Here is a 117,536-nt window from a genome sequence, read left to right on the forward strand (position 1 = left end):
TTTCTTTCTTTCTTTCTTTCTTTCTTTCTTTCTTTCTTTCTTTCTTTCTTTCTTTCTTTCTTTCTTTCTTTCTTTCTTTCAACCCTTACCTTTCATCTTAGAATCAATACTGTGTCTTTTTTTCTTTTCCTTTTTTTTTTAAACCCTTAACTTCTGTGTATTGGCTCCTTGGAGGAAGAGTGGTAAGGATGGGCAATGGGGGTCAAGTGACTTGCCCAGGGTCACACAGCTGGGAAGTGTCTGAGGCTGGATTTGAACCTAGGACCTCCTGTCTCTGGACCTGACTCTCAATCCACTGAGCTACCCAGCTGCCCCCTCAATACTGTGTATTGATTCCAAGGTAGAAGAGTGGTAAAGGTAGGCAATGGGTATCAAGTGACTTGCCCAGGGTCACACAGCTAGGAAGTGTCCGAGGTCAGATTTGAACCTATGACTTCCCATCTCTAGGCCTGGCTCTCAATCCACTGAGCCACCCAGCTGCCCCCTCATGCTACTTTCTGAACTTCTTTCTGTTCTCCTTTAGATATTTCAACAAATTATTTCAATGCCTTTCTTTTTATTTGCTAACATGCCTCCTTCTTCCTCCATTAGCCTGAGACAAAAGAAAGAAATAACCCCTAGTTACAAATAAGCATAGTTGATAAAAATGAATGCATTCAGTAGCCATGTCCAAAAATATGTTTCTTTCTTAACCTTGAGTCCATCACCCCGTTGTAATGATGTGGGTAGTATTCTTCATCATATCTCTTCTAAAGACATGGTTAGTCAAGTTGTTTTTTAAATTTATAGCAGTTTTCCTTATATCACTTGCTACCCTGATTTTACTCACTTCACTATGCATCACTTCACATAAATAAAGATATTCTGAAATAGTCTTTTGCCATTTCTTATAGTTTAATAACATAGTATTACTCGTTCATATACCATAATTTGTTTAGCCACCCCCAACTAATTATAATAGTTCTCTCTCTCTCTCTCTCTCTCTCTCTCTCTCTCTCTCTCTCTCTCTCTCTTTCTCTCTCTCCTTTTAATTTGTTTTGCTGTCATCTATTCCCTCCTAGTATCATCAACCCTCTAAATTTCCCCTACCTCTAATCCCTGCTTATTTCTCTGCCGAGAATGATTTATATGATTTATTTCTACATAAAATGATATACATTCAAGCTTTCTTTGTCCATATGAAATAATTGAGGCTTATCTGATACCTACTATCCCACATCTTCCTCCAGGTTTTTATTCTTATTCTCACATTAAAAGTCTATTTCCCTTCAGTATTATGGTTAGTTTGGCAGGATAAGTTTTCCTTGGCTATAAGCTATTTCTTTTGATGCCTTATGAAATATTGTATTCCAAGACCTCTTTTTACTTATGGTAGGAGCTGCCAGCTGTCGTATGATCCTGACCGTGTTTCCTTGGTACTTGAACTGCTTCTTTATGTTACTTGCAGTATTATTTCTTTGATGTGGGAGCTCTGAATTTTGGCTATGGCTTTTCTTTTTTGGGTTTCTTCTGACATCATCCCCTGATTCTGATAGAAATGGGCAATTTTCAGTTATTTTTTCTTGAAATTCAATGCCAAGATTTTTTTAAAATTGTGCTTTTCAGGTAGTCTATAATGATTATTCAGTTATTTCTCCTTGATCTGTTTTCTAAATTAGTTGTTCTATCATTCTGATCCAATAGAGCTTCCCAGATAGTTGATGGTGGCCAAGTTTAGCAACCATCTACTGTTGCTCAGATGCCAATATGGGTAAGGAATTAGCAGAACTCAGACCAGGAAGACAGAATTAGATTTTTCCTGGATCAGACTACTTTGGGAACACAAAAAAAGAAAAAATGAGTGACCAGTCATGAGACAAACAAGGATAATCTGTTTGCCTTCCAATAAGGGGATATGGTACATATGTCCCCCCTGGGATCATAGAATAAGCCTAATCAGACAGAAGGTCTACAAATGATTCTATTATATTTTCATAACTACTAAAGAATGGAAAGGGAGACAAAGAGGAATACACTGAGGATGATAAGAAAGGAGAGGAAGGATGGGGAAAATTATCTTTCATAATCAGGATGCTGAAGTAAAAGTCTAGGTAAATAAGAGTCAAGAGTTTGGGAAAATAGCTGACAAGAGCTTCTTTCTCATCTAAACTAGGCAAAGAGGGAGACACAAACACACACACACACACACACACACACACACACACACACACTCGGTTGGTTACAGAAATGCATTTTACTCCACAGGAAACAGGAGGGAAAGAGAAGAAGGGAGACGTAAGAATAAGAAAGGGGGTGTAGATTAGAAAGAGAGTAGTCCTTAGCAAAACACACTCTAAGAATGTAGAAAACCATTTAAAGCAGCTCTTTTTGTGGTGACAAAAAATTGGAGAGGAATGGTCAATTAAGTTAAAGTACATAAATCAAATGGAGAATGTTTTGGTATATACATGTGATGGGATACAATTGTACTTTGAAAAACAATGAAGGGTCTGGTTTTAGAGAAACCTTGGAAGATGTGTGAACAGATTCAGAAAGGAGGGAGCAGAACCAGGAGAATAGTTAATATGATGAAAACAATGTTATAAAGACTAACAACTATGAAAGACATAGGAACTCTCATCAATACAATGATTATCTGTAAGTTCAGTGGACTCATGACTTAGTTAACCTATTCAATTTCTGATAAAGAGGTGAAAGATTTGGAGCGTAGACTAAGACATTTTGTGGTAGACATGACCAATGTAGGAAATTGTTTTGCTTGACTATATGTCTAGTAAAGGAGTTTTGTTTTTCTTTCTTTCTCAAGTAGGAAGGAGAGTAGGAGGTAGTAGAGGGAGAAGGCAGATTTTTGTTGATTAGAAAAAAAAAATAATTAAAGAAAGAGGAATTCCAAAAATAAATGTGAAGTGGGACAACATTTTAGTCATGGGGAACAGTCCACACAAAGGCACAGAGACAGAAAGTGGAATGTGTATATGAAGGATAGCTAGTAGGATAGTTTACATGGACCAAGTCAGTATTCCTTCCTGTGTCTACATTATTCTTGGTTGTGTCATATGTGTAAATGGAATTAGCTCACCCTGATTCATTCTTTAGACTTTAGCCAACAGGAATAATGTCACCCCACCCAACTTAGAATTAAGTGGGGAGGGGGAGGTCTGTGACCCATATGCGTTAGTAAGTGACAAATCAAAAACAAATGACTGCCCCCTGGGCAGTCTGAAACAAGGGTGAGGCTGCCATTTGTCCACATAAAACTGGAGGTGGACTCAGGAAGTGATGAAAGCTGCTATCTTTTAAGTATGATGGTAACTTCCTATGAGGGGTTTTTTGTGCTTTGAACTTGGTGTTGAAGGAGCTCGGGTGAGACCTCAGACTGCTTCCCTTTGAATTGTCATGTGGATAAGTTAGGCTGACTCTCTTTCTCTTCCCTTGGCATTTCTGGAGGTTCTAGCCTCAAGGAGGCCTCTCTTCTTAGAGGAGGCCTTGTGGCTAGAAGCCTTGTTTAATTAACCTCTGTGCCCCCTCTGCTGGGGCCTCTGAAGCCTCCCTGGATCGGGCCTCCGGTCTGGGCCAGAGTTTCTCTCATTTTCCCTACCTTCATCCTTCCTAATTGCAAATAAACCACCATAAAAGTCATCCTGTCTTGGGTCTCTTATTTTGGAATTGAGAGTAATCGATCCCTGGCAGCCAAACTTTAAATATCCAGTCCAACCATAATCTTCCCATTTTCCCTTTTACACATATTTTTAAGTACTTATACAGGTCACTCTAGATTTGCAAATTCAGGTCTTCATTTCAAATATTCTGAGCATACCATGACACAAACTCAACCACCTCATGCTCTCTGCCTTCAACCCTATTGCCTTCCTCCTCTTCCTCCCCACACCAACATTTGGCTGGCCAATAATTATCTTCAAAAAAGTTGGAGGAAACAAGGTAAATCTGTCTTCTTAAATGTTGCTGTTATAGTAGCAGGCATTCTCACAGATGTAACCACAAGACTTTTTAACAATACTTTAAAAGGAAGAGTTTGGAAGAGAAAGAAAATATTTGTTTGCCATATTTGGGAGAAAACCACTAATGGCTTTGTCTGTTCCCAGGTATGGCTAGGATTTTTTCCTCTGGGAAATGGAAAAGACATTTACTTTAGTTTGGCAAACCACAACAGGTTTAGTTTAGTAGCTTGTGAATTTGAAGCAAAAATCTTATTACTCTTGAGTGTCGCTAGCCTTAAGAAATAGAATTACAAAGATATAAAAGATTTTTTTTCTTAAAATTGGCATTATTCACCAATAGCCTTATACCCTAGGGCAGCATTGGTAAAGTACTGGCACACCTGCCAAGCTGGCACTGGGGGAGCTGCTCTGTTCCCTTGAGGATATTTTTTGCATGTCCTGCCTTTCTGTCCAGCTGCCTAAAGCCAGTGCTTCTTCCCTTTTAAAAATTTTTTAATTTTTTAATTTTAAAAAATTTTTAAATTTTTAAACATTTATTAATAATCATTTTAACATGGTTACAAGATTCATGCTCCTACTTTCCCCTTCACCCCCTGCTCCCTCCCACCCATGGCCGACGCACATTTCCACTGGTTTTTTCATGTGTCATTGATCAAAACCTATTTCCAAATTGTTGATAGTTGCATTGGTGTGGTAGTTTCTAGTCTACATCCCCAATCATGTCTGCCTCAACCCATGTGTTCAAGCAGTTGTCGCTTCTTCCCTTTGCTCTCTGGGGTGGGGGGTAATGCAGGGGGCTCACAGGTAACTTGAAGTTGCAGTTTGGGCACACAAACTTGAAAACCTTTACCAATGCTGACCTAGGGGAAGGCATTATGGTAGTCCATCAACAAGCATTTATTAGTCACCTAATATGTGCCAGGTACTAGGCTAAGTGTTGGGGATACAAAGAAAAGCAAAAGACAGCTTTTGCCCTGAAGGAGCTTAAGATCTAAGGAGGAGATGACATACAAACTCCTAAATGGATGGCACCTTCAGTGGTATAGCAGCCTCTCATCAAGCCTAATGGGGAGCCTGGTTAGCACTGCTCTCTCTAAGGCAGGAGGGACAGGGTTATACTTCAACTAACTCAATTGAACAAATTTCCCCTTGGCTGCTCAGTATATTCTTATTTTGGACCAATGTGTTTACCTCTCTATTCATCCATTCCTATGCACTTCCTGAAAGACTTCACCTCTGCAAAGACTTTTGCAGGAAGCTGTGTTGGCCAAGGATGAATGCCAGTTACTTGGTTGGAACACAGATTGCAGTGAGGGCATTTTGAGCTGGCACGAGACCAAAAATTCAGTTGAGATTGGACTATAAAAGCAGAAAAGATCAGTGCATCATTCTCTCAATCTAGGGAGATTGGTGGGAGGAAGGGTCATCTTGGGATTGTCTCATAGCTAGGATTAAGTGCCTAAGCTGTTAATAGGGAATTCTGTGTATACCAGCATCCAACACCATTATTGAACAACATCTATAAAATCAACACCAGCAAAAAACCAACCAGAAGATCAATTATAAAAGATAACTCTTAGTGGACTGAAGAAACCTTCAAGCTTTGGGGTTAGGTCTTTGGCTTATCCAGACAACTGGCCAAGCAGGCTTCAAGATACCAGCTGATTTATAATCAATCACATAGTTAAATAAAGGTTTAGTATCTTCCTTTAATCCCTCTCTTCTTCATAATTTCCCGAATCCTTTCCTCTACCTTATCAATTATCATTAAATAGTTGTTATAAGAAAGCAATCACTGACTGGTTATTCTGAGAGTTCTATCAAGTTGTCAGTTAGAGATCCACCTGACATTGGTGAAGATACTTTCACAATTATTGACTTCTGGGTGAATCCATCTTAAATTGCAGTCAGAGACTGAAATCAAGGACCATCATCTTTGAAGTTATTAATCAATTAGATTACTAATCGAGGAAACAATCACTTCCTCAGTTAGGTGGAAACCAGTGAAATCATTCAACTGCTCATTCATATCAGCAGATTCTATGCAGTTTCAGGCAGCAGCAAAGATCATTAAAGCTGCTGCTAAGTAAACCTATCTTGACATCCTGATAGAAAGTTTCATCAAACCTCTCATCATTTCCCACCTCCATCTGTAAGATTCCTGGGGCTGTACAACAATCATCTATAAGTCCCCCCAGGATCATTAAACCTCTTCTTGACATAGTAAGCCAAGATGATATCAGACTGACTCTTTTGCTTAATGAATAAGCTTTTGGGTCTCATTCTCAGACATATGAACCATACCAACATATGAACAATATTCGGAACCATGAACCATGGTTCCACATGCAGATAAATCCTTGAGTATTTGCCTGTCATCATTAGCCAGACATATGCCTCTCCCTTCCCAGGCTGAGCAGTTCAAGACAATGAGATGCAGACAACCTTAAAAGTCCTTTTACATAAAGAATAAAAGGTGAGCTAGCTAACAAGCTTTTTTCCATTTCAACAACTTGGCTCATCTAATTTCAGGATCTGTACAATAGAAGAATGACTAATTCATACCATAGAGAAAACAGCTATTTCCATTTAAAGGTCTGATAGAATAATTCTAACAATCATTTGTCCACATTTACTTCCTAAAAAAAAAAAAAGCAAACAAACTATAGCAATCTGGGGACAAAATTATAGTTTGAGTCTTTTATTATAAAGGAATTTCCTTAAAAGTAATACTTATTTAGCAGAGTAACTAGATACAGCATTCCTTTTTTTAAAATCAAGTAATTGTTAGAATTACTATTGGAATCCTAAAGTAGATAGGGTGTCATTTAGAAAGTCAACAGTAGTCTGGTCAATGAATTGCTGGTCTACCCCATATGGCATACTCAATACCTTTAACTCCATACCTGGAGAGGTAGCTTTGTGTAGTCAATGGCTTCAGAACCTTACCTCTGACATAGACTGACTTTGAGATCCTGGATTACTTAATCCACTGTTACCTCTCAGCACTTCCTCCCTTTTCCCTCAGCAATTCTTTGAGTCTAATTTGCAGTTTAGTCCCTAAATCTTCAGAAGCTTATTATACTAATGAAATCACAGGTCCAGTCCCAAATAAAACAAAAATTCCAAACCAAATAACCCCAATTCTACTGTATTAGAAAAACCATTGTAATATGATTCTGACCTGAGGCTGGCCAGTGTTGGTTGGCTCTGATGCCAGGTTTTAGTTTTTATTATTTGCTCCTACCGCCCCTTCGCCCAAGGTCACAGTTTCTAGTTCCTACACACTGCTACTAAAACAAACACCCCTATACCTCTCCTTCGCACAAAGAAAACAAAGGCAAATAGGATTCAGCCAAGTAGGTAACTGAAAAAAGTCATCATAGAGGGTTTGTTTAGAAATCACAAAGAGACTGAGAAAGGGGAAGGGAACCCCAGGCCCCAGCTCTAGTCAGCTTTCCCCAGTTACTATAAGTTGGATGGTCTAGACATCAAGAGTTTCGTCTTTGTCTCAGAGAAGAATTTTTCTCTTCTGGTTGTGGAAATAGCTTTAAAAGTTGTTGTTGCTTTTATTGTTGTTTTTTTTTTTTAAAGAGAAACAACAACTAGCCTCATCTGAGAATTATCATCTATAACTGGATCTTAAACTAGAGGATACCAGATTCCTGAAGAGGAAATAATTAGCTCCTCTTCCCATCCTCCTTCCAGGATGTTAGTAAATTATTTAGGTCCCCATTCAGTCTCTGAAAACATCTTCACTAGCCCCTAGGGAGGGCCCATTCAAGTCTGCTTTTCATCCTGTAGTCAGCCAAATCCCCTGGCCAATTTTTATGTGCTATCCTGTTGGCTTTTCTATCCCATACTTCCCAACTCCATCATTCAGAGAGCTTCTTCATTCAACTGAAAACCAATCGAGGCTCACTTTGGTGACTTACGTGGTCAGGTCTCTTCATTTTAGGTCTATTAATATGTTCTAGAACATTCCCCATGAATACTTGTCATATTCGGGTCTCCATAAAGACAAATTTCAAGTTGGGGGTGGGTAGCAATAATATTATCAACCTAAGTCAAAAATCCAGTTTTTTTGGTTAAAAATAACTAACTCTACCACCTCCTCCTCTCAAAGTATTTCACTTAAAGTCATATATTTGACGAATCAATTAAAATTAAGAGATTATTCCTGTATGAACATTCTAGGTTCATTTAACATAAATATTGTTACATGCTCATATTAAAAAAAACCAATTAGCAATATCATATCTGAGACTCAATTCTGTGAGTTTAGTTTTTCTAGATGGGGGATTTGCTATCAAGGGAAAAATTGAGGTCTTTCCACCTGTGCTGCTATGAAAAGATCTCTTAGGGCCAGTATGTAGTCCAGGGTCATGAGCACTTAACTAGGGTCAAGAACATTCAAAGAGTCCCTCAAATGCAGCTACCAAAAGTCAGAGTCAGGCTATTAAGATTAGAGTAGAAGCAAAGAGTGTGAAGGATTTGAGGGAAAACATATTCAGTAAATGGAATTGAGGTCAAGAACAGCTACCAAGCTTATCAGTGTTTAGCAAAGTGAAATAAAATTGCTAAAATAAAGTTTCCGACACTAGAGGTCAGTATATGATGGGATAGGAAAACTTGGAGCCACACACTGTTACAAATCAGTTCAGAACTGGGCAAGAAGAAAGTACCTGAAAGGAGCAAAACTTGAGACCATTAAATGTCTGATTACATCATCTTGTTTATCTTACCCCATGTTACAAACTAACTCTTACTCAATTAATCTGCTTCCCATTAGTATCCTACTTAATTTTACACTGAGGATAGAGCAGAAGAGAGAGAATAGTAATTGAATAGGAACAAAGACTGGGTCCGGAACGGAAGCTCTACTGAGATGTTCTTTCTGCTATCTCTTCACCATGGGCCCATTCCCTGACAATCTCCACCTCACCAGAAACCAGGACTCTACTCCTACCTTGCCTTATTCTGATATCAAGAACTGGATCTCCATACTACTTCTTGCATTCTATTTGCCTTATTCCCTCCCTCCCTTTCTCCCTTTCCTCCTCCATTCTAGTCCTCCTTTATATGGCATCTTCCCTTATTATAATATATGTTCTTTGAGGAAAGGGTCATGGTTGTATGCCTACGTCCTCAGTGCACAGAAGTGCCCAGTGCATAATTGTTTCATAAATGATCTGTCTGTCTGTCTAGTTATCTTCTGTCTGTCCATTTGTCTATCCTCTTTCTATCATCTCTGTATCTATCTTCTATTATCCTATCATCTATCTGTCTGTCCATTTATCTGAAATGGACTTGAAAATTGAATGAGAACAAAGGAAGAAATCAGGGCTATAGTTGGAATTCCAGAATATATGAGGCTCATAGTGAGATTGTATTTAATCACAGGTGATATGGATACATTGGACTCAGCAAAAGAATGCTCAATTTATAGTCAAATGAGTTGGGTCTAAATCCTAGCAATTTTATTTACTCTGTGACCTTGAGCAAATCATTTTGCTTCTCCAGAAATCATTATCTATCAAATGAGGGATTAGGACTAGAAAATCTTTGAAGACTCTTCTATATTTACAATAATTTTACTTTGAGGTTCTATGGCTCAAACAATGATAATTATTTCTAGAAAAAAATGAAATTAATCCTGCAATAAAAACATCATTTTAGCATTTAGTGATTAAGGGCACCAGTGATAAATAAAGCCCATTCCTCAGCTACTTTGAATTATAGGTGTAAATCTGTGTGTACGTGTTTGTACGTGTTTGCTATAAATAAGAACTATCTTGTAAATACCTTCCTGTACATATCTATTCAGATATTTGTAAATGTTCACTTTTAATAGGTCAGAGACAAACAGAGAGGAAACAGGAGAAAAAAAGTTATTTGTGAATAATAAGGAAGCAAGCATTTGCTGAACACCTTTTATAAGTCATTATAGACTCATAACAACCTTGGGAGGCAGATTTTGAGAAACCTAAGGCAAACAGAAGTTAAGTTATTTGTCCAGGGTCACAAAGCTAGTGTATATCTGAGGCCAAATTTGAATTTAGGTTTTCCCCATTCCAAAATCAGGGTTCAGACTACTTTGCCACCTAACTATATATGGAGAATAGGGAGACGGGAGAATGAATAGAAGAAATTTACTAGGAAAAAAAAAAAGGATACAAAGATAAAGAAAGGAGAGGATTAAGTTAGTTGATGAAAGATCTGGAAGCCAGCAGAGTAAAAAACCATAACTAGGTGAGCTTTCTTGGTAAGTGGCGTTGGTTGTTGACCATATTTAAAGAGGACCAAAACGATATCACTGGTGATGTTTTCTAATTCACACACAAATTGGTTTCAAGTGAGGCAGAGTTGCATAAAGTCATCATTCTCACTCTCTTCCAGAGTCATCAAAGTCCAGTGGCAAGACAAAAGTCAGGCTGACTGGTGATGGCTCAGAATGCAGTGGATAAACTTGGCTTCTTTGATGTCTGATAAAGCTCTAAGTCCTCCACAGTAGCTGCTTTAACCACCTTAGTGGCTGTGGGAACAAATTGTTCTCATCTGCTCCTTCTGCCTGGGGAAGTCTTCACATGCTTGGGATAGACACAGCCCCACAGGTTTGAGGCTTGTAGGTTATCCTCAAGTTACCCTCCACTGATTTAGGCCATCTGCCAAGACATTTTTATCAGGATATGACCATTGCAAGACATTTATTTTACCAGGGTATAACTGACCATTGCACGTGCTACAGCTTCTTGGAGCCATAAATGAGAGTTGATTGGCAGGTGGGCACCAAAGGAGGAAAGTAGTCGTGAAAAGGGCTCTGCAAGCCCTCACACCAGAGGTACTAGTAGTCCTAAAAGTTTTAAGATTAGTAGAAAATGTAGAGAGCACAATGTGTTTAAGTAAATCTATAAGTTTTCTTTATTTTGTGAAATGAAAAAATGTGAAGATACAAGGTATTGGAGGGAATAAAAACTATGGTAATGCATATGGAGAAGAGTGCATCATTGGTAATGGTAGATTAAAGAAAAAGTAAAAAATCTCCCACTGAATATTTGCCTTTTGCCTAGTGTAAATATACCTTTGACAACACAAAGTTGGGATGCATTTTTCATTTTGCTTCTGAGATCTATGTTTGCTTAGGCTTTCTTTGATATACTTTTCAGCCGAGAGGCTCCTGAAACAGGGAACTAGGATTAATGAATTTTCAAAAGCCACAACATGGGTAGGAATATGGATTTAATTTTAGGCAGTGCATTATTTTATGGTGTTTTACTTTGTCTTCCCAGAAATTGCCTAGGCATTTAGAGGATTGCTTAAGTTTTGGATACTTGGCCAAGTGTGGATTCCCATGAAAAGAACTATGAGAGGCTTCTAGCTCTGTTTTTGAACAACCATATCATGGATAGGGTAGAAAAAGTCCCTGAATTTCTGTCATTTTCCTTTGCTGCAGCAAATAGTTGTGTAATAGTCATAGGCCAAGGGGATCTCAACATGCATGTAAAAAAATATTATTTGACTTGAATTTGTAAATAATACACTTAAAAAAACCCCTTTACCTCCTGTCTTAGAATCAATACTATGTATTGGTTGCAAGGCAGAAGAGTAGTAAGGGATAGGCTATAGGTATTAAGTGACTTGCCCAGAGTTATAAAGCTAGTAAATATCTTTAGTTAGGTTTGAACCCAGGACCTTCCATCTCTAGGTCTAACTCTCAATCCACTTAGCTTTCCCCAATAATACACTTTCAATAATAGTGAAACAAATCTGAAATGAAATAAATATACCAAGAGTAACATTCTATTTGACCTTTGGGAATTCATAAATATTCTTGAGAAAGCAAGAAACATGCACATTTATATGTTATGCTAATACTGTGTCCTTGAACTGTACAACATATGGCTTATGGTCTAGGTTTTGCTGAATAAAATCCAGGCAGCAGTCCCAACTTTATGCTGCTTATAGCAGATGGGATGATCTCCTCCAACCCTCTTAATGGTTCTGCAAATGTAATTCTTGAGAACTGTGTTTGGTATCATACTATATCTTAGGAAGGAAGACAGGGACTCTATGAGAATTGAGGAAAATGTGTTGGTGGTTGACAGGAGGAGTAATTTAGGAGAAGATCATGAAGGTGAACTTATGCTTCTTTGCTCCTGCTCTGCCTCCGTTCTTTTTCTAAAACTTCTTCCAGACCTTTCTCTCTCTCTCTCTCTCTCTCTCTCTCTCTCTCTCTCTCTCTCTCTGTGTGTGTGTGTGTGTGTGTGTGTGTGTGTGTGTGTAAGCATGGGTACATGTAGGAATGTTTCAAATGCCTTTTTTGTTTTAACATCTCTTTGTTTTTACCCACTGAGGTTTAGAATCAGGTTTACAGATTATGTCATTTTAGGCTGCATCTTGAGCTCCTTTGCTTTTCTGAAAACATTATTGTTCCATTCCCTTCTATGGTTTCTGACGGGTGCAGAATAGTCTTGTGTTATTTGAATTTTCTTTTCTTGATATTTAAAAGCCTTGCTTTTGGACACTTGCAAAATTGGTTTCTCCTTGTGATTGTTAAATTTAACCACTATGTGTCTTGTAGTTGAAAGCATAGGTTCCCCCCCCCCCTTTTCTAAAGGATATCTGTAGAGTCTTTCAATTGACATTTTATTTATTTATTGTATTCTGAAGTTCTGGGAAGTTGTCTTGCATTGTATTTTGCATTGTGATGTTCAGGTTTTTAACCTGTTATGTTCTTCCGGTAAGTCTATCATTCTTGTTTTTTGCACTGTTTTTAAGATCAATGTATTTTGTTTCTATAGAGAACACGTGCTCTTCAACATTATTGTATTTTGCTTCTCTTCTTCTAAGTTGTCATTTATTTCAATATGTTTTCCCAGTCAGTTGTTTTCTCTTTTGCATCCTTGCAAACACTTGCCATTATCAGTCAGTCATTTGATCAATTAAAAAACATTTATTAGGCATTTGCTAAGAGTTTCTTACTAAAACACTGTGTTAAGAGTTGGAAATACAAAGAAAGGCCCTGCTCTCAGCAGTATAATGGAGGAGACAATACAGACCCTGCTCTCAGCAGTATAATGGAGGAGACAATGTGTAAAAGACTATGTATAAAAATCTATATACAGGATAAATTGGAAATAATCATGAGAGGGAAAGGCTTCTTATAAAGATGAGATTTTAACTGGGACTTGATGGAAGCCAGGGAAACTAGGAGGTGGAGGAAGAATATTTCAGCAATGCCTACAAGTCAGGAGATGAGTATCTTGTGAGAACAATGGCAGTGTGTGTGAGTGTGTGTTCAAAAGATGTTATCAAGGTAAAATTGACTGATTGGAATAAGGAGGGGGTGAAAGTATAGCCTTGGTGCATTGGTGGAGTAGGAGGATCTTTTTCCATCTGTCCCTGCCGCAATTGACTTTGGGGGGAAAAGAATTGTCTTCAGCTGATTATCAGTTCCCTTTCTTTCAGGTTGGGTGAAGCCCCTCACAAGCATGCTTATGTGCCCTGTAATTTGTTTTTTAGTTCTCAGACTGAGTACTGATGTACAGAGCCTGCTTTGTCTTCTGAAAGTAGGTGGGTAGATTTGAGGTCTGTTGCTTCTTATATCAGAATGGTGTGGTGATATTAGGGGCATAACTTTGTGGGCAAAATCTGCAACAACAAAGAATTTGAGTGGATCACAGAGCAAGTATAGGTAGGTTGAGTTATGTGCTTTCTTGGAAGGTGGGGGCTAGTAGGGGAAGACCTACCTTGTAATTATTAGGGATTATCCTTCTCTGATGTCAGTTCATAAATCTCTTGCCTTGGTAGACTTCTTGGTTTTGTTGATGTGGAATCTAAGAGAACCCCAAGTTTTAGGGTTAGCTTGTAATCTAGAGGCCCCAAGTTTGTCCCAGTTCCAGTGAGAATCCACCCTGAAGGGAATCTCAGACTAGCAGTTTCAGAGGGAACAACAGACCTTAAGATATTTAATGGACTTAATAGTTAATAGATTCTAATCAAATGCTAAAATATCCTTTTATCCCAGTAGCATCTCCAGTTGTATCAGAGATCCTTTCCCAAGATGACCCATAGCCAGGCAGGGACCATCCTTTTAGTATCCATTGTAAGTAGTCCCTTCCCTTACACCCTAGCCTCCCGCTATGGTTTCAATCCGGAACCAGTCCCTGTAGTTAGGACACTCCCATTCCCTTGTAGCCATGGCAATGTCAATCAATCATTTCCCTTTCCCTCAGTTTCCCAAACGTTTTTTCAAAAATTGAGTAATAAAATCCTGGAGAAATTTTCAATCAAAAAAAAGTTTTTTCATGGTGTCCTTTGGTAAAATTTTTTTGCGTCATAAATTTCTTTGTGCATATTGGTTATACTGAAAAGCAAGGCATACCTGCATTTTAAGAAAGCAATTTTCCTGTAGAGGAGTCAAAAGAGCTAGGTAGAATAACACCCTTTGTCTCTTAGTATTGTGATCTTGGGGCAAGTCTATTCACCTAAATGAACCTCCCATTTTCCCTATTTGCAGAATAAGGAAAATTATGCTTATACAGATTCAGGGTGGTATTGATTAGCTCAAATGAAATGTCAGTAAAGTACTTTATAAATGTAAATGATTATTGTCATTTTAAATGATAAAGGAGTTTATTTTGAGTCCTACAAAGTCTAGGTTATGTCAAAGAAAATATTTGAACCATTTGCAAGATAACAAAAGTTCTCATGAAGGTGAGTTTACAAAAAGTCAAGGTCTGGCATAAACATAGGCAAAAAATATCTAGTAATTCATTGTATAATTTATACAATGGGGGGAAAGGGGAGACACATAGGGAATAATTTGTTTGACAATGCAAATCTGTAACTAGGACTTTATTTTTCTTGCTTCCTCTGGGTGGGGAGGGGTGTGTGGGTGTGGTGAGAGAATGACAGGCAAGTCTTCCTGAAAAATAAAATAAACTTTAATTTTAAAAGAAAGGAAATAATTAATCTTCTTAAATTTAGGAGCTTCAAGTTTATTCCTGCGGATTCTGCAAATCAAACCTTTTCAGGTTTTCCAAGGCTACACCAAGATGAAAGGTACTAGGAATTCATTTAACTGGAAATGTGATAGGAAATTTAAAGTTATAAACGTGTTGAATTCAGACAGCCTTCTACATGGGGTTTTAAGATAAAATATAACTTCATAGAATACCTTCCACTCAGGATTTGTTGTACTCATGGACCATTATTCTATAAAAGTAGAGCCCCATTTTTAAGCTTTTGGAGGATAACTGAAAAAGAAAGAAGATAAATTTCAGTGGACCTGAGGATTTTCAATGTTGGTATAAGGCTTTTTTCCGCCCCCTTCTGGTTTCTATGGTAACAGAGGATCTGTATTCCAATCACATCTTTGGAAGGGATTGTTTTTCCCACCATTAAAAATGAGTCTCCACTAAAGATAGTACTTGCTAAGAATTTTGTAATGTTAAAAGACACTACAGATCTGAAGGAGATTAGGACTAAATTCTAAATGTGAAACCTAAGACAATGGGTTGCTTTTGTTGTCCTGCCATTCTTTAATAAATAAAACACCTCACACCGATTTAGGGCACAACGTTTCAAATATCTGGTGCCCCAAACAAAAGAGCAAAACCTTAAAAACCAAGATTTGAAATAAAAAAAACCAAGGCTTGGTATGGCTCATAAAACTGAAAGGTGTTAAAGAAAATGAGATGTTTTGCAGGGAGATGTTATATACTACATATAATTTACTTTCTCTATAGTCAGATAACAAAGGATTTTTCTGCTGTTTCATTAATGGAACAAAAAGGAAAAATCCATTCCCCAGATATACAGTAGTGGAAATTTAACTGTTAGCAAATTGCATAGTGATGGTCTAATTTAACTATAAACAAGGTAATCACAGTCTATAAATAAATGTTAACATTAAGAAACATTTAAGGTATCACAGTGCAATTGTACAACTGTTGATGTGATCACGTTTGAAGTACATAATATTGTTTTTAGTTTATTTGTAAGGAAAAAATAGTTATCTTTTTTAACAATGAAGGAAGCCTTTCCCTCCTTCAAATTATGAGCCAACCTGTTCAGAAACTATTTTCCACGCCAATGAAAGGACTTACCTTTCCCCAACCTACGTGCAGATACATTTATACCTTTCATGTCTCCCTCCCCCACCTTAATTTTAATTACATTCTGGATGGTGATGGCCACTTCAGAGATACAAATTCCTTTCTAAAGCCCTGCTTCGATTTTGCAATTTAATCAATAATCCGGTTCTTCCTAGAATTTGAGGGTAAAAGAAGAATCTCGGTAGCGCAAGAAGGGGGCGCCAAAATGCTGCAAATAATAGTTTCAAGTCCTGGACACTGAAGCCTTTTACCCCAAAGTAAATTTCATTTTAATCAAATTTAACAGCTGTTAATTTAAGTTTTCCTGACTTTTCGTATTTCTTTCTTTCCAAAACGGAAGCCAGGTGTGCAGTACTTCTCAACATGCTGTATATGGGGAATTAATTGGTGTCAGTTTTGCATACTAGTGACATTTTTTTTTGGCCAACATTTACTTGCCACAATTTGTCAAGAGGTAGGAAACGTGCGGTTCTTAGCTGGACAGCTGCTAGAATAATACCTCGAAATAATCTTCATTTGAGGCGTGGCTGGCCCCCTTGTACCCCCTCCCTCTTTTTAACCCAGGCAGACCCGCTTCCTTGTTGTTCTTCTTTCTCTCCTCTTGCTTTCCTAATTCCCTGTGCCACTTATCTTTTGGGGGTATGGGATAAGTACTCCCTTTCCAAGTCAGGGTCCTGGCACTGGCGCGAGTTTAGCCAACAGGCTCCTCGACTCCTCTCTTTATCCTCTCAAGTTGGGGAAGCCACGCTGCCAAGCCTCTGACCTTTTGGGTGGTTCAGAGCTAAAACCACTTCGTCCACAATAGAGAAGAAAAGGGAGGTTTGTTGTCGTCGTGGTCTCATATCTCGTGGACTTCAGTGGCTGAGAGAACAATAACCTTCCAGTACACCCCAAACACCAGTGTCTTCGCACGCAGACAGAGGATTTCTGGTAATAGTGAGGAGGAAGAAGCCTCCTTTTCCGAAAGCTGGGATCCCGACTGCTAGGTGGCACGGTTTGAAGAGACTAGCTGTTGCAAGCAAGGTCCGCTTATGCACCCTGCGTTCCAGGGCTCTTAGCACCTCTCCTTAAAACGTTGGGTCTTCAACGCCCCCTGAAGTCTGAGTGTGAGCGGGAGCACTCAGTACACACGCTCTTTCCAATAAATAAGGCAATCTGGGCGGGGTTGGGGGGCTCAGGGCGCTTACACACTCACACCCAGCGCTGGCGAGGCTTTTGAACAGCCCATAGACTGTTACCAAGAAGAGAAGGGGGAGGGGAGGCAGGCGGGGAAGAGGGAGGGAGATAGGGAGGGGGTAGGGAAGGAGGGAGGCAGGCAGGCGAGGGGAGGGGGAGGGAGGGAGAGAGAATGAGAAATGCAGAGGCAGCAGCGGCGGCAGCGGCAGTAGCAGCGGCGGCATTGCTCCAATAGGCTCCCCTCGCTCCAGTCTCCACTCTCGAGACCGGGAGAGACATCGCGCCACCCAGCCCCAGCCGAGCCGACCCTAGGCTCCCCGAGGCTCTCGGTGACACCAGGGCGCACCACACACACACCGAGGGGGCGGAAAAGAGAACAAACCCAGGTAAGGAGGGGCATCTCCTTTCTACCATTTACACTTCGCAGACATGGGGAAGCATTGCTTTGGAGCCCCTTTACCTAGTCCTACCTTCCTTCTGCCTTNCTCGGGTGGGGGTGGGGATTAAGGATGGGGTGGGTGGGGGTGGGGAAGGAGGAAGGGAAGAAGGGAGAAGAAAATGGGGGATCTTTTAGTACTAGGAAGAAGGAAATAGGGTGTTACTTTTAGAAATGGGCGATATTTACCTGTAGCATTTTTAGGATCTTTGGATATTATGCAGCCAGGATATCAAGATTGACATTAAAACATGCTTAGCCACTCATAGGTCTAGCCTTAGACAAGGCAATATTATCTTTGCACTAACCTATTGTGGTTGTTGGACAGTTTATCCTTCCTAGTGATCAGTAAAGGCGCTCCGTGTTTTTAATTCAGTGATTGGTCATTGGTGTATCTACTTGCAATTTGACAGCATGCTACCTGCATGGAAAAGGATTTTTAATACATCGCCTTATGCAAATGCTTGAGGGATAGCGGCTGGTTCCTATACCCAGCTAAATTTGCAACCAGACTCCGGGTTCCCGCCCTCGCCCTCCCTCCATCATCCCCACTCCTCCCCAAAAAAACCCAAACCGAATTCGCCCAGTCGGTGGACTAGATCACATTTCTTAATTGCAAGCAAACTGCTTGGCTCCTAAGGCAGTTTTTCCATGAATATTCATCGAATGCTATGCCGGAATCCTAGTGCTACCAGAAGATTTCAGCCTTGAAACTACACGGACTTAGCCTGTCTGTAATTTTTTCTTGCACAGAAGCAAACAGCATCTATACGTTTTTAGAATAATCTGTACAGTTACTGTGACCCCATTCTCCTAAAGCTCCTTCACAGATGTTTAGTTTGTTGAACAAATACTCAAACATCAATATGTCTCTCTTGCTTGCCAAATTGAATCCACCCCTAGATACTGCTGCTCTTACTAATAGACCAGTACTGCGGTGAAAATGAATGAAACCGGACTGTAATTACCTATTCCTTTGTCTTTGCCTCACGCATGCGCTAGAGAGCAGGGTGTGGAGAGGGACATAGGCAGCTTGATCTCTCCATCACTAACCAACCTCATATCAAGAAGCGGTGGAACAAAGGCCTAAATGTTGCATTAGACCCCTGGGTGCAGTGGCAGGTCTTTGGGAGAAAGAGGGGAATGGGAATGTTCTTTTCCTACAGGATATTAACTCTTTCTTTTTTAATGATCAATGTGAGAAAACTAATAGTTTAAATAAAAAATCCTATTAAATCCTTAAAATATTAAAGGTTGGATTAACGGTATCCTGATTTTTCTACACTTACACTAATAAATGACAGTTTCCCTACCTCAATACAATTACAAGTAACCCTACTAGTCATTGGTTGGTATCTCTTCGTTCTTTGTTTCTTACACGTTTTCTATTGGGTCATTTGATTAAAACAGATCTGCTGACCATAAAGTGATCTGGGTGTTGCCTCTGACAGCATTGCTCAGGGTAGTTTAAACTGGAAATCACTAACAAGATGGCCTTCAAAATCTAAGGAAAAGAAAATGGTTACCTTTCCCAGAACATGTAGTAGATGCCTTTCTTATTTTCATTTCCACATTATTGACTGGCAGGCTTCTTAAAGAATGGCAAATTGAAAACAAAAACTGACTGGAAGCCTTTGTTGGAGTGAGGGCAATTGTTCCTATAAGGTTACACAGTGTCAACAAACTGTATGGTCCAAATCACGTTGGTTGTGGGGTGCTCACCCTTCATCAAATTCTTATAATTGATTCTAGCTTTAGGCTTCAGGGTCTTTGTTGTGTCAAGATGAATCTTGGTGTGCTTACAAATGAAAGATTAACATTTTTCTTTTATAATGGTAGTATCTTGCTTATGAAGTTTTGTAAATCATGGCTACAAATTATAGCTGGATGGGTTAAATATAGAATTTACTCAGGGTAGTTGATTATATTGTTTCTCTGACCAAAAATTTCATTACTCACCAGAAGTATGATATGTAAGGCCACATGTCATTTAAGTTCTGAGAAGGAGAAAAAGCAATCCAATTGTTTCATCATACTACCATTAAATATTTGGGAGGGTTGTGGAAGACTGGAAGGGTGGGGTGTGGCAATTTTTTTTCTTTTTACGAAGTGAATCTTGGATTTTTAAATAATCATTTTGTTCATTTTAATTGACCAACTTATTTTCCCTTTCAAGAAAAGTCATTTTTGCATCTTTTAGTTTTTATAACTAATAGGTGAAGAGAATTGAAATGGAGACAATTGTTAGAATATACTAATAGCCAATTAATATTTTGCCAGTGATATAAGACTGAAAAATGTATTCTTGTGCTTTTGCTATAGAGTTTGACATAGGCAACTATTTTCCAAATATGTCTGAATACGAAAAGTTCAACTGAAGAAAATTGGAGTCCTAAGATTTTATTTATTTAGGCAGTTTTGCCTTTCAAATCAAGATAACTTTGTTCTAGTCTTTACACACCTATTGGCTGTGTGGCTGGGCAAATCCCATAACATCTCAGTGCACTGGGCAAGCTCTAAGACTATAAATTTGGAGAAAGTGCTCCACCTATATAAGTGGACAGAGATTCCTCATGAAGCCCCTATACCAAAGGAAATCACAGGTCCCATTCCTGTCCAAGTTTTTGCTATTGCCCTTAAAGTTAAGGCATGGAACTCTGTATCAAAGGCACTTAAATATTAAGAGGTTTGGGGGTGGAGTGGTGGTGATTGTCTTACAGGACAAAAATAATGCCTACAAATGATGTTGTATTGTCTCTCCAGTTTTTGTTTCAGATTAAGAACAATTATAAATCACAATTCACGGTCAAGATAAAGAGTGTCAATACTGGGGTCAAATGTGACTTTGGGGAGGGGGGAATTATCTCTGTAAACACAATAGATGTTTTTGTAATGTGTATTATTTGTGTTTGTATATAACTGCATGATCCAATTTGTATCAACGTGATTTCATGATTTAGTAATTTTGTGAAAATAAAATTTATAACATAAAACTTACCTAACATCCTAGGATGTGGTTTTGCAGTATGTTCATGCTGCTTTTGGAAGCTTAATTGTTTTTCTTAATAGAGGTTAAAAAAGGGGGGCTAACCAGTCTGCTAGTATGCCATACCCCTAAAGAAATGGGACCCATTGAAAATATGAGCCTATTTGCCAATTTAAAAAACACTTGTTTTTCAAAACTTTTTGAAAGGGGGATTTACAAAAACTACTTTTAAAGGAGGTGAATCAGTAAGATAAATAATGCTTGTAAAATAAAGGATTTTAAAAATTGGCCCATCCTATACTGTATTCCTAATGTGACATTCAGATATATGTGTATTACATGTTCTCTATATATATACATACATACATACTATATGTATGTATATGTGTATATACACACACACACACACACACACACACACATATTAGCTAAAAGAAATTGCTTAAGTAGATAACGAACAGTAATGTGTGATCCAGACTAACCCTATATTCTTTTTGGAAGGACAATTTTGAGCCAAGTCCTTTTTGGGACTTTCTGATCTGTGGTACAAACCTTATTAATTTACTTACTTTTAACAATTGCCATTTTCTTGATGGTAGTCCTCCCTGGTGAGTCTGGAGTGCAAACAGGTCAGAAATAATTTTAAGTATGTGGATGAGCTTGTACTGCCTGTGGGTATGCATAAGATTGCTTTGATCTTGGCTGAGAATGGTTGGTAAACCTTTGAATTCAGGAACTATTCTTAAGTCAGTAGTTTATTATTGGGTCTATGAATTTAGGCAAGGTAATACATGTATATTTTCCTTGTTTGGCTTGGTTATCCATGTTAACTTCTGGAAGGTGTAGCTGGGGAATGTTTTTTTTTTTCTCATTCTAATTCTGTTGGAGACCTCTTTGGTAAGTTTCTTCTGACATTTGTTCTGTTAAGGTATCACTTTTTGAAATTCTGTTAGTGTGTTACCAGGATAGTCATTGCATGTTATATGGTAACACATTCATAGTTACTGTATACTCAGAAAGTATTCTATATTATGTTTAATTCTCCATTCTTGGATGAAAAAATATCTTCAAAAAAGCAGATTCTCAGACAAGTTGGGAAAGCTGGAATGGGGCTTCTGTCACTTCGACTAACATGGTTCTATGCACACAAGCAAGGTGCTCAATAAATGTTTGTCATGGATGTGATGATGTTGGAGAATATGGGTAGATGGTATTTCAAAGGGTCATGGTTCACACAGACATGCAACGTTCTCTTACATGAAATAATGGGGACTTATGGCATCTATCACTGGATTTTTCCTTTAGGGTTGGTTACCTTGGGAACACAGATAAACTTTTGAAGGGCTTCTTGTGGTAAGACCATTAGGAGCTCATTGAGATCCAGGTGGTCTTAAATTCATTTGCAGCTATCAATATTGAATATATTGAGATCTCAGTGGATTGTCCAAGGATTGTCCAAATCATCTTGTGAAGTACACTGAGAGCAAAACTTTAGATCTAAAGTCAGAGTCTTTTATAGTTGTTAACTTGAATTATTAGGGAATCCTGTTTATTTATATAGTTTTCAAGTCACTTGAGAAGAGACAGGTCCAAAAAAGAAAACTGTCCTTCCATTTTAAAAATGGGACTCCTAGTTTTTCCTTACTGAAAGTCAGAAAGAACCATTAGAAATTTTATGCAACCTTGTGTGTGTTTTCTTCTTTAATGCCCTAAAGATCTGACAAACTCAAAGGGTCAGACTAGCCTTAAGCAACTACTTTCTTGAACACAAGCTACAGAAATAGAGGAAACTGATTCTGACAAGCAAAAACAATCAGTGGCAATGGGGTTGGAATGAGGAGAGAAATCTAGGAATAAATTCCCGAAAGCATTAGAGATTTAGAAATAGAAACCATCTGCAACACAACAGGGGTTCAGTGCATAAGGAAACACTTTTCAAGATAATGTCAGAAAATAATGTTTAGTGGTGAGTGGAAAGCACTTAGGGAGCATATCTTCCATATCATTTTAGAATTTCTTAGATAAATTTGATTTTTGATCTTTGTTTTGGCTAATTATGGTAAATCAGTGGAGTTCATTGAACTTACTTGATTCCAGTAGTTTTATGAAGATCTACTCTTTAAAAAGTCTTGGTTCTTTAGAAAATAATGCTGCAATTTTATGGATAAAGTGTTATTAGGAGTGGGGAGTGGGTAGAAAGTCTATGAATTATGAATGTAGGCATCCTATAACTTAAATTCTGTATTTTTAATGCCACTTTTTCACTGTTCTTACAAAATTTTGAATATTTATGTTTACCCATAATAGGTAACAACTTTCCCCTTTTGTTTATAAGCCTGCCACTCACCACATCTCTGAGTACAATCCTTGTACTTGTGGGGGAAAAGAAATAGGTATTTCTAGAGTGGCATTATAGTTTAATTGATAAACAACTAAATTTTGATCAGGAAAACCCTTCTAAGCATTTGCCTTGCTGTCAAGGGACTGAAAAAGATAAGTGGTCTCTGTAGTTTCTTTTATCTCTAAAGTAGGAAGAGCCTAAAGTATCTCACTTGGTATATGGTTTTGGAGAACAAGCTGGTTGTCTTGGTTTCCCCAGAATTTAAGACTGTGTGAAGGATTATAATGTGAAATTATCCTAGAAAATTAGAACTGAGCTAGATTATTGAGGGATGTAAAGGTCAGGCTGGGGAATTTTTGTTTTAGGGAGCCATTGAAGGTTTTTGAGGAAGGAACATGGTAAGATCTACTTTTTAAAAAAACCCTTACCTTCTACTTAAACTCAGTACTTTGTATTAGTTTCAAGACAGAATACTAAGGGCTAGGCAGTGGCAATTTTGACTTGCCAAGGGATCAGTGAATAGAGAATTGGGCTTGGAATCAGGAGGTCTTGGGGTTCAAATCTAGTCTCTGACACTACATAGGTATGTGTCCCTGGGCAAGTCACTTTTAACCTCAATTATCTAGCCCTTACCCATATTCTGCCTTTGAGTATCCATTCTGAGCAAAAGGTAAGTTTTTTTTTTAAAGGCTTATTACTTTCCTTGTTAAAAAATCTTTAAGTTTAGGTAATATTGTTTTAAAGGGGTTGGGTGGGTTCAGGTACAGGTAATGATCAAGGCAGGTAACTTATGGCAATGATGCCACTTTGGGGCACCTAAGGCTATGTTTTTAGTATTCCACAACTAATATAGAATTTTGAATTCCCCAAAATTTAATATTTGAGAGGACCCTGTATGACTTGGTCAGTCATATAGCCAATCAGTAGTTGAACCAGAGCTAGAACTCAGGTATAAAGAAAGTATAAAGTCCTGATTCCAAGTCTCTTACTTTCCAACTTTACTACATTATCTCATTAGCAATTTCTTTTTTTGCCCTAGGTAGGTGCTTAAAAATGCTGATTGAGTGACCGGAACTTCTTGGCACCCCTGGGCTTGGACACTCTAGAGTAAAACAGAGTACTTAATTCTTACCTTTAGACCAAAAATTTTGTGACTACTTAGTGCAGAGCTCCACCTCTTAATTGAGTAGGTATTTCATTAGTTACCACAATCACTTCCCTCCCAGCTTTGTTGATAAAGGGGGAAAAGTTGACTCTGACTTTGGTATTTCAGATATTTTGGGTGGGTCTGTCATTTGGAATCAGTATTCACATTTTTGGCATTTGAGATCTGGTGATGCTAAAGTGCTGGCTAACCCAATAATTTGTCAGCCACTTGCTTATCTGATGAGAAGCAAAAAGGTTTTTTGTCACCTTTTTAGGAGTTCTGGGAAAGGTTTAGATGGCAAACATATAGTTGATAAATATTACTAAATCTTTACAAGCCAGATTACTTCTTTCCCTTAAAAGTTTATTAGCCATGAGAACAATTTTGAAGGATACCTTGGAGGAATTGAAAGAGTATTAAGTCTCCATATATAAAATCCTGTTTCAGACAATTTAGTTACTCTGTGACTCATGTCAAGTCACTTAATTTCTCAGCTTCAATTTCCTTATCTAATAGAACCTATCTTGGGGCAGCTAGTGGATAAAGTGCTAGACTCATCTTCCTGGGTTAAAACATTGGTCTCTGATCCTGACCAAGTCACATTACTCTTGTCTCAGTTTGCTCATCTGTAAAATGAGCTGGAGAAGGAAAGGGCAAACTACTCCAGAAAGAAAAACCTCAAATGAAGTAATGAGCCAGACACAAGGATTTAACAACAATACAGAATTATGGAGATCAAATGAGTAAAAATGTAAAAGTGACTTGAAGATCTTAAGGAACCTTAGAAATGCTTTGCTCTAGCTTTGATATATGTACCAATTCATATGATAAGGGTACATGTTGGATAAATTGGTTAGAAACAAGGTAAGTAAATACAATAAAGCAAAAGTAGATCATTATGAAATCTGGTATTCCATTTGTCATACAAAAATAGCAAATTATCAGTTTTGATCTAATGTCCTCTTTTGTTCTTCCATTTTTCTCCCAGCATACAAGGAGTGAATCTGCTTTAAATGCTTGCATTCTTTTTTCTTGTTGAATTCCTTAGGTACTATACGTAGTATTGTGTGCTGGGAATTCTCCAAATAGGCATGTGATGGTAACCCTAAGTAACTCTTAAAAGAATGTTTCATATGTAATGCTGACTGCTTTTGAAGAATGTCCTAAAGAATGGGGCACTTCTTGCTGTTAAGTTATGTCAGATTAGAAAAGGTCCAGGCATTAAATGACAGAGAAAATGTTTACTTTTGACTCATCACCAGATGCAGAAAAGTTATTATAAATATAGCTTAATTGGTTCACAAATGAAAGCAGTGCTATAGAGGGAGAGTACTGGGATCATTTTGGCTAAGTGGAATGGATTTTAGAGAAAAAATTAATCCAACTTTTTTTGCCGATGAAATTATTTCAGTCTAGAGAACCTAGCTAACAAAGCTGCTGCTGCTAGACAGTGGTGGAGACCTAGTTAGTCTACATAGAGCCCTACCTTTTGATACCTTCTTACATAAATGAAAAAGCTAGGAAATCTTAAAGTCTGCCCTTCTCATTCATTATTCCCTATAGACCTTGCAGTTTCTGGTCCAGGCCATCCATATTACTGACTTCAACTTGGAAAAACACAGAACTATCAACTTAGTCATAAAGACCAAGTCTTTAATCAGGAAAGAGATAGATCCATGATAATCAGCTGCTACACTGAGCCAAGCCCCTATTAGTACACTGTGGGGCTCTGGGGACTGTATCTTTGGGATCCATGCTCTGAAGATTCTACAAAGAATAATAATAGAACTTAGGGATCTTATATACCTTTGGGGGAATTAAGGAAGAATGATTGATTGGCTTTATATTGCTACTAGGAAATGAGAAGTCCAAGACCTGATTGATTATCTGGGAGAGGCTGATACTCTACCTTGGATGCCAAAGGGAAAGGTCCAGCTGAGGGCTGGGCTATCTGGGAGAGGACTTTGATACAATGGGAGAAACTACTAGGACAAAAGGATACTTAACCTCTGATTAGGTCTACTAGTTCCACCTGAACTGGGACTATTAAATACTTTAAGGACTATTCAGTCTGAAATGGGTGAGTCAGGGACTTCCCTCAGGGTGAGTTCTCTTGGGACCGGGGCAAATTCAGAGCTCCCCAAAACCTAGTTGATATACCCTTCCCCTACTCAGTAGCTTTCTGTTACAGTTTTCAATGACTGAAAATCTTACTTTTTTTTTTTTTTTAAGTGATGTGTCCGACTATGTGACTATGGACTTTTTGTTCATGGGATTTTTTTGGGCAAAGTTGCTAGAGTGGCTTCCATTTCCATCTGCTGTGTCCCCATCTTTCACTCAAGGATTTGAAGCAAGTAAAGTTTAAGTGACTAGCTTAAACACAGCTTAGTAAATGACTGATATGTACCATCACTTAAAAGAGTTTATATTCTTCTTAGTGGAAATAGGCCTCCTTTCTGGGAATTTTAATTATCACAGAAAGAAAGGAGGGAATGAACATTTGCTAAGTATCTCCAATGTACCAAAGTAAACATTAACAAATATTGTCTCTTGTCTCCTTTCTCTTGGTGCACACCCTGGGAGGTGAGTGCTATTATTATACCCATTTTACTTGTGGAAACTGAGGCCAAGGTAAAATGACTTGCCCAAGGTCACACAGTTCTGCTATAGGAAAATTTTATAGGCATAATATTTATTGATAAGCTAGAATTATGTTAGGCCTCATTTAGGACATACCACTTATATGCTGATTCTTAAAGTATTCAAAGGATTCTGGAAGGCCAAAAATGAGGAAGGAATAATAGGTGTGGCTGATAATGCCAGCATGTGAAAGGTGGTATTGCCTGAATTTAGCTGGGAACTGTAGAGAATGTGAAATTAGAATGCTGCCAGATTGTGAAAGGTCCTTAATTCCAGTCTTATGGAGTTTATTTTAAGAGTAATAGAGAGCCAGCCACTGAAGGTGGCTTTGCCAAAGATTATTTTGGCAGTTTCTAGAATGTTGTATTTGAAAAGGGAGAAATCAGAGGCCTGGAAAGACCAGTTAGGCTGTGGAAACCAGACCTAGAATCTTAAGATTTAGGAGAAGAAGGGATCCTTCAGAGCATCTAATCCCTTCATTAAAAAAAAATTGAGAAAACTAAGGCCTGAACGATGAAGTTAAGCAATTTAAGATGAGTAGTTACTTGTCCGAGGTCACAAAGCTAGGATCAGATGATAATTGGATCATGCATTTAGAACTCATCCAATACTATCTCATTTTATAAATGTTTAAAGTGAGTCACAGGTTAAATGTCTTACCTTAGGTCATACTGCTCTTACTGTGCTCCTTTTACTACTAGTTTGGCACTTATCCCTTAATGCCTGGGAATTCTTCAAATAGGAATGTGATAGTAGCCCTAAGTAACCCTTAAAAGAATGAATGAAAATAATTCTCCCCATATCAATGTCCCTAACTAAATCCTAATTTCTAAGTGTAATCCTTTATATTGCCTAAACTCTTTGAGTTGGGGTGGTGATGATGTATTTTGTGCATGGATTTTAAAGTTGTCTTAAATAATAGAGCATCCCAGGGGGGCCTTCAAAAAAACAAAAAAAATAAAAATAATAGAGCTAAGATGAAGGGTTTGAGGAATGGAGCTAGAAGATGGAGTTGGAGTGAGTAGAGGAAGGATTTTTTTCTAACTTTTGTTTGAAAGTTTTAGACTACTTTTTCCCTGGGCCTGGTGGAAGATTGAAATTCTTAGTCTCATGGCATGGTCCTCAAGTTCAGCCTTCATAATAAAACTGACTCTTGTATATCCAGAAGGAATTTGTAAAGATACTAGGCTAACATTGTTATGGAAATATTTGAGATAGTTGTATTTTTGTGATGAGTGCTGTTATCTATGTTTACATATTATTGCTGACATTCTTAAATTAAATCTCAATCCTTTTGTGCTAGGAATTGTGACCTATTAAAAAAAAAACTTTTCAGTTTAACTTGATCAAGGATTTTAGAGCTGGAGGAAATGGTTAAGAAGTCTGCTGACTCCATTCCCTTATTTCCAGATGATTGTACCTGAAGTCCAGAGAGGGAAAGAGTCATAAGGAAACCAAACTAGAATTTGAATTCAGGTTTTTTGATTTCAACTCTTGAAAACACTGAGCTGCAGATGTAGAATCATAGACTTTTGGAAGAGATCCCTAGAGGCCATCTAGTATAGCCCTCTCATTTTACTTATGAGGAAACAGGCCCACGGACATTAAATGATCTGTCCAATCTACATTGGCCCTACCAGGGTCTGGATTTGAACTTGAGCTACCTGACTCATTATGTCACGTATAATAGTTTTAAATTGACCATAGGGGTACTGAAATGATCTTTTATGAGTGGAATGGAAAATTTAAAATCCTTTGGATTTTAAAATTTGAGATGTCCTAAAATTTACTAATGACAGCTTCATTTGAAGTAAATATTTCCCGATTTCATTTCAGTGTTGGTAACCACCCAAGCTCTATGCAATGGTGCTGAATTGTGGCTTGAAAATGATCTTGGGTTTTCAAAGACCATGCTGCACCCTGTGGTAGATGCTTCCAGACTGGAAACACTTCTAAGTAACTATAAAACCAAGAGGCACTAAGTTGGCTGCTAGAAAATGAACAATTTGGCCTTGGGAGCCCATGAAATCTAACATAAGAAAAAACTTAAAGAAAACTGCTTTTAGATTTAAAAAGTCTACTAAATATCTGACCTTATTTCCATAAAAGTTGTTAGTTTTTCTGTAAAGCCCTGGGAACAGGAGATGAGTAAGATGTTATCCACAAGAGTAAGAAAAACAATAATTGGGAAATACTATGAATGGGAAGTAAATGACATGTAGGAAATCAACTAAAACCTTGTGGTATACATACAACAGTTAATGATTGTTCTTATTTGGACCCTAACAAGGCACTCATTTTGATTTGAAAATCAATATAGTTCATTGAACAAACTGAAAGCCAATCTCTAAAAGATTATGGGAGAAATAAAAATCAGTTTTACATTGAAATAAGAAAATTCAATCCCAGTTCTTTGGACCCAAGTTTCTTGTGTTGCTTCAAGAAAAGGAAAGGAGGAAGGCAGGAGTAAATTTAAGTTCTATTCTTGGGGGGTGGGGGGAGATTGTCTACTTAAGTTCTATTCTGTTAAACAAGCATAATGTTCTACATGGTGGGGAGGGGAAGTGAGTCTAAAGCAAAAAAAAGACCTGTGAAATCCTCTTGAGGACCATGATATTTTAAAGGAAACTTCTAAGCACACTTCACTGGCACATTGCTAACCTTATGTGTAGACAACTCATTGTATTGTAGTTGGAACACTGGCCTTTAAATTGACCTTGTTTGCATAACTTTGGGGTTCATACACATTCATAGACTCTGGCCAAATGTATAAAGAAAAGGTCAAGTATCCTGTTTGCTTTTGCCAACACATCTGATACAAACTGCTTACATTTTAAACTTGCAACTTCTAAAATGTTTCTTTTCACATATTCCAATACATTTTCAGAGAACATTGCTTTAGTGCAAAGGTTTATTTTTTAACCTGGTGTCAGTGAATTTATTTGTTTATTATGCATTTTATAAAATGTTCTAAGAAGGACTTTGCCAGATTGCCAAAAAGCTCCATAACACAAACAGAAAGGTTTAAAATCCTTGCTTTAGAATGTTCTTGCTTACTTAAGAAAATAGGTAGCTTATTGGAGTAAGTGAGGTCAGTAAACTAGAGGTGAGGAAATTTTTATCTTCTTGACTTGGGGAAAGGTTGAGTGACCTCCTGGCTGTTTACTGACTCCTCAAAACCTGCCTTGATAAGACTTTCTTGAATTTTCCTCAATGACTCATTTTCCTGGGGCCAACAACAACAAAAAAATCTTAACAATTAAGAGGTAACAATAGGTCCTGGGGCTCCTCTTGGTTACCAAACCTCAGAGAATAATGCCCTATTGATGGAGGTTTATTATGGCCTTGCGTTTTCCTCTGTAGCCCTGGAGATCTTTTGTTCAAATCTCTTCCTTTGATATGTTAGTGCTCCTACAACTTGGCTTCCAAAACAATTTACTTGAGGAAGAAAGGTTCCATGTTTCTCTTAAAGAAACATAGTAACTTGTAGTACTTTAAATGAGTATAATCTCTTTCTGTTGATAAAAGAATACATACAGTCTTTTACCTATACATTTCTTTTTCTATGTGACTCAAACCTTATGGGGAAACTGTTTATTGTAAACCTAAACCAGATTCTTCACTCCACTGAAAGACAAAGACTTAGCTAAGAATCCAATTGAAACAATTTTTAGAGTGGAGTAGTTGAGAAGACATTTTGGTTGAGGCACTCATTCATTTATTTATTAAATTTCTTCAGCCCTAAAACTTTATTTAATTAATTAATTTAGAGCATTTTCCCCCATAGTTATAGGATTCATCTTCCATCCTTCCCCTCCTCCCATCCCCTCCCACAGCCGATGCACAATTCCACTGGGTTTTACATGTGACATTTATTTAACCTGAGCTAATGGTGTCTCTGCAATCCCGCCCATTCAGAACTAAAAGACAGAAGTCATATGTACAACAGAACAATCCTTTGGACATTTTTGGGAATCCAGGCAAGGGAAGTAACTGAGTTCATGGCTGGACTGCAGTCACCACTTGATAAGTAGAAAAAAGATTCTTAATTATCAAGGATGTTCTGGTGGGGAAAAGAAATCTCATTTTCCTTCACTTGCAGTGCAGAAAAATTGAGGTCTATAATACATTGTGAATAGTAGAACCATAAATTTCAGATTGGAAGAGGTCATCTAGTCATTTGAAGAAGTTAATACAGTTTACACCAGTGGTAATATTTCCAAATCACAATGCTGCCTCCTCTATGGTTATATACAGAGAAGAATGGAATTGCAATAGACAAGTTACAATCTCATTCCTTTTCCTACCCTAACTCCCATTGTTGTGGGGGGTTTGAGGTGAACCCCTGGGTTCAGGATGGGTATCCTTTGTAAGAATGCAAGACTCTAAAACTTAGCTTAAAAATAAAAAGAGAAATCTATTGATTTAGAAGATAATGTTGAATCGGGCCAGGAGGACAGCATAGATGGAAAGCTGCCTCCTAGAGGACATCAGTTCTGGGGTATTTATACTCTTTACAACTAGTGACTTGAGTAGGGCACAAGGGGTGGAGATTGGTCATCTGACTGGGGTTCCAGCAGTGTTTTATGTCCTGAAGACATAGGGTTGACTCTCATAGTTTAGGGGACAAACAGATGTCTTAGATACAACCCTTTGACATTAAAGCATATGCCGGAAGTATATCTCCGTGTTCATCTCCAGAGGATCCTAGGAGGATAACTCTCTCAGGGGACTTTCCCTTTGATGTAGCAGGGTCTTATCAGGAGTTTTTGATGTTTTAGAGTGACTAAGGAAGCAAGGGAATTTTCCTGCTTACAGTTTGGCCTGAAACACTTCTATAATTTGGGGGTACAACATTCCATGCCACCATCAGGACAGAATACAGCTGAATATTGACCCTAGCTGTGCAAATGAAATGCCTAATCACCATCGTAGCTGGCCCAAGTAAGCTCAGGAATAATTTATAGCAAACTATTTCCAGGACTACTGAGAAACAAATTTAAAGCAATTTGGTGTGGTGGTCATGGTTAAGACAGTCATAACTAAAGGAGAAGCATACATTTTTTTCTCTATTATCATGTAGGTTGGCAGCAAATTACAGTTTGATAAAACAGGTTACATGTCTTGACAAGCAGGCCATCTATTTTGCATAGCATAGCTGGTGGAGAAATATCTGGACGTGATGGAGAAATACCTGGCAAATAGCAAAAATATTTTAGGATACTTAATAAACTTGGTGGTGCCACTAGCATATGACTTAACTATAGGGATAGTGTGAAATTTAAATCTAGTTCTGGTTATCATTTAACCATCTTCCTAGCCAATTAACTTCAGATCTTCAGAGTGGTGCAAATGTGAGCAACATTTCTCGTTATATGTTGTTTTTTGTTTTTTTTTTAAAAGGAATTATTGGCTTTGCTCAACCTACAGTGTCAACATTTTAATTGTGCAAACCCTGTTTTGCTGGCAAGCATAAAACGACTGAATTGAGTTGAATGAAAAATAAGTTCTTCATTTTTCTGCATATCTTTACTTCTCTACTCTGATTTGAAATTAACTCGAATAAGATTTGGTGAAATGTAGTGGGAGTAGGTCATGGAGTCAGCAGACTTGGTTTTAAGTCCCTGATCTGAGATTTAAGTACCAGTGCAACCCTTATTTAGCAAGTCTTTTCTATCTTACTTTTTTTTTTAAAACCCTTAAACCTTCTGTCTTGGAGTCAATACTGTGTATTGGCTCTTAGGCAGAAGAGTGGTAAGGGCTAGGCAATGGGGGTTAAGTGACTTGTCCAGGGTCACACAGCTGGGACGTTTCTGAGGCCAGATTTGAACTAGGACCTCCCATCTCTAGACCTGGCTCTCAATCCACTGAGCCACCCAGCTGCCTCCTTCTATCTACTTTTTTATTTTATTTTATTTTATTTTACTTTTTAAACCCTTAACTTCTTTGTATTGGCTCCTAAGAGTGGCAAGAGTGGGTGGGCAATGGGGGTCAAGTGACCTGCCCAGGGTCACACAGCTGGGAAGTGTCTGAGGCTGGCTTTGAACCTAGGACTTCCTGTCTCTAGGCCTGACTCTCAAACCACTGAGCAACCCAGCTGCCCCCATTTTTTTTTTTAAATTTTATTTTTTAAACCCTTAACTTCTGTCTATCTTCTTTTAAAGGTAGTGAGGAAAGTACTCTGTACTTGAAATACTATGTAAGTGGATGCTTGTTGAATTCCTGCACTCATACATCCTACCTTGGGTCTTTAAGAAGAGTAATTCTTCTCAATTTGGTACTGGAGGCTAGTCAATAAAAAGTTTAATTAGTATCCTGTCTAGGGCGGTTGCCCAATGGCTAGCAACCTACAGAACTAAGGGAGACATTCATAGGACAGCCTTAGGGCAGGCAGTTGAAGGAGATTTATCTGGTGAGGCTGCTTTTATTGGGGAGGTTGAGTAACGGGACAAAATGTCAGAACTTCTAAACCTAGAGGTTGTAACCCTTGGAGTTGCCAATGATCAGGTTTGTCTGGTGTGGTTGTTTCCTCTGTAGTTAATCCCATCAGAATTCCTGGTGAGGGTCTCCTAGATAATAGGAATGTCTAAACCTTGGGGGTGTAATTTGTTAACCTTTGATTTTATAGAGTTGCCAAAGATCTGGTTTATTCTTCTAGGGTTGTTTTTCTGTAGTTAATCCCATCAGTGTCCGGATGGGCCTGGGTCTTCAAGATAATGGAAGCCCCCTTCCAGAAAGAATCTCTGGCTTTATCTTGTTGAATAAAACCCTGAGGAAGCTATCTACTCATCTTTTTTTTTTCTATTCCCTTTCTTTTAACCTCCTAAGTCATTATTTCTGGGGAGAAAATATTTTAGTCAAACTCAACACAGGGTTTATTAGTTTCCTTCACAATATTAACACTAATGAGAGTTCTAGGTCATGTGAATAAATGCTTAAGGTCTAAAGAACCCCTTCCCTCTCCCCCTCTCACCCCCCCCCCCCATTTCCCCAGTTAGAGCTGAGGGTGGAGAGTAGGGGGACAAGAGCAGAGAAAAGTGGAGAGAAAAAAGAAAGTGAGGAAGCAGGTGTAAAAGAGTTGAAGGGAAGAGTGAGGAGAGATGGGGAAAGAGATTTGAGGGTTATCCTTGCTTCATTTATTCCAGGTGAAATGTTGATAGATATTTGAAAAATTTTTTTCAAGTGGGATGAGTAGTACCTAAACTTATTATTTTTTTTTTTAAAGAAAAGGATAGTGGTTCTTTGTATTTCTGGGCAGAAAAAGAATTCTTAATAGTATTATACTAGAACTCAAGGGATTCTAGAGAGACATTTCAATAAGGAAAACTGAGATTCTCAGTGACAGTGTAGATATGAGTATTTATGTAACATAGTTTATTTGGAAAGTTACTTTTTAAAAAAGACTTTTACAGCTCTGTGCATCTATTAAGTGATTCAGCAATTCACCCTTAGCTCTTATTTTCAGATGACTTTATGGTTTTACTAATACCTGTTCCAACAAGATATCAATCAATAAATATAATTGCTCAAGTGTCCAGCTCCAAACTAAGGGCTGGGAATTAAAAAAAAAAAAAGGTACAGGTTAGAGATAGTAGAGTTTGGAGCTGTATAGGATGATAAATAAAGGGGAGCTGATGAGATCCAGATAACAGAACCTAGGACAGAATTTTGAAGAATAGGGTCAGAGTGATCTGAATTAGGATCCAGCAAAGAAGACAGAAAAGTGAGTTAAAAAGGTAGAAAGAGAATCAAGAGTGTTAACTAGAAAAAACACAGAACTATTAAATAGTCAGAAAAACCACTCTTTAATTAAGGAAAGGAGTCCTAAGTTATGCCTCCAGGCAGAGCTGTGAGCCACATGCCTACCAGAGTCCATGGACTGAATTCTGGTTTCTCTGGTCACTGACCCCTGGGAAAGCCAATATATAGTGTTGACATGGAATCTAGAGACCCCAAACTTGTGGCCTAGTGAGACCTGATGAATCCCAAGTTTTAGAAATAGCTTGTAGGTTGGAGACCCCCAAAGCTTGTGCTTGTTCCTTGTTCCTGTGAGGATCCACCCAGAAGGGAATCCCTGACTAGCAGTTGCAGACTGAATAATGGACCCTAGGGTAAATGCTAAATATCCTTTTGTCTTAAGTAGGCTCTATCAAAGTAGGCTGAATCAAAGACCCTTTCCCAGGGAGGCACACCTGGGCAGGAACCATCCTTTAGTATCCATTGTAAGTAAGTGGCTCCTTCCCTTACACCCTAGTCTCTGGCTAGGATTCCTTTTCCAGGCTTGACTGATTCCTTTCGCAAGCTGGATTGTATCCTGTCAGTATGATAATGTCAATCATCTTTTCCAGTCCCTGGATCTTCCCAAATGGTATATAAGTTCCCCAATTTCTTTTGTTTCTTGGAGTTGTCATCTAGCGCAGTGGCACTCCCAGGGGGTCAGGGACCAGAGCAAGCAGAGTTCAATCCTCGCACGTGGCACAGGGCTCTTAGTGGAGGCCTAATCAGCCCTGTTCCCCCTTTCCCTTAATTAAAGAGTGGCTTTTATGACTATTTAATAGTTCTGTGTTTTTTTCTAAGTTAACAACAGATTGGATAATTCCAAGGAACAAAAGAATTTGGGGAACCTATATACCACTTGGGGAGATCCGAAGGCTGGGAAAGATGACTGACATTATCATAGCTACTAGGAAATGGGAGCATTCTAACAATACTGACTGGATACAGCCAAGATTGGGAAAGGAATGATAGCCAGAGGTTAGGGTGTAAGGGAAGGTCCTACTTATAATTGATACTAAAAGGATGATCCCTGCCCAGATGTGGGTCTTCTTGGGAAAGGGTCTCTGATACCTTAGGGAAGACTACCTAAGACGAAAAGCATATGCTTAATCCCTCCTAACTGGGATAGTCTTTTACTTTAGGGTCCATTATTCAGCTTCAGCCTGAAACTCCTTGGCTGAGATTTCCTTCTGGATGGATTCTCTGGGGAATGAGGATAAAGTAAGAGCTTTGAGGTCTCCAATTTACAAGCTAGTCCTAAAACTTGGGGTTCATCATCATCTTACTAGGCTACAAGTATGGAGGCTTCTAGATTCCATGTTGATAGGAGAAAGTAGTGTTCTCAAAACTCAGAAAAAGGAATACCAAGGAGAGGGTGATCAAGTGTCAGAGGTCAGTGAGAAGAATGAGAATGAGTCATTGGATTTGACAACCAAGAGATCATTGACAGGTGGAGAGAGCAATTTTGGTGGCAGGTCAGAAGCCAAATTGTAAAACATTAAGAGTGACAGGAGAGAAAGTCCACCCATTGTAGACTACCTTTTTGAGGAGTTTAGCCACAAAAGGCAGAAGAGTGTAAGCTGATAGCAGAGTTGTAAGGATCAGGATTGAGTAAGGTTTGTTTTTTTTCCCCTAGGATGGAGGAGCCAGTTGACTTGGAGAGATTGAAAATAAGTGATACATTAGGTATGATAAGAGAGCAATTTGTTGGAGGAAACTGAATAGAATGGGATCACGAACAGGCTGAGTGACTACCCTGGGTAAGGAGTGTGAGACAGTCAGGTAAAATAGGGGTAAAGCATATGTTGAATGGACTTAAATTTTTTTTCAGTTGAAGAGGAGGCAAAGTTCTCAGCTGAGAGATTTGGGTGAGGAAAGGGAAGCCATGACACTTGAGGAGGAATGGAAAGGTTTAGAAAAAGAGCTTTGTTGGACAGTGGGAATAGTGGGTTGAAAGGGAAGTAAAGTAGGATTGTCTAGGATGGGATGTTCAGAATTCCTCATAATCAAAATATTTAAAATGTTTTAATTAATTTTAAGATAATAACTCATTTACAATGAATTTCCTTAACAAATTAGAAATTCATTACCTTAGCCAATGCACTGTTTTTCAGAGTTAATTTAACAAGCTTTGTAAGTGTCATCAAGATGTTTTCAGTTCAGAGTACAACACCCTCTAGTATATACTCCAATGAGTGAAATATGTAGTGCTTGCAGGTAATGGAGGAAAGAAAGAAAAAAAAATTTTGGTGCTGTTTTCTCAGTTGTTTTGTTATCATTTACTAGCATTGAGACTATAGGTTACATACCTTAGGGCAGTGATGGGCAACCTTTTGAGCTTGGTGTGTCAAAATTTGCCCAAAAACTGAGCATAACTCGGGTGGTGTTTCAGTTCGAGGAAAAAAAAACCATAATTTCATAATATTTATAGTTTAAATAACAAAAATGTATAATTGTAATATATAACTGTATTTAATAAACCAAAATAGATAAATTAATATACGTGGAATTGTCATCTATAGTGCACAAAGTGTTTACACTACACTACAGCAAATGTTTCATCCTTGGCATGTTGCCCCATACTTACATGTGTGTCACAGGTTTGCCATCTCTGCCTTAGGGCCAGCTTACCCTTGAGAAAACAACCCAAGGTAAATGGGCTGCTCACTCTTCAGGCAAAAGAATTCTGATCCAAGTAATTAGAGAACCTGGGTTTACATCCTGATTCTTGTCACTTAATACCTGACTGTAGGCAAGTCACTTGCTTCTTGGGCCTTACTTTTCTTCATCAAAGATAGGAAGGGTTTGGATTAGATGGTATTAGCTCCAAATCTATGATTCTTTGATAATGAAAAGCACCACACCATTCTACCTAACCTACTCCCTCAAAAAACAATAAAATGGGCTTGCTTTTGGAAAGTTTAGTTAGATATGTGGCAATGAGTAATTCTGTGATAATCAATAGGTGGAACTATTAAAAATTCAGGAGTGATTTAGAAACCTATGAACTGCATGCATGCACTTGTATAAACATGAATTAAACTGTATCATGAATTTTAGTCATAGTTTTTTACTTTTCAAATGTTTTCTACTTAAGGCTTGTTGTCTTCTTAAATTTCTCCTTATGTGTCCACTTAAAACCTTAAAAAGATGACTGACAAAACAAAATAAAAAGATTACTGATGTGCTCCATAATTGTCACATTTAATTTTGTGTTGGCAAAATGAGGGTACAAATGTGTCTCAAGTATTTGTCTTATCTATTCTCTAACACTCAGTTTAGCATGGGCCTTCTGCCTCTGTTACAGAAACTTAGATATAATAAATTAATGTTTGGGGAATATTTCATCCATCTCAGCTATGTAGGAATGGTAGGTTCTCTTCAAGGGCACACTCTGGTTTCTGACTTTTTCTTTTTGAAAGTTTTATTGATGTGTTTTGTTTTTACATTACAAACATGTACAGATTATACTGACTTCATGAGAGGTCTCCATAACAAAGTAAAACAGTTTATGTAAAACTCATGTCATTACAGTGACCTCATCTTTCAGTTCAGGAACATTTCACATCTGTAGCATTCATTCCCCCAACTTTTATGTAAAAAAAGGAACAGAAATTAATTTTGTTCTTTTTCCTACTTCTCACCTCATTAGGGGAAAAAAGAAAATTTTGTAATTAAATTGACAATCAAAGATTCTTTGGTTTTGTCAGTCTGAAAAATGAATCCTAACTACTAGAGTAAGTTATATTAGAACAAATCTTTAGTCAGCACAGGGGAGACAAATGATCACAGATACCAGGCAAAGCCAATGACTTAAGATATGGCACTAATTCCCATAGATTTCCCTGACTTTCAGTCCTATATGTACTTCAGGGAGCACAGGAAATGAAGGACCATCCATGGACACTAAGGAAGCTTTCTAGATACAACAGATTTAAAGTTAGAAGAGAGAAAAAAGTATACATAAGATTAGATTTGTATCAGCTAACCCTGGTAAGGAGATCCAGAGTTCTTTTAGAGTTAAGTACCTTCTAATAATTTCAGTTCTGGGTGGAGGTGCAAATTCCAGGAGCTAGGCTAAAACCCTATTTCTAGTCAAAAGTTGTTTGCATTTACTGAGTTGTTCTCATACACATTATTTTGATTCTGCATTCTTCCTAAGAAATGATATTTATTATAATTATAAAATACCTCAGATTTTTTCTTTTTTATTAAACTGATGTCATATTTTAAATTATGTCTGCTTCCTTCATGCTGTATTCATTTAAATCTTTCCGTGTCTTCTAGAAATCATCTACTTCTACATCTACTTAATATGCCACAACTTATTTAGCTATGCCTTAACTGATAGGCACTTTACTAGTTTCAAGTTGTTTTTTTTTTTCCACTATTAGAAAAACACTATAAATAGTTTTGTACCAAAAATTTTCTTTTTTTCTTTTGATCTCTTTTGGGCACAGGTTTCCCAGGAGTATTAGGACAATTTAAAGCTAAAAATGTTTAAAACTATCCTGACACATTGGGACCTATTATATATCCTGAAAAGGAGGCCAAAGAAATTTACTGCAATGATTTTTTCCTTTTAATCTAAACTTATTTTTATGTAAACAAAATTAATCCATTTTGTCTTCCATGATCCTCTCTTTAGTTATAAACTTCTCTTATCCTTGGGGCAGCTAGGTGAAGAAGTGGATAGAGTGCCTGGTCTGGAGTCAGGGAAGACATCTTCTGAGTTCAAATCTGACCTGATATTTACTAGGTGGGTAAGTCACTTAACACCCTGTTTGCTTGGGTTTCCTCATCTGTAAAATAAGATGAAGAAGAAAATTGTAAATCAGTATCTTTGCCTAGACTACCCCAAAATGGGGTTATGAAGTGTTGGATACGAGTGAAACATGGCTTTCTATACATGACCAGGATTTTTTCTGTCTTCTGAGGTGCTTACTGGATAGATGAGTATCTGATGAACTCCACTTAGTATAATCTTTGTTTCCAGGGAGTAACTCTACTAGTAATTGCTCTCCAATACTGAGACATTAATAAGCAATTAGTACTAATGACTCCTTCCTTCCCAAGGCTGTAGCTCCTGAAGAAAAATTAAATCCTGTGTTTTTTGTTGGGAACTAGAATCTATTTTGTTGTGGATCTGTTTCTGCAGTACATTGTTTTGAATGACAAGTCAGGAATAGATAATGGAAAAATTTCTTTCCTCTTACAACTACAGATATAAAAAAAATTATGATCAGTTAAATAAATACTTAAAAAAATAATATGCCCATTCCAGGAATACAGATTTTGTAGAGTTAGGCATAATATATACTATTAGCCATTAAAATGTCCTTCCATGGCAAAATGGGAAGAAAAACGCATTTAGTCTTTGCTCTGTTCAGTGATAATGATAAGGTTTATATGCGCCAGCCACTACTTGAGCTAGAAACAAATGTTCCTGATAAAGCTTTTAGCATGGCTGTCCTAATACACATGTACATGCAAACTAAGCAGCAACATACTTAAGATGGGAATTTTTCTTCTATGTTATGTGACGGAATTTTGGCTGAATTCTTATGGGTCTGAGTGAGCATCTGTAGTGATTTTTTTCCACATTTCCATTTTGACTATGATGACATGGCTTGAACTTTCAGCTACTCTCTCATAACTTAAATGTCTTTGACCTTAGTTTGAACTAAGATTATAGTGGAGAAATATTTTAATGCAAATACTAAAATTTTTATCAGGCCCAAATGTCACCTTCTCCAGGCTGATACTCAATCATTTCTAATGAATTGTGCTTTTAAACATGTATATAGTTCTTTAGAAAAGAATCAGTTTTGAAAAACCAAAACCAAAAGCCCTTCAGGTAAGCTTAATTTGGTAAGTATAAAATAAGAGTTATACTTAATCTGCAATGTAGAATATATAAATATATATATCTTATATATTTAATAAAGAAAACTTCATGGGGGATACTGCCATGAAATTTTCATGCTCTAATGGTGTAGTGTTTTTAAATACATTTGGCATGGGCATTTCTATGCCAGGAAATTAGTTGCAGATGAGAAAATGGAAGCCTAGAGAGATCTGATGATTTGCTCAGTGTCACAGTGACAGAATTAGGATCAGAACCCTAAAAAAAGGATCACAGAGTAAAAGCTGGAAGCATACCTAGAGTCTTCTTACTCTAAGCACAATACTCTTTCTCAAGCTACCTAATGATATCTGTTGAAAAGATTAAAAATGAAACCTTCTCCTTTTGTGAGTACAACTTTTCTTAACCTCTAAACTAATGTAACTAACATTCTTCACATTTCTACCGATAAGATGAATTTATGAGGTTGGATAGTCGGGATTTTTTATTTTTCACTTTTGAAACTTGGATGGAAGGAAGCATGATATAGGTCAAAGGACAGGTTTCTTGGCTTAACAAATAAGAGTTACAGATTTTCTTATAGATGAAAAGAAAAGATGCATTGTTTTTATTGGTCACGGGAGCAATCAACCTTCCTTTGCTTGGGCAGCTAGAATAAGGAATGGGGCACTGTGCTCCTGGGAGTTTCCCTTGAAAGGGCTTTAATTAAAAAGTGGCAATGTTGGAAGCAGTCTGCCAGTCCTCTAGGGAACCTTGGATGGTGGAACCCTGCTGGTGGAACCCTGCTAGCAAGTATTTACTCATGTTAGGTTGATTGCATCTTCATAGAATAGGGTGTTTGTGATAGTCATTGAAACAAAGTGCAATCATCATTCGAGATTTGTTACTTAGGAATGTTAGGGAAGCTTCAACATTGCAAAAACTGGCTGAAGTGCATTTCAAGGGAATTTACTTCCTTTGGATTATCTCTTTGTTTAAAAAGAACAGCCACTCTGTGCAGAATTCAACATAAATGGTTATAGGTAAATAGCAGTAATAATAATGACTTCTTCCAAAATGCTTATAATGTAAAATGAGCAAACTTGACTCAGTTTACTGGCAATCATGTTTTCATAAACATTAGATATGTTCTTGCCCATTTGTAATACTGCATTTGTATATAAAATATTTTACCTTCATGCAATATGCTTTTTTTTTCTTAATTAGAAAGCTTCCTGGAAAAGTGTCATCTCACATGTTGTCAGTCACAATGACATGGATCCACCATAACAACTTTCCTTGATTATTGAAAACAAAGTATAGTGGACCCAGAGGACTGGTCTTGGATTCAGTAGGCTTGGGTTCAAGCCCCTGCACTACTCTTGCTAGTATTATAAATGGGGTGAATCACTGGGTCTCCCAAATCTGCAATTTGTTATCTGTAAGACGGGAATATTAGTATTATCTAGTAAGAAACTACTCATGAGCTTCTACCCAGTTTCTGGGAGGACTGAGCAGTAGTTTAGGGTGCCAGTGTTGTAATTAAAACACTTTTAAAGGAAACTACCAGCAGCTAAATTCTGTTTTTATTTTGGATTCCCATGTAAAGTATGGCCAATTATAGTCATGACCAATAACACAATAAATTTGTTCTTTTCAGCTATATGTAATTCTTAATACTTCCATGGCCAGCTTATAGGATGCCTGGTGATCCTACTTGCCAAAACAAAAAACTATGCCATTATACAGATGAGGTTTTGGTGCTAGGCTTTTCTTGGTGTCTTAGTCATATTAGTTTTTCTTTCTGCTATAAGATAATATGCTTAGAGCTGGAAGGGTACTTGGAGGTCTTTTAATTCCATCATTTTAAAGATGAGGAAACTTGTGGCCATGAAAAGATGGGATGAGGCAGGGTAGTATAATTAGAGATTTAGATATTCCATTAATAAAGGCAATGAGGTAAATTCTGGGTAGGACATAGAAATGATAGAGGAGCAGTTTTAAGTTGAACATAATTGAAACAGCAAGTTGGAAGACCCAAGTTTTAGCCTACAGAACAAGTCATTTTATCTCTTGTAAATTGGAGAGTATTATTTTGTTATAGTGGTGACTCTTGTTCTCTTCTATAGGTTGGTTAAGAAGGAAAAATAAGAGACCTGCTGATTGGTCCAAGTGAACAGGGAGACATTTCATCTAATGGTTCTGTTATTATTCATTGGGGATGGGCAGGGAAAAAAAAAAAGGAATCCTGAGTTTGAGAGCAAGAAGAGATTTTAGGTATTATATTGCCCAATTCCCTCATTTTACAGATGGAGAAATAGGCTTCAGAGGTTTGATGGTGTCTAAGTTCACTCTTAAAGCTGTTTGGCATTCAACTGTAGTTTTAGTTCAAAATAAAGTAGGTGTAGGTCATGAATCTTTTGTAGGCCTTATCTTATCTAATGGAAAGAAACCTTGATGTGCCACCTAAACATGGCTAGATTTCAAATCCTATTGTTTAAGTAAATAAAGCTGCTAACACAATTTTTAAAAAATTTCTTTTAAAAAATTAATGTTTTTAGTGTCTCTTGAAAATTTGCCAGTGGTATCCTCAGATCCATGTCTCAATAAATAGCCAAAATTTCATGGAGGTATTCTAATGAAGATTGTTGTGCCTACCCAATTAGGAATGTAAAGAATTGGCCTTTTTGATTCTTTTGTTAATTTAGATTGATATTAGCGGAACCAAAGCATGGCCAAAGAATGTTATTAATGGCAACTACATGGTTTTTGTGGATACAGTCCTCCCCCAATACACATGACTATACTCTTCTGGTAAATATCTTGTGTTCCTAGTTACACTAAATCAGTTAATCAGATTTGTTTGTATAACCTGGACATTGTTGGCATCCATTGACCTTTCAATGAAGTAGCAGGTACCTGGAGTTCTCATGTCAGTGCACCAGCATTGTTCAGATGTTTACCTGTCTGACAAAGTGGTGGAGAGGCAGGATGGTGTAGCCAATCTAGGAAATAGGAGGCCTGCTTTCTGGTCCTTGGCCTTGTCTCCAAGGCTCTTAGTGGATATTTTAGTTGTTTATTAGGAGTTGATTATAGCTCAATTTACTCAATTCATGTCCTCTGAGAGGGATATAAGCATGTGCAAAATCAAATTCTGAGAATCTGAAACTTTTCGTTCAAACAGCATGGGAAAATAGGAATAGAATGTAGAGTTGACATGCTATGGTTGGCAGGCAGATGTCTTTGAGCTTTCTAGCCAAAGGACCTGCAGAGTCTCTTAATCTCTGCCTGAAGAAATGCCCTAGAAATTATATATAAGCCCAAGGTTTAGGTTGTAGAAGAAGTTGTCTGTAGTCTCTTACTCAAAAGTCCAGCTGGGTTGCACAGTGTATAACCTTCCTGAATTCAGATCTGGCCTCAGATAGTAGCTTTAACAACAACCCTTAATCAAATGGATCTAGGATCTTATCACTGGATTCATCATCTTCAGCCCTTCTGTTCTTGCTTTCTTGTCTACTTCCTACTGCTTTTGCTATTGGGAATCTTTTTTGTTTATGCCTTGTGACCAGCTCCTTTTCTGTTTTTTTCCATAACATCCTTTACTTGTATTTCTTTTTTTTTTCATTAGCACATCTTCTACCCACAATGCTCCTCTCCTTTATTCTTTGAGTGATACTCTTAAATCCTCACTGGGAAGATAGAGTTGACTCGCTTTTTTCTTTTTTTTTTTTTGTTTCCTTTTTCTTTTTAAAGGTGAAGGCTAAGGGGCAACTATGTGGCCCAGCAGACTGAGTCTGGCCTAGAGACTGGGAGGTCTTAGGTTCAAATGTGGCCTCAGGCACTTCCTAGCTTTGTGACTCTGGGCAAGTCACTTAATCCCTATTGCCTAGCCCTTATCACTCCCCTCTGCCTTAGAATCAGATGGAATGTGAGGGAAGATAGGAAAGAAGGAAGGAAGGAAGATAGATAGATTGATTGATTGTTTGATTGATAGATGAAGGCTATATAGCAGCTGAAAGCAAGTCATGTCAGGTTGTAGTAGGCCAGAAAGGTTTTAAGTAGGAATATTTCCTCATTGGAAGTATTAAGAAGCTCATCACAGAAAAGCTGGCCACAGCTGCTAATGAAACAAAGAACATAACCTAATGGTCCCCAGGCTTCTGTGGCACCTTTTCATACAATTAAAATGACAGCTAATTGGGCAGTTTTAAGATAATATATAAATTAATTTATCTATTGGTACTCTAAATGTGAAATCTTTGTCATAGGATCTTAGGGTCATAGATTTCAAGTAGTAAGGGGCTTATTAACTAGCAAGTTCAATTCTCTCCTATTTTAAAGATGAGGAAACTGATCTTTCATATTTTTAGGCATCTAGGCAGCTCTTCTGCTTAGGGACCAATACAAAATATTGATTCTAATATGGAAGGTTAGAGATATTGTGGACAATATCAAAATGGAGTGATGTGTAGGTCAAAGTCAGTGAGTGTTGTAAAAGTAGAATAAAGAAAAATTGGCAAACTGAACAGATATAGGAGAGGTTGAGTAAGAAAGGTAGCAGTAAGTAAGGCACAGTCAAGAATTATTTCCAGGTTACAAATTTGAGTGCCTGACAAGATGGATAAACCTACTGTAGCAGTGAGAAAGCTTGGAGGAAAATCGAGATTAGAGAGATATTGCAGATGAATTTCTTGACTACAGTTTGGGAAAGATAGGATCCGGATTATGATTTAGGCCATTTGAACAGATAAAGTCACCAATGGAGAGGAGGAACTGTAGTGCAAATAGGGTGCATGTCAGCCCTGCAAACAGAACCTAGATCAGAACCTCACCAAGGGGGCTTTAGAAGGTGGTTAAACGAAAAGAGACAAAGGAAAAATAGGTAGTAAGTAAGAAAATTATAAGAGAAGGGTTTAAAGGAAGTCAAGAACAACAACAAAAAAACAAAATGAGGCAAGTTCAGCAAAAGCGCACATCAGCTATGTTCTAGGGTATATGCAGATTTCCTTATCTGCCTCTTGTGAAGAGGAGTTAAGTAAATGAGTTCTCAAAGAGGGCCAAGTTTGTCATTGTAATTTTATATCCTTCAGTTTTATGGATTTAAAAGAAAATTACTTTGTTGCCATTGTGTATATCATTTCCTCATTGTGTCTATTTTTACTTTGTATCAGTGATTTTACATCTGAATCAGATTTGTTTTTATTGTGCAGTAATATTCCAAAATTTGTTAGACCATTCTATAATTCATGGATTCCTATTCTGATTCCAACACTTTACAATCATTTAACTTTTCAGTACTCTATATGACTCTTTAAGACTCTAAAATTGTAGGAAGACTCTTAAATGTGTAGGAATCACATTGGAGGGAGGGAGTTTATTTCTCTAGGAGTCCCCAGGGGCAGTGGGATCATAAGTGTCTCTCTGTCTCTGTCTCTGTCTTTCTGTCTCTTTCTCTCCTTCCCTCTCTCCCTTTCCCTCTACTCTTCTTTTTCCTTCTCTCCCTCTTCCCCTCCTCTCCTCTTTTATTCTGCAACCAGTATTACAAAGGTTAATGCTATTTGTTTTATTATCAATTGATAGTTCATTATTCAGTAAATGTTCATTCAGATTAGAGAAGTTTTCACTCTCCAATATAAATCATAACTTATCACAATTATTGCAATTTTTAAACTATTGATTGTTTTATTTTAGATGAAATTAAAAAAAAAAGTGATACCTTACATTTTATAATTAGTACTGTGTATTGGTTCTAAGGCAGAAGAGCAGTAAGGGCTAAGCAGTGGGGGTTAAGTGATTTGCCCAGGGTCACACAGCTAGGAAGTGTCTGAGGTCAGATTTGAATTCAGGACTTCCTGTCTGTGGGCCTGGCTCTCAATCTTCTGAGCCACTTAACTACCTCCTTAGATGAGTTTTTAATCCTAAATCAACTTCTCTACTAACCAGCTAGTAGATAGATAGAGAATATAGATTAATTTTAGTAGTTTGTTTACATGAAAGCTATAGAAAATAAGTTTATTAATACATTCTTATAAAATAGAAATTATTTTTAAAAATTATTTGTACCCTCCCTTTCCTCTTAGTGTGGACCATTAAGTTATCTTTCTAAAAATTATTCCTTATTATGTCAGGCTCATCAGTTCCATAAACTTAAATCTTAATCAAATAAACTGATTGTATCCCCATTTTCCACATCCCCTCCAACGCATTTGTCATTTTGCCCTTTTATCATTTTAGCCAATCTGATAAGTGTGAGATATTTCAAGAGTTGTTTTGATTTTCATTTCTCAAATCACTACTTATTTAAAGCATTTTTTCATATATTTATATATAGCTTTGATTTTTTTCAAAGTCCTATATATTTTAGATATGAGATCCGAGAAACTGTCTATAAAACCTTTTCCCCACCTTACTACTTTCCTCCTAATCTTGGCTACATTAGTTTTATTTGTACAAAGACTTTTCAATTCATATATTATAGTAATCAAAATGATCTATTTTATATTTTTACAAGGCAGAAGAGCAATAAGGGATAGGCAGTTGGGTTAAGTATCTTGACCAGGGTCACACAGCTAGGAAGTATCTGAGGTGAGATATGAACCCAGGATCTCCTGTCTCTTATCCTGGTTGCCCCAGTTGCTTCTAATTTTGTTTGGATTAAATCTGACAATGACTTTTTTATTCTGAAGGAATTTTGTTCTAGAATGCAGTATATTGCTTAGCAGAAAGGACACTAACCCTGGTTTAAGATTCTGCCTCTGGGAACCCTAGAATAAATGGAACTCTTGCTTTTCAAGGTAGTTATAAGGATTAAATGAGATAACTGTGAAGATAGGATTAACTTTCCCCTTGCCTTTTTTTAAATTAATCAACAAAAACTGAAAACAGCCCTACTTAACAATAAGTAGGGGAGCTCCACAAACCACTTCCTAAAATGTGGGTGTCAACTCCAGAAGCTACTGACCACCCCCTGGGCAGTGCTAAGCAAATTTAAAGACTGGGATTGGCTCCCTTAAAGTGGAGGAAGGGACAGGAAGTGATGTGGAAAAAGGACTAAAAGTCCTAAACTTCCTCTCCAAGGGGATCTTCCAGCCTGAATTTTGGGCTTGGTGGATCTTGGACTAGGACTGCTACTTGGAGCTACAACTCTGGGGACTTTGGCCTAGGACGCTGGCTCTTGGACTGCTTTCTGGTGAGACTGCTGCTGGATCTTTTCCTTTGGAGCTTTGGCTTGGGTGAGTGAGAAGCTGACTCCTTTTCTCCTTTCCTGTCTTCTGGAGAGATTCGTTCTGGAGAGGTCTCCCCTATGTGGAGGAGGATGCATGATTTGAACTCTTGTTTAATTCACCACAGAGTCTTCTGGCTGAGGAGTTAAGGAGCCCTACCCAGGTTAGCCAGGGACTGGAGCAACATTTAGAGTGATAGGCTAGACTTCTTACTCTACCCTCTTTTACGTTTCTCTGCTTTCACTTTTTCCACCTCTTTGTGAATAAAGTTGCTGAAAGTCAATTTGACTTGAGTTATAATATTTTAAAATTAGTGACCATAGTATTATCTTGGAATTCTCATATTTAGTCAAACCTTTAATTTTAATTCCTTACATAACATAGGTTAAGTACCTTGTAAATCTTAAATCTCACTCCAAATGTCAGTTCTTGTTCTTAAGAACAGAAGATGGTTGCTGGTCCCACTGTATCACTGACTAGCAAGTATTGACCTTTTTTGGAGCCCTTTACCTACCTTTGGGCTTTATCTATTAAAAGTAGCATTTGGAATAGGTGATCTTTTCTTCTCTGGTATAATATATTATGATTTCTAGGAAACCTGAAAATATTGATTTTTAGATACTCTATTCTGACTTGGACACTGTCCTATTGGTCATTGGACAAACATTTATTAAGCTTCCTATGTGCCAGGCACTGTATTAATGTCCCATCTACTAATTACCTATTAGATAGTTGTTAAATAACTAATGGCACCCAAGAAAGACCCTGGGTCCCAGGGCTCTTAAGGAAGGGTTGAGTTTTCATCTTATCTCTTATCTTGCCTGGAACCAAACCTCCATGCTACTTTAGAGCCATTTCTAAATCAGATCTTTGGTAACTACCTGTCCTTCCAAACTCCCCAACTTCCCAGCTTCCTATTATATATTGTCTACCTTCTTGAGGTCAGTACTATCTTTGTTTCCATTTGTTTCCCTCCTGCTTAGCTCAGTACCTGCTACATAATAAAATTAAAAACAAACAAAAAACAAAAAAAAACCACCTAAATTTCTGTCTTAGACCTGATACCAGATTCCAAGGCAGAAAAGTGATAGGGGGCTAAGCAGTTGAGGTTAAGTATCCACTTAATTTATGTGTGGTCACATTTGAACCTAGGAACTTCTGTTTCCAGGTCTGCCTCCATCCACTGAGCAACCCAGTGAACCCTTAATAAAAATTATTTCGTTCATTCATAGACTGGCCAATTTTTTAAAAAGAGGAACAGATTGATTTACTGTCTAATCCATTTCTTTCTTTTTTTTTTTTTTTATTTTAAACCCTTGACTTCTGTGTATTGACTTATAGGTGGAAGAGTGGTAAGGGTAGGCAATGGGGGTCAAGTGACTTGCCCAGGGTCACACAGCTGGGAAGTGTCTGAGGCCGGATTTGAACCTAGGACCTCCCGTCTCTAGGCCTGGCTCTCAATCCACTGAGCTACCCAGCTGCCCCCTGTCTAATCCATTTCTACTCCTTGGTCTCACAAACTCTTGTTCTTTGATAGTGGAGAATGGCTATAATGGAAAGCATAGGAAAACAAGACTGAAAAATATTCATTATGGACAGTGAAAATACTTAGAAACAATTTAAGGGGAAGAAGAGAACAAAAGTTAAAACCTGCATCTAAAATGCTTTTGATTTTCCTATGCTTGGCACATGGGGGGGGGGGGGGGGAGTCTGCTAAAATAGTTCCTGCATTTATATCTTTGCCATTCATTATGCACTATCTGCACTTCCGAGGTGACCTAGTCTACCACCTCCTTGTACCTACAGTGACAGCTAGTTTTAGGGTTAGATGGCTATACCTTCATGGATAAATTTCCTTACTGGCACTTAATCTTCAGGCTAGCTACAGAGCAGTACAAAGCAGAGAAACCTAAAGGAGAAGGTATGGACTTTTTCAGATTAGTTTGGATCCTCATGAAACTGTGACAATTATATAGATACAATGAACTGAAGAACTTATGTAGTTCATATTCTTTCTCTTTATAGACCAGGAAAGAAAAGGGAACCATTAGGTATCTATTGTTACCAGGCACTGTGCAAGGACTGGAGTACAAAGAAAGGCAAAAAATATTCCCTACTATCCAGGAGTTCACATTCTTAAGGGGAAGATGATCATGAAAATAATTAGGCATATATGTGATACATCCAGAGAATGGAAGCAGTTCTCAGAAGGAAAGACACTAGCAGTTGGGATGGTGTTGGGGATTATGCTAGGAAAGGCAGATGGTAGAGTATGAGCTGAGTCCTGATAGAAGCCAAGAAAAACTTAAGAGCATTCTAAGCAATGGGGATAGCCAATGGAAAAAAAATAGAGGCCAATGATGAGAGAAGTAAGCCATTCCAGTCAAATGGGCACATTGAGTGGAAGGTGGGGAGCAAAATGTTAAAGGAAAATTAGGCAGGTAGAAAAGGGCCAAATTGTGAAGAAGTTTAAATTCCAAATCTGAAACTGGAATTTTACCAGTGAGCTCTGAAAAGTTTGTTCATTGTGGGGAGGGAGGTATGACATAAAAAGAGTAGAGGTCACGTGTCCCCACCTAGCCATTTATTAGTGAGAGCCTAATAGTGTAAACCCAGTACTTTTGCTTCTCAGTTCGATTCTAAGTTCACTCTACCATTCTGCAAGTAATTTGTAATTCCTTTTGATGTGAATATAATAAAAAGCCCAGACTAGTAATTTCTGAATGCCAAAAGAACTCATAGTGCCATCTCAAGAGCTTGAGTGTCTGTCTAAACAAAATGGTGTCCTTATTTCTTCCTCACATCTATTCTGTTTGTTTCTACCCTGACTTCTTAAGCTCTTTGATTCCTGGCCATTGACTGCTTTCCTGGACTTTTGACCACCTGCTTCACTCAGATCTTCTGTGAATGGTATTCTCTTGGTTTCTGATTCATTTCAACCTGTTTCATCACATGATATTTATGTATATTCTGTTTTTGACTTGCCTACTTCATTTAAAGTCTGCCCCTTAAGTCTTTTTCTCAGAGTCCTTGGTTCTTAAATCTACCATCTGAAGCTAAGCATGCCTCAGGATAACTGCAAGGGCATATATGTGCTCTCTTAAGTTTGGGGATGTGGGGCATGTGAGGAAGTAGACTTTAGCTAGGAGCTTAGGAATGGAGTATATATTCCAGGCACTAAAATCTAATGCAGCTTTCTTCAATTGTCTTCTCTCCTCATCAGCCCATGGCTAGACATGTTCATACTCTTGAAGTCTTAGGTAGGCATCATTGTTCAGACTATAATTGCCTATTTTCATGTTCTTTTGTTTGACTACAGATACTTAAAGGAAGTGGGACACCTTTCTGATTTCTGAGAATGACATTTGTTTGCATAATTTAATAAATTTTGTAGTAGAAAAAACTTTAGTAATCCAAACTCCTGTTTATGCAGATGAGAAAATTAAGGGTCAGAGGAGGCTTATGTATTTTGTCTCCTTTTAAGTCATTTTTCTAATTAGGGGATTGATCACCTTCTAGCAGTGTTTGTTAGTTTATGACAAAAATACCATTTAAAAAAATTCTAAATTTAATGTGAATTTGAGTGTCTACCATAGCCTTCTTTCTGTTAGGCACTGTATATATAAAAATAGTTAGGCCCTCAAGAAGCTTATGTTCCTGTTGGGGAGGAGGAGACATTTAAGAATAGTACAGAATTTGTGGATGTCAGTGGCGGGGTAAAATCTGAAATAACTGAGGAAACAAAGGTTTGAGCTTCTGAGTATATCAATTTATTAAGCAAGTCATGCCAATTGCATAACAAATTGGGACCAGGCCTCCTTGGCTTGGCACTAGTGCCTGAATGATGGAGGAGGCAGACTTTTATGCATTTAAAAGCAAACAATTAACAGGATATAAACTAGGATGTAAAATTAGGTAATGTAGTTTCTAATTGGAGGAAAGATTACAGGCATTCCAAGTTGGGAGAGGGAGAGTGAACAAAAGCAATTTTCAGAAATCAGAAAAAGGTGTCCCACTCCCTCAAGTGTCTGTATTCAATCAAAGGAACAGGAAAACAGTAATTGATTAACTAGTACAATACCCATTTTCAAATGAGATATGGGTTTTGACCTAGAAATATCACTATAATGTTTCTTTCTTAAGGTGATCTGGTGAAAAAGTAAAAGAACTATATATCCTAAAATGATTATAGCAGCTCTCTTTGTTGTAGCAAAGAATTTGGAAATAGAGGGGATGCCCATCAGTTGGAGAATGGTTAAACAAGTTGTGTCAAAAGATTATGATGAAATGCTATTGTGGTATAAGAAATGATGAGCAGGCTAATTTAAAAAAGAAAAAAACATCCATGAAATTATGGAGAAGGAAACTAGTAGAACCAAGAGGATATTATGTAGAACAACAGAAATATTATTTGAGGAATAACTTGTGTTATGTTTACAAAGAACTGGCAAGATAGTTTTATATCTACATATATCTTTTTGTCAAATGATACCTTCTCTAGTGTGGGGAAGAAAGATAATGTGGGAATTTTAATGTAACAAACATAAGTAAATTTTAAAATAAAAAAAGGCACGGACTGCTTGATGTATAGTTGTGGGAAAACTCGTTGCATCAATCTTTGGCTATGGCTCAGTTTCTGGTCAGCATAACCTGCCTACTTCCTTAGTTTAAGGATCTCTATAATAATAGATGGGTAGCCCAGCAAGTCGGCCACACAGGGCTAGGTTCAAACAGTGCAATGAAATTTTTCTCATTCTCATTTTTAAGTTAAGTTTTCTTGAAAGATAGAAATTGGAATAGACCCATAATTGAATAGAAAGGGAACTGAGCTAACTCCAGAATGGAATCACAAGATGAAGTTAGTGGTTGACTCAATTCCATAATTCTCCCTGTTTTCTCAGGTCCATAGATGTGGTCCACTGCATACAAATAACATCAGACTTTTTTCCAATATGTTGATAAGTTGTTGAATTTTCTTTATCTTAAAAAAAAAGAATTTATGGTTATAAGGGATTGCTGTCTGGGATGAATAGGGCAAAGGTAAATACTAGCTAAAAATAAGAGACCAATAAATCCATTAAAAAAATAAAATATCAGCCTAGGGACTAGAATGGGGTGTGGAACCTTATGAAACATCTGCCTGCTCAAATCCTCATTTTATCAGTAAGGAAATACTAGACCTACAGGGGGGTAAGTTAGAAAGTGATACCTTCTTCCTTGGCTTGTATATATATATATATAGAGAGAGAGAGTATTGAAAAATTTGTATGTGAGAGGGCAAGGGAGACAATCCAGGCAGAGGAATTAAGCATGGAAGACAGACCAGTGGTATTACAAATAATGGTAAAAACAAGGTATTTAAGTTTTAGAATTCTAGATTGTAAAGTTGGACAGCCTGAAAGATACATTAATACCCATGGAATACTGTAGAAGGGGCCATCTCTATGGAAAGGATTTCTGAAGCTATCTAGACTTAATTCCCTCATTTTTCGGATGAGTAAATTAGGATGATTATATGCCATGATAATAGCTAATAATAATAAAAACTTGACATTTATATACCACTTACTATGTGCCAGGCACTATGCTAAGTGCTTTATGGTTATTTGAAACTTGGCAATAACTTTGGGAGTAGGTGCTATAGTTATACTCATTTTATAGATGAGGAAACTGAGGCAAAAGGGGGTTTAAGTACCTTGTCTTCAGTCACATTGTTAGTATGTGTCTATCCAAAAATAAAAAAATTTCATTAAGTCACTTGAGGGACCTTTTTGAGCATAGCCAGACTAGTTTTCAGATGAGAGACATCCAGTGGCCAAACCCAAAATTGAAGTCTTTCTGGTTTGTTAGGACCCACTGAGACTTTTGTTCCGCTCCAAGATCATTGAACAAATTGAAGTCACTTCCATGCAATTCTGAGCCATTGAAGTAGGACTTTGATAGTGGCTTACTCTTGAGTCTTCTAGTATTCTAATCATGCTAGTCAAAATGTTGGGATTCTTCTGATCTCTGCTATTAATGCAACAACTTTTGGCACATACTTCGTTTAGCCCATTGCTCCAGTAATAGCCCTTTGATGCTCATTTATTGTTCCCTGTGTTTTTCAGTCCTCCCTTTTGGATAAATTTTACTTACACATGTGCTTTTACAGTGATTATGTAGTAAAGCTTTATCCATTTCCTTTGATAGGGAAGTAATTTTAGTACTTTTAAAGGTGTTTCTATCATGTGCTGTTGCTATGGATAAAGCTAAGGATTAGGACTCTGGGGTTTAGAGAGCTGACTGGGGATGGACTTTAACTGATTTCAACTCCTTCGTTTTATGGATGAGGAAACTGAGGTCCATAGAAATTAAATAGTTTGCTTAAGGCCACATAATAGCAGAGCCTGGGATTCAAATTTAAGACTTCTCATTCCAAATCCAGGGGTCTTTTTATATTACAAGAATATTCATTCCTCCTCCTCCCCAGCTTAATGAGCTTTATTGTTAATATGCTGAAGATACTATTAAAAAAGGCTTTCCTACAGATTATCATTTCAGGGAACATAAAGTTTCTGTTTGTCTTAGTGACTGAAGAATCATAAATGAATGGGAAAAAAGTTTTCACTTTTACTGTGCTTAAGTGTTAGAGATAGAAATAGATTAATAAATACAAATAACATAATGATTGCTATTAGTTTTTTACATTCATTGTTGGAATTTCTCATTGTATAAACTTTGCCGGACCCTACACTATGGAAAGAATTTCATTCTGGAGCTTTAATTCTCTTCCCCAAAGTGCAATGGAAGATACTGTGTGTATAAAGGGTATAATATATTTAGTAATGGCTGGGCCCATATTTGCTACCTAGCCATTAGAAGAAAATGATTTTCTGTTGTGAAGTATGTTAACAGCTCTCTTAATATTTTTAAAGGAAATCCCATTAGAGGGGAAAAGATTTAGACCCCAATATGGAAAAATAAAATTTCCTGAAAATAGTTTGCCTTCCAAATTGTATGGTACTTTACAACTTTTAGAACCCCCTTGAGTTTGTGCCATACTATTTTCTTGTCTGCCTGACTTTATTTCTCCTTATCTATCCCATACAACCATGAAATTTCTCAAGATATCTTCAGTTGTTTTTGTTGGATCAAATACCATGTTTGTTTCTGGTATTTTTTGTTGTCCGTCCATGTTGCTTAGAGAAATTTCCAAGTGATATTATTGTATGCTCTGTCGCCAGGAGAAAATGTAGGTTGTCATTAGGAAGCTACCTCTATTAACAATTACCCTTATGCATTTAGGTTCTAGTTATTAAGGGACAAAACTACAATTTAAGTAAATTACTTAACTAGGTATTAGGTGAATTCACTTGTGAAAAATAATTTCATAATATTTATTTAATATTAAAATCACTCCTTACTGTAGAATCTTAATCACCTTGACCCTCACTTAACCTAATTTAGGATCAGTTGCTAAATTTAGTTTCTTTTCCTGGTTTTGCTTTTTTTGGCTCCAGCATAATCTGTCTTCCTCCCCCTCCTGCAATTTTTCCTTTTCATGTCATACCATAACTGTAACCTGCCTACATCCTTGCTTCTTTTCCCACCCCTTACTTCACTAATTATTTTCTATGCATCCCTGATTATACTTTTTAGCCTCCTAATTAATGTATTCCTAGATACCTTTTTATCTTTAAAGGAAATGCTAATGAGCATTCTAGCTAATGCTATAGTGTCTTTCTCTAAATTTAAATAAATACCTTTTACCCTTTACTCTAATGTGAGCTTTTGCTATTAGAGGTCAAGAGAAGTATATTATTAGATCCTATTTATCCCATTTTTGTTGCTATAAATATTTGTAGTTAATATCATTTGCTGATCTGTATTATTATACAGTATAATATTATATACTGAGAATTCACTGGATAGGTTATAGTTTCCTACTTGTTATAATACTAAAGAGATGATTGGGGAATTGGCATTTTTATTTTTACTTTAGTCTTCATTTGAAAAGGCTAGACAAGTGCTTTAAAACTATACTCTTATTTTAAACTGCTTCAATTAGAGTAGTGAATAGTAATTAATTTTTCTGTGAAATATTTTTAAAACTAAAAATAGCATAGGAGTAATGATAGCATGATAGGTGATGTACACATCTTCATTTGGGATATGGAAATGAAGTTAGTCAGTGAGTCCATGAGTTTACTATGTTTCAGGCACTGTGGCCTAAGCTTAAAAAGGATAAAAAAATTCATTTTTATCCTCAAGGCTTACTTTCTAATAGGGGAGATAACATGTCAACAACTATGTATATAAAAGATTTGGAACAGATTCTTAAAAGAATGGAAGAGTTGCCCATTGTTCCAAAAAAAAACTCCAGAGGAGGCATTCGAACCTTGGACTCTCTTGATTCCTGGTTCTTCATTCTTTTCACTATTTCATGGTTTAATTAAATATGAACATAAATCAATGAAACAAGCTTTTTTTGGGGAATACCAGATGTAATACTTTATAGAGGCACTCTTTGTCATGTTGCCATCCTTTTAGAATATAGCCCTTTTACAGTAGTCATAATGCCAGGGGATTTCAAGCCCAACAATAGATTATGATAATTCAGTAAATAAAACCTCATACTTCAATGTCTACAGACTAGATTTTCTGAAATCTAAAATAAATAGGTACTCATAATTATACCTTATATCATTGCTAGTGACCTCAAAAGTGATTCACATGTTACCTCATTTATATTACCAATAAGACAAGTAGGGAGAAAATTACAAGTTACAAAACTACAATATATTTTTAATTACTTCTGTTTCTTTTATCAGCTAGCCAATTCTTTTCCCTCATGAAGAAAATGGAGTGTTCCAAATCAACAGTCTTGAAAGTGTGGTCCAAGGACTCTGGGTTTCTTGAGACTCTTAGGAGCCTGCAAAGTCATCCATTTTTGGCGGTTACCATTCATTTTTATTATATATAACAATATAATATGTAATATAATAGCAATCTAATATTTGTCATAAAAATATGCTTATCCAAAAGAAACAACTTTCCACATTAGTTATGTCCCAAAATCTATGTCTCATTCTTTTTTTCCCCATCCCTTCCCCTCCCCAAGAAGACAGGTAATAGGATATAGGTTGTAAATATTATCATATAGCATGTATTTCCCTGTTGGGTCATATTGTGAAACAAGACATATTGCTTACATCAGAGAAAAATTCATGAAGGAAATAAAGTGAAGAATGATGTGCTACAATCTGCATTTAAACTCTCATCTATTCCTTCTATGACAGTTGACATCCTTTTTTACGTCATGAATCCTTTGGAATCATCCTGGATCTTTCCCTTGTTGATAACAGTTGTCATTCACGATTGATCATCATATGTTGTTGTTATTGTGTACAATGTTCTAGTTCTGCTCACTTCACTTTGCATCACTTCATACATGTTTTTCCAGGGTTTTTTTTGTGATCGGTTTCGGCACAATAGTATTCTATTATAGTAATATACTTGATCAGCCATTCCCCGTGGATATCCCTTCAGTTTCTATTTCTTCACCACCACAAAAACTGCTTGTATAAATATTTTAGAATATAGGACTTTTTCCTTCTTTCATCACCTTAGGAAAAACCCTAAATTCCATTTAAAAAAATTAAGACTTTGTTTATCAAAATATTCGTTTTCCAACTACATATTTGCATGAGGCTGGGGTTTCTTTAGGTACTTCTATCAAAACAAAATTGCAACCGATTAAATGTAAAGACACATAAGGATCCAGTTTTCTTCTAATAAGCCAGACATTAAATGTGTAAAGTGAGCTCAGGACTAAAAAGCTTGAGAATTGCTGGTCTAGATGTAATTGTTTAAATCCAAGTGTTCTGTGATGGTAAATATACAAGATAGTATAGCATTTCAGAGTTTTATAACATCTTAATTATGATGACAGAGGAAGTATGGCAACTGAGTAGGGCAATAGATTTCCTCCAGCTACTTTAAAAGGTGAAATCTCATATAGCTGACACATAGGGCTTTCATTTTTACATATGCAGCTGTTTTTTTTAATGATATTAAAATGCAAAAACTGAATAAATGTCATCCTTTAGAATGCTAAAGGGAAGAAAATAGAAATAATAAGGGGTGTTGAGCAGAGTCCTTGTTTTATTTCCTTTGTTTTCCTGCTTTAAGGTAATGTGCCCTCAGGGGTAGAAGATCAGCTTGTCTGGAAAGTCCCTAAGAGGTAGTATTGGGAAAGAAGGGGCAGAGTTGCATCATAGATACTGACCAGAGATACTGTCTGGCTCATCATACCAAGGGATTTCTCATAAACTTAAAAGGATGTAGTTCTAGTTTTTCTTGACAGGGATGGTCATGAGATGTTCTGCTGTATGATGCTCCCACCAAATTTGAGTATTCATTTACTGCTCCCTGAATTGCATTTTCTATCTCGTCACCTTTACTTATTCAGTTTCCTCCACTTGAAATTATTTCCCTTCATGTTTCTTGCATGTAAAAATTGTTTTCCCTTTGAAATGTCACTTAATGAAGTCTACACTGATTTTTACAACTACCAACACAACCCCTCTTATCTGATTTTATGCTCCTGCACTCCCATAGAAATTTTTTGAACATTTCATGTGACACATTTTTTCATTATACTACATTAGTGTATTTCTTATCTTCTACTTCTAGATTATAGGCTTCCTGACAGTGTGTTATTCATATTTTTATTCCCCACAGGTTGTTAATAATTTGTTGAGCCGAATTAAATTAAAGTGTATCACATGTTGCCTGCCCTCATGGGTCTTAAAAATAATTTTAAAGAGACAAGATGTTTAGCTATCCACCAAAAAGATAATTGAGATATTCTGGAAAAGACCTTAGAACACATATTTTAGAAGCTGAATGAGTTGCCCAATTCCAGACATTTACTCAGCAGCAGAGACTATGTTCAAACTCAGATTTTAAATCCAATGTTCTTTATACTGTGTCCTTTTTTGCTCCTTCTGGGAACTCATTATATGAGGACTCCTTCCACTTATACAGATGGCAACCAATTTATTCCTTAGCAAATAAGTACTGAGGAGTTGTCTGAAACTAGAGAGGCTAAGATTTCCCCAGGGTCACAAAGCTAGTTAATATTAAAGGTCATATTTGAACCTAGGTTTTCTTGAATCTAAGTCCAATACTCAGACCCAACCTCCTTTTGTAAGGTTGTATATAGATGCTGATAAGAATGTTATAGACTGTAAGTAGTATAGAATCTCTGGAAAGAAGCCTGCCATGGTGAATTTAGGGCCAACCTTTGGGTTAGGAAGATCTGTGTTTAAATCCTGCCTTTCACGTTTCCCCAAATAATTCCCTAAATGTTGTTTCTTTGCATCTGTGGAAGATTAAAACAAAATAATGGAAGTTCCACCCCTGGCTCACCTCTACCCAGTATCTACTACTAAATCAGATTCAGACTCCTTCCCCGCTTCCCGCAAAAAATTCTAAAGGAGAAAACATGGTCCACGAAAGGAGATTTTTTTGCATGTATAATATACTTGTATGAATTCCTCTTTTCCCCTCAAAAAAGGTCTTTGTTTCTTAATCTTTAAACATTCCTGCATGAATTTCTGTTTAGTAGCAATGCTACCAACCAAAAAGTGATCCTGACTAATTCTTGTAGCATCCTTTTGTCATGAATAATCTTCTTGTTTTTGATGGTTGGAACTGAGTCACTGGTTGAGGAAGCTTGTGTCTGGCCATAGAACAAAGCTGGAATTAAATTAAAGGGTTTAGAGCTTCCACTATTATCTTGTGACCATGTGAGAAGAGAAACTAGAGTCTATTTAACAAAAGGGTGATACATGTCTGATTCTGCTATTCTTTTTACTTTTAATATTTCAGAGTATGTGTGTTTATGTTTTCATATTCTTTTATAATATAATTTGAGATATATAGGGGGACATCCTACTATGGTAATTGTGAAAGAAATAGAAATTGTGATTGTTCATTTGGTGTGTGATACTTTTATGCCCTCCTTCGTTCTCCCTCCCTCTTTGGCTAGTCTCTAGTGCTGTTATTACAGTATTTGTAACTGAGTCAGAAACAAAATCTCTCCCTTGAACTGGTTAGATATTTACTAGGTGAATATTAGTATTAATTAAAATGACTAAGTAAATATGAATACTAAGTGAATATTAAGAACTGTGGTTAAAGTATTTGCCATTTAAAATCTTGGCCAGATGATCAAAGCACTAAGCAGTGTAGGAAAGTAGAAAAAAAACTATGAAACCAGAAATTTAGACCTGGGTACTTTGTTTGCTTACCTAAATGTGACCATGAATAAATCATTTAACTTGTCTAGACTTCAGTTTCCTCATTCTAATTTAAATTTTTCGGTCCATTTCATATCTAAAATTGGTAAGAATGCTATAGTTGTCCATCATAGCTACTATTAATAATGTTTGGGTCTGGTTTTTCCTCAACCTTTTAAAAAAAATTCTTTTTAACCCCAAGGCTAGCCCCCTTCTCTTTTCTTTTTACTTGTTTTATTTGGTGACCTCATTAGCTTCCACCGATTTAATTATCATCACTGTACAGATAAATGATGTATATATCCAGCCCTAATCTTTTCTCCTGAATACCAGTCTCTTGTCACTAGCTGCCTATTGGATACTTCTCAGTGGATATCCTGAAGGTCTCAAACTCATCTTCTCTCCAAAACAAGAGTGCATTATTAACTACCTCCTCAAATTATCCCTTTTTTTGAATTTGCCTATTACTGTTGTGAACATCATTTCTGTTCCCCCTCAATTTCAGTGTCATCCAAATGTTGGTCATTTAAATCCCTTTACAAATTGATTTCCAAAGTACATATTAACACAAATCATTCTTCCTATTCTTCACACATGGTACAGTACTCATCATCTCTGTGCCTTTGCATTAGTTGCCTATATCTGGAATACTCTTTTTACCTTTGGCTCTTTGAATCCCTTATTTCCTTCAGATTTGGCCCCAAATCCCATTCTACTTGAGGCATATCCTGATGTTTTTAGCTACTACTGTTATCTATATACTTCTACATGTATGTTTCCCCCCTGGTTAGATTGTACAGTCCTCTGGGGCAGGGATCATTTCCATTTCCACTTTGCACCCCATGCCTCCACCCCCCAATGCCTAGTACATAAGTGCTTGATAAATATTTGCTGATCTGCATGTTATTATTTAAAACACTTACTTTCTATCTTAGAATAAAGTGATTCCAAAGCAGAAGAAAAGTAAGGGTGAGGCAATAGTCTCACACAAATGGGAAATATTTGAGGTCAGTTTTGAACCTCCCGTCTCTTTAAGTCCTGGCTCTCAATCCACTGAATTACCTAGGGGCCCTCCTGATGTATAAGTTATTAAAAAAACACTCACTTTTTGTTTTGAATCTTGAAGAACCAGTCACAGATTTTATTGAAGAGAAACAGTGGATTGTATGCATATACATAATCTCACTTTAGGTAAAGACATTTTAAAGTTCACATATATCACCAGCATAGAAAAAAAAATTAGAAACTTTATTGACTTTCATTCATATCAGTATTAAGTAATCAGTGAATGATCATATAGCCAGTCTAGAAGAATTTAAATTTGTTTATACTAAAGATTATCTGGATTTAGATGATTAAGGAAAATATCTTTTTCTGGGTTTAGATGATTAAGGAAAATATTAACTGTGGAGAGAGTGTGTAAGATTGATTATATGTATTATATATAACTTTTTAGTTCTTAGGATCAGATTTAGCTTACTATAGAATAATTCAGTTCTATTTCTGCCTTTCATTCATTGGGTTTTAGTGGAAATAACAGTACATGTGGAGGCCTGAATATAAGTGGTCTTGGTTCATACCAGCTGTGTAGTTGATGTGGGTTGGGTATGTAACTCAACCTTTTGAGCTTTGTCTGTGAAATGGGGACAGTCATATTTGTGCTACTGGTCTCATAGGATTGTAAGGAACATGCTTCATAAACCTTAAATCCCTATTCTATCCTACCATTCCCTTGTGATCCTTTTAATGAGAATAACATTTTAACAGGATTTTCAAAGAACCCTCACAATCCACACCTAGACTGATTGTTCACTCCCAGAGTCCAAAAATAAAGTAAGTCACTAGGGTTATGGAGGCATGCCACTATAGAGTCCAAACCCTGATGGATTTTGGCCACGATCCTTAACATTTAAGAACTAGAATCTGCCGAGCATCTGAGAACTAATATCTGGTTTCAGGCCCTTGAAAGTTTGGACTTTTGGAAATTCTGTATTAGGTAGGAAAATTATTATCTTTACTGCTACTTTTTGAACACATTATATACTGAGCATATGGAATTAGACACATAATATCTTTAGGATTCTGGGGTAGAGTTTGTGGGAGAACTTTGGACTAACCCGAAATTCTTTCCGTGATTATAGTGAAAAGTACACTGCATTTTTAAACTAAGAACTAAAGCAATTTGACACCTTTTAATGAGCCATGATTATGTTTGTGGTCCAAATATTCTTCCTCAAAACCTCCCCTTTCCTTTCCCCTCCCCCACAATTCTTGTGTGAATTGAGAATAATCTTGGTCTGGCTTAGTTCAGAGAGATGGAAATGTAGCTGAGTTTTGGCATGTTCATCTTTGTAATGAAAGGATAGTGATATCATGAGATGTATTTGGGGGGGGAAATATAATCTTTGCCAGATGTATGAGCTTAAACTCAGGGTAGTGATTCTTGAGGAGGGATGACATGGGAGAATAAAGAAAAACTTTTGAGAGTTCCCAAATGGGGAGTGAGAAAGTCATAGAATTTTAGAGCTATAAGTTAACAGAACATCTATTCTAATTCCATCAACTTAGAGGATAGGAACCTAAGGCCCAGAGAGATTGTATGACTTGGACAAAGGCACACAGTGATAGCAAAACAAGCTATTTTCTTATTTTCTACCCTATGTCCTCTTTTCTGTTTAACGCAGAAGTATAGACAGGTTAAAGTATCTAATACAGATTGACAAAACCTGTTCCTCCTTTTATGTCACCATGGCCAGGAATTTGGTAGGGTTATACCTAGCTGCCCAGGTCAGAATTGGGAGGAAACATGCCTTACCCTTAGATAGGGGTAGGTTGGAAGTATCTTCTCATAGCTTTATTTGACTCCTGTTTGATTTTTATAATTTGAATAGATTTACTTTAAATTTTTGTATAAATCAGTTTTACCAGAGGTACCAATTTGAGTGATTTTGGGTTACTCACTTGTTGGTAAAAATGAATAAGTAGCCTGTTGTTGGTGAAAAGATGTCAGAGAAAGACCCTCAGTTTTTCTTACCTCTGAAGTAAGAGGGTGGTATAACTTTTGAGTGGTTATTATTTGAGATTCAAACTTTAGGATCTCCTCAGTGGCTGCTTAAGGGAAGTATTGTAAAAGAGAGGGTAAATTTTGCTTCTATGAGTTACTGTATATGGATAGTGGCATCATAATGTTACTGAATATGATCAAATATTTGATAAATTAGAAGGCTTTTGGGAAGGTCTTGCAGTATGCATCAGAATCATAATTCTGAACATTTGATTCATAGTTCAATACTTTGTGATACTGGTGGTTGTTAATGTCAGAAATATGCCTTCCATTATATATTTACTTTGGGTTTTCTTATTTAAAGCCCTTCACAACTTGATTCCTTTGGACCTTTTTAATTTAACATTTTTTTTTGTCTTTCATGTTGTCTAAGAGTCCAATGATACTGGCTTTCTTTGCTATTCCTCACTTAGCACACCCCATCTCCCACCTCTTGTTTTCTCTGACTATCCCCTATGCCAGGAATAGTTTAATAGTCAAATCTTACCTTCTGCCAAAAGCTTCTCTACTTAACTTGTATAAATGTCTTTGTTGCATGTTCTCCTCCTTATTGGAATGTGAGCTTCTTGAGAGCAGAGACCATATTTTTACTTTTCTTTGTATTCCTTGCACTTCAGTGCTTGGCATAGCCACTGCTTAATAATTGCCTTAAATGCTGAACAGAAAATTTTACATTTGATCTTGAAGGTAATAGGGAACCACTGGTGATTATAGAGTGAAGGGGACTGGAGTGGGGTGACACTTTGAGGCAAGGAGAAGACTTATTAGCCTAGGTGTGAGAGGTGATGAAAGCCTGCTTAGGGTGGGGAGACTGTGAGTAGAGAGAAAAGGTCCCAGATGAGAACTGTGGTTTAGATAGAAATGATTAAGACTTGGCAGCAATCTAGACATGGAGTAAATTTGATAGACAAATTGAGGATGACATGGAAGTTTTGTTTCTGGATAACTGAAAATAACTCTTGATAGTAAGAGACAAGTTGGAAAGGGTGAGGTTTGGAGGCAAATATGAATTCTGTTTTGAATGTGTTAAGTTTGAGATCTATGAAATATCTAGTTCAAGATAATCCAATAGGTAGTTGCTAATGTGAGAAAGGTTATGTCTGGATATGTAGAGATATATAGGAGAAGCTTCATTATTGGGCAACCTCCTTTTGCTCTTATCATTTTAGGTGTCTCACTGACTTCCTTTCAAGTTTCTAATATTTTTAATTCTCTAATTCCTTTTTTATTCCTTGGAGGGCCACTCTTGGCTGAGGTATGGAGAATATGCATTAATTAGTATTGAATAAAATTTCTTAACACATTTTTTCATGCAAGGAATCCTTGGCATCCCATTTGATGACTCACTGTGAAACCTATTAATTTCTTTTAGAATCATCTAAAATGTGATCACTCTTTATCCTTTTTGGGGTGACTGCCCATTTTATCACAACATATTGTCCCTGTCTTATCATAAATTCAATTTGAATGTCTATTTCTTATTTACTTTGGATTAGAATGATTAAATATTTGTTGATGAACTAAATCTCTCTGAGATATGTTTTATTATTGGGGATCATTTTTAATTTGCTGATCTGTGTTATTATACAGTATAATATTTTAAAAAATTAAAAATTATTAATATAATTTATTCACACATGTCCCAGCCCCTAACCTGTTATCATAGTATGCAACATTTGGGCAACAGATATGTTCGTATAAATTATTTCTTATGTTCCTTTCATTTTACTCTCTGAAGATAAATTTTTTACTCTTATTTAATTATTGAAGATGATTCATTTGACTCTCTGAAGTCTTGGTTCTTCTATTCATTTCTCTGTTCATTATCCTATATAGTTCTTCACAACTTTTATTAAAATTAGCTTGCTCATCATTTTTTATGGCACAGTAATATACCATCACAATTTCATACCATATATATATACCAACACAATTTGTTTAGCTAGGGGGTCATTGTTAAAATGGCATTCTGTAGCATTATTCCTAGATTTCTGACCAGCTTCATTTGATATAGTACAAGTATTATTTGAATTGAGAAACACAGGGCTAATAAAATTAAGGCCCTGATGCACAGTTCCCCACAGTTAGAATTACTGGAGTCACTGATTGTTCAAACTTGGTTTTGCCATTTTATGGGTCACTATGGAATTCTGGGGAGATTTGTATGAACCAATACAAAATCAATCCCTACTAGGAAATATACCTCTTTTCTGCTGACAGATTATTAGTATTAGTTTTTGGTTCTGGAGATAACCTTATAGTCATGCTTAAAAGCCTGAAAATCACACTGAAGTATCTCATGATAATTACATCTACCTTTTATTATTAGTTCCATGAACAAGACCCTTCACAGTGAAAAATGTTTCTCATTTTTTATTGTATGTGATTAATTGAGGAAAGCACATTTCTTTGTTCCTTTCCTATCTTTCAAAATGGATTTTCTTCTATAACTACCTTCCCCCTTAAGTTAATAATCATAGTTACAGAAATCTTCATTGACTATATATAAAGCTTAGTTAACTGGGACATTTTCTTTGGCATGGTCTATTAAGTCTGGAAAGGTAGATAAGAATTATATTTTAAAAGGTTTTAAATATCAGGCAAAAAAAATTTAATTTTGTCCTGGAGGCAGTAGTGAACTAATTCTAACTTTTGTTAAGAGGAGTGACATGTTCATACTTGTGCTGTTGGGACATCACTTTGAGGATCTAAGGCCTGATTAGAACAAAAATTTCGCTCTAGTGGAGTTCATATCATTGGGGTTGTATTGAATATGAAGGGCTCGATAGCTAGAAAAAATGGAAAGATTAATAAGAGGAGCTGATATTTACAGAATGCAGTTTGCAAAGATTTTTACACATTTTCTGCTGGTTCTATCAACATCTCTGTGAAACAGTTGTGAAGCAAGATCCCCATTTAAAAAAACTATCTGTTAGAGAATACTTTCCATTCCATGAGAAATGACAAAGTAAAACAATAAGTTAAACTAGTAACATAGGACCTCATCCGAAATTGCATTCAGCATTCCACATCTTTAACACTCCCATCTCTATTTTTATTAACAGAAATTTATTTTCTTCATCTACCATGTCCTATTTGGAAAAAAAAAAAAAAGAAATGGAACAGTAAACAAATTGTAAAAATATGCAGTTATGCAAAACTAATTCTTTCTAGATGAGGAAAGTGAATTGTTCAAAATCACTCAACTGATTATTCAGAGGCAGAATTTGAATCATTCTCTAGTGATTACAAGTCCAGCAATCTACTTGACCACAATGCCTCTTTGTAATAATTAATTATGTTTAGCACATATTAGGTAAATAATTTTCTCAGTAAAATAGGTATGCTGAATGAATTTTTCAGCTCTGGAATTCGTGGTTGTTTTTTACTTTTTATTTTTGATAGTTAAGGTAGAAAGCACACTATTTCTGTAATTCAATGCTGCCAGCACTCCTGGGACTCCATTTAGAACCTTTGCTTCTGTTGGCAGGTATTGGCTTCAATGTCCAGGTGCGTCCTCAAATCAGGTATAACCAGCTTAATATGCTTGAGAGTTGGAATATAGTTGATTCTTTAAAAGTGAGTCAGAATTTCCCCTTTAATTAGATGTAAAATTGAACATTATCGGAAAACAGAAAGACATTTAGGACATGTAGCTTGCTCATTAGCACCTTTACTGTAATTAATTTTACTAGACATTGACCATAAGAATTTTACATTTTCTCTTCAATTAAACCATCTGAGAACATAATCATTGACTATGTGCTGCCTGGAATAGCTAATTACCATATATTTAGTTACATTTATTTTGACTAAAGTCCTACTCTGTGTCTTCTCGAGTCATGTAGGTGGCCCCTAGGTTTTTGAAGGCTATGCGAACACAAAATCAAGTAGTTCTTACTGACCTAAATATATCAGCATGATCAGTCTCACTAAAGTTAGAAATGCTCATAATCAGAGATTTGGACACTAAATGATAATTTTTGAGAGGCTGGAGAACTTCATTAAGCTGTCTCTTGGTTCCAATATAAGCTACATCTTCAGTGAAGCACAAGAATACAATTTTCTGTTTTGTTTTAATAAATTATTTTCATTCATTTAGATTTTGCTAATTCTATGTTTGATAACTGAGTGGAACTACTTTGATGTTTTGTTTTGGATCTGGGCCCTCTTGGCATTTCCCCCAATTTATGTAGGTATTTCCTCCAGGAAGGCAAATCATAATCTACCCATTACCCAAATCATAATTACCCAGTGACACTTGTTCATGTCTTCCCATAAATTCTTCAAAAAGGAGGTCCAGGGAAGGAGAGGGTAGAGTGGGGAGAGCATTCTAAACCTTACTGAATCAAAAAAGAAAGAAAGAAAGAAAGAAAGAAAGAAAGAAAGAAAGAAAGAAAGAAAGAAAGAAAGAAAAACAAGCAGCAAGATTCAAAATTGCTATGCTACTTTATGGCTTAGTGTCCTATATGCTAAATACTGAGTAACATTCATATTTAAATGGCACTTCCCAAGGCTTACAAAGTGATTTCTTCACAACAACATGAAGGAATTATAATATCCTAATGCTGGCATTAAATGAGTAAAACAATTTTCTTTTAAATGGCAAGGTGTTTCTCAATTATAACAGCCTTTCCCTAGCATTTCTTAGTCCTCCTGATGGATCTTGCATAATTGCATAATTGGAGGAACTTTACTCAGCTAAATTGAAGTGGATTGAGCTTGTGAGTGGGATTTGGAGTCACAATCAGGTCTCCTGATTTATTAGCTTTGTAATCCTGGGCAAGTCAATTAGCCTATGTCTCAATTTCCACATCTATAAAATGGGAATAAAAATAGCACCTACCTTCCAGGGTTGCTGATCAAATGAGATCATGAAGAACTTTTTGTAAAATTTTAAGCTGTATAAGTACTATCACTCTACAAGGGGTAGTTATTATTACTCCATATGGTTCCCATCCCCATGAAGCTTTCTTTGGAAATTAGGTAAATGGGGCATGTGAAGATGCTAGATAAACCTAAATAGCTAATTGCCATGATTGAATATAGATCTCTCTTGCAGGAGAGGGCCTCAGTGAATTAGGAATAAATTTCTTTCTTCCACTGAAGTTATTTAGTATTTCTTATCCATTTATAGTCTATTCTTGCTTTGGGCTTTCACACAGAATGTTGTGGAGGCTTTTCTCAGATAAAGTTCCATTGTACAAATGGAGAATTTTGGTCACATCTAAGTCAATAAGAGCATTTTATTTGCAGACTATCTACTTGAAAAGAAATTTCTTTTTGTTGTATAGGGCCTTTTATTATAATATCCTTTATTCTGATTAATTTTCAGCAGGACAATTTCTTTTCCAGATAAGGCAAGAAATCTTAAAGAGTGCCTTATCCAAGGTCAAACATCCATAATTGGTGGTCCTTAGGATTAATATTTTGGTACTCTTGACTCGGAGTCCATTGTGTTTTATTAGATTTGATTTACTCTTGCAATCATAGGTCTAAAAGTAGAAAAGACTTGGCTGGTCATCTAGTCCAACCTGTTTACTCGATAAACATGGGAACAAGGTCCATGGAAGTTGTGATTATCCAAGATCATGAGTAGCAGTAAAGGAGGATTAATCCAGATCTTATGACTCTAAAGCCAATGTTATCTTCAGTGTACCATACTGTTTCACATAAGAAAGGCTTGGATAATTCATTCATAGCTTTTTAACTTTTAACTTTTTGTTTAATTGGTAATGGAATAAGGAAATATTGCCCATGTTTGTTTTTTTCCCATTTCTAGTTTATTGTATTAGCCATTCTTAGATTGGTCCTGATGTTAATGATGTTTTAGAGAAGATCCCATCCATTTCTCCCCGACACGAATTTTAACAAGTCACAGCTTTTCAGGCTTTTACTATGAACTATATTTTAATATCAAAGAGTTCTTATTCAGAAACTGGTATTTCCTCCTACATATATACCAATCTGAAGGTGATGATGGCATTATGAAATCTCTTGCCACGCATTGAATGTCTAGCATTAACAGGAAATGTTGTAACACACACATATATGCCCTCCGTTTTTGACACCATTGCTAGGGAGGAAGGTGGGAGTGGGTGATGGGATGGCTATGAATAGTAGATTTCTTTTTATCAGAGGAAGTGGCTTTATGAGTGATAACTATCCCCTCCACATTTTCTTAATTGAAAATGTTTCTTGGGACTCATCAAAGTATCCCTGACAACAAATTTTAAAACACAACAACAAACTTGATTGATGCTTGATCTATATTGTCCTTGGTGTTATTGCCACAAAAGGTAGTTTTGCTTGAAGATACCCAATTAGGGTATTCACTAAAAGCCCACTGTTTCAGCAGTGGCCACAAATAGCCCATTCTACTTTTCTGGCAGCTCTAAGGGTTAGGAGGTTTTCCTTTTTCATTGAGCTTCTCTTTGCAGGTTTCATTCACTGCTCCTTGTTCTGCCCCATTGAGACAAAGCAGAACAGGCCCAATTCCTCTTTACTTTTTTCCTCCAAATGTTTTCCAGTTTATCAGTGTCTTTTCCTGAAATGTAGAAACCAAGATTGAACCCAAGACCCCAGCAGTGGTCTGACCAGTGCAATAAAGTTGTTGCCTCCCTATCCCTAGACATTATGCTTTACCTAATGGGACCTAAACCTGTGTCATTGGATTTTTTTTTTCATTGTCATATTCTACTGTTGACTTAAAAGGCTTTTTACTAACTAAAACTTTCAGAACTTAGATGAACCGTTGCCATCTTTTACTTATAAAGCCGTTGTATAAGATTTTAAATTTAGAGCTAAATGTAGCTTTATTAGAGTCAGAGAAATACTCAGAATGAAAATTTAAAAACATTCTAAATCTGTCAGAATATATACTTGGTGCCATCTGCAGATCTGGTAATTTTACCTAGCCATCTCCTCATTATTTACAGTATGCTTATATGGGCAGTTCAAGAGACTCAACAGGAATTATTTTGTAGCATGAATTCAGTGAAATAAAAATGCCCTAGAATTTAAAAGGTAGATTAATTTTAATATGGGAAAATGCAGGATGTTAGGAGCGTGTATGGGTGGAGAAAATATATTTCCTTTCACCAAAAAATATTAAATTAATTTAAAGAAAAAAATATATGACAAATGCTATCCACTTCCAGAAAAGGAATTGTTGGAGTCAGAATATAGATCAAAGGATATTATTTTCCATTTTGGCATATTGTTTTGGCTTTATATGAATATTCTCTTAAAAGGTGACCAATATGGAAGAAAGTTTTGCATGATAATACATATAAAACCTGAATCAAATTCTCACTATTTCTGGGGGTATCGGGGAGGGAAGGACACAGTTTGTATCTCATAATTTTGGAAAGTGTATGTTAAATTGTTATGTAATTGGGAAAATAAAAAATATTGGGTTCTATTCAATAGACACAGGTGGGGAACTTGGACGACTTAATCCCTTCCACCTATATGGATGGAATAGAGTATTGTAGAACTATCAACAATGAATAGGAAGAAATCAGGGAACCATAGGAAGACTTATATAAGACTGTATATACTGTATCTCCAGAAAAGTAAATGAAAAGAACACCAACATCAACATACTCTGAAACTGGACATTGTGAAATTACGGTAATTGAGCTTTGCCCCTGAAGAGGAGGTGAAAAATGCATTTCCCTGCCTTAATTAGAGAGGAAGGGAACTTTCTGTATGGTACATTAGTGTTTTATCAGACTCAGCAAAAACATCGATACATTTTGCTGAATTACTTAATTTTGTGGTTACAATAGATTGCTATTAGGGAAGTGAAGAACGAAGGCGATTTAAACTCACAAGATACAGGTAACATGTCCCCCTGCTCTTTATGTATGCCTCTCTATTCCTTTTCCCTGGTCAAGCTTATTTATTTCCTGTTATCTCTCAGTGATTGTATCATCATCTATGTTTAGGAGGGGAAATTTTTTTTTAAGGAATATTTTTTTATTTTTAATTTTTTAAGGAATATTTTATTCCTTTGATTCTTTTGTTCTATACTAATAAGTCCCCTGATTGAAATAGTAAAAGTAAACATATCAGTGGTACAGAGCTTCATGAGCTATGTCTTTGTGAGCACACTCCCCCAAATATTTGGCCCCAGGGTAGCTCTGGGGAACCATATGTGAGGGTGCCTGGGGTAATAGAAGTAAAAATGTTCTCTTGGGTATTCCTTAAGTATCTGAGTGAGAAAGGCATATAAATAGAGTGCTGAGTTGCTTTTAAAGTGTTATGCATCTATATGAGAGTAAAGCTAGTGGCATATAGAAACATCAAGCCATCAGCCTAAAGATGTTGATTTTGTCAGGGGAAAAAGTTAAGAGTGTGGTTATCATGCAGTTGCCTGAGGCTTTAAGGGGTTAAGTTCCTAGCCTAGAGATTAGACAGATCTTCTCAATCAGAGATTTTATTTGAACCCATGTCTTCCTGGTTCCAGTTTTGGCATTTTATCTACTCCACCAAGCTGTCTCTGTAACCTAAGGTAAGAATCCAACCAAATTCAGGGTGAGGTAGGGAGAACAGCACTACTTTTTGAGGATTTCTTTCTATCCAAATGTCCTTACCTGACTTTTTACTGAACCAGTTGTATCAACAGGAGGTGAATGCTAGGATGAACAACATTTTGTTAATTTCGCCTCCAGAAATTAGTTCCATTCTGGACCAAATCTGAGTTGTGTATATCATTAGGTGGAAAGAAGGAGGAAGAGAGGGCTGTTTGTAAAAAAGTAGAAAAATGTTTTTTTACTTGAAGTGAATTTAATTGTTGCCTAAAAGCAGACATGAAATCTCAGAGTTGGCATTGCTTACAAGTTCTCTGGGATGGGGGCTATATCTTCTAATGCTGCTTTAAAATGATGTACTAATAGTCTATAAACTTAAGGAAATTGAGGTTTCCAATGTTTTCTCAAAACAATTCCTTGCAACATAAAACATACACACACAAATTTATGTTTCACTTACTAAGATGTTAAAAACTTAGATTAGTAGGTTACTAATAGTTTAATGAAGTGCTCTTCATGACCTGAAAGAGAAATATTTTATCTATGTGGACGGTCAGTACAAATCCCTAATATTTTAAAGGATGTTTGATTAATTTTAATGACCAGCATTCTGGTGTTGAGTTTCTCTCAATTTATCAAGTCTGGCCTTTGGCCTGTCCATCACTGGGCCCACTGGAAGACATTCCAACTCGATAGCATCTTGCATTTGGCTAACATAGCCATGATCAGGCCTCATGGGTTGGCTGTAGAGGAGATAACCTAATGTGAAGCAGCGAAAGTATTACATATGATAAACTACTTTCTTGGACTTTAGGAAGTCCATCTGTTAGAAAAATAGAGAACCCTTATTTTCCCTCCACTCATTCACATGTGACCAAATCTTTGATTATTTTTCTTTTTACAGATCTTCTTTCCTTTAGAACATATTGCAATAATGTTCACTTTCTGAGTCATCCTTGTATTCTGCGTCTTTGGCACTTACCCTTTCCAATTTGACACTTATGTTCATATTTTTATGAATTTTTTAACAAGACAGATTTTTACCCCCATGAGGACACCTGTTTTCTTTAAAAGGCAACTTATGCCACATGGATGACTTTCTGATGGGCCATGCCACAGTAGTAACACTCTTAACTTCTGGCAAAACAGTCCCCTCAGAATATGGAGGATGGGGGTGCTCTGAGCACCTCCCTGGCAATAGCTGTCACAAAGCCCCTACTCACACAGGCATTTATTGACTTTTGCTTGGCATCAGTCAACAAGCTTACTCAGAAATTTATCTCTAAAGATCTGGAAACAAAGCAGGTTCCCAATTTTGGGGGAATGGATAAAACTATAGGATATGAATGTGTGCAGTAATAGATGATAACTATGAGGAATTCAGAGAATCATGGAGAGTTGTATTAACTGATTCACAGTGACATGAGCATAATCAGAAGAGCCATACATCCAGCAACTGATAATGTAAATATAAAACAATAATGCCTTTGTCAGAGAAATGAGACAACATTACATTAATCAGTAGCAATTCAAATAGTTCTAAAACAACCTTGCCTTTCTGAGGAAGCTTGATTCTGAAGAATTTTTCCCTTCCTCCGATGTCAAATATGATCTTAGGTGGCTCAAGCATCCATGGTATTCCTATTTCCCTACCCAAATCAAAGATGTTTGTACTTAGATTGTGGAAACAAATCTTAGCTCTAGTAAATATGGTAAAACAAATATCTTGTTTGCAGAAATGGGGGAATACCATAGGCACAGAAGATTACCAAATTGTCAGTTAAAAATCAGATTATCTAAATGAATTAGCTACATTTAAAAAAAGATGATTCATAAGATTCCTTACCAATCCACAGATAATTAGGAAAATAGCATACTGAAAAAAGGGGGAAGTTGGAATTGGAGTTCTGGTACACCAAGAGTAGGAAAAGTGATGCTTTAACAACCCGACATTGATGGGGGAAAGCAAGAAATTTTAAAAGGAAACATGGAAATAAAAGGTAAGTTAAAATGATCAGGGCCAGTTCATTCCATGTGAATGTATAAGAAATGAGACATTATTACATCAGTAGCAATTCAAGTAGTTCTAAACAGTTTTTTACTTTCTGTAGAGGCTTGATTCTGAAGAATTTTCCTGTCTGTTTTGGTCAATGTGATCTCAGGTGGTTCAAGGATCAATGTTTCTTCTGTTCCCTCACCTAAATCACTTATTTTAGGTGTGGTCTATTTTCTTTAGTTGCCCTTTTCTTTTCTGCCCCAAGAGGCAACCATACTTATTTGCTGTTCTCTTTGCCAAGTTCTCACCTAGTTAGCATGGACTTTCTAATCAGAATTGCAGCCTTATCATTGCTTATTTTTGAGTTGCAACAGAAAAGAAAAAGGAAAAAAAGAGTTGACCTTTTTTTTTTTTTAAATCCAAAGTTAACTAAGCTTTACTTCAAATATAGCTCAAAACTTTCCAGCTAGGTAAAACCTGCCAGGGCTCTGTTCTATTAGCAGTTTGAACACCTAGAGTTATCTATGAAGCACAGTGAATAATCAGAACAGGATTTTATGTGGGGCGAGAGCATCTATTTATTTTATAAGCAGCAATGATATTTAAGTTTTTAATCTTATTTAGAGATATTTAATTGCTTGAGGATGATAGATTGGGCTACTAGGTCTAAGAGAGGAGAAAGATGGAGTATAAATTATCTTAAACATTTTCTTGAGCTCTAGTTATAGTTTATTATTATATTGTGCTCTTGTTATTGACTAAAAGAGTGGAACATCTTTCTTCACCCCTTACCTCATAAAAACTGTATTCAGGACTTTTGAAAAGACTATTGGTTAACTACAAATACAGAATGAAGTACAGAACTATGACTGTAAAAGCATATCAGGATATTGATAATACTAAATCATGCCTGTGTTCTGACAGTATTTGCTGGCTGTGGTAGGATGATTTTGAAAATTGACAATTGCCTTACCCAATGCCTACCATAGAAATAACCTTTAACATACAAAACAGTTAAGTATTTTATACTACCCTATGTAGTTTTTTCAGAGCTCTGTGATGAAAAGAAAGCTGTTTAAATTCAGAAATAACATCTTACATAAGTTTTCTATACTAGGCATAAGTGGTTTCTGAAAACCAAATTTGCATCGAGATTGCTGTGATTTTCTCATTCTTAATTAAATATGTAAAAGATCAAAATGGCAGAGGGAGTTTTTTCATCTATATGGATGCCAAAGGCTTGGTGTGCTCCTGAAATTGGAAGATGAGTGAGTTATTTGACCCCCCCTCCCCCTTTTTTTTAAGCCCTGATGCCAAATGGAAAACTTTAGTGCACAAATTTTATATTTAAATATTTATCAAAATAGCTTTTTAAAAAGCCCAGTTTGGTCTTCATAGCATATCTTAAGTGGAGGGCTGCATTGCTTCGATATTCTTTGTGAGTGCATTGAGCACTAAACATGCCCCTATGAGGGTTAAAAAATGTACTGTTTTTTCCTTGAAGCAATTTCTGTAAACTGAGGCTTCCAAGAAGATAAAAGTGACTTGCCCTAGGTCATATAGCCACATTGGCAACTAGAAGATGAATCTTTTTTGAGTGTCTAGCTCAGTATTCATACTTGAAGGCAAACTACAGAGTCAGTGCTCTGGTTTTCCATTATTCTAAATGAAGATTTTTTTTCCCTAAAAGAAATCCAAAGCAGGTAGGAGCAACATAGATTTAAAACTAGAAAGGACCTTCAAAGTCAGAAAGGACAACCCTCTCATTTTGTAGATGAAGAAATGGAGACATGAGAGGTTACGTGACTTGCCATCACGTGGGCAGTAAGTATCTGAGGCAGGATTTGAACTTAGATTTTCCTGACTCCAAGTCTAGTTCTACTATGCCATTTAGCTACCTCCATGATGTGTGGGACATTTTTCCAGGAGTATAAAGAAGGTCTTTATTCTTAGTAGACCAGAGCCCAGATGCTTTTCACATTTCTGAAGATCATTAAAAGTTAATATCCCACATTAAAATTACTTTGTATTGACTTAACTTACATATATAGCTCTTGCTCCTTTACTAAATAGAATATAAGCACATGGACTATTTAAATTTTGTCTGTATCTATAGTGCCTTGTACCTATCGGTGCTTCATAAGTGTTTATCATGTACACAGAATGGGTGTTTTTTCCTCCAAATTATTATCACTTTGAAAGAATGAATTAAAAAACCATTTCTTAACATACTATGTGCCAGGTACTTGACCATATGCTGTCCACAAATTCACTCATTTGTTCCCGCTCTTGTTTTAATTCCTGTCTGAAGATATTTATATTCTAATAGGAAGGACAACATAGGAATGATAAGTCTGAGAAAAGAATTTTGGCTTGGGAAGTCACAAGGATGATGAGTTCATACATAAGATCCAATGTATCAACTCACCGTGTGTATAGTAGGTGCTGGCTTTGTTGCTTGTTTTACTTCTTATGCAGCAAACTTTTTTATAGGAGGTCATATCTAGGTTTAAAATTCTAGAATATTAATTACTCTACAAAAAATTAATGAACAAAACAATCAATCCTTTTCCTCTCAGAAGAGCTTCCTTTTCAAGAAAAAAAGGAAAGAGTTGTAATGTGGATTGTGTTAACTGAGGTGTCTAAACAGTCAGTTTAACTTAAGAGTTTAAAGTTGACTACTGATTTCTATATGGTGGGATAAAGTTGCAGGTAAAAAGAGAGGAAGGCACTCTACATAAGAAGGTACATTAAGAAAAGTTAGTTTGATAATTGAGCCTTTTGAGGGATGTTGAATGATGTAGCACTTGTAGTGAATCAACACCATAACTGATTTATTTTTCTGAAGTTAGATGGATTTTTCTGCTATGAGTGAGAACACATTAATCAACCTTTGAATCAAAACTTAGATGACCTGCTTTTGGAGAGAATGTCTAGGTCAATGACACACCACCCAAGTTATGCTCGGTTTTTTGGCAAATTTTGACACACCAAACTCAAAAGGTTGCCTATCACTGGTCTGGGTGATATTACCTTTCTGGGAATATCCCTGGTTAGGTCTGTATGGACTCTCCCAAGGTGGTGAGAATAAGATGAGTCTGGAATTGCTCCAGCTATCCTGGAGAGTAGCCAGTTTATGGAGCCATTTGTGTTAGGGAAGCCAGTGATATCTTTTAGAATAGCTCCTTTGCCAACCTAGAATGTTAGAAGAATCAGGCAGTTTACATTGAAATTTCTTAGGGAAATTCATCTCTCCCTTTCTCTTCCCTTCCTTCAACCTAGTTCTTGAGGTCTCTTAGAGTGTCTTTCTTCTTCCTAGGATCGAAGCTAAATTTCTTTGAGGTCTGTAGTTAAAATATTAATATTTCATTTTTATCCTCACAACAGCTCTGTGAGGGATGGATGTTATCCATCCCCACTTTGCTAGGGAATGAGGATGGGGAAATTAGAGGCAGACAGAGACTTGGCTGGGATCATACAGTTTGTAAGTGTCTCAGGTTGGATTTGAATCCAGGACTTCTTGACCAGTGGCTTATGGTTCCAGAGCTCTATCCAATGAGTCATCTTACACATGACCCACCACCAAAGTGACAAACCCCATTTGTTGTGTGATGCTTTAAGGTTTACACTTTTACTCATAGCAACTATGTGTGGTAAGGAGTATAAGTGGTATATTATCCCCAGTTTATAAATCAGGAAGCTGAAACTTGGATTAAATGACTCTTCATAGTTATATAGTCAGCAGAACCAACTCTAGTGCCCTTTTTTGGTTATACCACATTGCTGCTTGGTGTTAGCAGGGATTAGTAATGGATAGTCCTAGAACTTGTAGATACAATAAAATTAACTGTATTCAGCTGTTCATTAAAAAGAAATGGTGGCCCATCTAGAAGACTCAGCCCAATGATTTTCTCTCAAATACAAATGAGATGAATTACAGCTACTTACGAATGGCTAACTTGTCCTAGATATGTCATCACTGAAAAGCTAAAATATTCATCAAAAATATTTAGTCAGTTGTTTTACAAACTGATGTCTGTTTTTCCTTCCTCAGGACTCCCTCACCCCTGCCCCCAGATGTTGGCAATACTTCTGAATTGCTAAATAAAAGCTTTGACTGAGTCAGACTCTGAGAACAATAACTCCACCAACGGAAGCTATCACAATGCACTGATGAAATTTGACAGCTAAGCGTAGAAAACATTGTGTCACAGCATGAAGGGGAGAGGATATTGCAAAACCATCAAAACACACTGCAAGCTTTTCCCCTATACCTATATCTCCTTTCTCTTAAGGGGAATCATTTTAGATAGTTGACCATTCAGGATAGAGTTTGTCTGTAGTAAATCCATCAAAGGAAATCATTGTGAGCTCTCTTTTTCCCTCTCTCATCTCTCTGTCTTGCTCTCTTTCTTGGGCTCTCTCATTCTGTTTTTCTCTCTTTGCTCTCAACATAGTTCTCAGTAGGACTTAATCCTATTTTTCATTCTTTTAAATGAGTGATGCTATTTTCCTTCCAAAGCCTAATTACTTCAACTTGGGGTTCCCCCCAGTATTATACCTTCCTGGAGTAGATTTGATTAGTAACTCAATATCTTTCTGTCAGAATAAATAACAAACTAGTGTTGGGATACCTTGAGTATTTTATTTAAGAAATATTTAGTGCAATTAATTTTGATTTTACTTGGAAACTAAAGAATCAAATGCTCTGGTAAAGATGGATTACATGGTTTTGGTAGGAATGAATTGGTATATTTAGTTCTGTAAAATAAGGAAGTCAAGTTATAGATTTAGAATTGTTTCAATGACATCATTTTATGATATCAATCATTATAAAATGTCATTATCATGTCATAATATATAATAGGTTAACATTCCTATTAAAGCTTTTAAAATTTTATGAAATACCTTGCTAAGATAATCTCATTTTCGCTGGACAAAAATCTTAGCATGTACATACTACTAGTACTATTTTCATCATTTTATAGATAAAGTAAATGAGGTTCCAAGTTTCACAATCTGATCTTTAGTAACTCCAGTTTATCATTCTACTTCCTAATTAAGCAGTTTTTATATATTTTTTATATTACATGACCTGAGAGAACTAAAATACTTAAACTGGTTTGTCATATGCTATATTTAACAACAGAAACTAAATCTTCTGGTTCTTTTTAAAACTCCACGATGGAAGAGATCTCCAAAGTCGTCTAGTCTAACCCCTTCCTCTTGTCCCCTTGTGTTTAGCAACATAGTAGATATATTCAGTAAATTCCTGTTGGTGGTTTGGAAAAGAAATGGTTTGGGGGGGAGGGGTTGGCACTTCAGGGTTGAGGCTTGGAAACTTTGAGGGCTGTGGTAATAGGAAAGCTCTTGGTTTCTCAAGAACATAGAGCAAGGAATACGTTGACCTAAATGAGCATGGCTAGCACATATTAAAACATAGGGTGGGTATATTCTGGGGAAACTATAGTGGCTAAAGTACTGGCTTTCGAGTTAGGAAGATCTGGGTTCAGATCCTACCTCTTAGAACTCCTTATAGGTGAAATGAAGAGAGGCAGGCTTAGGTGGCCTCCATGGTGCCTTTCTACTGTAAGTCTTTGACTACTTAAGTTACATAAGTGGCAGTGCTGGGATTCGAAGTTCAGTGGCCCTATACCTCTGAAATCATTCAATAAAAATTATGGTCATATTTAAAATGAATCAATTTTGACTCTCTTGAAGTCTACTATCCAAAAGTATGATTTAATTTTTTTTTATATTTCTATTGATGAAGAAAAAAATAATAAAAACATCAAGTTAAAGTTCTTGTTTTGGGGATTTTTTATTTTCTCCCAGAAAATTGAAGCTCTTGGTGCAATAATAAGGACAAATGCAAAAAGCAAACAAACCAGGAATTCCCTTTAATGATCTTATAGATCAAAATGTAAAGAGCTTAGTTTAAACATTGTTAGATTTCATGAGGCTAAGAGTTTAGATCTAATCAAGGTTTTAAAGAAAAGAAAGGAGGTATCTTATAATGCTATAAAAATGAATACTTTGTTTTATGCAGGAAATAGATGAGGTCTTCTTGTAATACTTCCTTAATAATAAAAATAATAGCCAATATTTAATGATCTTATTTTGCTCCAGGCACTGTGCTAAAACACTATGTAATTAGAGACAGGGATTTGAACTTAGGTCTTTTAGACTTCCAGACCCAGGACTCAATCTATTGCTCTGCCTAGTTTCCTGTCATTGATTGGGTCACTGGTACCATCTGAGAAGGGTGTGTAATTAGTATTTTGTACCCTTGGACTTCATTTGCCAGAATCCCTTTCCTTTTGTCCCCACGTTTTGTGCTTACTTTGTGTAGATAAAGGTTTCTGTGATTCCACCCTCATGGTCTTCTCCCACTTTTCATGGGAAGGAATATGTTGGGACCTAAATGAGCATGGCTAGCACATATTAAAACATAGGGTGGGAAAAACTGATCTTTGCTCAGGCTATCATTTTCCTCTACTTCATGATTATTAATAAATCTTATAATATGTATTATAAGGCATATAATATATATATATAGATGGATGGATAGATAGATAGATAGATAGATATAGATAGATAGATAGATAGATAGATAGATAGATAGATAGATAGCATGGATATTTTTTTATCTTACAAGAAGAATATGTAAAATCTTATTTCCAGAGGGAAAAAGTGGGCTGGTCCTAGAGCAAAAGTATGCATAACCAATGGAGAGTTTCTGTGTACCACTGGTTATCTATATGATGCCAAGCGAATGCATCAGATTTACCAGATATTCATTTCCTGTTTGCCAGTTTTATTTTGCCTTGGTGTTTTCCTCCTGGAATCTTAATGGTTTTCAGAAGTGGCACTATAGTGGCTAGACTACTGGCATTGGAGTTAGGAAGAGCCCCATATACATTAAGTGAGCTCCCAGTAATAAACATGGGAACATCCAAAAAAGTAGTATTGGACAGGTTATAATGAACTATAGGGACCAGTTGCATGGATAAAGTTACAGATGCATTTAAATAACATATCCAAGAAAAATGAGCCACTGAGAGATCAGCTGTGGTTATCTTAAAGATCTTTAGACATGATGAACCTCCCGTGGTGGCCATTCCAGAAATGGTCCCCTCATCTTCTAAAAAGTGAATGATCATGCCGGAAATGTTTGTTATACACATGCAAAAGAAAGTCTTCAAAAATTCCTTAAAAATTATTCATTGTGGGGCAGCTGGGTGGCTCAGTGGATTGAAAGCCAGGGTCCTGGGCTCAAATATATGACTTCAGATACTTCCTAGCCATGGGACCCTGGGCAAGTCACTTCATCCCAATGGTCTAGCTAGCCCTTAATCACTCTTCTGCCTTGGACCAATACATACCATTGATTTTAAGGGAAAAGATAAAGGTATTTTTATTGTTGTTTTTAAAAGAAATTATTCATTTGCTATTACCTGGGGAGGGGTGAGATTAGGAATTGATTCCCTCCTCCATTTTGTTATACTGTGTGAGTTATTATTTTTTTCTGTACTATTCAGGAAAGAGAAACTTGTGATGCCTGACAGGAACAATATTTGTAGGGTAATCAAAGCACAATGTTCTGTAACTTAAAACGTGAAGTCCTCGACCCTTTGATGTTCCTGATCTTTTTGTGCAAGTGTCTGGGCATAGGAGACAGGCGAGAAAGGGCACAGTTAAAAGTTCATTGCTGGTGGAGCCCCAAGTATATATGAGATAGTGTAATAGGAGGGGTGGGTAGGAAGAGGAACTCCATCCCTCCTTCTAATTAGAGAACAATTCAAATAAAATAATAGCAAAACTTGATGTAGTGTGAAGGAGGGGCCAATGATCAGTGTATTTCTAACACTGAAACGTGCTTTTGGAAACTGGATTATAAAGTCAATCTTCCTTTCCCTTAGCAACAATATCTAGTTGGGGCTGTTTTTCTGACTAGTTCCTCAGCAGCAACTGCTTTAGAGATAGGAGTATGTTATGAAAACTAAGATAAAACTGTAAACCTTGATAATCATGTTAACTTATAAAATTATAGCCCAAGTCTTAAAAGCTGGCATACTCCTATCATACACCTTGATTTTTATATAGGTCCCCATTGTACTGGAAAGTGTACCTACAGCACATAAAAATTCAATATTACCATATCATAAATGTGACCCAAAACTAACATGCAAGCAGTAGCAAAGCAAACATCAATTAAATGTTTAATTAATAATCATGTTTGCTTTCTTAGAATCAGGAAGGAATCACAATGCAGTTGAAACAATCTCAAGTTTCCTTTCACAGGGCTTTGGGTTCAGATCCCAGGTGCATTATTTTATCACTTCTTTGGTCATGGGCCAGTTACTTTCTCCAGACCTTAGTCTCCTTAGGTCTAAAATGAGAGGATTAGACCCATTAACCTCAAATCTTCCAATTCTTAAGTCTTAGAATCCTATTTATTTAGGACTAGAGGAATGATTAAATAGCCCAGCTCTCCTAAACACAGATACCCTTGAGCTCACTCTCAAAAATATTCATTCTTGTCCATCTCAGACTTTGCTATGACAAACAGCTCCAAAGCCTTTGAGATGCCTCCAGTTACTACAATATATATTGTCTCACTATTGGCTCAGTATATATTGACTTTTTGATGATGTTGTTTCTTTCACTGAAGCATTTCTAACTGAGGATTAAAAAACATTTCAGATCTCACCTTCCCCCTTAGTTTATTTGGAATTCTATCAAGTATCAGAAAAACAAAGGCCATTAAGAAATAATGTGAATGCTATTAAAGGATTTCCCAGTTCTCTCTGCTGATTGGCTACCACTAGTTCAGACCCTCTTTATTCCTCTGCCCTGAAGTATTGTACTAACCTCTTGGTTGTCCTTCCTGACTCCCTGTTACACATATCTGCAAAAGTGATTTTTGGCAGGTTTTTGACTATGTTGCTCTTGTATTCAATAAACTCTAATGTTTTTTCAGTGCCTCTATGATCCAATATTCATTTGTTTGTCTTTTAGATTCTTGCAGAACTTGGCCTACAAGCTACTTTTCCAACCCAATTATATATTATTTTTCTTCCCATATTCTTTGGGCTACCCAAATTGTTCTTTTTTGACTCCTTACAGGTAAAGTTCTCTTTCTGTCTGTGCTTGTGCACAGGCTATATCCCATATGTGGAATGGTTCTGCTATCTCACTTCCACCTCTTAGAATCCCTCTTTTCCTTCAAAACTCAATTCTTTTTTTTTAAACCCTTACCTTCCGTCTTGGAGTCAATAATGTGTATTGGCTCCAAGGCAGAAGAGTGGTGAAGGTAGGCAATGGAAGTGAAGTGACTTGCCCAGGGTCACACAGCTGGGAAGTGTCTGAGGCCGGATTTGAACCTAGGACCTCCTGTCTCTAGGCCTGACTCTCAATCCACTGAGCCACCCAGCTGCCCCTAAAAACTCAACTCTTAAGTATAATTTCTACATGGAACCTTTCTGATTCCCCACACAACTGGTAGTGCCTTCCCTGACAGCTTATATCACAAATTGCACTACAAATTTGTAAATAATCTTTTTTTCTTTTTAAAATATTTTTCCATGTTTACATATTTTGTTTTCTTTCTCTCCCAGATCCAATAAGTACTTTCACTGGGTTATACATGTGTTATCACTTGATACCTATTTCCATATTATTCATTTTTACAATAGAGCAGCATTTTAAAACTAAAACCCCAAATCACGTATTATCCATATAAACAAATGATTAGTGATTTGTTTTTCTTCTGTGTTTCTACTCCCCACAGTTCTTTCTATTGATATAGATAGCATTCTTTCTCAAGTCTTTTGGGGTTGTCTTTTATTAGTAAAGTCCATTACATTGGATTGTTCCACAATGTTTCACTTTCTGTGTACAATATTCTCCTGGTTTTGCTTCTTTCACTCTGCATCAGTTCCTGGAGGTCATTCCAGTTCACATGGAATTCCTCCAGTTCATTATTCCTTACAGCACAATAATATTCCATCATCATCAGATACAACATTTTGTTCACCCCCTCATTTTCTAATTTTTTGTCCCCATGAAGAGAGCAGCTATGAATATTTTTGTACAAACATTTTTCATTATTATCTCTTTAGGTGTATGTGATCTTTGATTATTGTGGTTCCAAAGCTAATTGCCTAGTGGTCAGTCTTCTAGTAATGAATCTCTGATCTTTAATCTTGTTTGTCTTCAAAGACATTCAGAGTTTCTGGCAGGGGTTTATTTTGGTAGAATTTGCCAGTGCTTGGACTTTGCTAGGATAATATTTGAAAATTTTATGTTATGTCAGAACAGGACCTCAGTGGAGATCAGATTCTTCAAATAGTATACAATGGGGCATATAGTAATTCTTAGTTGCCAGCTACCATGCTTTTGTTAGAGGTAGTTCTGTGGCTCAGTAAATAGAGCAGCAGGCCTAAAATCTGATTCAAATCAAGGGAAAAGTTGGGTTCAAGTCAAAGACCATCTTTCTAAGTTCAAATCCTGTTTCAGAATCTTAATAGCTGGGTGACCTTGGGTAAGTCACTTAAACCATTTGTCTCTGTTGCCTTTTTGTAAAATGAGCTGGAGAAGGAAATTGCAAACCACTTACTCCAGAATCTGCCCAGAAAAATCCAAATGAGATCATGAAGAGTTACCAAATTCTGTGGTTTCTTTTTGGAATACAGTACAGAATTAATTTTAACATTGTCCAATGGCATATACCGATGTTTCCCATTTCTTTGAGTTCCAGCAGTAGCAAAATATTGGTCCCAGTATGGGAGAAAAGAAGAATAAAATGGGACTTTTTTAGTTGTTTACACTTTATTATCAATTGGTGCAGCCAGTTCTGGAAAGCATTTTGGAACTGTGTCCCAAAGTTGTTATATTGTGAATACTCTGACTCAGTGATACCATCACTAGACTTATCCCTTTGAGACCAAAGAAAGAGGAAAATGTCCTATATGCACAAATATGTTTGTAGCAGCTCTTTTTTTGTGGTGGCAAAGAACTGGAAATCAATATGATGTCCATCAACTGGGGAATGGCTGGATAGATGATGAGAAAAAATGTTATGGAATACCACTATCCTGAAAAAAGAGATAGTTTCATTGAAACTTGGGAAGACTTGTATGGCCTGATGCAGAATAAAGAGGACAGAATTAGGTTAAATATTGACCAAAACAGTGTCCTGTGAATTTTTGATGCTTGCTAAACTTAAATGGCAAGTTTCCGGTATTGGGAATTTGAGAGAATTTTGATAATATTTTGGCAGACATAAATCTAGCATACTTTTTAACTGAGTTGACTCAACAGCAGAGTAGAAAGTTCAGGTGTGGTTTTTTGTTTTTTTTGGGGGGGGGAACAGAAAGGGTATAATCTGTAAGGAGGAGGACACACATGGCCACGCTTTCAGTATTCTCGACCCGTGGAGCTGCACATGAAATTTTTACTCTAAAAAAAGCCCTACATTTGCATGTCCCAGAAAATTCTCTGTGCGCGAGCATATGCTCCAACAGGATCTGCAAATTCATTTTAAAATGCCATCTAAACTTGGACAAAACAGTATGAATGGTAGAGGAAGAGTTTTTTTATGAGGATAACTAGCCTTTATAAGTGGTTTTAACTAGAAATGGTTTGGTTATGTATATGGAAAGCTCACTATATCCCTTCACTTTTGACTGTTTAGGGGGTGACTCCTAAATAATGATTCAAGAAGAAAAGTAAAGATGTTTTTACATTTCTATATAATCTTTCATGCCCTAAGTCTTGAACCTATCAATTCAAGATTTGTTAGTATCAAATGATTAAATATTTGAATGCTAGAATGTGTTCGTCATTGTTAAAACAAAAGGTAAGAAAGACACTTTCCTGGGAAATTGGTTTCTTACAAAATAAGATTAGAATTCATTTAGTGTTCTTTACACAGCTGGTGGAACTATCAACCACAGGGAAAGAGGAGATACCCTAACAATTTGGGTAACTCCCACACAGCTAATTTTCCAAGTGTGTGTTAGAACTAAAATTGTTCAACCTGATTTTGCTACCCATTTTTCAAGAGGTAGCATGGCATAGTGTGTGGACATTGGACTGGGAACCAAGAAGACCTGATTTACATGTGTGACCCTGGACAAGTTACATTATGTATCTCAGCTTCCTCATTTGTAAAATGAGAGGGTTGGAGGCTCAAGGATTCCTAAGGTTCTTTACAGTTCTAAATTCTTTGTATGCTTACCTGGCTTGAGGGCAGCAAGATCTGTTGTTATATGAATTTACTTGATCTGTTTTTAATCCATTTGGATGAAGGTATAATCCAACAATCTATAGGCATTAAAATGACTAAATATATGCCAAAAGACTAAAGTAACTACAAATACCAGGAAACTGATCTTTGAATCTTTAAAAAGCTAACATTCTTTTTTTAATTTTTTATTTTTTTAGCAAATATATCTGATTAACACATGGCTGATGAATATTTTCCCCTTAAATTGAGCAGTTTAAATTGGAATTTTATTTAGTAGGCTATACTGAAAGGTTGAGGTTGGATTTAAAGTAGAAATTGGGTAATACACTTATTGTTAGCTGAAAGTTCTAAGTACATGCATAAAGTTTGCACATAGAAGGCACATGCCTTATTTGTGTAGTTCTTGGTCTGAAGAAGAGGTAGACCTGTGAAGTTTGAGTCAGCATCCTCAGATACAAACTTAGCTTGGGAACACTGTCGTCTCTTTCCCTCTCTCCCTCCATGGAGCATGCCTTTTCCTAGAGAAACATTTATAAATTTACACTTGACTTTCCTGATCTTTGTAGTTTCTTTAATCTTTTGCTAGATTACTAAGTGATTATTGCAAATTAAGAAAGGAAAGTGACCTGGCAGTGAGTTGTAATTTTGAAGTGAGCTGGCAAAGTAGTTTCAGGAAGTAGATGTTTTTATTAGACTTGTACTTCTGTCAGTAAGAATAAGTGCCTACTAAGTGATAGACATTGGAGTTAGGACAATTAAAATGAAATAGCTTCTTCCTGTGAGAAGCTTGTATTTTTAATAACATGTAAATAAAAGAGAACCTAAATGATAAAGTGTGTTTTGCAACATAAATTTAAAATTGAACTGACCAAGAACTATTCCTGTTTCCCATTGAAATCGCCCTTACCATTCTCTTTTTCCTTCTTCCGTTAGTTTCAAGTTGGGGAAAAGAGGCAGGTAATCATCTTTAGGATGTTTTTGCGCAACTGAAGTATGACAGGGTTATTTATCTCTTGTTTAAATATCAAACTCTTATTGAATTATAGATAAAATATTTAAAATGAAGACCAATTCATTAATCATGTTTGAGTCAATAACAACTCGTTTGGAGAGTAAAATCAAATGGCCTTTTGGCATGTTAGAAACTGAAATATGTCAACTAATATCTCTCTTGATATGGGTAATTTTTTTGTTTGTTTGTTTGTTTAAACCCTTAACTTCTGTGTATTGTCTCATAGGTGGAAGATTGGTAAGGGGTGGGCAATGGGGGTCAAGTGACTTGCCCAGGGTCACACAGCTGGGAAGTGTCTGAGGCCAGATTTGAACCTAGGACCTCCCGTCTCTAGGCCTGATTCTCAATCCACTGAGCTCTCAATCCACTGAGCTACCCAGCTGCCCCCTTGATATGGGTAATTTTGTAAGAGTCTTAAAAATAGAAGTCTAAAAACAAACAAACAAAAAAAAATGTCTTTTTCTTTAGTTATTGAACACTTAAAGTCAGTTCTGACTTTCTAAAGTCGTACTTCCTCTAATATACTCACTGACATCTAGTTTGTTAAGAGAAGTGATACAACTGACATTTATAGTGTAAAAAATACTTTTCCTTTCAGCAACCCTATGAAAATGTCCAAATATTGCTGTTGCCATTTCACAAATGAATAAACTAAGGCTTGCATACAGCTAGTAAACGTCACAGTCATGATTGAAATCCAGATCTTTTTGATTCCAAATTCAGCAACCTTGCTGTTCTTTATATACTTACTCTGAAGTGCAGGATTTCAGATCCATTGTGGGTTGTAATTTTAAAATTAAGAGATTCCTGATTGTTAACAAGCACTCCTAAAGAAATGCATTTGATCTACGTATCAGTTAACAGTTCTGCTTTAGTTAGATAAGTACAGAGAACTAAAAATATAATGAAAATTCAGTGAAAGAGGAAGTATTGATATTGTTTCCTTTGTTGTCACTCAAACAATATCTCAACTAAGGAAGCAGCTCATATGATGTCTGGCCCAGACTTTTTAACTCTGTCTGGAAGATTATTTTTGGCTATGATGAGTGGTTGGTGCATCGCTTAAGTGCCCATCAATGTTATTATACTGAAAGGTTCTTATTAATTAAAAAAAAAAAGTAGCTTTCTGGTTCTAATAATTGTCTTCTTGATTACTTGAATATACATAAATAAGTTCATACTTGCAAAATTGGATTTTAAAAATATTGGCATTCTTGGGACAATGTAATTTTCATTCCTTTCTTTAGAGTGAAAGAAATTGGTTTTAGTCCAAGTCTGGGCAGGGGTGTAGAATGGGGTTCTCATTAGGGCATAAAATTTTTTTATAAGTCTTTGACCGCCTTTTGTTTTATTCTTGTCACGGGAACAGCTGTGAGCCTCATATAGGGACTTAAAAGATTACCCTGGGTTTCCCCTACCTATTCTTCCTTGCAAGGGGTAAATTACTTGATTCCTCTGACCTTTAGTTTCCTCTTCCATAAGTGCTATTAGGAGATGTTGATTGAAAGAGTTTGTAAAGGCATGCAAAGTACTATTAGAGTAATGGTAGAGCTCATTGAAAGGTTTTCATTCTGCCATTCAGGGGAATCACAGAATGAATTAATAATTTAGATTTTCATAATGTTAAACCTGGAAGGAACCCTAGTGATGGGCTACTCCCCCGACCCCCTTGTTTTTTGACTAGATATAATTTTGTCTACAGTACTAGGTGGTACAGTAGATTTGAGTGCTGGGACTGGAGCCAGGAAGATCTGAGTTCAAATCCAGCCTTAAACACTTGCTAATTGTGTAGTTCTGGTCAAGTTAGTTAATCCTGTTTGCCTCAGTTTCCTCATCTATGAAAAATGAAGAAGAAAATTGCAAACCATTTCAGTATCTTTGCAAAGAAAACCTCATAGGGTTATGAAATGGTCAGGCACAAATGAAAATGACTAAACAAAACCCCGATAATTTTTCTTTAAAAAGCAATAAAATAGGGGCAACTGGGTAACTCAGTGGATTGAGAGCCAGGCCTAGAGACGGGAGGTCCTAGGTTCAAATCTGGCCTCAGACACTTCCCAGCTGTGTGACCCTGGGCAAGTCACTTGACCCCCATTGCCTACCCTCACCACTCTTCCACCAAGGAACTAATATACAGAAGTTAAGGGTTTAAAAAAATATTTAAAAAAATTATTTAAAAAAAGCAATAATATGCTGATGAGAGAAATCCTCATTGGGTTATTAGAAAATAGCTCTTCAATTGAACAACAAAATGGTTTGATACTTCCAGCCAGTACCATGTCATCCACTAATAGGAACATCTAGAGAATCTTATCACCTATTTGAAGTCTGTTTTGGGCCTCTTGCATCATGAAGGTAAACACATTTAGCAAGGATACACCTTCCTGTCTCATACTTTACTTGATGTTAATCATCAGAAGGCAGAACAGTCATCTCTGTTATGACTTTTATATAATTTTTGTATATAAATGAGAGGTAACCTTGTTGGAAGGCCAGCCTTCAGTTTTTTAAGGAGGCAAGTCAAATAGTTAACTAACAAGCAAAAAAGGTTCTTATTTACTTTATAGTAAACTGTATGACTGGAAGGATAAAGTTTGCTATGGACTATAGTGAAAGCCTCTTCACCCATATCTGTATCAAATACACATTTTTCCATCTGTCAGAAGTTACTAATTTTGACTTTTCCTTTTGTAAGGTTCTCCCTCCCTCTACAACCCCATTTAATAGATAGATGGGCTATCTTGAGAATTAAATTCTTCTACACTGGGTCTAGTCTAGCTTCTCTTAAAAATAAAAAAATAAAAAAAACCAACTTTTTTAAACCCTTACCTTCTGTTTTAGAATCAATGCTGTGTTTTGGCTCCAAGGCAGAAGAGTGGTATGGGCTAGGCAATGGGGGGGGGGGTTAAGTGAATTGCCCAGGGGCACACAGCTAGGAAGTGTCTGAAGTCATATTTGAACCCAGGACCTCTTGTCTCCTGGGCCTGGTTCTTTATCCACTGAGCCACCTAGCTGCCCCTACCTTCTCTAAAGTTTTTTTTTTTTTTTCAGTGACATTTCTGCCTCCTCCTGCAGCAAAATCAATCAATTAACATTTATTAAGTATCAGGCAATGTGTCAGACAATGAAGTAGGTGCTGGTGTCTTTAGATTTTCAGATTCAAAAGCTTAAATATTTCTTTCTTTCACATAGTTTACATTTTATCTGCTTTCTTACGTGTTCACAGAGGTAAATGCAAAATAAATCTAAACTTTAAAGCACAATGATATAGGAATCAGAAAGCATCTTAAATGGGGAGGCAATTGAACTGATTTTTAAAATGAGCTAATGATTTCAAGCAGTACATGTACAGCTTACACAAAGGCTGCATTGAGAAAGGAGGTGATATATAGGACACAAGAGTATTTGGTAGAGAGGGAGAATCAGCCTGTGTGTCAGTAGGAGAGAATCAATTAAATGTAATCAATCGCTTTTAGCACACTATTGAGGATGTTGCTGCAAAAGAGGCTGTGAGGGCCTGAATTTAGGGTGGTTTAAGATTAAGTGAAGAGATGGAAACAAATATATGGGAAATATTGGGGAGGTAAAATCTTTTTCTTCTAGTTTCATTTTGTGTCCTCGTGATGTGTCCTCTCATCAAGGTTTCTTTAAATGTATTTTCCCTCTACTTTTTATGAGATGCTTATCAGTGTCATTTATGTTCAATTCTATAACAATTTATTAAGTGTCTACTGTGTGTAAGTGTGCTAAGTGCTGGGAATGCAAATCATAATAAGAAAGACAGCCCTTGCCTTTAAGGTGCTTATGATCTATTAACACAGAAGGAAGTTGAAAAGGCAGGGATGAAGGGTGTCCAAGAAGTGGAAAGCAAGCAGAGCCACTGAGAGAATGAAGTTCCTTGAAAAGTTCTGAGCTCTCTAATGAAGTTTTTGGGAGAAATTTATTCCTCCTTTCTCCGGCCCTCCAATCAGAAGGGAGAGTCAACTGAGAGTTGCAAAGATGTTGACTATCAAAAGCTGAGTCAATCTGCATGGTGAGAGGGAGGCATGATGTTCTGGAAATGGAAATCAAGTAGAACTGCTGATAGGAAATGGAGAGATGAGTAGTCTTCCATTAGCCTTTTATAAGTTAATTTATAATCCAATGTTGGCTTTGGCTATTATAGCTATCTCACAAGTGTTTGCTGGCTTACAGAGTTTCTAAATTCCTTTAGAGGGTTTAATTATGACAGTCTATGTAGATAATTCCCAAATCTCTTTGTGAACTTAAAAAAAAACCCAAACAACCTTACCTTCTGTTTTAGAATCAATACTGTGTATCAGTTCCAAGGCAGAGAGAGAATTGCAATTAGGGCTAGGCATTAGGGTTAAAGTGAACCCAGTTCCTCCCATCTCTAGGCCTGACTCAATCCACTGAGCCACCTAGGTGCAGGCTTGTCCCCCCAGAGATCTTAGACACATGTCTAAAATGGAACTCATTTCCTTCCCCTCCATTCCAACTCCTTTTCTTCTTAACTTCCCTATTTCTACTGGGGATACCACCTTCACAACTACTTAAGTTTTTAGTCTTGGAATGTTTATTGATTTATTTACTTTCTTTTAATGCCCATCAGTTGCAAAATCTTGTCTACCTCCTAAATATCTGGCATCCTTTTCCCCAGTCAACTAGTGGTCATTCCACTAGCATTTATCAATCTCTCATTATTTGCCAGGTACTGTGTTGAGCTCTAGGGATACAAAGAAGACAAAAGACAATTCCTGCTTCAAAGGACCAGATCTAATGAAGGATACAACATGCAGATAATCACATACAAGCAAGATATTGATAGGATAAATTTGGAGATAATTAGCAGAGGGAAGATACTCACATTAAGGGGGATCAGGAGAGGCTACTTGCAGAAGGTGGAACTTTCATGACATCTGAAGGCATCCAAGGAGGCTGACAGATAGGGCTAAGCAGGAAGAGTTCCAGGCATGGGAGACAACCTGTGAAAACTGCTTGAATTCAGGTAATGGAAATGTGGCAAAATGGTAGACACTGATGGAGCTGTGAACTAATCCAACCATTTTGGAAAGCAATTTGGAATTATACCCAGAGAGTTTTTAAAACTGTATATCCTTAGATCTAGTAATACATTGCTGATCTGTTTCCCAAAGAGATTAGGATAAGATTGGTACTTAGTGGTGGCAGAGAATTGGAAGCTGAAGGGATGCCCATCAATTGGGGAATGGGTAAAAATGATTGTGATGGAATACTATTGCACTGTAAGAAATGATGAACAGATTGATTTTTTAAAAATCTTGTAAAGAAATACACAAGATAATGTTCAGAGAACATTATACACAATCACAGAATTAATGCTTGAATAATAAATTATGAATGTTACTTCCAGAAAGTGAACACAAAGGTGAAACATGAAAGACAATTTATATGTATGTGTTGGTCTCTCAGAAGATGTCTTCTGTGATCTGGGAAGGGTGGGAGGGTATTGGGACATCTATGGATAAGATTTATAGTGTACTTATGAAGAAAAATAAACTAAACATGTAGAAGATTTGTGATATCTTTTTCTTTGTATATATGGAAATTCTTGTTTTGCATGGTTTTGTAAAATTTGGAATAATAAAAAAGAATTCAGCTGATGGATTCTCTAAACTCAGCACAACTATACTAGTTCACTTCCTTTTCACCTTTTGCCTTAGCACTATTGCCCTAACTGTTTTCCATCCTCTCTTTTCCAATCCATCCCCCCACCCCCCCATAGAACTGCCAATTTTATGTTCCTAAAGCATAGATCTGACTTGTGTCTTTTTTTTTTTTAAACCCTTAACTTCTGTGTATTGGCTCCTAGGTGGAAGAGTGGTAAGGGTGGGCAATGGGGGTCAAGTGACTTGCCCAGTGTCACACAGCTGGGAAGTGTCTGAGGCTGGATTTAAACCTAGGACCTCCTGTCTACTTGTGTCATTTCTAATTCAAGAAGCCTTTCGGATATCACTTACATTTAGTATAAAAAAAGATATTTTGTAAATCAATGGTGTTGAATTCAAATAGGCAAGTTCTTCATAATCTTAGTCAAAATAATCTAGATTGATTACTCCTTGTGGTCCTTTTTATAACCCCTTTTTTTCCTTCCCCCATACCTGAAATATAACTTACGCTATAAGGAATAATGAATATGATGACTACAGAGAAACCTGAGAAGAGTTATCAGAACTGATGAAAAGTGAAGAAAACAGAATCAGGAAAACAATATACACAATGACTACATCAATGTAAATAGATGTATAAAAAAAACAAACTAAAACTTGATGTTGTGAAATGATTAAAAAAAAAGAACTTCAAAGAAGATATATTAAAATACACTTCTTTTTTTGCAGATATGGGGTTTATGAGTATGTATTCTTGTTATGTTTGACTTGGCTGATAGGGTTGCTGGTTTTGTTGGATTGTTCTTTCAACCTTTTTCTTTTGATATAGGATGCTCTTAGCTGGTATATTGGGAAATGTAGGTGGTATCAAGTAGTGCGTCTTGCAATTTATTTGGAAGAAGGAATTTAACATATTAACTATAGATGCTGAGACATGAAAGCAGAGAGCTGATGGAAAATTTTCCAATTTGACTGGAGCAAATGATGTATTTAGGGGATGTGGTACATAATGAAGTTAGATAGTGATATCTTTAATGAAAGACTAAGGAATTGCGTAAGACCATAGTTACTTTGACTGGAGGGTACGGTACATTTAGGGGATGTGGTACATAATGAAGTTAGAAAGGGATGTCTTTAATGATAGACTAAGGAATTTGAGTAACACCATAGGTAATAGGGAATACCAGTGTTGGGTTTTTATCAAAAAAAGGAGTTGCTAGATCTGTTCTTAAGCATCTTCATTCTTTTTCTCATCTTCCATCATTCCTTGCATCCTCCCCCACCCCATTTTAGAGTGAATTAAAAACAAACAACAGAACATTCATTTACTTCTTGTCTTTCTGTCTGAACCTATGACTTTCCTAAAAAGAACTAAATGATGAGAGCTCAAATTGATTGCTATATTTAATGCTTGTTGCCTTCCTACATATGGTAAATAGGGCATAAAGAGAAATCTTGTTAACTTAACTAACTTGTCATTCTTTTCATTTCTTTGATCAATAGCATTTTGCCTAAGTATCATGTCTCTAGGAATCGGAGCTAGTCATATTTGCTGACTCTACATTCACTCTGGCCAGTTAAAAATTAAATCAGATTGTTACAAACCAATATCCTATTTCAAGGCATAATATTCATTTAAGTAATGACTTCTGCCTTAATTATAGCTCTTTATAAAGAAAGTATATTTGTGTTTCACCCTAGGGAGCCAAATTGAGCATAGACACTTTCCAGTGCTAAGGCTCTAATCAAGGCCAAGGTGGGGAAAAAAGGATAAACAGATGCACAGTTCATTTATTTGTTACTTCTTTTCCTTACAGGGGTAAAATATCTTTGAATGCCTCTGTTTTTTTTCTTTCACTAATGAAATATAAGAAATACTGAATCTAGAGTCAAAAGATCTAGGTTCTGATCCACATTTAACTAACTTGCTCAGTAATAATAAACAAGTTACTTCAATTCTCTCATTTTCTTCATCTGTAAAATGAGAGCATTATAGACCAGATGACCACACAAAGTTCCTCTATTACTCTAAACTTACTTTATCCCGTGATCTCAAGAGTGGTAACATTTCATCTATGTTCTAGAGTCCCCTTGTACCAAGAATTATGTATGTCCTTATTGATACTTTATTTTATTTGGCATATGTTTTGAATTGCTACTCTCAAAATCTCTGTGGTATATGCTTTTCTGTCCTGAATTTAAAAAAAAAAAAAAAAATCTCCATTCCAAACCAGGCTACTTTTAAAAAGCAGTGAACAGAAATCCACACTAGTTGACAAACTTAAGTATAGTGGGAGTAAACACTCTATTTTTAATGACCTGAACTATTGTTTTACTTTAACGGATCCTTTGTTAATGCTAGGGTAGGTTGAATCCCTTCTGTTCTATTTTAGCCTAGGTATTCAAATCCATGAAAATGTGTTTGTGTGTATGTGTGTAAGAATAAGATAACTCCTGAAGTATCCAAGTCTTCTGGGTTTGATTTTTTTCCAAACATTTATTAATATTAATTTTTTCTGGGATTGATTTTTAAAGGGAAAATATAATCTCTGGTACATAATCTTGAGGTTTTCATATAGAGGCCTATTTTTAAAGGATGAAACTGTTTTTGATTAGCTATACTAAACCTAAGATGGTTGTGGCTGCCATTTTAGGGCTTCTGGATTCAATACTTCATGTTTGTTTAACTTGAAGAGATGGCACAGTACTCCCTGCTAACTTGAAAATCAAATATTTGTTCCATTTTCCTTAAAGCCTGACAGCAAGGCTTCTAATCATTGGCACTTTGAGCCCAGCTTCTTTACCAAGCTGACTGGTTGAAAGCTATGGAATGGAGCCATTTATCTTTTGAAACTAAAAAGGCTCCTGGTTTTCTCTAAAAAGAAATTTCTTTTTATTCTTCTGTTGCAGAACTCCAAAGATGGGAGGCAAGCTCAGCAAGAAGAAGAAGGGGTACAATGTAAATGATGAGAAAGCCAAGGACAAAGACAAGAAGGCTGAAGGTGCTGGTACAGAAGAAGAAGAAACTCCCAAGGAGAACGATGAGACCCAGACGGTGGCCGAGACCACAGATGTGAAGGAGAAGACCGAGAAAGATTCCCAGGTCACTGCCAACAAGACCGAAGAGAAGGGAGCAGAGAAGGATGCGGCGCCTGGCAAAGAAGAAGCTCCGAAATCAGAGTCTGAGAAACCGGAGGCTGTCCCTGATGGAAAGGCAGAGCCACAGAAGGATACAGAGCCAGAGCAAGCGCCTGCCTCCGCTCCGGCGGCTAGTAGTGAGGCTTCTAAGAGCACTGAGGCAAAGGTCTCTCAGTCTTCAGAAGCCACAGCAACTAGTAAAGCAGATGACAAGAGCAAAGAGGAAGGGGAAGCCAAAAAGACTGAGGCTTCCGCAACTGCCGCCGCCCAAGAATCTAAAAGTGAAGTGGCTCCAGCTTCAGACTCAAAACCTAGCAGCAGCGAAGCTGCGTCTTCTTCCAAGGAGACCCCAGCAGCAACAGAAGCCCCTAGCTCTACACCTAAGGCCCAGGAACCTGCAGCCCCAGCAGAAGAGGCTCCAACCGCTAATTCGGATCAAACCATAGCAGTGAATGAGTAACATGGACAGCCTATTGAAAAAAAATTAAATAATAACGAAATAATAATAATAATAATAATAACCACTTAAAAACAACCTGTGTCTCTCTCTCTCTCTTTTTTCTCCCCCCCAGCTTTACTAACTTGTTTCAAATCTGAAATAATGATATGTATTGCCCCCAAAAAAGGATGTCCCATCAAGGGAGGGAGGGAGGGAGTGGGGGAGAGAATCCAAATAGTATTTTTGTGGGGAAATATCTAATATACCTTCAATCAACTTTACAAATAAGTCCTGGATTTTAAAGATGGATGTCTGAAAGTACAGTACATCTTTTGTACCTGAACTGCTGTTAGATGCACTCCACCGATATATCAAAAATCTCTTTTCTTCTGTAATAGGGTTTGGGAGTGATGTGTTTGATTCTGCCCACAGGGCCTGTGCCAAGGCAATCAGATCTTTATGAAGCAGTATTTTCTGTGTTTTTTTTTTAATTTACAGCCTTTCTTATTTTAATATTTTTTTAATGCCGTGGATGAATGCCAACTTTCAGACAGTACCCACTTAGCTGTCCACATTTTTTCTCAATGCCAATCCTCCATTCTTCCTCTCCAGATATTTTTGGGAGTAACAAACATTCTCATGCTACTTAGCCTACCTAGATTTCTCATGACGAGTTAATGCATGTCCGTGGTTGGGTGCACCTGTAGTTCTGTTTATTGGTCAGTGGAAATGAAAAAAAAAAATCTGCGTTCATTGCAGTTCCAGTTTCTCTTCCATTCTGTGTCACAGACACCAACACACCACTCATTGGAAAATGAAAAAAAAAAAATACACAAAAAACCGAGAAAAAAAAACAAGATGTACAATGGATGCATTGAAATTATATGTAATTGTATAAATGGTGCAACAGTAATAAAGTTAAATAATTAAAAAAAGTTGTACAGGCTTTTAGTTTTGTTTAGGTTTCCTTCTTTCTCTTAAGATATCCTTGCATAGAACTATCTCAAGGACAAGCACAATATTGCATCTATAAAATAGTGTCCAGAGGCTGAGAAAATTAATTGGTCATCCTTAATGTCATGTTAATGAAAAACCAATGTTCCTTAATGAACAGTGAAGCAAATTTGTTGATTTGAAAGAAAGGAATCATAGCATCCAGGAAAATATAGCTTTTCTATCTGGGTAGTGTTTAGTTAGCAAAAGGAAGGTGGGGAGACAAGATGAAAGCTTTAGGGGCCATGATAACATGTTCTCTAGATGCCTTGGTTCAGACTGATGTCTAGCAGTATTCTCCTTTGTGGTACTGTTCATCTAATATTGTATGTCAAAGCAACAACAACAAAAATCTTGACATCCCATTTTCAACCTGCCTTTGGAGTAGAATGGAGCATAAAAACTGGCCACAGTATCTAAAAAGCAGAAGTAGTTGAGAACCCAACAACGGCACTTTTATTAAACCGGAAAACTGAAGGATTTTCTATTTTTAGTTAGGATAATGATTCTCAAGGTGCTAACTGAGGTTAATATCAAACAAGAATAAAACTAAATAGTATTTTCAACTTAAACAAATCATTAGATCCCTACATTTGTTTCTTCTATCCATAGAAAGTAAACTAAAAAATATACTCCCTTGATGTATCCTTTGACCATTAAACTTAATACACAGTTCATTTAGATAGATCACACTTTTAAACCAAGCCCTTTCAATTTCTGTATCATGTTCTGTGTGATGAAATTACTTGAATATAAAAAATAATTGATATTTTATACTTTAAAGGTAATTTTCAACTTTGCATGTTTTTCAAATATATTAAATCCTGAAGGAAGATTGTTGATGCGTTTTAGGACTTTCTCATCTGTTTGTCTGCCTCAGTAGAAGCTATCAGGAGAGGAAGAAATGTTGAAACTTAATTTAATAGGCAAATAAATAGCAATCGAAGAATGGTTCATTTTAAGCCTTTGAATACCCTTTAAAATACTAGATCCTTGAATCTATATTAAAGTTGATCTGAGGTCCCAGTTCGTCCAAGAACTAGTTAAATAAATTAAGCCTCCAAACAGCTCTTTTCAGAAAGGGGAATGCCCAGATTGTGCTACCTCCCAGCAATTTAGACCAGTCACCTTATTTTGCATATGAGGAAACCGAAGCCCGAATGGTTGACTTCCTCAGAGTCCCTCAAATCAGTTGGCTAAATGGGGCTTGGAATCTACCTCGGTGACCTTGCTCACAGTGCAAGGCTTTCTTGTGCATTGAACCCCAGCTTCTTAGGGGAGAATGGAAGTACCCCAGTCAATTCTTGCTAATTTGCATTACACAGTGGCTCATTGAAAAAGGATGCTCTGCACATCAGTCTACACAAGAAGCTGCATATTAATAAGTGGTTTAAATTTAAAAGGTTTATAAGGGGAGTAAATTTGCACAAAATTTAAATCATTGCAATTAACTCAATTTACTAGGCCACATTTATCAGCCTTATGTCTTTCAGAACTAGTACTGTTGAGTCACAACCTAAACAAAAGGACTTTTTAGTCAGAAGGGAGGGATTTTAAAGTCAGACACTTACAGTGCAAATGGGGATGTCTATAGCATAAATTAAAAAAGAAAAAACACTTAATCTTTCTGTTAATAATTTTTGTCCTTGAGTTTTAGCCAAAATATGGGGTCTATTGCTAGAAAGGGTAATGGAAATCATCTAACCCAATCTCCTTATTTTATAGGTATGAAAACGGAGGCTCAGCAAAGTTAGTGATTTTTCCCAAAGTATCACAGGTAGAAAGTGATATATTAGGTTTGATTACAAATATAGACCTTTTTATTAAATGTTTTCCCCCCTGAATTTTTTGGATATAATTAGGAATTTTTGGTACATTTTATAGATGTGGTTTGAAACTTTTGAGTCAAGAAATAAAAATGGTATGCATGAGGACTTAGGTGCCATCTCTAGCAACTATGAAAGCTAATCTCTGCTGGAGCCATTCTTTCAAAAAATTACAAGATTGACTTTAAATTGGAGATGGAACACACACACACACACACACAGGTCCTTTCAAGTTGAGTCATTAAAAATATATGCCCATGTATTTAATTTACATATAGCCATACTATATTAATTAAAAGGATTTATTTGGGACATACTTCACTGTGAGAAAAAAATTTAGATAGAAATAATATCAGTGGTATGGCTGTAAAATGAGACCTAGGTTTCTTCTCTTTCAGAACCAGTTTTTTGTTGGCTTATGTAATGAGGGGAATGATAATGGCTTCATCCAGTGAAAATGAGAAGGATGTCTACAGTCTGGGTAGCATTTCCCCCAGTCCCAGATAACAGGCCATGGAAGTACCCATGAGTATAAGTTCCTACTGGAGAGACCTCTAGCACAAGTGACTTTTTATTTTTCTTTTTTGATAAAAGTTAAATTTCTGTTGTTTGCTCTCTGGTCTGCCTTTCTGTAAGATTTTCAAGCTAATTCTGAAGCCATTTGCCAAGTATTTTCTTTGTTTTAAATAAGAAACAATCATACCCAGCACACTAAAATGAGCACACTACCACTAAATATCATGGGTGGCATTTTGGATGACTCATTACTACTCTGCAATAGCACTTAATCTCATGTAGGAAATCAATTTGTTTGACTTAGACTGATATTTACAGCAAAGAAGAAATTCTTACTAAGTTCTAAACATTTAAAAGGTCAATTACATACATGTGTATATTTAAATGCATTTTTATTCACAAAACATTTAAGTTAATTTTCAAAAGCCCATTTACAGTTACCCTCCCCCTCTTTTAACTTTTAATCTTTGATATATATGTTAAGTAGAAAAAAATTTTCCTTTAAAAATTTAGTGAAATTGGCCTCTAGGTTTTTTTTTATGACTAAAACCTCTGAAACTACACAGGGAAAAAAATATAATTCAGGGGAAATAGATCAACCAATCAAAATGCCTTTTATTGGCAGAGGCAATTAGACATGACATTCCTTTATTGAAGCTGAAGAACACACATTTTTTCATCCTGCTTCATTTTGAAAGTACTTCTCTATATTTCTTTTACATATCTTTTGTGTTCAAAGCAAGTTCACTTTTTTAAAAACCTTTTTCATGTTGAAAATTGGTACATCTTGTGCTGTGTATCTTATTTCCCCTTTTAAAAAACCTTTTTTTGGGGCAGCTGGGTAGCTCAGTGGATTGAGAGCCGGGCCTAGAGACTGGAGGTCCTAGGTTCAGATCCGGCCTCACACTTCCCAGCTGTGTGACCCTGGGCAAGTCACTTGACCCCCATTGCCTACCTTTACCACTCTTCCACCTATAAGTCAATACACAGAAGTTAAGGGTTTAAAAAATTAAAAAAAACAAAACAAACCATTTTTAATTTTGCAAATTAGTAATCTTTTGCTACATACCCATTTTTCCTATTTTGTCCCCTTCCTTGAGATAAGAAGCCTGACTTATAAAACCAACAAGTGAAGTGATGCTGACCAATTTGGCGAATTCAAAGAATAACTATCTAGCCTTAATAAAGATTTTGTTTTTAGCCCCCAAAATAAAGGGAAATAGAATTTCTCAAAAAGTGAATCCAGGCAATATGAGCTAGAATGGTACTGCGGCAATTTATATAGAAAAGAGGGAGGGAAGGAATCTTAATAAGATAAGAGATTCATTTACAATTTTTTTATTGTCACAGTTCACAAATAATGATACGTTGTCACGTACCAGCCAACAGATACATTCATAATTCAATAAGATTCCACTTTAAAAAAAAATCACTGGTAACATTGAAACAAATCTCCCCAAATTTACCAATTCTCAAAATATTTTTTCCCAGTCTGAGAAAAACTCTTGAAATATAATTTCCTAATTTTCAATGAGTTCTAAACAGGCTGCAAGTAGATCTTCATAAAAATCCTTTTGTTCTCAACTGGCTGAATTAATGCTTTAGGGACATGTCAGGAAAAAAGCCAAACAAACCAAAAAACTTGAAAAGTCCCTGAGCTATACCTAGCAGTGAACAATTGGCCAAATTGTCAAGGTGTGTTAGTGTTGGACTTTGCAGCACAAACAAACAAACAAAAAAGTCAACCGAGAATAGAGTTAGCTTTGAACCAGAACCACCCACACCAGCACACACAAGTCTGAATAATATGCAAATTATTTTAAAACATTTATTTTTTAACTTGGAGGATATCGAGAATGTACAGTGTTTAACTACCTGTTCTACTGTCTTGTCTTTTCAGCTGTCAAAGGGGCTCTGAAATACAGGGGAAAAGTTGTTCTTTCCAGGCAAGAAAACAAAATTATATAAAAGTCAGTAGTTTACGATAAGATGTGGGTTTCAAGTTGATGTGTTCTATAGTACAAGTTGATAATCTTTATGATGGGATTCGGAACTCCATTTTATCATGTGCCCATTCTATTTCATTTTTCTCCTTCTTGTCTTTAATTTTGTTACTGAGATATTTACTATTAAATTAATTTCTATAGTGGCACATGCTCCTTTAAACCCCTCCCACTCAGAGAGGTGGAGATCAGAACCCATATATGCTTTTCTGGAAGTAGCTAAGGTGGTAAAAATGTATCAGCCTGTGATCAACCTGGCCTAGTGAGCCTTTGGGAAATCAAGAAGGTCCCTGGATGAAATAAGAATTCCCCTCATATTTAATGTTATGGTTCTATAAACCTAAATAATAGAACAAAGCAAATTTTGTCTTTAACAAATTCTTATTCCTTATGAGCTAGTAAGTAATGTACATACCTTTCATTTTCTTGGCTTTCATACCAAACGAATGCATTTTTTCAGCCCATTTATGAAAAGCAGAACTGGATTATAGGTACTTTAATATTCCCTTAGATTGAATTTATATGTTCTGGGACAATAGAAGAGTAAGCTCATAAGAAATCAATATTTAGATGTATTAATGCAATTAATTGTGAAATCTAATTTACCACTGATTTCAGAAGTAATAATCAGAACAAGTAAATATATTAATTTTTCACTTTTGTTAGCAAAAGTGAATTTTTAGCTATTGCTAGCACTCATTACTAAGTAGGCCTCAGTATGAAAACATCAGCCTATGTAGTTTGAAAGAGAATATTTAACACATTTGAGAATCAGAAAACTGTTTCAAAATCTAAGTAAGTTGTTGGACACTTATCAGGCTTTGGAAATAATGGTGTGGATCTAAAACCTACCTCACTGGGTTTTTATGAAGAAAATGTTTCATAAATCATTAATCGCTAAAGCAGTGGTTCCCAAACTTTTTTGGCCCATTGCCCCCTTTCCAGAAAAAATATTACTTAGTGCCCTAGAAATTAATTTTTAAAAATTTTAATAGCAATAAATAGGAAAGATAAATGCACCTGTGGCCATCACTGCTTCCCCTGGATTGCTGCAGCACCCACCAGGGGGTGGTGGTGCCCATTTTGGGAATCACTGCGCTAAAGGATTGTGAGCCATTAATAAAAGGAACATAAAAATGAACCTCCATAGAATTCTGTTCTGAAGGTGGGCTTCCTTAATGGGAAATCTACTTTAAAGGCTAAAATCCTTTTACTTCTTTTTTTTTTCTTTTGGTCTTGGATTCAATAGACTGTTGCTTTAAAGAAAATTCTCGTTAAAGAGATGACCTTCACCCCATTCCATTCCATATGAGCCCCTCATTAGCCATTTCTATATTTGTCCTTCTAAAATTAATGTTCTTTGGGGAATACTGCCCTGACACTTAGGAAAGAGATATTTCACAGAATCTTAGGAGGAAAGGACTCCAAAGACTCATTCAATCCATACCCGAAGAGGTACAGAACAATAATCAGATCTATAGCACACCTGATGAGAGTAATCCTCATCCAGGCTTTCTGCCTTCCGGTGCCAAGCAGAGTGAATCAAGTCCCTCTTCCAGCTGATATTCATTCCTTAAATATTTGAATATAATGATCAGTATCTACCTCTATGTTCCCTGTAGGCCAAATGATTCAAGTTCCTTCAACGGCTTTCCCCTTGACTGTGAACCAGAAGCCCTTCACTGTGCCAGTTGCTCTCCACTAGATATTCATTGGTGTCCTTCCTATATCAACTGTTATTTTCTCTCTGTAAAACTGGATAGAAACCACTTTGCCCAATATATTCATTCTTAGCGTGGCACACAATGATTCCCTGATATTCCTGCTACCCAGGTATTTTAATTTCTGGAGTTCTACTACTACAAATTCATTCCTAGATTAATTCTCCTTTGAAATGCAAATATTACTAGAAAATTAATTCAGCAAAGGTGTTAGTGATTCATAGAATTCTTTTTCTAAGGGATCTCAGCCACATGAAATCACAGGCACTTGTGGAGTGGTTAGGGATGCAAAGAGGGAAAGAAGACATCAGAAAGGTCCCTAGGAGGAAATTTTCCACATTTTTATCAAGATTCACCTCCTTTCCCCCAATCAGTGGAATGGACCAGATGCCGTTTTATTTTCTTTCATTTATCTTATGACTATTCTAATTTTAGGTCACTTTAGAGGTGTTGTAATCCCCCCTCTTTTGACCCCCAAATGATCTTTTCCTTGGGAGTGGAGCTTTTCTTAAATGGTCTTATTGGAGGAGCATCTGCCTGAGCATTTCAGGATAAAATCATGTATTTGGAGCAAAAAGGAGCACATGAATATTTCTGAGCAGAGGTGGATTGTGATCATATATATTCTTTTATTTTTAAACCCTTACCTACCATCTTAGAATCAATATTGTATATTGGTTCCAAGACAGAAAAGTGGTAAGTGCTAGGCAATTGCGGTTAAGTGACTAGCTCAGGGTCACACAGCTAGGAAGTGTCTGAAGCCAGATTTAAGCTGAGGACCTCCCATCTCTGGGGCTGATTCTCAATCTACTGAGCTGCCCTCCATCATATATTTTTATCATATATTTTCATATATAAGGAAGATGAATATGGAGGGTGGATTGGAGCAGAAAGAGAGTAGAGGTGGGAAAATATTAGAAGGCTACTGAACTAAATCCAGGAGAATGTAAATGAAGGCTGTGTTACCTCATTGAAGTGTAAGGAAGTGAGAGATGTTTCAGACAAAATAAGGGCCCAGATGATGTAGTATATCACCAATTTGTAGTGGGTGCTATTAAGTTGACTTCATGATTTTCTCTAGCACTATTTAGCAACCTGAAAACAAAACTGAGAAATGAATGGTGGGGATTACCAAGAAAAGGATTAGTCAGTTGGGAGTGACAGAAGATCAAGGTAGAGTGCAGGTGATTTTATGGCAATAGCTAATTAAATGTTAAAGTGGAGCTCAGGTCAAGACTATATATGAAAATCAGTGAAGACTGAGGAGAGATCAATTGGGAAAAAGGATGAGTCAAGGGGCCATAGGTCTTCAGAAAAGCAGGGTTTAACATAAGTAAAAGCTTAGGAGAAGTAAAAATAGGGGATGATATAGTCAGGGAGTGGAATTTTAAATTCCCAGGAGCATAATTCCCTGGGAAGGTAAGGAACTAATATGAGATGGTCAAAGAGGAGGATACTGGAGCTGAGGGCATAGGGAAGAATTGTATAATGTGATTGTTTAGATTGTTAGAGGGTTTTATCAACATGAATATGAAGTCTTCAAGAATTTCTTTCCCTAAGGGATGAGGGAGAGATGAAGCCTACAAGTCACTGATGAATTTTGGACAGTGACTTGAGGGTCTGTAGATGATGGTAACAAGGATGGCAAAAGGATGCTATAAATGGATTTCATGGGAGCCATTTCTAATTAGTTCCTTCTTCTCTGCTCCTTTAATCTGGTTGTTTAATTCTTCTCTTCATTTCCTTTTAGTTAATCAAGTAGATTCTCCCTTCTTCAACTAGTCCTATTTATTAGTTTTTTATATTTCATTTGTTGTGCCCTTCAGAGAGACTTTCTCTTCCACTCTCTTCACTATTCATCCCTGCTTTCAGCCACTTATTCTCTGCCTCATGACTCCTATATTTATCTAAGCCCTCTCTATTCTTTGCATTCTTTAAGGAATCAAAACATTCCAAGTTATCCATTCTGGACTCTGCATGGAATCCATTTGTAAAGAGAAAAAAGAATTGCTGGTGATAAAGCAATGGTCTTAATGGGGCAATGGAGACTAAAGAGAATGGCAATGCTTCCTTGGGGGGGCCTATGAGGCAGGAGGACTGGTCATTAATAGAGAGGAATTTTGTCGATTTTATCTTTGTGTCATCCCTCTGACACTGTCTCGACTATAGTGTAGGCCCTCATCAATTCATATCTGTTATTTCAAAAGTCTGCTGGTGATTCTGCCTGCCTCAATCTCTTCCCACTCCAATCCATCCTCCATTCAGCCAGTAAGGTGACATCCCTAAAATATAAGTCCAATCATATTGTACACCCCAATCCCTTACCACATGTTCTAAAACCTTCAGTGGCTTTCTTTTGCTTCTGGGAGCAAATACAAAATTCTCTGTTTGGCATTGAAAGCTCTTCATAATCTAGCCTCCTCCTACCTTTCCAGTCCACTTACAAATTATTCCCCAACACATACTTTTCAGTTCAGTGGTACTGGACCCTTGGCTGTTCCATGAACAAGACATCCTGCAGCTCAGGGCATTCTTTCTGGCTATCTTCCATGCCAGGAACACTCTCCCTCTATCATTTTGACCGATTATTCACCTTCCTGGCTTCCTTTAAGTTCCAACTAAAATCTCACCCTTTACAGGAAGCTTTCTCTAACTCCTCTTAATTCTAGTGCCTTCTTTTTATGAATTATTTTCTATTTCACCCATATATAGCTTGCTTTGTATATATTTTTTATCTCTCCTATAAGGCTGTAAGCTCCTTGAAGGCAGGGACATTTTACTTCTTTTTGTATCCCCAGCACTTAACTCAATGCCTGTTATATAGTAAATATTTACTAAGTGTTTATTGATTAATTGATAAATGCATTATCCTCAAATTTCAGTAGAAGGAATCTTGGTTGGAAAGTTCAAGGATATAAGAATTTTTTGTAGATTGAGAGTGAGTGACAATGGACTGAGTGAAATGGTTAAAATATGGACGAATCAGGTTGAGATGGTATAAAAAGAAAAATTAATACTGGGAAGCAGTCTCTGAGCCAAACTAACATTTATTGTTAGATAAGTAAATCAGAATGAAAGGGTCTAGACACACCCTGTACTATTGTCTAATACAGAGAGCTGAGGAAATGATAAGTATATATAGTCCTTATATGTACTTATATACATATACATATAAATATATATATAGTTTCTCCCTATATATACTATATAGTCTATAATTAGATTATCCAAACTATGCCCCCCACCTCCTAAAGTGGGTCAGCTGAATATTTCTTCTCAGAGGGGCAATCAGAGTTTTTATCTTTTAAAGGATCTTCATCTTCATCTTCAAGAAAGTAGCATGTTCTTATCTTGTGACCAATTATGTCATCTCTGTTCCACATATGGTAACAGCCAAGGCCACTCTGTGGCTTCAAAGGAAACTGACATATCATAAATCTGGACACACTTCAGGATGCTGAAGGCAAGAGTACAACTGGCCTTGGCAAAGATATTTTGAAAGACACTTCAAGGATTTCTCTTCATTATTTTACTCACAATGTGATTGTTGATTACTGATTCTCATACACAAATATTCAATCAACAATTGGAGTTTTTATTTATTATCAAATCTATGGTTATAATTTATCATTATACTGGGCATAATACTGGGCATCTAATAGGATTACATGCAGAGGATATACAATTATATGAAACAATGAATATGAAATGAACTTAATTAGATTATCTTTTTCAATGGATCTAGGAAGGCCTAGGACTGATTAATGTAGGCATTAGTATTCCAGTGGGGTATGAGTACATAGCTTACAAAGGAATTAAACTCAAATTTAACATTAAAGAAAAAATCGAAAGCATGCTCAGGTGAGCATGTTTTGGGGCAGAGGTACCCCTCAAACCAAATCCACAGGCAGCTTATAAATTTTCCTTACTCATGAGAACAACACAGTATGTACTGCAATGCACTCATGTCTCATCAGTAAATTAAGAACAGAATAAACATTCATATTTTCCAAAGAGAGATGAAAACCCTTATATTTCCAAACAGTGAAGTTCTTTAGTAGGCACATGCATAAGACTGGGCATAGCATGGTATTGTAATTTAACTTTAGGACTGTGGCAATTGACAAGGAAACTGTCTTTTAAGACTTAAGATAATATTGGTCTGATTTGGTTACAGAAAAAAATAATAGACCTTCAATATTGCTAAATATTTTTTGGACTAAGAACTCTAATATTATGACCTCTCTTGCTACCATGAATAGGTCAATTTCTCTTTCCGATAATGTGTTGTCTTATTCTCTTTTTTAGGTTATCCTGTCTTCTACTCTCAAATCTCTTTTTCTCTGTCCTGTTGATGCTCACACCCTTCCAAACCTCAACTCTGGATTATTTTTATCAGCCACCTTCTCTTCTACTCAATGTGCTGCTGAACAGAGCTAGAAGAAACTTTCCAACCTAAGTAGGATGGATCTACTATGCATCTATGTTTCTAATTTCAAATGGGTCCTCAATGGAACTAGAAAATCCTTTTTATCCTTTCTAATTGACCCTCTATTCTACTCTATAGCAGACTTTTTTTTTTAAACCTTTTATTCTCTCCTTAGGCTCCTCATGCCACTTCCTGCCTCCCTCCTTTTTAGCCAAGGATCCTCACTTATAATTTACCAAGAAAATAGAGACTGTTCACACGAGCATCCTCTTCTCCTTTTCTCTATATTTCCAAACTTCTTAACATTCTTCTTCATTTTATTTTCTATTCCATTTTCTCTTCTACTCTACTCTACTTCTAGTCTCTTCTACTTCTAGAAGTTTCTATTGAGGCTTCTTCTGTTTTTAAAAACACTCACCTTCTGTCTTAGAATCAGTACTGTGTGTTCCAAAGCAGAAGAGCAGTAAGGGCTAGGTAGTGGGGGGTTAATTGACTTGCCCAGGGTCCCATAGCTAGGAAGTGTCTAAAGTCAAATTTGAACTCAGAACATCCAACTTCTAGGCCTGGCTCTCAATCCACTGAGGTCACCCAGCTGCCTCTTTGCTGAGACTTCTTGCCAACAAGACCTTAGTCCTAAACTCTCCCATCTCCACCAGCAGATAATCTTCATGTTCATCTTTCCCTTCTCCATTTCCCCTTTTCATCTTTGATCCCTCCCTGTTTCTTGGTTCCTCGTTATAGTCTATAAACTCCCTTAAGGCTCCACTGTCATGAAGAAAAAAACAAACCCTGGCTGTATCCTACCATTCCTTTAAGCAATTATCCCATATCCTTCCTTTCATAGCCAAAATGTTAGAAAAAGTAGTCTATACCTGTTCCCTGTACTTAACCCTTCATTCAATTCTCAGTCTTATAATGTGGTTTCCTACCTTTTCATTGAATAAAAATTTCACTCTTAAAAGTTGCCAATATTCAGTTCCTAAATCTGATAGCAGCTAGTTGACACAGTGAATATATATCATTGTACTTGGAGTCAGGAAGACTAGGTTCAAATCTGGCTTCAGATACTTCCTAGCTGTATGATCTCAAGCTACTTCACCTCTGTTTGCCTCAGTTTCCTCAACTGGAAAATGGGGATAATAACAATTCCCACTTCATAGGATTATCGTAAAGATCAAATGAGATATGTATTAAATACTTAGCTCAGTGCCTGGCACATTGTAGGTACTACATTAATGTGTCTTCCTCTCCCTTTTCCCTCCTTTTTTCCATCCCTTTCCTTTCTATTTTCTTGGTGGCATTTGACACCGTTGATCATTTTCTACTCCAGGATGCTATCTACTTTCCTGGTTTTCATGACAATGCTTTCTCTTATTTCTTCTCCTACCTGTCTGACCACCCTTTCTCAATCCTCTTTTGTGGTTTATCAAACATGTCACACTCCCTAACTGTTGATTTGCCCAAGGGCCGGTAGTCCTGGGATCTCTTCTCTTTTCTTTCTCTAAAGTCTCAGGAGGTGACATTATCAGTTCCCAAGAATGTTATTAAGCTTTCTATCAGATGACTCCTAATCTCTAAATCAGGAATGACTATCCTGAATTCCAGTTTTATGTCTCTAACTACCGATTGGATATTTCAAGTGGATATCTTACATCTACTTATAAACATGTCCAAATCCTGTTTTCCCCCTCAAACCTATCCATCTTCTGAACCTTCTGATTTCTCTTGAAGGACTAGCATCTTTGATTCACCCAAATTTTCAAGTTTGGCTTTATTTGTACTCAACTTTTCACCCTTTCTCACTACACATATATATTTGGTTGTTAAAGCTTATTGTTTCTACCCCACATCATGTCTTCTGTTTATCTCTTTCTTCCTATTCACTGGTCACCAAACTAGTTTAGTCTCTCATTGCCTCCAGCTGGGGCTCCTGCTGTAGTCTGATTGGTCTCTCTGACTTGCCTCTCTTCTATGCAGCTGTCAAAGTGATTTTCCTGAAGTACAAGTCTGACCAGGTCACTTTTTCACTCAGTAAACTCCAATGATACCAGTAACTCCAAGAATCAAATATGTATACTCTCTTCTGTTTGACTTTTAAAGTCCTTCACAACCCAGTCCTAAACCTTATTATTGGCACCATTGAAATTAAGCTAAACCAAGGTACAAAATTCTGAGCACAATTGCTTAATTAGCAAGGCTCACATTTGCCAATAACTAGGATCTCATCCTCCTCCTCCATAGCTAAGTAAGGATGGAGGTAGGGCTTACAGATTGTTTTTAGAGACAAAAAGAGGAGCACCCACACTAATGGATAGCATCATAGATGGGGAAAACAATATGATTGTCTGGGGACTGGGTAGGTGTGGTTAGCAACCATTCCTCTTTCCATCTTATTGTGGATTGATTGTGTTCATCTATAAGGTTAATTAGTAGTACAGGATAACAAACCAGGCTTCCTCAAAGGACAATCAGTGGGATAGAAATAGAAGATTTCTTTGACATAAGAATAGACTTATGAAATAGAAGATTTCACAGAAAATCTGAACTTCTAAATTTAACTCAGAGGCAATAAAATATGACTTAGGAAGTTGTAAATATGTCAGTCATATCACAGAATGAGATCACTTATGAAGTAGAATCAATTTGATTTTTTTCTTATATATTAATCTTCTTTCTCCACCTTCTGGTCCACCTAAAATGACCTTTTTGTTGTTGCACACATACAGTACTCCTCCTGTTTTCATGACTTTGAACTGGCTAACCCTCATGCCTGGAATGCACTCCCATTTCACCTTTGCTTTTAATAATCCTTTATTTCCTTCAAGATTCTGCTCAGGCACTACTTCCCACATGAAAGTCTTTCTTGATTCCAACCCATGTCAGCCAGTGCTTCCTCCCACACACCCACTTTAAATGTATCTTGTATTTATTTTGTATGTACTAATTTATGCAACATTGTCTTCCTCTATAGAATGGAGGCCCTCGAGGGCAGCCAGAGATGTTTCTTTTTTTGTCTTCCTATTTTTAGCACATAGCATAATGTTTCCTACAAAGGCTTATCAATTGCTCTATATTGGGAGCTATTGATGTACATTGATTAAAAAACTATTTCCCTTTTCCTTCTACCCCAGACCCTAGGTAGAAATTATTGGATTTCTAGAAGAATCCTCCAAAGTACTTAATAGTTATTAAATAGCTTTATCTTTGTCAAACAGAGAAAGAAGAATTTACTTATTAAGTTCATAGTTAGATCTGTCAAGTAAAGTTACTGAATAACCAAAGAATAAGATTATTTTGGCAGGGTCTCAATAACAAACTTTAACATAAATGTTATCTTTTCTTTCTTATAATAATGAATGATATTTTAATATAAGTATAATGAAAGCATCTGTGACTTTTTAATGGATTTTCTTTTCATTAGCTATGATATTTTCCCTTTCCCAAGAAAAAAATCAAAGTAATATTATATTTTTATGCCTACTCATTTTCATTTGCAGTTAAAGAGGTTCAATTTACTCTCCATTTTCAGTATTTGTCAGTAAGAAAATTCTCATTTTTCTTCATTTGTGTAAAATTGAGATTTTAAACTAAAGAGAAAAACTACAATGTTCAATTTTAAAGTACTCAACTTTTTTGGGCTTTGATTTAGTGTGCAATATTTTTGCCAGTCTAAATAATAATATTCTTTTTTAAAACTCCCTTTGGTCAAGGGTCTAGTCACTTGATCTGATTTTAGAGGGAAAGACTTTATTAATGCCATGCTAATTACCCAACTAAATGAGGTCTCCTAACTTAAACCTGGGGTTTTAAAGGTAATTTCTGGTATTATCAATGTCCTAGATAATGTATTTGTCAAGTTAAGCCTTGAATCTCATTTCCTTGGAGACTTCTATAATAACAAATATCTTGTTGCCTAATTTTCATGTCTGTCTAAGCTTTCCCATCACATTCATATCGACCTCAGACTTTTCTAACATCATAATTAATGATTCCCCAGTAGGTTTCTTTCCTTCTTTAAGTCCTGACTCATGAAGCATATATAAGACAAATCAACCTACTTTGCTGGATTAATCACATTTATGAAAGCTATTCATTAGCAAGTGGTTCCATAATGTTCTTTATAATTGTCCAAATGTATTATAGTTTATAACTTCATTCAGATACTAGAAGAACGGATGGCTCTTATTTTATTATTGTAATTAGCACCATTATAGCTACATTCTCATCACCCAGTTCAAAATAGTATAGCTTTTGTTTGCCAAAGAAAATGGAAACATTTCCCTTAAATATAACAATGTAAAAAAATTTATTTAATCTCTGAATCAAAAGTTGAATAGTGAATTACCCAGTGTAGTCAATTTTGGTTTGAGTCTGATGTAGAAAGCAAGATCAAGAACCAGGGCTCCTTATCCTAGGCATCTAGATTGCAGGCAAAACATTTAACAGAAGCAGTAAGTTAAAAAAAAAAAAAAGACAAAACACCAATATTGGATGGTATTTAGAGTGGACAATGTTCTCCCCCAGTTCTAAAACTCTATTTTTTGGAGAGAGTACTTGCCGATTAATGACCCCAATGCCTCCATGCCCAATGATGATGGAACAATAAAAGAATGGGTTTAAATTTAAGTAAGAGATATTGGATATGATATAAGGAAAATTTGGCTTTTTAGTCATGAAACTTTAGTATGGGTTATCAAAGAGTATAGAGAGTATTCTTGGAGACCTTTAAGACTAGTATAGTGACTTTGAATAATGGGCAGAGTGCTGAACTAAAGTATGAAGATCTGATTCAAAATTTGCCTCAGACACTTGATAACTGTGTGACTTTGGGCAATTCTCTTAGTTCTTGTTTCCTTATCTAAAACAATGGAATAATAATAACATCTACCTTGAAGAGTTCGTTGAATTTCAAATTAGATAACACACAACACATTTTGGAAATCTTAAAGTGCTTTGTAAATGCTAGTTATAAATATTACCAGAATAAGGTTGGGTCATGTCCTATTCTTCATGACTCCATTTGGGGTTTTCTTGGCAAAGATATTAGAGTAGATTGCCATTTCCTTCTCTAGTTCATTTTACAGATAAGGAAACCAAGGCCAACAGAATTAAGTGACTTCTCTGGGGCCACACAGTTAATAAGTAAGTGTTTGAGACCAGATTTGAACTCAGGAAGATGAATCTTTCTGACTCTAGACCTGGCACTCTATCCATTATACCACCTAGCTGCCCAAAACATCAGAATAGCCAGGCATGTTTGCCAGGGATCATTTCCATTGTTGCCTTCTTGAAGACAGAGAAGGCTGAACCAGCAGATTTCTTAAGGTCCTTTTCAGCTCAAGGATTCTATCCTCCAGTGATTCTGATGAACAATTTCAACGTTTTTTGACAACCATCCTTTTAAGTAGCAAGGAAAAATCAAATAACTGCTGTAGCTTTGCTTAAGGGATGGAGGAAATGATTTCACTTCAGGAAGAGATGAGTTAGAATCCCCTCTTAAACTAATGCTAGTTATGTAACACTGCCAAATTAATCAATCTCTTTTAGCCTCAGCTACCTCATCTGTGAAATGCAGATAAGAAGAATATCTACTCTAAAATCAGGGCTGTCACAAGAATATAATGAAGTAAGGGTAGCTAGTGGCTCAGTGGACAAAATGCCAGACCTGGAGTCAGGAGAATGTAAATTCAAATCTGGTCTCAGACACTTCCTAGCTATGGGACCCTGGACAAGAAGTAACTTACCTAATTGCCTAGTCCTTACCACTCTTCTGCTCTGGAATTGATATTTGTATTGATTCTAAGATGGAAAGTAAGGGTTAAAAATGTGTTTCCTAAAAAGAATCTAATGTGATAATATAAGGGAAATGTTTTGCAAACCTAGAAGCACTCCTTAAATATGTCATTATTATTATTAATCATTTCAGAATAGTTCTGCTGCTTTATGTGTGATCATCTGCAGCTATTCTTAGTATCAGGCCAATTTATAATAGATTAGTAGTATAATTAGAAAAAGTGGGGAAAGGGAGAAACTATAGAATGCCTATATCTCAATTCTGGACTTGGTTAGCATCAGAGAGACTTGGTCTTAAATCTAGCCTTGAAGCCTCTGGTTTCCAATGACACCTATTATTAATGTTTATAAAAGGTTTTATAACTGTTAAAGTGCTACATAAGTGATAGCTATTGTTTTAGGGCCCTTCATTTTTCATATATCTTAGTGGTGAATTAGGGTGGCTCAATGAAATACCGGGGCTAGAGACTGGGAGATTCATCTTCCTGAGTTCAAATCTGGCCTTGGATTCTTACTAGCTGGGTGACGCTGGGCAAATCACTTAGCCCTTTTTTTCCTCATCTGCAAAATGAGTTGGAGAAGGAAATGGCAAATCACTCTAGTATCTCTGCCAAGAAAACCTCACGTGGGGTCATGAAATGTTGGACATAACTGAAACGACTGAATAACAATAACAAATGCTGAATGGATGAATGTAATTCATAGGATGATAGCTAGTGTTTTATAGAGCACTTTATGATCTGCAAAGTACTTTGCACGTGTCAGTTCATTTGATCCTCCCAACAACCTGGTGAGGTAGGTGCTATTATTACCCCCCTTTAATAGAGGGAGAAACGGAGACTTGGAGAGATTATGTGACTTGCCCAGGGTCATGAAGCTAGGTAAGGGTGCTAGATAGCACAGTGGTCAGATAACTGGACCTGGAGTCAGGAAGACCACTGTGCTATCTAGCAGCCTCAAAGAAGCATCAAAGAACTTGAAGGGACTTCATTGTTTAATTTAATCCAATCCCCTCATTTTAATAGATTAGGAAACTGATGTCCCCAAAAGGGTCACAATGAATATTTTATATAAATTACCAGTCAGAGTATAATTAGTTAGGCAATGTGACCTAGATTATCTGGAACTAGATTATCCAGTTTGTGATAGATTATTTTAATTTAATGTTAAGTTGATCCTATAATGTATCAGTATTTATAAAGTGATTTACCAATGTTAAAAACATATATTAATTCCATTATTGTTGTTATTATTATTTTTCTTTTTGGCACATCAGGAAGAGTGTCGAATTTAATTTTTTTTAACTCTTACTTTCTGCCTTAGAACCAAAATGGTTCTAAGGCAGAAGAGTGATAAGGGCGAGGCATTGGGGGTTAAGTGACTTGCCCAGGGTCACACAGCTAGAAATTGAATTTGATTTTTGATTTATGACTTTGTCACTACCAGTGTGACCTTGGGCAAATTACTCCTCTGTCTTTTACCTTTTATCCTTAATTTTCTTAGATATAAAATGAGAGGATTGATTCTAAATTGACCTTTTTTAAAATTTATTTTTAATTATTTTTTTTAAACCCTTAACTTCTGTGTATTGGCTCCTTGGTGGAAGAGTCGTAAGGGTGGGCAATGGGGGTCAAGTGACTTGCCCAGGGTCACACAGCTGGGAAGTGTCTGAGGCTGGATTTGATAAATTGACCTTTAAGTTTCCTTCTAGGTCTAAATCTCTGAACACAACACATAAACTATTTGTCTCACAGTTCCAATCAACTCATTAAGAACTATTTCTTTTCTTCATCCAAGGTCTTATGGGATGGCTAAGGAGGAAAAAGACCACATACCTTGTGTGACTTTCTATTGGTGTTAAGGTGTCAGAAATTTACCACTAATCTATGAAGACAGAAATATGGGGGTCAAGAAAACCTCTCTCTGGAGCAACAGGATTTCTAATCTCCATGCCCTTCCCTCTGTTTCATACCATTGGCCACTAGAAATAGTTATGCTGTAAACATTATCATTAACATTTTCAATTTTTTCTCTTTAGACTCAGAGACTATTCAAATGTTATAGAATCACAGCATTTTGAGGCTGAAAGGGATGGGAGGGATCATTTAGTCTTATCTCTCTTAGAATGAGGAAAATAAGAGCCAGAAGAGGTCAAGAAACTGTTAGAGTTAGGACCATAATCTATGGCTTGGGGCTCCTTGTTTAGTCATCTTCACACCACGCCTTTCCATTGAATAAATAATATATACATACTCTATATTATAATATACATAATATAATAAGTAAATAAGTGTAAAAGAACCTTTTTTCTTCCTTATCCTGGTAGAACCATGATCTGAGAATAGCTGATGACAGATCCAGTAAGATGCAACTCAAGTTAAGACATGTTTTTAAGAATCTTTTGCAAAACCAGAGCTAGTTTTTGGATTATAAATCTTGCCATGTGGAAAGCATTCATATACAAACACCTGGTCGTCTGGGAGTGCTGCCAGGTGAACTGATGCAGGCCTCCTTTTTGGAGGGGGAAAAGCCTTCATTTCAGTTTTCTGAACAGGAAAATGACACCTGAAGGAAGAATTCAGGAAGTTGAGGCTTAAGGAAAATCCTTCTCATTCTTAGATGAGTGAATTGCATTGTGTTTCTGATAATATGATTGATATGGGGGAGGCCTCAGTCAGAAGAAATGTGTTTCCTAAGCAATAGTTGGGAACTGAAATAGTACCTTTAGAGAAAAAGGAGGCATGATTGAGACATTTATTTAACTTCGTATCTTTTAGTTTTTTAGGAGAAAGAAAAGGTTCCTTATATGTCAGATGTGTGCAGGTGGAAAATTTGCCACACCTGAGCTAAATTCCCAGCATCCTTTTAAGTACGTCCTCATTTGTTGTACAGGGGCTTGGGAGATAAATTTGGCTGAGACCCACACCGCAGGGCTCTTGTTTTGGGAGCTTGAGCTTTGCTTTGGTTAAAGTGTGGCAGGTGTTGGTCCCTGGCTCTGTGCTCTGCTCACTTAACTGAATGAATCCCTTTCCCTCTCATTTTTGTTATTAAATCCTTTAATTTAAAATTATCTGGAGTAGTTCATTCATTTTTACTCCTACAAGAAGAAATTACATTCTCTAAATTTCAAAGGAGTTTATCATTAGCCAGAGGAACATATACACTGCTAGACGTCAGTATTTTTTGAGACACTCGCTGACCACTTGATTACATACTTAACGGAAACACTCTGTGTTAGAGAATGCTTCAGCATGGCTCCCAGCTCTGAGATTCAGGTTCTGTCTATGTAGCATCAACACAAGCACTTAAAAGAGGAAACATCCTTTCTGTGCCAGGTATTACCACATCAAAGTTTTAACTGGCTTTTTCACCTCCTGGACCTCTCTGTCATGTTGATGGAGGCTTAGAGAGGAAAGGACAGAACTTGTTGGAATGTTTTCACAAAACTTTGCAAATACTCCTTTTTTTCCCCTCCAAATAGCATTGTAATATGTCCTGAGGAGTTCCTAGCTTCTGGGGATTTCCATGCATTGCAAGGAGTCCTAACATATTCAGTAAGTCAGTAGCGTTGGACTCAGTGGTGTGTGACTTTAGACCCCATTTTCCAAAGATACTGGAATGGTTAGCCATTTTCTTTTCTAGCAGATTAAGGCAAACAGAGATTAAGTAACTTGCCCAGAATCATACAGCTACTGAGTGTCTGAGGCTGGGCTTGAGCTGGGTCTTCATGAATCCAGTCTCAGCAACCTATCCACAATGATGGTAAAGCCTATGCACCTATGGGGTGGTTTGGGAGAACTGTCAAATAAGTGAAGGCTGTCTTTGGCTTCTCTCTCCATACTCATTTGTGGGCCCTGGTAGCCAAGCTAAGGTTTAATGTTTAACTATTTCCAGGGATATTTGCATTTTAAAAGAGAACACTTATTAGCCAAAAGCAAAACCTAGAGATTTAGAGGCACTGGGGAATATCTAGTCTAGAGGTTCTTTCTTAACTTTTCATGTGCCATGGATTCCTCTAATAGATAGAAATTTAAAACAGAAAATATAATAAAAATTAGATAGAAATAATTAAATCTTTTAAAAAATTTTTTTAAATTTTGAATATTTCCCCCTACTTACATATTTCATGTCCTTTCCCTCTCCCCCAAATCCTCCTATTCCCCATTAGCTGACACACAAGTCCACTGGGTTTTACATGTATCATTGATTAAGGCCTAATTCTATATTATTGATAGT

At 36.6% G+C, this 117,536-nt stretch overlaps 1 protein-coding gene across 1 annotated transcript; it reads left to right on the top strand.

Moving 5' to 3' along the window:
* The first annotated feature begins 17,462 nt into the window (after positions 1-17,462).
* On the top strand, positions 17,463-96,121 carry BASP1 (brain abundant membrane attached signal protein 1). Its single transcript, XM_044657890.1, has 2 exons — positions 17,463-17,640; positions 95,353-96,121. The coding sequence occupies exon 2, from the start codon at positions 95,363-95,365 to the stop codon at positions 96,038-96,040; it is 678 nt and encodes a 225-aa protein (XP_044513825.1). The 5' UTR covers positions 17,463-17,640; positions 95,353-95,362; the 3' UTR covers positions 96,041-96,121.
* The last annotated feature ends 21,415 nt before the right edge of the window (positions 96,122-117,536 follow it).

Source organism: Gracilinanus agilis, chromosome 1, assembly GCF_016433145.1.
Source record: "Gracilinanus agilis isolate LMUSP501 chromosome 1, AgileGrace, whole genome shotgun sequence".
NCBI lineage: Eukaryota > Metazoa > Chordata > Mammalia > Didelphimorphia > Didelphidae > Gracilinanus > Gracilinanus agilis.

Bases quoted from the DNA above. Each gene is read 5' to 3' on its own strand.
- BASP1 (XM_044657890.1), top strand. From the start codon at position 95,363: ATGGGAGGCAAGCTCAGCAAGAAGAAGAAGGGGTACAATGTAAATGAT.